At 37.7% G+C, this 127559-nt stretch overlaps 3 protein-coding genes and 1 long non-coding RNA gene across 10 annotated transcripts; 2 read left to right on the top strand and 2 right to left on the bottom strand.

The window, feature by feature from the left end:
* Nucleotides 1-16761: 16761 nt before the first annotated feature.
* Nucleotides 16762-18627, bottom strand: LOC131683452 (mediator of RNA polymerase II transcription subunit 28). The gene is made up of 4 exons (XM_058965459.1): nucleotides 18453-18627; nucleotides 17998-18390; nucleotides 17719-17941; nucleotides 16762-17607 (listed from the first exon to the last, which is right to left on the bottom strand). Exons 1-4 carry the CDS (start codon nucleotides 18510-18512, stop codon nucleotides 17576-17578), a joined length of 708 nt encoding a protein of 235 aa, XP_058821442.1. The 5' UTR covers nucleotides 18513-18627; the 3' UTR covers nucleotides 16762-17575.
* Nucleotides 18628-24877: 6250 nt separating this feature from the next.
* On the top strand, nucleotides 24878-25273 carry LOC131679616 (uncharacterized). Its single transcript, XR_009303844.1, has 2 exons — nucleotides 24878-25050; nucleotides 25107-25273. It is a non-coding gene; the product is annotated as an uncharacterized LOC131679616 (long non-coding RNA).
* Nucleotides 25265-25734, bottom strand: LOC131679615 (uncharacterized). The gene is made up of 2 exons (XM_058960352.1): nucleotides 25636-25734; nucleotides 25265-25575 (listed from the first exon to the last, which is right to left on the bottom strand). Exon 2 carries the CDS (start codon nucleotides 25549-25551, stop codon nucleotides 25321-25323), a length of 231 nt encoding a protein of 76 aa, XP_058816335.1. The 5' UTR covers nucleotides 25552-25575; nucleotides 25636-25734; the 3' UTR covers nucleotides 25265-25320.
* Nucleotides 25735-35055: 9321 nt separating this feature from the next.
* Nucleotides 35056-117137, top strand: LOC131683451 (monocarboxylate transporter 3-like). Of its 7 annotated transcripts, none has more exons than XM_058965453.1 (11): nucleotides 61792-61941; nucleotides 75944-76204; nucleotides 95817-95941; nucleotides 107044-107589; nucleotides 107654-108078; nucleotides 108146-108348; nucleotides 110796-111024; nucleotides 111089-111267; nucleotides 111337-111559; nucleotides 111623-111854; nucleotides 115399-117137. In XM_058965453.1, exons 2-11 carry the CDS (start codon nucleotides 76172-76174, stop codon nucleotides 115658-115660), a joined length of 2457 nt encoding a protein of 818 aa, XP_058821436.1. In that variant the 5' UTR covers nucleotides 61792-61941; nucleotides 75944-76171; the 3' UTR covers nucleotides 115661-117137. The 7 variants fall into 7 exon arrangements, with proteins under 7 accessions (XP_058821441.1, XP_058821434.1, XP_058821436.1 ...); XM_058965452.1 differs by having other exon boundaries at nucleotides 61868-62047; XM_058965454.1 differs by lacking the exon at nucleotides 61792-61941 and adding an exon at nucleotides 62105-62330.
* The last annotated feature ends 10422 nt before the right edge of the window (nucleotides 117138-127559 follow it).

The raw sequence follows: 127559 nt of genomic DNA, 5'->3' as shown, positions 1-127559 counted from the left end.
CGACAAAAATGTCCACATACAAACGCTCGAGTCCTTCGCGATCATCCACGCACGACCACACTCATGATCTCGTAAAAAGTATAACACCCCGGTGACTAAGTGAATGGTTTAGCACTTATAAATTAACAATCCCGGTCTCGAGAGTGAACCTCCAAATGCCCGTGTTCGCGCGATCATGAATCGGTTTCATCCGGAATCCCCTATTCTAGGCCCTAGTAGCATAAGTCCAATGCCGTCAGGTGGACCAATCAAAAATATAATGCTCATATTCAGTAAACTACATAAAAATCGAATGTATACATACAAAGTCACATACACGTGACAAACAAATATAAAAATGCTTGAGCCCTTCGCGACCATCCACGCAACCTATACTCGCGCTCTTCCAGACATTATAACATCTCGGTGATAATATGAACGTCTCAGTACTTGTAATCACTCAAATGTAGTCTTAAGCGTGCACCTACAGTCCCCCGCTCTCGCGCATTCATGAGTCGTTCACGTCCTGAAGTCTCTATCCTCGATTCCAGAAGTCTAGGTCATGCCTTATTTGATTCAATTAGCTCTACAGCTCCAGTAGGACAACTCTCGAAAAAAAAAATCGGCACATTATTAATACTCAATAACAATACTAACTCTTCTTTTTATTTTATTTTTATTTATTTTCGGTTTCATGCGTTATATTCTTGTGATGACCTTTTCGAGCTCATACATTTCTTATTTTAACAAATACAATAATATTCGTATTAAAATATGATTTACAGGCTCCACATATATCTCAACACAAACAAATACACAAATGCTTGACAGGTGACTGGGCCAAGTGCATTCACTCGTAGGATCTATCATTTCGAGGATCGCCGCGATTCCACGAAACCAGTGCACAAGTAAACTGACATAAGCTAGTCTCATCTGGTGAATGCATGCAACCTGGAAACCCCAGACACGACAGGACGAGACGGACAGACTGGACTCGACGAGGCCTAGTTCAGAGTTTTTGGGCATTCTGCAGTGCACGGTTAGTGACCTAAAAAAGAAACATTCGGCATGTTATTTTTCCTTTTATTACTATATCTTAAGTTAGGTTCATACTCACACTCACTAACACAATCAATTGCATATTCTCTCACATACACTCACATCCAAAACGCCCAAACGCCCCTAACTTTCGCGATAACACAAACCTGGTCAAAACGCGAACTTACATTACAATTTCAATCATTCACACACACCTACGCTCGCAATTTCGCCAACATTAAAACACCCCCTTACTTAGGTGAACTTTTCAGCACCTATAACTTTACAACCGCGGTCGCAAGCATTAACCCACCACTCGCGCGATCATAGACCGGTTATGTTCGGAATTCTCTACTCTCGACTCATGCCTTCAGTTGGACCAATCAAAAATGATGCGCATATTCGCCAGACAACACGTTCCTCTACCATACACTAAAAATTAATTATCATATTCACGGTCCGCGCGCGATCGCTCAAGAATACACGTGAATATGCGAATGGCCACACGAATTTAAAATCGAATTTATGCACGCAAAGTTAGAGACACGCTAGCATTCAAATGCTCGAGCCTTTGGCGATCACACTATTACACAATTAGTAAACGCCCCCGCTAACCCAGACAGATATGCACTCCTGGACTCGAACGCTAAAAACCACACCTTCCACGCATACACCACCAAGGACTGAACATTAGATTCATACATACAAAGCAACAAGTAATAATTACAGGTATTCGCAGCCCGGGGACAACTTGACAGCTCCCATATATTGAACTCATAAGCAAATTTTGTGGTGATTTGGTGATGTCATGGCGGCTCGAATGGAGCAAAATTTGAAAAAGGCGCATCCCATTTACTATTTTCCATATCTAAAAACCTATTTTAATCCACCTAGCGGTGCAATTGTGCCTTTCTCAATTATGAATCACGAGAATGTGTGCGTTGTTGTTTATATTCATTAAAAGAGTTCGAGTTCTAAAATTTTGAAAAAAAAAAACAGCCACGGTAATATTGAACTGAAAAACCTATTTTAATCCACCTAGCGGTGCAATTGTGCCTTTCTCAATTATGAATCACGAGAATGTGCGCGTTGTTTATATTCATTAAAAGAGTTCGAGTTCTAAAATTTTGAAAAAAAAAACAGCCACGGTAATATTGAACTGAAAAAAGGTGCGAAATCGGCAGTCACAAAAAGTCGATTTTTACAAAAAAATTTTTTTTCGAGATAACATAAAATCTCGACGTTTCATGCATTTTAAAGATGTTTGGCATCAAAAATACGAATTCGATTTCTGAAATTTCATGGGGTCCCCCCTTTGAAAAAAAATGAGTTCTGGCTTATATGGGAATTTCATATGTGACCGGACGATTTAGTCTATATTTCCGGACCCATATAAGCGATCCGTACGAAATTTTATAGACATCTGTGGGGATATTATAGCTATCATTTGGAACTAAGTTTGTGAAAATCGGCCCAACCATTTCAGGGAAACTGATGTGAGTTCGTAAATTTTGAAAGATGGCCGCTTTTCCCGGGCACTTCCGGAACCGTCTATGGTGGTCAATGTAGTCAACGAAAGTTTGGTTGGCCGTCGGTGACCTAGAACAGCAAATTTAAGTTGTTTGAGAGACATTTTAGCGAAATTTTTACCTTTTTTGCTTTCATCGGAGTATCGGTTTGAATCACAATTTGCTATGTGATCGCACGCCACAACCTGTAACTCCGGAACCGGAAGTCGGATCGGGATGAAATTAAATAGCCATTTACGGGGACGCAATACCTTTCATTTGAGGCCAAGTTTATTCGAATCGGTCTAGCCATCTCCGAGAAACCGATGTGACTGTTATTCTGAATTTAGATACTTCCGCCGGGGCTTCCGGAACCGAGGATGGTGGCCAATGTGGCCAAATAGACTTTGAATGGATGTTAGTGACCTAATACTACAAATCGAAGCAGTTGTGGTCATATTTTGGAAAATTTTTCACCTTTATACATTCATTGCAGAATTTATTAAAATCGACATTTTCTGCGTGTTCATACTTATCACCCTGTAATTCCGGAACCGGAAGTCGGATCCATTAGAAATTCAATAGCAGCCTATGGGAACGTTGCACCTTTCATTTGAGACCAAGTTTGTCAAAATCGGTTCAGCCATCTCTGAGAAAAATGAGTGACATTTTTGGTCACATACACACACACACACACATACACACACATACATACATACACACATACATACACACACACAGACATTTGCCGAACTCGACGAACTGAATCGAATGGTATATGTCACTCGGCCCTCCGGGCCTCCGTTAAAAAGTCGGTTTTCAGAGCAATTGCAATACCTTTCTATTGAGAAAGGCAAAAAGGTGCGAAATCGGCAAAGTCCCAAAAAGTCGATTTTTACAAAAAAAAATTTTTTTCGAGATAACATAAAATCTCGACGTTTCATGCATTTTAAAGATGTTTGGCATCAAAAATACGAATTCGATTTCTGAAATTTCATGGGGTCCTCCCTTTGAAAAAAATTTGAGTTCTGGCTTATATGGGAATTTCATATAAGACCGGACGATTTAGTCTATATTTCCGGACCCATATAAGCGATCCGTACGAAATTTTATAAACATCTGTGGGGATATTATAGCTATCATTTGGAACTAAGTTTGTGAAAATCGGCCCAACCATTTCAGGGAAACTGATGTGAGTTCGTAAATTTTGAAAGATGGCCGCTTTTCCCGGGCACTTCCGGAACCGTCTATGGTGGTCAATGTAGTCAACGAAAGTTTGGTTGGCCGTTGGTGACCTAGAACAGCAAATTTAAGTTGTTTGAGAGACATTTTAGCGAAATTTTTACCTTTTTTGCTTTCATCGGAGTATCGGTTTGAATCACAATTTGCTATGTGATCGCACGCCACAACCTGTAACTCCGGAACCGGAAGTCGTATCGGGATGAAATTAAATAGCCATTTACGGGGACGCAATACCTTTCATTTGAGGCCAAGTTTAGTCGAATCGGTCTAGCCATCTCCGAGAAACCGATGTGACTGTTGTTCTGAATTTAGATACTTCCGCCGGGGCTTCCGGAACTGAGGATGGTGGCCAATGTGGCCAAATAGACTTTGAATGGATGTTAGTGACCTAATACTACAAATCGAAGCAGTTGTGGTCATATTTTGGAAAAAAATTCACCTTTATACATTCATTGCAGAATTTATTAAAATCGACATTTTCTGCGTGTTCGTACTTATCACCCTGTAATTCCGGAACCGGAAGTCGGATCCATTAGGAATTCAATAGCAGCCTATGGGAACGTTGCACCTTTCATTTGAGACTAAGTTTGTCAAAATCGGTTCAGCCATCTCTGAGAAAAATGAGTGACATTTTTGGTCACATACACACACACATACATACATACACACATACATACACACACAGACATTTGCCGAACTCGACGAACTGAATCGAATGGTATATGTCACTCGGCCCTCCGGGCCTCCGTTAAAAAGTCGGTTTTCAGAGCAATTGCAAAACCTTTCTATTGAGAAAGGCAAAAATAATCAATTTAAGCATTTCTTTCATCAAATTTATTTCGCTGTTCACATTAGAAACTGCCCTCATTCCCCCATACTTAAACAGAAACATAGATTCCATTTGGAATTTAAAAAATCCGAAAGAAAATAAATCGATTTTCGGAAATACAAGAAGATGACTTTCAAAATCAAGCCACTACCACTTATATTGGAATTTCCGAAAATCTTCCGAAACTAATCAACATCTCCTAAGGCATCCTCCGGTAGAGCCGAGGAAAATGCCAGAATAATTCTGAAGGGATCCATACCAAAACCATCGCAACATCTTCCGGACAGAATTATTGCAAAAGTCGAACAAAACTCTGGCCGAAGTCGAACAAAATTGTACATTCCTGGCAGCATTCTTGCTGAAACCGAGCACTACTGGTTTGATGCCAGAATTCTGATAAAAGCACACAAATTTTATTCAAAACCAATTTTGCTAAATGTGTAGAAAATCCTACATATATTGTTTATTCTCCCAATCAAAATGCTAGAATTCTTGACGTTCTTAATGAACTTGAAACAAGATGTCGCAGGTTCACGAATTGTTAAGCTTGGTGATTTACTTTCATTGGCCAAAAAGTTTTTCATTTATATTTCATTTATAACACCAATGATTTACCGATTACAAACTTCACACAACAAGAAAACCAAAACATTTTTAGGAAGGAAGAGAGCCGGTTGCTAAAAACAACACCTTCCAACTAAATCTATAATAAGATTTATGTAACTTTGCTGACGGTTTCCAATCAGGGATAAATTTATTCTCTAATAATATTTTTCTTTATCCACATTTTGGAATACGCTTTTTCTAAATGTTGTTCTAGCCGCATTGACGGCGTTCATAACACACGTAACGAAACACGCTTTTCTCTTGAAACTTTTTCGTGTCGTTGTTCGTGGTAGTCGTACAAAAAAGGCATACTAGCGCCACCATCAAATCGGTGGTACATATATGAAACAAGCACTATCTGTCAAGTTGTCCCCGGGCTGGGTATTCGTCTGGCAACCGGGGGAAGTACATCTCAAACGCAGAACTTATCATTTCAATGATGGCCTTGGATCTGCGTTGCCTGTGTTCAAGGCACCATAGCTTTGTCCGTCAGGTCAAGGATTTTTTTTTTTTTTTTTTTTTTATTTCGATTATAGAGGTTTTAACCTTAAGGTCATTCGCCTCTTCGGGTTAGAAAAGTCTCTTATGAAAAATTTCTAACCCTATGTGCGGGGTCGGGACTCGAACCCAGGTGCGCTGCGTACAAGGCAATCGATTTACCAACTACGCTACGCCCACCCCTTGGTCAAGGATGTATGAAACCCGCTAGCCACCACCCTCGGCCCTAGCTGCCCATAAAGGGATAAAAAAAAAGAATGAACATACATATAGAACAAATCGCAAAATTCAGTAAAGGTGTGTTTTTCAGTGCCATTTGGAAACAACCATAGAAAGCAGTAGCACCCTTCCTAGGATCTAAAAGAAAGAAACAGTGTTATGTATATAAGGCTATGTGGCGAAACCAAAACTTTGTACATTACATGATACGTGATGTTAAGCTGGTAAGGATAAGCCGTCGAAAGCGGCGGCTCCTCGCAAAAATATCGTTGCACCAATTCGGCCAAAACACTACCTACACCTTTTATACACGGTTCCAAACACTCATTTGCAAATTAGTTAACCCTCAAGGCCAGGAACAATTGGCGTATCCCCCGTATACTTGCGCATATGTCAGTGGCGCCATAATCGTAAATGTGATAACAGTCCCAATTAAAAATATATTCAATTCAAATTGCCACTAACATTGACGAATAATTGTTGTCGAGTATTATGTCTGTAACTCTGTGGTATAAGTACCATTTGGCGTAAGGTATGAAAATGCTTTCGAATGTATTTAGTGCAACCTGTTTGAGTAAACCGAGCAATCGGGTGCATCGTACATCTGCGTACAAAACATTCCCAATACAAAAGAAAAATAAATGTTCTAAAAACCCACGAAACCATTTGTCAAAATATGCATTCATTTCGATTTAAATATGGATTCAACCAAAGGTCCAAAGAAGGAATCAACATATATGCTTGAATAAACCGGGCAGACGAAAAGATCACAAGTTTGCGTGCAAGAGTTACTTGGCGTACAAATTTAAAGAACTGCTCATGTTTGAAAGAAGGAACCAAGTCCTATGTTCGAGTAAACCGGTTATACGAGAGAATAACAGATTTACTTGCGAGAGGCCACCGCTTTCGACGGCACATCCTCAGCAGCTTAACACCGTATAAGTTCCTTGAATTAGGTATGCGCAAACCTTTGGCTTAACCACAAATAATGAATAAAACATTAACTTTTCTGGGGAATGGGGCATTCTGGAGAATGACTTTCTGGGCAATGGGGCATTCTGGATAATAGTTTTCTAGGGATCGGTACATTCTGGGAAATGTCTTTCTGGGGAATGGTACATTCTGGGGAAGGGAATTCTGGGGAATGGCTTTCTGGGAAATGGCTTTCGGGGGAATGGTACACAACCGATATTTTATGGAAAAATGGTAGCATAAGAGTTATAGCCTTCAATTCACACTATATAAGCAGAAGTACAGAATATGCTTCGTAAAACCCGCTTTGAATATATTAGAATGTAATTTTAATTTAAAGTTGTTAATCGATAATTCATCGTCAATAACGTTAACCACACGTCATCAAGAGATGGACGTGTATGGGTTTTTCGAACCCGGAACCGACCTGGGACCCTATTCGCACAGTCACGTCACCTAGTGACTAGAAGAAAATTTTCTTCTAGTCACTAAGTGACGTGACTGTGAGAATAGGGCCCCTGTACATTTGAAAGCACCCGGCTTTTAAAAAATACAAAACCCTATCCGTACCCGGACGAGAAAAACTATCCGAACCCGTAAACCGTGACTCCACCCCGATTTTCAATAGATAAATTAAACCATGTTTGGCACGAAAGAAAAACAGGTCAGACGCGATTATCTGCGGATTTATAAAAAAATCGCACCCCGGATAATCGAATCACCCGGGTAATTGAGTTAAATTTGTGTGTTATTTCATGATTTTATGCTTCATTCGCGAAGAAACTGGAATTAAAATGGGCGGGGTAAATTTTCCTGTCATGGTAAGTATAAATGTACCTATTTTGGTCATAGTACATTTTTCAGCATTTCAAAGTGTGATTTGTATTTTCAGTTGGTTTTCATTTGTTTTAATTGGTAAAGCTAATGTTCTATATAGATATTTGGGCAAGAAAGATAATACAAACTTTTCAATAAGGTGTCTCTTTTGCAATACAGATCACTGGATTGTCAGGTGGTTACTACGTATGTAGTCAACTCATATTTGCTACCAGCGATGGACTACCAAAGGTTACGTCGATGATCGATTCCCGGTCACCTCAGTGGAAAGTACTGCAGACGCCCTCTTTGCATAGCCTAACATCCATCTTTGCTTGAGCTACTTAAGAATTGAAATCGCCTTCAGTGACTACCAGGCATCATAGCAGAATCATGTAAACCCTTTCTCGATCAACTTTTTCCTACCATATAATATAGGGTTCCTTAACTATTTTTCCTTAGAACTGTACTGCCAATAATCGGAAGGTAGTAAAGAGGGAATCCCATGGAACATGGGATTGACTTGCGATTATGGGCAGTGTTGTGGTGATGAAACACGAAAAACCTATTTTAATCAAGATAAGCTGTTCTTCTCTCGCAGTCCTAGAAGCTGCTCAATTTTTATTTTCCTATGCTCACTACAATCTTTCTAGAATATTTACAATAGTTCAATTCCATGGAAAACGTAGTAGAATACAGTGTAAATTAGAAGGTTCTATCTGTTTTTAATCATTTCAAGATATTCCAAAATGTCTTCATTTTTAGTTAACAGAAACTGTTACTGGTAGTACTGCTCCTGTGGAACGCAATTAGACTAATTGCATTAACTTCTATTTTACTGATAATACTTATAACTGTGACTACTTAAATGAAAGGTATTAGTCTCCGCCTTACTTGATGTTGTGAACATATATTATTATTATTTATTGGGCTTTAACCGCAAAGGGTCATTAGGGCGCGAGAATGTCGACACCGTGTGCGGCCAAACGGTCAACATCCTTGTTACCGCGGATTCCGCTGTGTCCGAGTACCCAGCATATGGTAGTTAATAGGCCACAGAATTGTTGTATGTCTTTGACGTAGGGGATCATCCATAAATGACGTAGCATTATATGGGGGAGGGGGAGTTTTGTATTTTGTGATGATGTGTGACGACAGGAGGTCATGTCATGCTACGTAGCTTTTTAATGGGGAATAACAAACATCGCTTTTTATTTTTCTGTAAATTTTTCGGGACAAGGGGAGGGGGGAGAATTACCGTCAAAATACGTAATTACCAGGGGGTATTTAGAGGTTTGTGACGAAATGCTACGATGGAGGAGGGGGGAGGGGGTGTTAAAAATCAATCAAAATATGGATCGTCCCTAGGGGTGCTTGGTCTCCCCTGACTTTGATGACTGAGAGGGAATCGGAGAAAATCACTGTCGGTGTGTCTTCAGGATTGTGGGATCAAAATGCTATTATCCTCAGCCTTGGCCCGAAATTTGCATTGCCGTATCAACACGTCCAAGAAATACCACTGTTCCACCTTATTGCCGATATTGAAGCAGTCCTCCAGACAAATCCCAACGAGCATATCTAGAATAATAACCGATGTATGATCGTCAATAACATGCAAAACCATATTCACCGTCTACAACAGTCTACGAGCAACAATCCACTGGAACGTTTTTGCAATTCAGCTACCAGAATAACACGCAAATTTTTGAAAGAGAATCCAGACATAGCAGTTCTACAATCAGACAAAGGTAACAAGTACTAATGACCACCGCGGACTACCAAACCAGAATGTTCTCACTACTCAACGACACTCACACATATCTCAAGATCCGTGATCCAACCCTAAAATTCCAAAAACAATAACAGTTTAGTTCAAAGGCTAAAACAACTAAAACTCGTTGATCCCAAAACTGCAAGTCAACTAACAACGTACAAAGCATCTTGTCCAAGAATTTATGGCCAACCCAAAGCACACAAGCAGGGATTACCTGTCCGACCGGTCGTTCCCAATATGACTATAGACACTCATAGTAATAGACCATCGAAGGTACTTTTATCGAGCCAAACGAACTGTCAAAATCCGGAGCCAAACGAGCATGACGTCATTCAATGCAAACAAGCAGAACAAGTATTGCGATTTTATTTAAAAAAATATATTTTGTTATTCACAGTAGGCTTCATTTTTCGTGTTCGTATTAGTATTTCACAATGTTATTTAGAAAGATATTTATTGCCTTTCTCATATAAAGAAAGGCTATGCAATCACTGTAAAAATCGACTTTTTAATGGAGGCCCGGAGGGCCGATTGTCATACACCATTCGATTCAGTTCGTCGAGATCGGCAATTGTCTGTGTGTGTATGTATGTGTGTGTGTATGTGTGTGTGTATGTGTGTGTGTGTCATTTAAACTCACACAATTTTCTCAGAGATGGCTGAACCGATTTTCGCAAACTTAGTTTCATATGAAAGGTATAACGCTCCCATAAGCTGCTATTGAATTTTTAGTTGATCCGACTTCCGGTTCCGGAGTTACGGGTTGAAGAGTGCGGTAACCCAGCAAATTCTAATACAAACTGGTACCACCATGATGTTCAAATGATGTAAAACATATTAAAATTGATGTAACATTACTCTAGTTTGCGGGTCTGGATCACTAATGATCAATCAAAGCAGCTTTGACCACATTGGCCACCTATGACAGTTCATGACGCCCCCGGGGAACCCGCCAAGTTCCTAAGCTAATATCACACCCATTCCCCAACGAATTCTCTACCGATTTTTACAAACTTGATTTCAAATGAAAGATACAGTAATACCATTGACTGCTGCTGAATTTCATTCTGTTCTGACTCTTGCTTCCGGAGTTACAGGGGTGTTAGTAAGGATACACTGGAATTTCCCATATAAATCGGTACAATCGTAATACCTCAGAGGCTAAAAACTATTGAAATGGTCACCAAATTACTTCTAATCGCAGATCTAGATCACTGATTGCCAATCAAACATTCTTTGAATATATTGTCCACTATTGACGATTCCGGAAGTCCGGAATTCCGGGCATATTCCACAAATAAAGTCACATTGGTTCTTCGGTGATGACTGAACCGATTTTCTCAAACCAAGTCTCAAATGGAAGGCAAAATATGCAGCTGAGTATTGCATCAGAGCCGCTCCGCCACCCCCCCCCCCCCCGCCTTGCCATTACATCTCCCTCCTTCATCACTACCGTCCCCTTGGACCACCCTCACGCCCGCATTTCCTTCATCCACCCCGTATACCAAAATAAGATGAAGGATTTCTGACGCATCCTCCACTCCCACTCTACTAACCCCCCATTCCCTCCACTTTTGAACCCATTCCACCAACATTTCAAAATATAATCACATGAAGATAACATTGAACTCATGCTGATTAAGCTAATTAAATACTATTCTTTTGCCTTTCTCATATAGAAAGGTTACGCAATTGCTCCAAAAACCGACTTTCTAACCGAGGCCCGGAGGGCCGAGTCTCATATAACATTCGACTCAGTTCGCCGAGATCGCAAAATATCTGTGTGTATGTATGTGTGTATGTATGTATGTATGTATGTATGTGTGTGTATGTGTGTGTGTATGTGACCAAAAATGTCACTCATTTTTCTCAGAGATGGCTGAACCGATTTTGACAAACTTAGTCTCAAATGAAAGGTGCGACGTTCCCATAGGCTGCTATTGAATTTCTAATGGATCCGACTTCCGGTTCCGGAATTACAGGGTGATAAGTACGAACACGCAGAAAATGTCGATTTTAATAAATTCTGCAATGAATGTATAAAGGTGAATTTTTTCCAAAATATGACCACAACTGCTTCGATTTGTAGTATTAGGTCACTAACATCCATTCAAAGTCTATTTGGCCACATTGGCCACCATCCTCAGTTCCGGAAGCCCCGGCGGAAGTATCTAAATTCAGAATAACATTCACATCGGTTTCTCGGAGATGGCTAGACCAATTCGACTAAACTTGGCCTCAAATGAAATGTATTGTATTGCGTCCCCGTAAATGGCTATTTAATTTCATCCCGATCCGACTTCCGGTTACAGGCCTGGTCGTGCGATCACATAGCAAATTGTGATTCAAACCGATACTCCGATGAAAGCAAAAAAGGTAAAAATTTCGCTAAAATGTCTCTCAAACAACTTAAATTTGCTGTTCTCGGTCACCGACGGCCAACCAAACTTTCGTTGACTACATTGACCACCATAGATGGTTCCGGAAGTGCCCGGGAAAAGCGGCCACCTTTCAAAATTTACGAACTCACATCAGTTTCCCGGAAATGGTTTGGCCGATTTTCACAAACTTAGTCCCAAATGATAGCTATAATATCCCCACAGATGTCTATAAAATTTCGTACGGATCGCTTATATGGGTCCGGAAATATAAACTAAATCGTCCGGTCACATATGAAATTCCCATATAAGCCGGAACTCAATTTTTTTTCAAAGGGGGGACCCCATGAAATTTCAGAAATCGAATTCGTATTTTTGATGCCAAACATCTTAAAAATGCATGAAACGTCGAGATTTTATGTTATCTCGAAAATTTTTTTTTTATAAAGATCGACTTTTTGGGACTTTGCCGATTTCGCACCTTTTTTTCAGTTCAATATTACCATGGCTGTTTTTTCTTTTTCAAAATTTTAAAAAATCATGTGATGTATAATAATAAAATGTAATATATGCAAAAAAATATAAAAGTTTTTAATGAATATAAACAACGCACACATTCTCGTGATTCATGATTGAGAAAGGCACAATTGCACCGCTAGGTGGATTAAAATAGGTTTTTTGTTCAATATAACTACACAAAAAGTATTTTACTTATGCTCTTTTTCATCAACTTTGTGTTTCTGAAGAAATTGGATTTTTTTCTTTCTTTTCTCAATTTCTTGTTGCTCAGTATCAAACATATAACTTCTCTTTTGATTCATATATTGAGCCACTTGAAAAAATATTTTGATAAAAACAGATGGTCGAATACAGTCGAGCACGTTCGAGCTTGCACATTTTTGGGTGATGCCAGTTTAACATGCTTGTTTTTCTAGTTGCCAGTTTTGCGGTTTTTACATCCGCGAGTCTATTACTATGAGTGTTTATAAATATGACCGCCCCGTCGTACTACCTCTCAAAGTTCATTGGACAAATTCTCAAAAGCTCCATATTAACAACATACAACATAAAGGATTCATTCACATTCTGCGAATACATAAATACAATAACTCTTCCACCCAGTGATGTACCAAGTCGGGTTTTTATAATTTTGGGGGAAACCCAATGTTTTTTTCCCGGTTAAAACGGTTTTTTCCTTTCTCATATAAAGAAAGGCTATGCAATCACTGTAAAAATCGACTTTTTAACCGAGGCCCGGAGGGCCGAGTGCCATACACCATTCGATTCAGTTCGTCGAGATCGGCAAATGTCTGTGTGTGTATGTATGTATGTGTGTATGTGTGTTTGTCATTTAAACTCACACAATTTTCTCAGAGATGGCTGAACCAATTTTCGCAAAATTAGTTTCATCGGAAAGGTATAACGCTCCCATAAGCTGCTATTGAATTTTTAGTTGATCCGACTTCCGGTTCCGGAGTTACGGGTTGAAGAGTGTGGTCACACAGCAAATTTCCATATAAACTGGTACCACCATGATGTTCAAATGATGTAAAACATATTAAAATTGATGTAACATTACTCTAGTTTGCGGGTCTAGATCACTAATGATCAATCAAAGCAGCTTTGACCACATTGGCCACCTATGACGGTTCATGACGCCCCCGGGGAACCCGCCAAGTTCCTAAGCTAATATCACACCCATTCCCCAACGAATTCTCTACCGATTTTTACAAACTTGATTTCAAATGAAAGATACAGTAATACCATTGACTGCTGCTGAATTTCATTCGGTTCTGACTCTTGCTTCCGGAGTTACAGGGGTGTTAGTAAGGATACACTGGAATTTCCTATATAAATCGGTACAATCGTAATACCTCAGAGGCTAAAAACTATTGAAATGGTCACCAAATTACTTCTAATCGCATATCTAGATAACTGATTGCCAATCAAACATTCTTTGAATGTATTGTCCACTATCGACGATTCTGGAAGTCCGGAATTCCGGGCATATTCTACAATTAAAGTCACATCGGTTCTTCAGTGATGACTGAACCGATTTTCTCAAACCAAGTCTCAAATGGAAGGCAAAATATGCAGTTGAGTATTCCGTCGCCGCACCTCACTCATGCTGATTAAGCTAATTAAATATTATTCTTTTGCCTTTCTCATATAGAAAGGTTATGCAATTGCTCTACAAACATACTTTCTAACCGAGGCCCGGAGGGTCGAGTCTCATATAACATTCGACTCAGTTCGCCGAGATCGCAAAATATCTATGTGTATGTATGTGTGTATATGTGTGTATGTATGTGTGAATGTATGTGTGTATGTATGTGCGGATTTGTTAATAACCGAATTTTACAAACTAAGATTCAAATGAAAGGTATAATAGTCCCATATTTTGCTATTGAATTTCATTTTCAACCGACATCTTGTTCCGGATTACGAGTTGAAGAGTATGGTTACAAAACAAAATTTGTTGATTTGTCCACATCGGTTTCTCGGAATTTCAGCGATAATAAATATATCAAGCCTTGAGCGCAGTTCACTGAACCTGAAAATAGATAACAAGTGATTTGGTCCGATCGATTAGAGGGAGAGGTGACGATCTGCTTGTACGAGACATTGGGGGGTCGGTAGGTCAATTGAGAGAAATTGGAGGCTGCAGCGGTGATCACGATTACTGTTGGGAATATGTGATGACATCATCACAGTTCCCCGATGGCGGAGTGGTTAACGCACCCATTTAGAGACTGAAAGATCGCAGTTCGTTTCCTGCTTGAGGACATATCTTTTCTCAGTGTTTCCAATAAAAAGGTGAATTTTCACCGTTTCTTCATTCTCACCATTCCGGTCATTCTTTCTCTGCCTGTTTTCCAGTGGACACGTTCATAAAAATCGTTTTATTTTCGGTCGGTCTAATATGAATGCTAGATTGTTAAATTCGTTAAATTGAACCTGATAAAATCGATAAAACGAAAAATCCCCATGTTTCGGCCTGATTAAAATAATTTGGGAAAAACCCGGTAAAAACCCGAAAATAAAAACCCGGGAAGCTGGAATTTTTCCAAGCGGTGCATCACTGCTTCCACCGGATTATGTTTTAGTGTCTTTCGACGTTGTATCACTATTTATATATATTCCTAAATCATTGGTAACACAATATCATATACAACTGGAACAGTATCAAACATCACACGAATATAAGCCTTGACATCCTATTGGAAATTGTCGAATTCTGCATAGATTCCAGTTACTTCAAATTCGACAACAAATACTACCGACAAATCTTTGGAACCGCTATGGGAAACCCTCTATCTCCCGTTCTAGCCGACCTCGTTCTAGATGGACTATTAGACACAACCATTACAAAACTATGTTTCAAACCGCCAATTCTCAAAAAATATGTAGACTTTTTCATAATGGCTATACCACTCAACAAAAACAAGTGCACGATATCTTCAATAACTATGACAAACATATACAGTTCAAATGACATTTAGAATTCTGAGTAAGGTTCAATTAGAATTATGAGATAGATAACAGCAAAATTATGATCAGACTTCCATCACAATGTTGAATAAGAGAGCAACATTGCGTTAAATAACCCGGAACATTGAGCAGGCTATTAATCAGAATTTTACACTGCAATCATGTGAAAACACGAACATGATTTTACCAGTATTCTGAATAAATTGTAATCTTCAGCAGAATTCTATTTTGAGATTCCATCAGACATATGGAAAAATTTTTCTCTAGAATCGTGGATCCAAATTCAAAGCAAGAAAACTTAGAAAATACTATAAGGAGTCTGTGTAGATCGATTGCGAGTTTTGCTCACTTCGCACGGAATAACCCATTTATAAGCATTTTGAGGTAAGCCAACTTTTGAGAGGAAATTTAGCCCCCCCCCCCATTCCTTAAAACAAAGTTTTATTGACTGCCGTGACCGAATTGAGTTTGAGCTTCTGTGGCCACCCCCAGGGCTGCTACTCCGTTATCGATTTGGACTAGCTGAAGTTGCACAGGGAATCAATAGCTGATAATTAATGCTTGGGAGTAGCGAAACATCTTTCAAACTCCTGGTAATCCTATGTTTATTGATCAATACCGGCGCCGGCCAGGCGCGAACGTAGATCGCGGAAGGAAAGGGAAAGAATGTTAGTCCGATACTTGCTTTTGCTAGAGACCGTATATACTACTGTGCACTCCACAAGTATCACGGGAGGAGAATATTTGGTAGTAAAGTATAGAGAAGTTGGATTCTATCCTTCATGACCGACGCCAGACGGGGTGAGACTCCACTATCTGGGACTAGATATCGATCCATCAACTCATAGACCGGGGACCAACGGTTACTTCCCTTCCGAAGGAAGATGTGACAACAGGTTTTTTCGCCCTTAGAAAAACATCAGTTGGGATTGAACCCAGACCAACTGGAATGAGTGGCGGTCACGCTTACCACTTAACCACCGGCGCCGTCCTATTGACAGCAGTGACCGAATTAGCACTTTAATGAGACATTCTAGTTGAAATTGGATTTTTTTTTCGAAACACTTGGATAATCTAATCACGGATAATCGAATCCCCGGATTATTAGGCCTGACCTGTTACAGTTAATTATGAAGCGTTCAAAACAGATAAAGATACTCTGTAAAAACCTACTTCATTTTTCCTTTGCTTTTTACGCAGAAGGCTATTTCAAGCAACTCTTAGTACAACTTATTTCTAAATTTTCATTCTTAAACTATGGAACCGCTTTTACATTGATGTAAGTTGATTTCAATTTCGCCCGCTTAATTGTGAATGATATCGTGAAGAATTCAAGGCGACAATACCCTGGGACAATGGGATTTCACGTATCAGCTTCTTTGCATGCGAAGAACAAATAACTCAGTCTACTCTTTTCATCTACGACACATGTTTATTCATTACTGTTAGATATATTAGGACAAACTAAAACTCTTACAATAGTGGAGCTTTTACCTGTCCAGAGATTTAAAAGCAGGAAAAAATTATTGGCCCTGAAATAGCGGGGGAAACTGGACATAATGCTTAATGAGTGGCAATCGAAATAAAACGAAGAAAACTATCCGTGAACTGTACAAAATCATAACTGCTTAACTCGACTGCAACAAATTTGTTTCTCGAAGATTAAGCGCTTCTCAGCGACAGAATTTCATCTCGCTCACGATTGGAAAATCGATTTAAATCAATCCGATGAAGCTTGTTTTTCCATTCTTTCTTATTTTTAATCGGGTTCAAAGCGCCCCACAGCGTAACGTTTGTTTATCTTTTTGAAAATGATCAGGACAAGGTATTAGACTTACACTACAACACACAACCGATTCACAATTCAATTAAGCGCAATTTTGAATGGTTATTCTATATCTCGAATGTTGGTCTTGCTGCCTGTGATTGGAACGACTGTATTCTTCGTTTAAATTTTTGAGGTATAGATGAGCCAAAACGATAGGTTTTTTCATATGTTGGTAGCAGGTTGAAGGAGCATTGGATTGCTAAGGTTAATTTTTTACTGCTTTTAGAGTGGACACTGCTGTTTGTATATTGTAATATAAACTAATGACGACGTCTACCGTGGCAAAGTAATGATCCTTTCTCAAGATAACGTTCCGCTATGAAACTCGGGAGCATTTCCACGCCCGCGGCCTCTGCCACGACCACGACCTCTTCCGCGCCCCCTGCCCCGCCCGCGTCACCTTCGACCGTCTCCCATTCCAACTAGATCTGCAAAAAATGGACCGATGCGACGAAAAGGAAATCAAATTTCATTAGTCATTACACAGATTCGAATACCACACTCAGATCCCTGGATCGATTCACAGACGTTTGGCTCACCTATATTGCTAGCAGTTTTCTCCAAATAAGCTAACGGTCCTTGGAGATTTTGACTTTGTTGAAAACCAGGGCCGCCAGCTCCAACACCACGACCTCCGCCGGGTTGAGGAAAAAGTTGTGGATTAGCCCCTATTGGCATTGATTGCATCTGCTGCATTTGCTGAGCCTGGAGCATTTGCATTTGCTGCTGTTGGGCTTGCATTTGTTGAACTTGCATCGAATTCTAAAAAACGTAAGCTTTGAAACATCAACTATTACCTCCTGTGGTCGATTGGATACCTGCATCGGCATTCCCATTCCGCCGGGCATCATGCCCGGAACACCTGGAGCTCCACCCGCCAGGTTACCACGCATCTCTGGGGGAAGCGCTTGGATCGGCTTATTGTAGTTTTGTTGATCCGATAGCAGGTTTTTCCATGATTCAATTTTTTCGTAGTGCTTACGAATCAACTCATCTTTTCTGGCTATCTCCTGCTTGAGATCAAAGTTTTCCTCTTTTAGCAGCAAGTCCGGTTTGAGTGCGGACAAAAGGAAACGTTTTTGCAGGAAAAATGCTTCCATTTGACGCGCCAAATCAATAAATTTCAGTGTCGTTTGATCTACTTCCAGCTTGATTTCATCCTTATCTACGCCGGTTGCAGATTCTTCTTTTGTTAGGGCATGAATGCATGACTGTTGGAATACAAGCATAAGGCGAACGGAAAATTTACAAAAAAAAAAATGAAATATATTACCTGAAAAGCTTCTTCCAACTCATCAACAAGGTTACCATTTACGTTGGAAGAGGAAGCCATGGCATGTATTCCCCTATTGGCAGCCAAAATTGCAACACACAATAAATTTTATAAAACCGATGAAAACTGCTCCATCGATTTCGTATTCTTCAATCGGAAAGAAAACGTCAAATAATGCAGGAAAGAAAGCGGTCTCGGTCCAAACACTCGATTGCAGAAACATCGTCTGTCGCGCAACCGTCTGCATCAACCATAAAACTACTGCCGTAAACAGTAGAGCACTCTAGTTAGAGTGAGGCCATGACTACACGCAGAAAAAAAATTAGTAAAAATGAACAAATTTTGGTTTTAAATAACAATTTTCCCGTTTGATATAGTGACAAACAAGATTCAGGTTTGATTCAATCAATACTGTTGGTTGAAATTACCAACTGATTCATTTGTTTTCTTTTCAGTAGTTTTAACAAATATTTCGTTTGAAACAACAAAATCATGATAAGTTTAACCGAACAAACAAGTTTGAAGAAACAAAAACAAATCGTTTGTATTAACCAAAGGAGAGAACAACTCAAATTTAGTTGAAATTAAACAAGGATTCTGTTGGTTTTTAACAAAGGGATCAGTTAGATCTAACAAATTTTATTTTGATTCAACAATGTTTCTATTTAAAATGTAAACAGAAGTATTTGTTGAACTAAACCAAATACATGCTTTCGAAAAACGCCCATTTCAGTTTGAAACAGTCATTCGCCACGTTTTTGATTCAACTAAACGTTTTGTTGATTCAAAAAGGCCTGATTCTTCTGCGTGTAGGGACAAATCACTCTAATGACGATTTCGCTTGAACCTGAAACTGAGTCAGGTTCTAACCCCAACCGCTGTCAGTTCATACATTTTGACAGCAGTTGGGGTTAGGAACTGACTCAGTTTCGCCTCAAACGAAAACCACATAAGAATATACTGCCGTTCTACGCCCAATTGTCCCATGTTGCGAAACTGGCAACTGAGAAAAACGCGATTGAAGATGAAAATTGTATTAGCAATCTGAAGGGAAACGGTGTAACAAATAAAGCTTTATTGTCCAGAATTACGTTCATAGCAATCGTTTCCAATATAATCAGTCCAGTTTTTCATTATAGAGATCCAATTAACGTTAGTTTTTACGAAAAATATTAAGTGGGACTGTTATGCCGAGAAATAGAACGGAAACCGGAAAATTCTACGCATATAAGTCCCATAACGATCTATATAAATGATGCTTATAGCTCTTTTTTTTACAAAAGTGTATGTCGTGAGTTTTTCTGTTTTTCGGGAAATTTTTTGCTTCATCAAAATTAGAAATAGGGTAAAGTACCTATTTTTACTCTATTTAGAAGGTACCTCACAAAATCATTAATTACTCTGCCTACACTCGATGGAGTGCATATAATTTGGCATCCACAACCTTGATTCGTTCTTAAGAATCAATCTAATAACACAAATAGCCTAAAATCGATGAAATGCTAGTGTTTGATCGCAACAAAAACTCCAATCGAGTGCCCCAATTGTCGCCCTACCATTTGACCCAATGTGTTGATCAAAGATAACAAATACTGCACTAACCAACGGCTTCAATTGGGTAGCGTGATAATAGAAACATTGCGAAAATAGGCTCATTATCCTAGATGCGTTCGCTATGTTATGCAAGCGACGATAGCGATGAAGAGCTTTACAGGATTGTTTTCACTGCTGTGATTAATATTGCCACTGCCATCTCTTTTTAATGAACCTGTATTTTTCATTAATTTTTTCAGTGCCCGACCTCTAGCATAATGTTCTTCTTAACTACACGCTACGTAATTAGTTTTTTATTGCGCTATTTTTTTGGGATTTTGATTGGTGGGACAATTATGCGTAGAATATCAACAATGGGACAAACAGACTTGGTATTTTTTCACGAAGTCTTCGAACAAACTGTATGATTTGGATGTGTTTTCTGAAAATATACATCAAAATGGACTGTTTGATGAAAAAAAATGAAAATGACCAAAAAGCAACATGGGACAATTATGCGTAGAACGGCAGTATATAACAAATTTGCATCAAATTGAAAAAATGCATTTAATTTCCATTTTTGCATCAGCTTTGCACTGCCTCGCAGAAAAGTTTGTTTAACAAACGTCCTACGCTGATCCACTTTGTTCGACGTTTTGTTAAATGTAGGGCTAGTTTTTCTGTATGGTTTTGACGTCTTACACGTAACGCAAACAACATAGCACGCAACGTAAAACACATTATGAATTTCTATTTTGATGGAAATAAATGCATTTAATTTCGCTGATTTTTAAAAATGCATCAAAAGTGATCTGCCCCTAGGGCTATGACGTATCCAAACGAACATGAAATTTGACGTATTTACAATTGGCGATTCTACGTTGAAACCGCTCACAGATAGCGCTGGAAGCAAAGTGTTGCTGATTTGATTCTGTTCTGTCATAGTGCATATATTTTCTGTAAACAATAACTTTTAAAACCAAATCACCGATCAATTTGTCTATAATTGTTTATGAAAATGATGGAAAACCATCATTTTATAAGATGATGAGAAAACATCTTGCGAAAAGCGTGTAAAACATAGTGGTTTCTAATATTATTCGCAGAGCTATATGTGTGCTGTTCCGAAATGCAATTAGTTGAGCACAGTACCTGCCGCACATCATTTACCGTTCCTCCTAAGTTAAGATAAACCTTCATGAGATGGTGTAAATTCATGAAACTCTCCAGATCACGCGAGGAAAGAATATATCCGGCTAATAGGAAAGTGTCAGCTTTGTATCATACACAGCCGATCCTTCTCTCTGATAGTCATCACTGAATCTCCTACGTAGTCCAAAATATGAAGGAGTTTGACATTGGTACTGATTGGGTGTCGGTTTCGAGATGGAACTTCATTTATGGACCGATTTTTTTTAACCACAATAATACCCCGATAACAAATCGAAGAAGTGTATGAACCAAATGGTTGCAAATGGCTGTAATTTTAGAATAATCGCAAATAAAACTAAATTTCTTACTCGTTTCATTCATATTTTGGCAGTGGTAAGCTTTTTCCGAGAAGAAAATGAAGTTTTTGTTGTAAGCTACGACACACTTGCGGGTGAAAAAAAGCAAACTGTATCACTTTGCCAGTTCATGAGCTGAATCATAGGTGTCGCATGACTAATTTTGGTTTTGCCGCAAATCGCCAATAGAAATACGTCTGATTTCTGCTCGTTTGGATACGTCAAACGCTTCTTGGCCACACTTTAGCTAGAGTGCTCTAGTAATAGTAAACGAGAAGGCGACTACACTGATAAATTTCGGTACGTAAATTATATTATTATTATTCAAACTATCCAGCTTTTTACGTGCCATAATGGCGGTCTAAATTGTCCAGTTCGTAATACGTTTAATAGCCCTTTTTACAATAATCGTTCACGCCAGCTTGACAGCAACGCCCAGTTGAAGATGTCGGGCGTTTATTGAATAAACATCCAACGCATTGGACTAACGTAGGATGACTTAATCTCACTGGGCGGTTGACGTAAACGAATATTGTCAAAAAAGGGCCATTAAACGTATTACGAACTAAACAATTTACACCGCCATTATGGCACGTAAAAAGCTGGATAGGTTTGTCCCAGTACACGCCTCAACTCCGTAGTAAACAGGAGCCAAAAATCTTTGCTCCTTTTTACTCCGGTTTGCTACCTGAAGAAGAAAAAAGAGAAGAAGAGAGTACAGGAACGATTTTCTCCGGAGTACTTCCAGTTTCTCCTTGTACTGGAGCAGACCTTATATCTCGACAAACATATGATTACGTCTTAAAAGCCAACTGTCAAAATTTTCTTTGAAAGGATATTCCGGACATACCGTTACGCGCCAATCACAGAAGTTGGTAGTAAACGAAAGAGAAAAGTTTTCTCTTTTATTAACTGCTAAGAACTGTGTATAGCCAGTAACGGTTTGTCCGGAATTTTCTTTCAAAGATAAATTTGACAGTTGGCTTTTAAGCCGCAATCATATGTTTGTCGAGATATGTGCTTAAAATACATATGGTCGGTGTTAAGTCAGACCGGACTAGGTCGCAAAACATGAAAAAATAAAATAATGATAGCACTGGATAAAGCATTTCTTCAGCTATATTCGACCTGTGAAAGATTTGTAATATGTAGCAAGAAGCACGAATTATGGCAAAAATTAATTTCCAATTATAACGTAAAGAATGCTGCGATTCAAACTTTAAACTCGTTTTTTCAAGATCAATACATTGTCACTTAGTCCGTGTAGGAAATGAGCGAGTAGAAATAAAACTTATATTAATATTGAACTTTTAACTTATCGAGAAATCATAATCGATATTCGTTCTACTGTGCTTGTAGATTTTTATACAAATCTCCTTAACCTTTATTCTGTTTTTGTCTTGATGCAATAAATCGAATGAAATGAACCATCTTAAATCAGCAAGCCTAGGTTGTTATGTCAGGGAAACCTGCTTCAGTTTCTGGAAGGACGTAGACAAAACGCATACGACAGCTCCAGCCTCGGCTGAAGTGATAGCGAATAAAAGAACGGAAGTTAGAAGGAGCAAAACATGCTCGGACACGACTTCATGAGATGTCAGCAAATTCATGTGTCAGCAAATAGTGTTTATATCTTTTGTTTATTTGTTCAATACATCAACAGGTATATCAAAGCCCCAAATGATGTTGGCCTTAATACTAATATAATTTCTAACAATCAAGTACACAAAAACAATAGTCATACAATAATTAAAAACAAATAAAAATATATGCCACAGCTAATTGAAAAAATCTATGCGTATTTATATTTAAATAGATGCCGACGAGCAATAGGCTCGGTGGGCTGTTAAAACTTTGTTCTACGCTACTCGCCGTAACTTGCCGTGTACTGCAAAAAAATTTATTGCGCCTTGCAGGAAATCGCTCGAAATGCGATTATATTAAATCAAACACAAATTTGTATTTGATGAAAGCTCAACTCAAATAGGTGCGTAACAGCCGCATGTTTAAATTTATAAAAAGCTTTTTCTTTGAAGCCTTCGAAAAGCACACAACAGATAGAAAAAAAAACAAACATTGAAAGAGAATAACCTCTACCCATCTTTACAATAGACTACTTTTATAGTTCGACTGTCTCTTTGTCCAGTGGTTCCACTGACAACGGAGCAACTGGACTTTATTCTAAGTGCAAAAATATGGGGTACCCCATAAAAATCCTCCCCATTTTCCCCTCGACTAAATCGGTGCAATCGGCCGACTATACAATCGATTAATCGATCGATTGTTGCACTGTCTCATATGGGAGTATATCAGCAAAAAATTGAGAAATCTTTTGCCGAAATCTCAGCTGTTGAGATTTCGACAAAAGATGCGACTTGGAAATTTATAAACTGTCAAATTTTCTATGAGGGTATTCAATTTATCCTGATGGAACGGTGACATTACGTTGAAGTCGGTAAACTGATCAAAACGTAAACGTCATGCCTATTGATTTTACACATAGATTTTTGCAATTGCCAGAGGCATATCCAGCTTTTTACGTGCCATAATGGCGGTCTAAATTGTTCAGTTTGTACGTGTAATGGCCTTTTTTGACAATAATCGTTTACGTCAACCGCCCAGTGAGATTAAGTCATCCTATGTTAGTCCAAAGCGTTGGATGTTTATTCAATGAACTCCCGACATTTTCAACTGGGCGTTGCTGTCAAGCTGGCGTAAACGATTATTGTCAAAAAAGGGCAATTAATCGTATTACGAACTGAACAATTTAGACCGCCATTATGGCACGTAAAAAGTTGGATAGACACTATTCGCTGACATATAAATCTATTGTGTGTATCTACAAAAATATTAATCTTGCATTCACATTTCATAACAAGAAGACACATAAAACCCGATTCTATAACAATACGCACATATAACTTATGTGTGTGCACACATAGTCTCATAGTTGACTCATAGGAGATATGTATGCGCGTGATAACATTAGCATTTCTTCTTATGGATTTTAAGTGGTTTGAAGCAAATGTTTGGATTCTTATCACTGTAGGAAAATTCGGAGAATTTTTATGGGGTATTTTAAATCCAACAAAACTCACAAGTTATGTTTAACGTGCATAATGCGTTTTGAGAGCAGCTTTGCCAAATTTGCAGGCATGTTTATATATTGCAGAGTTTTGGTAAACTATTATACTTCTCTTACAGGTATGCTGCCGCATTCATCTATAGGTTTTTTAAATGGCAAAAGATTGTTTATCCAAACAATCGAAATATATTGGGGTATTTTCTCATCACTTCACAAAATATTCCCAGCGAACCGACATTCGGAATAAACTTTTATGTACATGTGAGAAATATGGCATCCCTGCTTAGTTAATCAATTTTTGCCGACCAAGAAATCTTGCAAAAAGAATTTATTATTGCTGTAATATTTTTATATTAGTGTCCATATGTAAATACATTACAATTAAAATGCATTATTCGACGATGGTCAAACTTCGCTTTCCGCTAGTGTTTGGTGGGATACTGGCGGGTTTCTCGATCGCTTTTATAAATAGGTAGGCGAGTTCTCTTTTCGACCTAGGCCTGTTACAAATATTTTTTTTGACTTCAGGGATAAATTTATGACTGACTTGGATGAAAAGCGTCAGGAAATGTACCGAAATGAAGAAGAAGGTTCCAGACAGATCATGCTGGACACGATTGAATCAGTCAAAAGAATTCAAGCCGCCAAGCGAGCGCAACGTGAATGATATTTAAATAAAATGCACCTTTTCCGTTTTCAATTTGTATTATTTGCCTACAATCGTGCGCATAACCGCAGTCATTCAATCTTTACGAATCTTTGCCACTCGTGGATCATCGGGACGCATTACGACATAATCTAGCTTATAACGCCGGTTATCGCCGTCCTTCCTGTAATAGCCTACCGCTCCAATAAAAGTCAAACCAATGCCAATAAGACCCATCGCAGATGAACCAATTACTTCAGGAATCTCGTTCCATCCTCGTTTGAAAAGGGCAGTTAAGCCGCGACTAGCTTGAGCACCCGCTGCCATCGTTTGATGAGTTGAAAAAGACTTCTATAATTAAAGAGACAAATTAGAAAGAAATAATTGTTTTTTATAAAGTGCGATATTCACGTAATCACTTCAGACGCATTGAGCAAAGCTGTGCAATCTGTTTTGGTTTTTTTTTGCGAAATTTGACAGATTCTATTATTGGGTTCAAGCCAACAGGTCGAATAATTTTATCAGGTAGCACCAACCATATGCGAAAGATGTGATTTTAAGGTGAAACTAATTTGGCTGTACTGTGAACAATTATTAAATATTACATTAAAGCTTAGGTAAATTTTATCGGTCCGATTTTTTCTCTAACATTTTCAGCTGCTTCCGTTTCCAGCACTGTTGAGATTTTATCTGGGTTAAGTAATAACCTGTTTTCCCCAATAACACTGCGCTACAACAAAAATAAATAAATAAATATATATATATATATATATATATATATATATATATATATATATATATATATATATATATATATATATATATATATATATATATATATATATATATATATATATATATATATATATATATATATATATATATATATATATATATATATATATATATATATATATATATATATATATATATATATATATATATATATATATATATATATATATATATATATATATATATATATATATATATATATGCCTATCAAGACAACATCCAAAATGGAAAAAACTATATGCATTGGATGGTGTTTATATTAAATAAAAATAACCCTGCGGCAAAACCGGGAAAACATGTATTATTTTTTTTCTGACGGGGCATCATTTGTCGTGAAATTCGATATGTCAAATGCTTCTGATAGTGTCAAATCAAGACTGTCAACATATTTCTTTATTTAAATTTTAAATTTTATTTTCATGTTTCCTGAGTTGGAAAAAAACATTGTTGTAATCACGAAAATCAGCTTCATCGATGTATGTAATAAAAACCTGTTTTAATCCACCTAACGGTGCAATTGTGCCTTTCTCATTTCTTCAAACTACGACCATTACCATTACCATTTCTTCAAACTATGACCATGACCGATTATGTTCAATATAATTGTGGAAATGTCTATTACATTCTTAACCCTAGAACGTTGCACTTGCGTTTTCCACCCTAGAATGTTGCACTGGGGTATAAATGTACCCCACGCGTTTGATCGCATTTTTCGCAGGTAAAATGCAAACAAAAGAAATGTATAATACATCACTTTCTTCCTTTTTAAAATGTCGAAAACAGCTGTGTAAGTGAAAGTAAGGAATTTATTGAATCAATGATACATAAATTGGTTTGAACAAAATAAAAAGTGAAAAATTAAAGGGTAGTGTACAAGACGCGACCGCAGTCACATTGAACATGCAGCATTATTAATGAACACCTTGCACGAAGTTATTTCATCGCATCAATACCACGCATGACGTTGTTGCATTTTTTGAAACCACACCGACGATAAATGTTTATATGCTTTATGACATTATTGGATAAACAGTATTTACATTCTCAAAAAATTAAATCTAATGGGAATCGGAATATATTGGCTCGAATCGTTTTGTCGAGAGGGCCGGGGGAGTGGAAGAGTATGGGGGAGGGGATCAAGGGTAGGAGAAACATCCAACCCCATATTATATCTTGCATTTGTGACTACCCAAGTAACCATAAGCATTAAGCCATTGCACTATATTGGCTATACATTTGCACGAATGTTGCATTGAAACTCCATTACAGCATTAACAACGCAATAAAGCTCTTTATTAGCATCAATAATGCATAACTGCACAGCCGACATATAGCATTATAGCTTGCTCTATATGCGTATATAAAGCTGATATAACGCGTACATGCCTCAAGGATCTTTAAAGCATGTAAGCTTTACAAGTGCATTTAATGCCATTATAGAGCATATAAAAAGCTGATATAATGCTATTGTAATGCTGTGGGTTTATTTGTTATGCAACTCTTCTTGAAGATTATATTCGGCATATTTCATTTCAATCGAACATATGCAATATAGTCCAGGAAGCAAACGCAGTGCACTTACCGTGAAGGACGAGGCAAGGTACTTTAGTTCGAGACTTACTAAAGGTAATTTTCGAAAACATTCATATCGAAAACCCATTAAGGATATTCATTACAATGCATTAGAACAGAGTCAATTACGGTTTTAAACAGAATATTTTATTTTAAAATTTTTCCTTTTTGCTCATCATACCGAAAGGAAACATAAGAAATGGTTTTAAAACCATGGCGGACAATGACAACCAACTGAAGCTTTTTAATAGCATTAGTAGTGCCAGTATAAGGCTTTCAAATTTGACATTTGTACGCTTTTGCTATATAATAGCATTAGTACTGCAGAAACGAGCTGTCAATCTCCGCACAGTAATAGCACTATATTTCGCCTTTTCTGGCATAATATCGGCATTAAATAAGTATTTAGGGCTTCACGGCTTTTTAGGACAGCTTTATATGTGGATCTAAAGCAGATATTAGGCTACGTTATAATGCTTATTGGTTACTTGGGTGAGGTAGTGAAATTGGTTCAGTCATCACCGAAGAACTGATTCTGGTATATACCCGGAACCGTCGATAGTGGAAAATATATTTAAAAAAATCTTGATTAGCCACCAGGGATCTAGGTGTGCTAATAATTTAGAGACTAGGCGAGTTCCCCGGAGGCATTAAGAACCGTCATAGGTGGCCAATGTGGTCAAATCAACTTTGATTGGCCATAAGTGATCTAGACCTGCAAATCCAAACAATATTGTATCCATTTTAATAATTTAGACATCATGGTGTTACCAGTTTATATGAGAACTTGCTGTGTAACCGCACTCTCCAACCCGTAACTCTGGAACTGAAAGTCGGATGAACTGAAAATTCTATAGCAGCTTATGGGAGCGCTATACCTTTCATTTCAAACTAAGTTTGTGTAAATTGGTTCAGCCCGGATACCGGGATTTCCGGAATTGTCGATAGTGGCCAATATATTCAAAGAATGTTTGATTTCCATTCAGTAATCTAGACCTGCGAATGGATGTAATTTGGTGACGATTTCAATAGTTTTTGGCCTCTGAGGTATTACGATTGCAACGGTTTATATAGGAAATTCCAGTGTAACCTTACCAACCAACCTGAAACTTCGGAACCAAAAGTCAGAGCCAAATTAAATTTAATAGCAGGATTACTGTATTTTAAATTTGAAATCAAGTTTGTAAAAATCGATCAAGAGTTCGCTGGGAAATAGGTGTGATACTAGTTTAGGAACTTGGCGAGTTCCCCGGGGGCCTCAAGATCCGTCATAGGTGGCCAATGTGCTCGAAGCTGCTTTGAATGATCATTAGTGATCTAGACCATCAAATTCAAGTAATGTTGGACCCATTTTAATACGTATTACACCATTTGTACATCAAAGTGATACCAGTTTATATGGGAATTTGCTGTGTGACCGCACTCTTCAATCCGTAACTCCGGAATCGGAAGTCGGATCAACTAAAAATTCAATAGCAGCTTATCGGAGCGTTACCCGAATAAAAATGTACAGTAACAAAACCATGATTTTCACTGTGACAGTACAGTAATTTTACAATAATTTACAGTAAGTTTTAGTTTTATGCTACCATACAAAAAATTCAAATTTTGTTGTAAATCTATTGAGAGAACTTGGCATCGAACAATGTTGAAACAGTAATAACTATAATATTTATTGTTTTATGATTATTTGTTGCGTAAATGCTATTGTAAAATTCTATCCGGGTATATCTTTCATTTGAAAATAGGTTTGTGAAAATCGGTTCGGCCATCTCTGAGAAAATTGTGTGAGTTTAAATGACACACACACATCCACACACATACACACATACATACATACATACACACACAGACATTTGCCGATCTCGACGAACTGAATCGAATGGTATGACGCTCGGCCCACCGGGCCTCGGTTAACAAGTCGATTTTTACAGTGATTGCATAGCCTTTCTTTATATGAGAAAGGCAAAAAAGATTTTTTTCTCATTTAATGACCCAATTCAGTCAATTGTTGCATCGACTCTTATGGGAGCTTAAAATGGGCATCTTCCGACGCTATAAATAAGACCGACGAAATCTGTTGAAATCATTATATTTCAACTAATTAAATCGGTCGGTTAGTTGATATGGTAAAACTGGAACCAGATTTACACAGATTAAATCGGGCGTTTGGGGCGCTTTTCACATCAAATTGGCTATAATATGCTGACGAGAGTTGTTCACCGATGAAACCTAACTTAGTCGGTTAAGTAATCGGTCAACCTTGAAGCACAGACTAACAGACATAACACTATGAGGGAATTCCCCCAAAAACATCGATCCGACAACTTTCCCAGAACACTAGCTCCACCTTTTATTCACGGTCCCAACCACTCATTTACTGGTGGGTTACCCCTCAGGTTTGGGAACAATTTTTCACTAGTGGTCTATCCCCCATATGCTTGTTCATATGTCAGTGGCGCCATAATTTCAAATGTGGCCACAGTCCCAACAACAAATATATTTAAAATGACCGTTAAAGCAGGCGAAGCTCTGTTTTTAAGTGTTATGTCTGTTAGTCTGTGCTTGAAGCACCTGATTCCGTCAATCGACTGGAAAATTTACCAGCTCTCAAATTTTCTACGGGGTATCCAGTCACAGGGCCTAAAATTCTCATATCCTTTCAATGAATGATGAAACTCACTGGAACTTCACACGAAGGTGAAGTATGTTTGCTGCCTCCTTCATCACTAAATACATACAAAGCTAAACAAAAAAAAGACAAAGCCGGCTTCTTCCTGCGATTATACGAAAGCGAGTAGCAGAAGTAGCGACTTTCGTTTTTCTATGACACTTCGAAAATTCAATCTCCTTTTAATTTTAAATCAGTAATTATGATTCTCATCTTTATTTTCATTAATTGTAAAGCAATTCATCATAGAACTATACATTAACGACATGAGAAACATTTTGGAAAATGCAGAAATAAACCTGTTTGCCGATGACACAGTTTTGTTAATCATCCGTAATAGTTTCGATGAGTGCATCAGGCTAATGAACCTTGAGCTGACGAAGTTTAGTGATTGGTTGAAGTGGAAAAAACTCAAACTGAACATTTCCTAGACCAAATATATGATTGTAACTACGCGCCAGATAAATGAAAGCACTGCAACAGTTGAAATAGATGGAGAGATAGCTGAACGAGTTGCAACTATCAAATATCATACATCAAATATCATACATTGGACGAAAAACTAAGTTTTAATGAGCACGTGAACTATACAATCCGGAAAACTGCCAGGAAGTTTGGCGTTCTTCGTAGGATTAATAGGTTTCTCACATTTGACTCAAAGATAACTGTTTACAAGACCATAATAGCTCCCCATTTTGATTACTGTGCTTCTATTCTCTTCTTAGCATCCAAGAAACATCGTAAGCGAATGCAGATCTTACTAAACAAAGTAATTCGACTGTTACTACGATGTGACAGACTAACTCCGCGACATTTGATGCTCAATTGTTTACAATGGATGTCAGTTCAGCGACGTATTGAATATAACACAATTGTTTTCATCTTCAGAGTAATAAATGGAATGACGCCGCAGTACTTGTGTGGCACTGTTGTGTACGGAAGAGATGTGCACCGGTATGAAACCAGACAAGCCGGCAATCTAAGATTGTTGAGCGCTAAGAAATCTTGTACACAGAACTCTTTATTTTATAAAGGCTATAATTTATTCAACGCATTACCAGAATACTCGTATTCTCTTCTGTATTGTTCGTTATGTGGGTTTTTTAAGGGGCGGCTTATAGGGCCTACGCCAACCACCTGTCTCGCCGGTGGGCCATCGTGCCAGGACTGCTTAAGGTCCCACCTGGGCACAAGGACAGGTTTACACCTTCCGAAGAAGGGTAACCCCCCCTTCCCTGCCAGCATACGACCAAAGTTCCCACCGGGGTTGGTTACCCGATCTTCACTAAGGTTACTCGTATCCCAGTCGACGCCACGAGGAGGCCAGGGCTAGGAGTTACTGGGCAGGAAGCTAAGGACCGCAAGTGGGGTCTATTTTATGCCTTCAGGTACAAGATGCTTACGCACTGCCCAGTCATTGCCGACCATACTTTGGCCTCCGCAAGACACTTCGGTCGAACAGAGTTCGCCGTCGTACGAAGTTGGCCATCTACAAGACGCTGATTAGACCGGTAGTTCTCTACGGGCACGAGACCTGGACCATGCTCGTGGAGGACCAACGCGCACTTGGTGTCTTCGAATGGAAAGTGCTGCGTACCATCTACGGTGGAGTGCAGATGGAAGACGGCACATGGAGATGGCGAATGAACCATGAGTTGCATCAGCTGTTGGGGGAGCCGCCCATCTGTCATACCGCGAAAATCGGACGACTACGGTGGGCCGGGCACGTAGCCAGAATGTCGGATAATAGCCCGGTGAAAACGGTTCTCAATTGCAATCCGACCGGTACAAGAAGACGTGGCGCGCAGCGAGCACGATGGATCGACCAGGTGGAAGACGATTTGCGGACCCTTCGCAGACTGCGTGGCTGGCGACGCGCGGCCATGGACCGAGTGGAATGGAAGAATCTTTTGAATACGGCACAGGCCACTTCGGCCTTGATCTGTTAATAAATAAATAAAAATTACCAGAATACTCCAAGCGGACTAATAATCTAAGAGAATTTAAGCAGGCCTGCAAGATATTTGTGAAGCAGAGGCCTTTGGATTTATAAGGATGGGCATACACGGAAGTGAAGTAAGATTGAAGGAATCTCTCATGAGTGAAAACTATTTTCGAAAGATATCTGCTCGTAAACCTTTCACACTACAAAAGATGTGTATGGGTGTGAGGTGGGCCATCCCAGGATATCAAAGATAAAAGAACTGCAACTAGAACGTAGCAAAAACGGGAAATATGCACACTAGTAGTGCTTCAGTCGTCCAACATCATCACTAGCTCCTAATTCCACGAAATCGAACAACGACCGGTAAATATCGTTAATAGTGTGTTTTCGTTCGCCCAGCACTAGGTTCAATATACAAGGGACAAACGAATGCGCGGTGGAAATAATGAAATTCAACACATATGCATTGTCTTAGGCCATTGTCTCATTATCGTTTTTGCAAAGTTAGCGTCTTCGTCTCGTCATTTTCTTCTGATTTTGATAAATGAAAAAAAAACATTTTTAGACTCTGTTTCGAGCCCGAGTGCTTAATATACCGATAAGTGGCGTTTCGTCGGTGAACAATTTATGTACCATTGACCATATTATTCGCCAGATTTAGTTTATGTCATTCTGGTTTCAGTTTTAAGCTAACAACTAATCCACCGATTTTAACAGCCGAACCGTGCTAAGCCGAACCATGTTACGTATTCACCGGTCTCATTAGTTTTAACGAAAAACTTCTTGTCCTGCGGGACATCACGCTTGACTAGTTGTATGCCCAGGAACACAAGTAGTGTCTCCGTTTTCGGAGCTAGTGTCAATTCGTCGCTAGCTAAGTCATGTCACTAAACTAGTGTCGGATTCTGATAAGAGGAACTCGAAACGCATCTCCATTACTAATTCAAATATGAGAAATAATATGTATGGGTAATGTCAGAGACATAACCGAAGTGAAGTAGAATAATCTTGGGTGTTAATTCGAATGCTGTAATTTACTGTCTTCTGCATGGTTGCATTACATTCAGCTATTTCGGTATTTCTGACGAAAATCCCGACATAATGATACACGAAAATTAAAATGAATAATATTCTAAAAGCATGTTCAGGAGTGTTTCACTTCTAGATTCATAATTTTGATAGTTCTATTATATAAAACTGAAAATTTTAAAACTAGAACTTGCTGTCCCCAGCAGCAGTTTTAGCGGATGTTCTATTCAGTTTAAAATTCATGTCTCGCCATGTCTTCAGCGTTACTGCATTCAAGCTTATTTTTCCCCGGTCTATCGTCTGAGCTGAATACTTTCCATGTATTTAAAACACAGTTCTAAACGTGTTTCAAAATCAGCAACAAATAGAACGGCATTGTATAACAGTTTTAAATTTTGAATCAAAACTGTTCGAAATTATAAAACAAAACGCTCTGCTGGGGATGTGAATGTTTCAGTTCCAGTTCTACTACTCTACTCTACCTATACAAAATAAAACGCTCCTGAACATGCCCTAACATCTGTACCTTTCTTCAAGACTATAAAACGAATCTAGCATAAGTTCAAGTCAAATGTTTATACGACTTTTCGACTATTGAATACTTTCATTACATTTGGACTCAATGTAAGTTAAACTCACTTCACACTAGTTAAACGCCAGTGGAATAGTATTTGCTTGTGGAATATCAGCATTAGAGAGCAAATACCCTATAAATAATAATACGTTCACACCATAACCAAGCAGTTTTCTTAGTGTGGCATTGTCGCAATAACCTTGCAATTGTCACATATGATAATCAACAACGAATGTAATACAGGGACATTACTTTTATTTTAGTATTTCACTAGTTGAGCCGCGAAACTCGCAAGCAAAATAAAGAAAATAAACATTGAGTTGAGACATCACTACAGTTTTGCTCAGGAACACAAATTGTGTCTCCGTTTGTGGACCTAACGTCAATCCGGCGTTAGCTTAATTCATGTTACTAAGTTAGTGTCGAAATCTGCGAAACGCAAAATCCATAACTAATTTAGATATAGATTTTGTGCTCTTCAAAGATGGTTTGAAATAATTTTCTTAGGGGTTTGCTCAGGGACACAAATTATGTCTCGTATTCTTCCATCTTTCGCTAGCTTAGTTCTATCAGTGTCGGATTCAAATGGGACGAAGTCCAAACACAAATTCCATAATTAATTCAACATTAACATTAAGTCATTTAGCCGAAGATAAAATAAGCCGGTCTTAATGTAGATTTGCCAATACCGTGATACATCTACCTATTATACAATTGATCTGCTTCTAGGGATCATAAAACTGTGTTTATAGTAGCCTATACGATGATACGTAAACCCTTTCCATGTTTGCCCCGATGACCGAGTGCTTTAAGTGCTTTTCTCCGGGAAGTATAACAATACTCTATATAATCGCAAGTACGCTTTACGAAATAGCTAGTAGTAAATCATCATCAAAATCATAATATCTGCATCCAATAAGCCAATCCTTTACACAAGTGGTTTTTGCCTTGTGTAAAGTGGTGATAGCCACTGGTTGGGATGTCCAGTTTTCAACTGCAACGGTAATATTTATATATTCCGCATGCTGCCACACTTCTTGCAAACAGCAATACCTTATGTTGATCATCTGGTAGACAAGAAAACCCCATGAAACTCGACCAAAAGCTTCGAAATCTGCGCCAACACAACATACTGCCAAACCAACACATTCACAGTCCATCGAAGAGCTTTCGCATGCTGTTGCTATATTTTCGGAAGCTCGCATTGTACGCGTGCAAGTCGCAAAGACAGAAACGTCAAAACCAGGTGCAGTGCAGTGGCAAATGCGAAACGAACGTATGTTTATGGCTCATATTGCAACAAGAAAGACTGTCCGTCAACTGTTGGCTAGATACTTACCATGCAGTTCATTTCGTAGAGCTTAGTGAGAGAGACGTAAATGAAGGAAAGTGAGCTGTTTCAACATATAGGTATTGTTTGAAATGTGAAGTGGTAGATTGCCCGAGGAAGCTGAAATATGTGAAGGTTTTATGAATGTTCTGAATGATCAGTTCGATTAATACATCTCCAGATTGGTGGTAGTCGTCCCGTAACCGCGCAGTTACGTAAAAGTATGATTAACGTGTTGGTTAAATAATTGATTGGTAGAATGATTCGCTCGTTCACTGAGATTGTTTTGAAGTGTTATCAACAATTGTAAATAATTAGCATGCTGTAGTGAAAGTGAAGAGGTTGTAAAAAAATCTCCAAAATGTAGGCTACATGGAATGACAGATTCGACATCAGCAGAAAAAGCTTTCAATCCTAAGAGCCCTATCGATTTTATCTGTGTAGTGCTAACAAAAAATGGGTGGTCAGTACGAATGTATTGGTGCCCGAATATCCTTGCATTAGTTTTTCCAGTGTTTTCCTATAAACGCTGTCAGTCAGTGTACAGAAGGACTTTTCAGCTTGACTAGCAGAGGTTTATGTAAAAGAGGATATCGTTTTGCTCAAGGTGGATCGTTTCGTGCAACCAGGATGAATCGTCGCTAGTAGTATGAAATGGTGGTTGTTGGTGCATTGTGCAGTGTGGCATAAATTTAAACATCGGCTAAGTTTTTCTCGTATAGTTTTGTGAAGGAATAGTGCGGTGAGTTCGACCAACAGAACAGAGGAATAATATGGGACAGGCAGCGAGTCAGAACGACGATGCCGATCCCGACCAAGAAGACGACGAAATTATTCCGATGCGCGCGGATCGCTTTCTGGTGAGCTTTCATTCATATTTTTCGCTCACATGCTATAGCAGCAGACGAGCTTTTCATGCTACTTGGTTTTATACATTGTACATAAGAAATTTGCCCGGGGAGAAAAAAACGTGCTCGATTATCTACCTCTTGGACGTCAGTGCTACTCGTAGTTTTGTTTTACTACTATTATCCCAATAACTACACGTTCTTCTCAGTGTTTTCTTACACACCTGGAATCGGCGGATTTTCGGTATACACGTTTTACTATTTCATTTCGATTATTACTACACATCCTCGCGGGGCCCACCTACTTGGCTTTTTATCAGAAATAATCATCCGATTCAAACGTCAAACCGTAATAGCTGTGAAGCATATTGCGTATCGTCTGCAATCTTATAAATCAATGAAGCTATGTACATGAGGGACGTTAAAACCGGTTAGAATGCATACAATAAGGGGAAGCGATGTGTAGCAGACGTCATTACAGAAAAGGGATAATCATTCTAACTTCATTGGATTTCTTCAAGTGTGCTAAAATTCAAAACGCTATGTGCCTTTTCTTTCCTTGGGTCAGTCAAGAAAAAGATATAACAGAATACATTAGTTATACATGCGTATACGAACAGCAGCTCTAGTGTCACCTTGTGAAAATAAACGAAGTGAAACTTCTACCGATTATCCGCGTTTCGGAAAATCATAACGCCCCAACATAATACTACTATTTATCTATAGACATTTATTTTATTTGTGAGTCACCTGTCTTTCGTTTAGTTGTTTTCAGTTAATTACAAATAGTTTTTCATTCAAAAGTTCAGATAAGATTTAAAAAAACGGTTAATATCAATTTCAAAAAATCGGTTCCAATCGGAAAATTTAACAATTTACTTGAAGAATTACGAAATAAATGTCTTTAATAAATAACTTTCGATTTTAACGCGATTTTTATCAAGATATTTTTTATGCTTCGATTGAAAAAGTTTTAACTAGAGGCCGCTACCGTCGATGATTTTCACACGCCGCCGATTTCAGAAAATAATGGTGCACCGGTGGTTCGTTTCGTTCTGTGCCGCCGATCATATTTTTGCGCGCCGATTTTCAGGTTTCAGATCAACGTTTTTCAGGTTTTAATCGTTATTTTTTACCATCAAAAAAATTAATATATAACCATGCTCTCGGAAAAAATCGTTTGGCTTAAATATCTGATATTTCGCATACTTCATTATTGCAGTATCTTTTACATCATTATATTTTATTGAATTTTGCAGTTTGTAGGAATATTACCCACAGTGTCCGTCTGTATCGACTTTATGTCCCGCCAACAAAAGTGTCTGGATAAGCGAAACTCAACTGAATAGGTCAGCAAAAAGATTGTATTAAGAGGTTTTTAGCAATATGAACTTACAATAACGTAGACTTGTTCGGTTCCTAGTATATGACAAGAAATCCGATTTTAGTCGTTCTATGCTAAGACAAGACAGGATAACTTGGTAATGCTATTTTGAACCAAGCCTCGAATGTCAACTCGCGTCACGTCATGCCTTCAATTTTGACAGTTGCTGAACACCAAAAACAGAAACTGCTTGCATGAAATGATCGGTCCGTTTTTGTAACAGCCAAAACTGATTGCATTTGCTCGAGCCCCTGTCTGGCACAACGTCACCAAACGACACTCATGGCTTATCCGATTCAAGCTACGAAGCGTAGTATTCTTATTTGTACAAGCTTTAACTTTTAGTCTTGGTTTGGCGGTTCAGAGAGGAAGGCGTTGTTCTCATAAGCCACCCGTCGTATGTCCGAGCCTCAGCCAGGAAGAATTCTTAGTAGTCAATGGGATTGTAGCACGACCCATGCAATTGTCCTGTTAATTATTCAGACTCGGCTGCAAAGTCTGTCGAAACGAAAGTTAGAATGGAAAACAAAGGACTTCTTCAGGCCTGATGGAAAGTAATTTTCAAGTGCTCTAGTATAGAATTTAGAACTCGCCAAATGCAACATAAAACAATTTTTGAAAAATGTTGTATGCCCTCAGAATCTTGATTTATGGTAAAAAAAACTATTTTTCGGGACTTTCGGCATTAAATTTTTTTTACGCAGTCATTTTTCAACCGATTTCAAATTTTTAGAACATTCTTGAAAGAAGAAGAAATGATCTTCCAAATGGTATGCTATGTTATGCTCTTTGCTCAACATTATTCTAAAGAAGCATCTTTGTTTTAATATAAATTTAAAAAGAGCATTCAATTTCGCATCCAACGACCTATTTATCATCAAAATCGGTTAAAAAATGGCATAGTTATTAATTTTTTTTCCTAACTAGAAACTTACTCGCATAAATTCTTAAGGGGTTAGTGAGGTACTGTCTCGCACTATAAGATGCTATAATTATAGCTTCCGCTATTTTTCTAATTTCAAGCCCAAAGTTCACACGGTTGTATACCATTTCCCAGAAAGCCATTTCGCAGAAAGCCAATCCCCAGAATTCCATCCCCCAGAATGTACCGTTTCCCAAAAAGACATTGCCCAGAATGCCATTATCCAGAATGCTCCATTCCTCAGAAAATCATACCCAAGAATGCCCCATTCCTCAGAAAAGTTATTGTTCGTAATCATTTTTTTGTGGTGGAGCCTAATGTTTGCTCATTACCTAATTCAAGGAACTGATGCGGTGTGGAGCTGCTGAGGTCATGCCGCCGAATGTGGCTGCCTCTCGCAAGCAAATCTGATATCCACTCGTATAACAAGTTTACTCGATCATAGGGATTGGTTCCTTCTTACAATCATGAGCAGTTTTTAAATAAAATAAGTTGCACGCAAATTTGTCATATTTTCGTCTGACCGGTTTATTCAAACATAGGTGTTAATTCCTTCTTTTGAACTTTCCTTGAATCTATATTAAAATCGAAATGAATGCTCATTTTGACAAACGGTTTGGTGTGTGTAGAGCCTTTCTCGACAAACATATTCACAGCATTTAATGATAAAAAACTTTTCTCTTTTGTTTACTACCAACATCTGTGGTTGGAGAGTAACGGTTTGTCCATAATTTCCGCTAAAAGTGAATTTTGACAGTTCGCTTTATCGCCGTAATCATATGCTCGGTGTTAATTCAGACCGGACTAAGTCACAAAACATCAAAAAATGAGATTATGATAGCACAGGATAAAAAATTTCGTCCGCCACATTCGACTTATGCCGATTTGAAATATGTAACAATAAACAAGAATTATGGCATAAATTAATTTCCAATTATAATGTAAAGGATGCTGCGATTCAAGCTTTAAACTCGTTTTTATCGAAAACAATATTTTGTCACTTAGTCCGGTCTGACTTAACACCGACCATATGTTTGTCGAGATTTATCTTTCTTTTGCATTGGAAATGTATCGTACGCAAATTATAATCCATATATGGCGCCACTGATATATGCGCAAGTATACAGGATAGACCACTAGTAAAAAAAAGTTCCTGGGTTTGAGGGTTAACTAATTTGTAAATGAGTGGTTAGAAGCGTGTATAGTGTTTGGCGGATCGATATTTTTAAGGAATTAATCATAGTGTTATGTATGTTTGTCTGTGCTTATGCTACACGACTGTTATTCAAATGGCCAACTACCATATAATGTCTCATGTCAGACGATGTTGTGCCAAAAGATTTTATGCTGGACAGGACAGTCTTGTTCAAAAGTTGGGAAAATTCTTCAAGTTTAAACTGGGCAGACGTAAAGAGTCATTTTCATGAAGATTCAATGAACTGCCCATGTTTGAAAGAAGTAATCAATTCCTATATTTGAGTAAATCGGGTAAGCGAATGGATAACTGACTTACTTGCGAGGAGCCATCGCTTTCGGCAGCTCACTCTCAGCAACTTAACACCACATCACTTCAATTATTTCGATTTCGATAATCGATATTTCGATTTTGACATTAAGATGCTTTTTAGTTGTACAGTGGTCCAACCAGCAGAGGTCCAACTAAAAAGCGGTCCAGTTGAAAAGTGACCAACCAGCGAATCACGACTGTAGTAAGTTAAAAAGATCAAATGAATAAAAAATAATGACTTTCTGGGAAATGGTGCATTCTGGGGGTTGGAATTCCGGGGAATGGTACATTCTGGGAAATGACTTTCTGGGGAATAGTATTTTCTGGGGTATGGTATTCTGGGGGGTGGAATTTTGGGGAATAGCTTTCTGGGGAATGATTTTCGGGGGAGTAGTATACAATCATTCACACACATACTTTTGAATGTATACATAATCGAACAAAAAAACTATTTTTAAATTTTTTTATGAGACTGTTCGTGCGAACAAGTTTCTAATTTGAAAAAAATAATAATTGTCATTTTTCAACCGATTTTGATCATAAATAGGACGTTGGATGCGGAATTAAAGTTCTCCCTACCTTTTCATTCAAACATAGATTCTTCTGAATAAAAATGTAGAGCAATTTTTATATTTTAAATGAAAAAATCGTTAAATATTGGTTACTTTCATATTGTTGTCCCAAAACCGCATAGTATTTTTAACAAAAGAACATAACATACTATACCGTTTTGCCTTTCTCAATAGAAAGGTATTGCAATTGCTCTGAAAACCGACTGTTTAACGGAGGCCCGGAGGGCCGAGTGACATATACCATTTGATTCAGTTCGTCAAGTTCGGCAAATGTCTGTGCGTGAGTATGTATGTGTGTATGTATGTATGTGTGTATGTGCGTCTGTGTGTGTATGTGAACAAAAAATGTTATTCTCAAATGAAAGATACAACGTTCCCATAGGCTGCTATTGAATTTCTGATGGATCTGACTTCCGGTTCCGGAATTACAGGGTGGTGAGTACGATCACGCAGAAAATGTCGATTTTAATAAATTTTGCAATGAATGTATAAAGGTGATAATTTTCCAAAATATGACCACAACTGCTTCGATTTGTAGAATTAGGTCACTAACATCCATTCAAATTTTCTTTGGCCACATTGGTCACCATCATCGGTACTGGAAGTCTCGGCGGAAGTATCCAAATTCAGAATAACAGTCACATCGGTTTCTCGGATATGGCTAGACCGATTCAACCAAACTTAGTCTCAAATGAAAGGTGTTGCGCCTTCGTAAATGGCTATTAAATTTCATTCCGATCCAACTTCCGGTTCCGAAGTTACAGGCTGTGGCGTGCGATCACATAGCAAATTGCGATTCAAACTGATACTCCGCTGAAAGCAAAAAAGCTAAAAATTTCCAAAAATGTCTCTCAAACAACTTAAATTTGCTGTTCTAGGTCACCGACGGCCAACCAAACTTTCGTTGACTATATTAACCAACATAGACGATTCCGGAAGTGCCCGGGAAAAATCGCCATCTTTCAAAATTAACGAACTCACATCAGTTTCCCGGAAATGGTTGGGCCGATTTTCACAAACTTAGTCCCAAATGATAGCTATACTATGTCACAGATGTCCATAAAATTTTGTGCGGATCGGTCATATGGTTCCGGAAATATAGGATAAACCGTCCGGTCACATATGAAATTCCCATGTAAGCCGGATCTCAAAATTTTTGTTTTCAAAGGGGGGACCCCATGAAATTTCAGGAATCGTATCGAAATCGTATTTTTGATGCGAAACATCTTTAAAATGCATGAAACGTCGAGATTTTATGTTATCTCGAAAAACATTCCATTCCAACATCCATTCAAGGTCTCTTTGGCCACATTGGCCACCATCATCGGTTTTTCAATTCAATATTACCGTGGCTGGTTTTTCTTTTGCAAAATTTTAGAACTCGAATAATGATTTATTTTCTTGTATATAGTTGTCAAGTTATGTCTAAAAAATTGTAATGTATACATTTGAAAGCTTTTAATAAATATAAGCAACTAAAAAATTCTCGTGTTCATAACTGAGAAAGGCACAATTGCACCGCTAGGTGGATTAAAACAGGTTTTTTCCAAAACATTTACAAAATTTAAAATCTGTTGAACAATGACGTCGTAGAAAATTGTTTTTTGCTGAAAGTCCTAAAAATTATTTTTTTTGCTATAAATCAGGATTTTGAGGGTACACACACCAAAAAAATCGGAATTTTATTGTTGACGTAATTCCAAACAAACCGGAATTGACCAAATGACGAAATATAACCGTGTTCTGTTTAATTTTGCATGAAAGATGTACTTTCCATGCGCAGTGCCATAAAATTACATCCTTCATCCTTTCAAACAAACGCCATGTGGGGAGTAAAATTACGCCACTCGCAAAATTCATCGACTTGTAAAATTAAAATCAAACGTGAAACTAAATCATTTTTGATGCTCGTATACGTCAGGGTCAGGAGACGTAAATTTACACGATTTTTCTAGGTGTGATATTAAATTGATCAAACGTGGTTTTGTGTGGTATTTGATGGGATCTACAACCTACAATCTACAGACCCCTTTAAAAGTACATTATTTTTTTTTGTTTCGTAGCACCGTGTCTTTGATATATTTATCTATATAAAAAAAATATTTTTTTTCTTGATTATCCGTTGGATCTCGTGCACGTGACTTTCTATTGCGCATGGAGACTTTTTCTCGCGGCGCACAGTGTTTGGGCAAAAATCGTGTCTTCAGCAAAGTTTGTCTATAAAATATTCCGCATCTTATTAAAGAATTAGTTTGGTGATTAATCCCCCTAAACCTGAGAAGTAAACTTTTGTTTGGTCATTTATGAAAATAATAAAAAACTGTATTCAGCAAAGATGTAGGGAATATAATAAGAAACAACTTTGCTGAAGAGACCATGTATCTATCTTTTAATTTTAATACACATTTGTGAAGTTTTCTATGATACACCCTTGAAAATCACTTTTTTCATCATAACTTTTCTGGGTGATTTTTTAGAATTTCAAAATGTTCCAAGATTTTATTTGGCAAAAGAAAATACACAATTTTTGTTATATAAGTTTATTTCTATCTCTTATATCTGTTGAGTTATCGAAATGTTTAGTACCGAAAAAGCAATATTTTGGTATGAAATAACACTCCAATCCGCAAATTTCCGCAGACAAAGCCATATTCATTCGAATCTATAAAGCAAACGCTATCGAATCCAGGGATAACCATTTGTCGCATGCTGTCTCTTGCATGCAAAATCATGTATTCAAAAAACGACGATAAAACTATTTTATAAGTCCGTTCAAAAATTACGTCACACATTTAAGGGTAAAAGGAGGAAGTATGACGCATGTTGTTACATGGGGGAGAGGTAGGAAGTGGGGAGGGGTTAAAATAGCTTCCAAAGTTTTTTTGCTGCTGGAAAAAGGAATGAAACAACACATAGTTAGAACGCTAAGCATTGGTGGCAACGACGAGTTTTTTCATGGTACCTTAAGTAAATCGTAAAAATTTCGATGAATATGCGTTTAAAACCTCACAAATTGTCATTGACCTGTATGATTGCCAGCGTCGGTACATAAAATCGTTACTCATGGGGCCAAAGTGATTTCGCCTTTCCCAATTCCTTTTGGTCAATTGTTAGAAAAAACCTTGCAATCCATGAACGAAGCCTCACGAAATTACAGAGAGGATCATACTCAAAAGTCCTCCAGGGTAGAAACCAACACAGATCTAGTACGCCGATCGTTGGAGAATCTGATCCCCTAATTTCATAGATCAGAGTATCGATGAGAAAAATCTTTTAGTCGGGCCAGGTGACAACACAGTCACTGAAAGCGACACAAGTGGAGAGAAAGACATTTTATTATAATTTCAATCCAAACTAAAAGTTTTTAGAATTGAAAACATAGTATTGGTATATTTCCAATATATAATTCCATTTTGTAGTTGGCAAGCTATGTTAACCCCTCCCCACCTCTTATCTCTCCTCCAGGTAACAACATGTTTATAGCCGTTTTTTGAATATATGATTTTGCATGAAAGAGACAGCATGCGACAAATGATTATCCCTGGATTCGATAGCGTTTACTTTATAGATTCGAATGAATATTGCTTTACCTGCGGAAATTTGCGGATTGGAGTGTTGCTTTTTCGGCACTAAAAATTTCGATAACTCAACAGATATAGGAGATAGAAATAAACTTATATAACATAAATTGTGTATTTTCTTATGCCAAACAAAATCTTAGAACATTTTGAAATTCTAAAAAATCACCCAGAAAAGTTATGATGAAAAAAGTGATTTTCAGGAGTGTATCATAGAAAACTCCACAAATGTGTATTAAATTTAAAAGATAGATACATGGTCTTTTCAGTAAAGTTGTTTCTTATTGTATTCCCTACAACTTTGCTGAATACAGTTTTTTTTATTATTTTCATAAATGACAAAACAAAAGTTTGCTTCTCAGCTTTAGGGGGATTAATTACCAAACTAATACTTTAATAAGATGCGGAATATTTTATAGAGAAACTTTGCTGAAGACTTTATAGCTCGAAAATCGTTTTTTCGTGGTCAAAGCAATTTCGATCACGTTTTTGACTATTTGGAAACACTGTGCGGCGGTGAAATATTTGTCTACTCGCCTACTGCACCTTGCGGGTCATGTCTTTCACGTCAAAGTCTTCATCAATATCAAATATTTCTAGAGAAAATTTTCAATAGGACGTAAGTAACATTGAGAGCCTCTCTTTGTTTACTTTCTCTTTCGTTTATTACGACGTCATTACAACACTTTGCACTAATTTTCCAGTACATATTGAAAGCCGACGGTTTTTACTAGAATATTATGCAAAGAGTAGAGTAGTAAATGTTGAAATGGCCGAGTAATGAACAGAAGAGAAAGACACCAAAGAGAATCTCTCATTGTTACTTACGTACTATTGAAAATTTTCTCTAGATTTTAGGAACTGTTTGTCGTCCAGGTATTGGTATGGAAATCTTTACATTCTCTTCGCAAGGTTGTTCATGGTGTGGTGAATTGTACAGTCAAGTAGGAGAGAATGGTCTCTTCTCTGAGTTTCAGGTGTAACGGATTGTTTTTCTCCGTATTACGACATGCTTTTTTGTAATTAGCTTAGGAGGGGTACGCGATGATAGGTCATGTAGCCTATTGTAATTTCTCATGTACGCAGGAACCTTAATTTCTATGCTTTTACTTTCAACAACGTGTTTCAGGTTGTTCTGTGCAAAGCGAATCTTTCAGCTTGGCTTAACGTGTTGAATGATATAAGTAGGTACTGCATTGCAGTGTTGTCATAATCATAATCAAAAAATTAAAAATCAATGATCACCGTCGAAAAAAATCATCGATGATAATCGTTTTCATTATTACCACCTGACATCACAAACCTTATAACTTGATAGGGTGATGTGCCTATTATGGCAGTAGAGCCTATTGTGACCCTATTTCGTACCCCTTGGTTTCGAACCAAGCATATGAGATAATGACACTATCGATTTGGCTAAAACAGGTGAGAAAAAATAAGCTCAAGTTATATTCTTTATTTGTTGTGCACATATGTATTTAGAACTATCCTCTAAATCCAACTTTTAATTAAAACAAAATCACCTTATTGAAATATCTACTAATCCGTCTCGCTCACGTAGTGAACCGAAACAGGATGCAACGGCGCTTAGCAAAATAAACACTTACGAGCCAGCATTTACCGCCTCATATCTCGTTATTCCAGCACAAATATACTAAACATTGCACTGATACATACCTTTATTTTAGCTGGAGAACCTTTTTACGATAATTTCACTTTAAAATCACTCGTCAAACACTAGAATAGGCCTAGTGTTATAATAGGATAAAACTAAATACGGGGGTTCCTATTATTGGCATGTTTTGCTGATACACTACCACAATCAAAACCAACTTTTTGTATCCATCATACAGAAAAGAATCACCAGTGTGGCCAAACCAAAACATGAACTTGTAAATATAATGTAATGCAATTTCAGGTATAAGTAATCAATTGCTTCAAGTTATTCAACTAATTGTTGATTGCAGATATTTTATTTTCATCTGCACATACAATTCGGATCGGGAGAAAGCAATGTGTGATGTGTTGTCATTCCAGTTGCTAACCTTCGAATGGTTTTTTTTCTGCGTGCGCAATTCTGGGTGCTCTTCTTCTAACAGCTGATGAGTTTCATTGATGTGCGTGATGTTTACGTTTGTTTTGATCGGCTGAAAAAAGCAGAATGATTCGTTTTACAAATCACACGTTGGCGTCCATGATCTGGATACCTAGTTAGAATCGACGCAAATGGAATATGAGGCATTGCGTTTCAACTAGATTGTTTTTCGATGAGGTGGAAATTGGCACACCCATGAGGCGATAATTGGATCGTTGAGGTGGGAATAGATGCACAGAATGGAACATTTATTTTCATTTATGCTGAAAATTGAGGCAATTCTGCTAAATAAGCATTATATAGATGTTTAAGAAACAGTTCACTGATACTTTATTCTGAGAAAGGTTATAGATAATATGGCTTCTTTTAAAGTTGTTCAAAAAATAGTGCCACCCTCTCCCTAATGGTGCCAAAATAGGCTCATCACCCTATACAGAGAGCGATATTGATCTAGTATTCTCGTTTTCAATTTTATGTGCCCGTTGTCACCCATAACTGTTCACGCAACGGTAACCAAAATAAAATCATCACGTGATTGCTACACATTTGAGTAGAAAAAATTTTATTGAAAAATCGTGAACAAATTTTCTCACCGTTGGATGATCTGTCTCTGGCTAAACGCTCTCATCGTATTTTGTAGGCTCTATTAGTAGAAGACACAGCTAATGACATTTTCGTTTTTGACAATGCACTACACTGGTGTAGTCGGTGTTACACTCACTCAAACTCCCTAAAGCAGAGAAACCGTGTGAAGTTTCCGGGTTTCTAGTGTTTTGGCGGCTTCGGCGATCACGATGTAAGCCCTGTTGGTCAACTAAAATCCTAACACTCAAACATGTTTAATAGTATAGGGACATGTACTATTTGTACTAACGTTAAATTAATATTTTGGTTCGCTGCATACGAGAATATTTTTCCCCTAAACAAATGTGTTGGGCTCTAATTAACTTCCCGCATCTCCCTTTATATCTAGCTCTAGTTGTTCAATCGCAGCTACTGCAAAATGGCAAACGAAACTGATATAGCAGTTTATGCGCATAATAAAATCATCAATATCATACATCATTGATAATTGGTGAGATTGATTTTCTCTTTAGATGATTTTATGAGTGCGTGTGAAAGAAAAACTTATCACGATGATGAGATCGAAGAAGGCGTAATGGATTTCACATTTTCATTGTATTGTTAAACTCATCCGTGATTTTGCTGATAATAAATATCGAGTAAGAGAATCAGTAGTAATTTTATGCGTTACCGATTTTTGATTTTTTGATAATTTCCCAACACTGCTGCATTGTGCAGATTATAGTACAAAACATAGGCGACTTCCATTATTTAAGCTCCATTTTCACCTTCACCGCTACGTCATCAATCCTCGGCTTAGTTTGTATAATATCTACTTAAGGAAGGCCACCGACTCAGCGACGCTTCCATAGGTATTACGGAGTTGGATTGAGGGACAGGTATAGGTCTAGGATTCGCCACAAGCAGGCAATGCGACCACGAAATGAAAGTTTTTATGCGGTGGGATGGTTAGTCTCCGAGTATACGAATACTCAGAGCAAAAAGATATTTAGTTATGTTTTTCTTGTGTTTAAACTCTGGATAGCCGGCCATCGAGAGTGATTTACTTTTTCCCTAAACTACAGCAATTTGAACTCCAAACAGCCGGCCGTGTGAGTATTGCTAAAACTGCGAGCTAATCTGATATCTTTATTCGACAATCGGTACGATCGCGCGTAATGTGGACAAAAACTATGTATAGTGCAAAATGATCGCGATATAATCTCAAGAATAAACAATTTGTGAAATTTTAGAATGGATCGCGTGAATGAATGAAACGAACGTCTATATAGCTTTAACTACGATTTTTGACGGAAACAACACTGATCGAGGTATATTACGATGTTTCCGTACCCGAATCTATAGAATAAATCGCATTTCTAGTTTTTAGGATAAACGCGCCGAAAATTTTCAGCAAAATGCATTGCGATCTTGACAGCTACCCTCGCGCGGCTTTTATAAGGAGAAAGATAAACAAACATATCGCGACGCGTTCAAATTTCAGAGCCAAACAAAACTCACTTGCTGGATTTAGCCCACTTATACATTTGGCATTTCAAAAGTTCGAAGCCCCCTAGACTATTATTTATTTCGAAAATAAACAACTGACTGGTTCCCCGATTCAACCCTTTTACCTTCGTTGATATCAAGGAAATCTAGAGAATCTAGAGAGAAAACCCCTCTGTTCACTACTCGGCCATCTGTGGTACGACTTAGAACAAAATGTGGACTAAAGTCCAAACTTTGCTGTATCGGTTCAAACAAGACGGTTTTATGTAATTTTGGTACGCTGAATTCGTTTTTGACATTAAAACATCTAAAAAATAAACATTTACTATTCATTGGGGTATCTCAAAAATATTATTTTTTCGAAATCGTTCTTAAAATTTGTGTATATTAATTTTTGCGCGCTAAATCGGTTTTGATATTAATACTTGTAAAAAAGTCATTATGCATTAGGGTGGCTCAAAAATAATAATTTTGCTATGAAAGTTCAACAAAATGTTTAAAGAAATTTTTGTGCGCTGAATTCCTTTTTTGGTTATAAAAATAGAAATTAACTTTACTACTTATTAGAGTGGCTCGAAAGTAAGTATTTTGGATTTTATAATGATTTTTTCAATAGTAATTTTCGAATTTATTTTCCATATTGAAACGAATTTATTGACATCTCATTATGAAGCTTCAGAAATGACTATTTTATTTCTACGGATCAAATAAGATGTGTTTGACTAATATTGGAACGTTTAATTCATTAGTGGGTTACTTGACATGGAAACTAAATTTTCTTTCATTTTCAAAACATCTGAGCATCTTAGTGGAATGTTGATTTCCATTCACTAATCAACAAGATAGTTAACGATTTTTTTTCGCAGGTTTGTTTTAAGTTAATTAGGTTGCTAATTGCTTATCTTAAATAAAAATAAATCCAAAACCGTTTTTCGCGTATATGGTACATTTAAAAATGGTATTTTATCAATCACCAGAGCATCAATTGGTTTCAGCTTAATAACTTTTTTCTCAAGCGTCAGATCGTTTCGTAGTTTTCGAGACATAGTTTCTTTGTTAAATTTCCTACAAAACTACATAACGGTTCATTTTTAGGAAGCAATGGATGACTCCTGGAGGAATTATTTTGTAAAAGTTTATTTTCCCATATAAAATCCCATGTAAACTTTAAACAGTGGGCGCAAAAATATGGTTTCAGGGATTAAGCTAAGAATTTGCACAGATGTTCTAGGACTCAAATGGTAACCAAAAAGTTGCTTGGAGCTGGAATCTATTTTTTGTCTCACCCTAATACATACACACATATACAGTATATTGTACACATATCGACTTTTTCTGATCTCGACGTACTAAATCGAATGGTATGAGAGATTCGGCCCTGCGGGCCTCGGTTACGAAGTCGAAATTCCGACCGATTGCTTAATGTTTCTATATGAGAAAGGCAACAATATACTAAAAACTGTTTTTTGGATACCTTAAGTTTTGCTATGGAAATCGTTCTAAAATGAAAACGAAAAGTTGTTCAGAATTGATTTCTCTGGCATATATTTGAGAAAGATATCGTTCTATCTTAACAACAAACCTGAAAACACTTTCATTTTGGTTGTTTTTTACTGAAACAGTTTCAGGGTGATCTTAAAAAAATTATAGTTTTCAAAATTATTTCGAAAATCTCAACTAAAATGAAAGCGCGGGCAATTATTTCCAGCTATCCAGCATTTGTATAACACAAATCAGTTTTTTTTTAAAGTACGAATCGTACACAAACTCGGTTTAATCCGTTTGTACCTCGACGCATATTTCTTTCTGCAAGGAACTATATACGACTGTTGCCAATAACGAAAAGTAACATTTTTCTGATATTTCGTTATCGCCTTGCCTTAACAGAGACATAACTTGCCTAAGTGTCGCGAATCAGTTACAGATCCCAGTCTTAATCACTGTTTACGGGGTGCAAATTATCATTTAAATAGCAAATCTTTCACACCTACCACGTCACGCTACTCTAATAAGGCGTAAAAACATGTCGGATATCACATGTTTGTATCGTCAATCAGGCTCGATCGCACAGGCCCTTTGCAAATGCATAAAATCAACCCGCAATCGCAAATTTGCTCAACCATGGCTTGTTGAAAATAACAATTGCTCTGTAGCTGAATATCGGATTGGCCTTTATCAGTGTCAAAAACAAAGTGACATTGGAAACGTCAAACTCAACATGTTTACTATTCGGCGTAATGAATCATTCTCGCTCTTATTTGAAGATCATCTATGTTCGACATTTACACTAGTATGTTGAATAGGTATTACAGATAATCAACCCTTCAAATTTACATTATGTATTGTTATTTCTTCGGATTCAGACATAAGTATAATGTACGATATATACGTGATACGGTGTCGAAAACACGCATCATCACGGTATCAGTCTCGATCTCTATATGACTACACGGTTCACCAACAGCAACACCACCATTAAGCCGACAAAACGTTTGTCCAATAGGCGGAAACGTTACATTTTTTATTCAATAATATTTAATGTTCCCATTGGCAGTGGCAACTGAAATTAGCTCAATCAATATTGGAAAAATCCCAACGCGAACAGTGCAATCGACCATACGAGTAACCTGCTGAGTCTGCGAGAAAAAAGTTTCGAGAATATGAATTAGTCGTTTAAATAGAGGTATTCAAACGCCTAAGACCTTTTCTTAATTCGATGGTCTAAACATGCGCTGAGAATGTATTATTTATCTAATATGGAATTATCTAAAAAGGGGCCGCTTGCTGACTACGTCTATGTTAGGGACCATTCATAAATTACGTAACGCGAAAACCACCCAAGATTGACTACCCCCTCCCCCCATGTAACAAATTGTCACAAATTTCTCTATTCCCCCTCGCCTATGACGTAAAATATTCCTCGAAAAAAAAGTTTTTGTTCAGTAAAAACATGTTACGTAACGATCTAGCTTACTCCCCCTCCCCCATACGTCACAACTTCTCGTACCCCTCCCCCCTAAACACGTTACGTAATTTACGAATGGTCCCTTACTCAGAAATTCATTCTGAATATTGAATATCTTATTCATTTAAGTTTAAAATGTTGATGTCGGTGGTGTACTGGCAGTGTTTTTTTTGTTATGGGAAACTTTGCCACTGCGACCACTATTCAGGTTGTCTTTTGTGTCTGCCCCTCTTTGCTCTACATGTTACAAATGGCCCGGTAGTACATTATTAATGTAGCTGAGGATCCGTTTGGGACAGGTATGTCATACTTCGTGAGATGTCATAAGATGCCTTCCGAAGTATGGCTCCCTTCGAAGAAATAGTACTGCACAATGGCAGAGAATATATTCCGAGCTCTCGAGCTTGTAGTCACAGAATCGATAAATGTCATCTTGACTTGCCATTTTTTCAGACGATACTTAGCAGTACAATGTCCCGTAAATAAACCTGTGATTATTCGTAAATCTTCTAGTTTAAGATCCATTATTTTTTATCAAACAACCATGTTTAATGAACCACGCCTGGCTAATTCGTCGGCCACTTCGTTACCAGGTACTCAGAATATCATTACTTTAATCCGAGTTGCCAATCGTTTTATAGATCCCAAACCAGTTTGGACTCACATTTCGACGACCTTAATGCCAACAGTGCTGCTTGGCTGTCCGAGAAAATTGTGATTTTTGCATGTCTGTAGTTTCTGTAGTTTTCTATAGACCTCCGAGAAGGTGTATATTGCATATACCTCTGTCTGGAAAACAGTATGTCACTTTCCTATTGATATCGCTTCTTTAATTCTTGATCCGTAGACTCCCGAGCCAGTTAGCTCACCCATTTTAGATCCATCCGTATAGAATGATATTGTACCTTGAGGTAGTATGGGGCCCCTTACATCCCATACACATTAACTGTAGTCAAGACAGGGTTTAGTTTGAGTTCCTTTATTATAGGGGAGCCCGGTGCTAGATGGAGGTTGGGGTAAGTTGGCGGAATCCCCTTTTCTCCGTTTCTAATAGACAAAAAGCGCTGTCTCTCGTTGTGAACCTCAGGTAATGTGAAACGCATTATCCAACGTGTTTTTGTTGCATAACATTTTGTTTTGTAGAAGCTGTGGGCGATATTGTGTTTTTGAGCATACTTTGTAAATTTTCATAATTTTAAACAATTTTTGTTATTTAATGTGGTTTTTAATCTGTTCCTCGAATGATTATATTTTTCGATAGTGCGGCGTGAAATCAGTTTTCAGTATCCGTATAGATATTACATCTATCTATACACAAAAGTAATCTTTCAAATCCTTTTTCATAAAATATGCAGTTGGGGTAAGTTGGTGGTGACGCGCACGGGGCAAGTTGGCGGTACTATTTACAGTGTAAAAAAGTCATCAAATATCTTCATTTCTGGAATTCACTCCAAAGTAAGCGAAACTTTTTCTTGTGTCTCTCGTCAATGCAGGGGGCAATTATTTCGAACAATCGCCTGAATAACTTCGAAAATTTGCGTTTTGAATATGGAGTACGCGTCGAAGTCAAAATGACGGGGTATTGAGACTGAAATATAATAAAAAGTGTCGAATAATATACAGTTTGATTGAAAAGACAATCGCCACATTTCATAAGGACCACTGATGTAATCGGATTTCCATTTGATTGCTTATTTGCTGGCATTCCGCCAACTTACCCCATACATACCGTCAACTTACCCCGGAGCTGGGGTAAATTTGCGGCTTTTCCGCGTCACATATTTTTGTCTCTAGCAGTGAAGACAACGTATCAATCATTTTCATAAAATTCAGAGATGTTGCCAACAGTCGTCCCTTTCATGTAACGTGTTCTATTTTGCAAGATCTACCAAAATCAAAGCGGTGAAAAATGAAAACACCGCCAACTAGCCCCGTCTCCTCTATTCGGGTGACCCTTTAAAGCTCCATAAAATAGTGGTTTACCCATTAGCACTCTCAGAGAGCCAAGTCTCCCCTTCTTCATAAAAACTTTGTGCAATGAAGGTAGATGAAGCGTGGCTTCCATAGCTGTAGTGGGTGTTGATTTTATAGCGCCTGTGATAGAGGGGCAGACTAGCCTCTGAACTTTAGTTAGTTTAGCTTTGGCGGTCTTTTGCTTAACTTTGGGCCAGCACATAATGGAGGAATAAGTTAATCGTGGTCTGGCGATGGTCGTGTAGGACCAGTAAGCGACAAGTCTGGGTAGCGACAAGTCTTTTTCACCTGTTTTGGAATAAATATTACCCTAACTTCTCTCCAGCTTATAGGCGTGTGCCCGAGCATAAGACTGATTCTCAAGATGTGTAGTAGATCGGGAAGAATTATGTCTGCCGATTTTTGTAGAAATATTGGAAGAATGTTATCAGGGCAGGGGGATTTGTAGGGTTCGAATGTGTTGATAGCCCATTTAATTAGAGATGATGTGAAAATCTGACAAGCCCGTTTCTGTGATGCCTCATAAGTCCTGTTAGGACGAAGTCCATCACAATCCTGACCTGTCGAATTCTCGTCTTTCGCAACCAACCCAGGAAAGTAGTTGTTCATTAGAACATCCAATGTTTCACTGTTGCCAATTGTGACAGAACCATCGCCTTTTTCACTTGCACTAGGCCATTTGTGTGATCCTTTGATAAGGCTTTTTTGAAGGTGAACTGCCACAGGAAAGTTTCCTATGTTTTCACAGAACTTGCGCATTGATAGTTTCTTAGCCTTTCTCAATTCAGAGTTGTATTTGGTAAGAGCGGTCCTGTTGTTTGACCAATTACCAGCAATCTTCGCTTTATTGAACAGGCACCTAGGTGTCTTCCTAAGTGTTGATAGATTTTCGTTCCACCAGGGAACATTGTAACATACAGACCTCGTTACAAGAGAGCAACTGGCATTATAGGCGGCTATGATGCGCTTTTGTCGCTCTTTTGTGAACCTCCGGGCTAGGAGGCTTTTGGAACCTTTTGTATGGTGGATGTTCAGTTAAATGCAGCGAATGCTGCTCATTTTTTACCGTAGATTTTTGGGGCCAATGCTTCGTCCTCTTTACTGTACCGAAGGCTAGTCACACGCTGTGTGCTGTTCGACGTTCCAGTGGCCTTTTCTGGCCCAGTATTTGCTTTGGCTCTTGCCGTTTGCGCACCTTTGCCAACATGGGTTTTTCGATCCTCTCCTTGCGTTTCATTTCGTGAGCCGCATACGATAGGGTGCTTTTGTGTATTGCTCGTGAGCCGGGTTGCCACCGATGCATTCGTCACCGTTGCTGCAGGCTTGCTATGATCAGAAGTCCGTCGTGAGGTACTCCGTGTTGGGTCACCCACAGGAGCTTTTACAATCCATGCTTGCCTAGAACTTCCACGTTCGGCAGAGACCGGCCCCCCTTCAACTGGCTCATTCTAGCCTTTCCGAGTACGCAGTTCAGTTCTCTTTACGACCCTCCAGCATTCTGTGCAGAAATTGTCGTTCTGATTCTGCACCAGGCGGAGGATGCTCCCATCGGACCGTTCGATGCTGTCGGGGAAATACCCGATGTAAAGCGCTTGTTTTGGAATCTGCGACGCTTCAACGGCTTCCAATGAGGCGCCTTCCCAGGGCTTGATCGCAGCAGTGGCATCCCGCAGCCATTTAGTTGTATCTTTGTCTACCCAGGCGATTTCGATATACCCTTGTTTGTAGGTGCACTTTCTAAACTTGGGTCTCGTATTGTTTGAGCTCTGCTCCATGACGTTATCGATCGGTGCGCATCGAGTAGCATTCAGCTGTTCATGGCTGCCAACCGGGATGATGGCCATCGAGTGCGACATCCTTTCCTCTTAGAAAATATTCCGTAATTCAAACATTTACGTTAAATGATGTTATTTTTTTGTTCCAAACTTTGTATGGTCATATCTACCTAAGTCATTTTTTTTAATAGAACTCATATTTCATGTTATTCCTTATGAAGTAGTGAAACGAATTGGAACAGTTCCTTCCACAGTGGGGAGACTTGACCAAAAAACGATCACAGAAAAACTTTAACAACTTTTGAAAACGAAAATTTGAAATTCTGCAGAAAATCATGAATACGCACAATACTTTTGCACATTACATTTCGACGAGTTTTGAAGGATTGAAAACTTTTTTTAGAGATTTACGGTCAAGTCTTCCCATGTTCCCCTAATAACGTTTAGAAGCAACCACTCCTTAAGGGGCTATATATGTTGAAGTCGGCAAAAAAAATTATCCTTCTATCGTAAAGTTCAGGTTTTTAAGAATGTTATCTGAAATTTTTATAGAGCGGAGCAGTGGACGCAAAGTTACAGCGTTTTTCATTTTACTCCCTTACGGAAGCGTGGCATATACTTGAAACTTTAAACGCGATTATTTCGAAATCATATTTTCCCAAAAACGTCTTTGCGGTGACTACGATTACCGAAAAAGTTTTCAACCGATTTCAAAACTTTTTTTTGGCTTGTTCGTAATTTAACTGCCGTGTCCTTGAACGATTCCATTTTTTCGTTAAAATTTTTATATTATTGTTATGAATTTTTTGATAATTTTTTTCAGGTTGAAAATAGTGTTTTTTTTTTTGGAAAAATCGTCCCCGTTTCCAAAAAGAAGAATTTTTTAATCAATCGTTCAAGGACACTACAGGTACATACACTAATGATTTTTTTTAGTTTGATGCTTTCAGTTAAGCTGTTGGACTGGAATCGTAGTCTCGACAAACCTCTTAAAAAAATTGCTATAACTTCGACAATTATTGATATTTTTTTATGTTCTCAAGTGGATTTTGCAAATTGAACATTGTACTAAGCAATACGTACAACAAGTATTTTTTTAAATATAGCTACATACCTTTACAAAAATTCAAACTTTTCCCTTTTTCCCACATCTCAACATATACAACCCCTTAACCATGTCTCGATGTTGCTCGCATGTGATGTTGACATTTTTTTACAGTGATTGGATTGCGCTTAAATATGTATCAACATGCTTGCTCCGTTCTTAAGAAGCAGTAACATAACAAAACTGGTTTGAAAAATGTAAAATATTCGCGTTTGAGCGAAGTGAAAAGTCGAGTACAACGTATGCTTATTCATCCTATCATTTGACCTAATGCATTGAATAGAGAGAGAGAGAGAGAGAGAGAGAGAGGGCAAATACTACAGGAGCTAACATGAATTGTGCCACAGTAACCCAGGTATCTGCTACGCCGCCATGATTTCTATGCCAACATCTAAATCGTCGCGTTAGGGTCGATCCACAATAAACAGAATCACTTTCATTCAACACAATTTTATAATAGCCGAGTTCATTTAATTTGTTGGTGCACCATGGTGTAAAGTTTTTGTTATTCACCGACATGTCCAAAACAACACATTTCTTCAATTAGCTATCTAATATTTTCGCTTTTAACAAATATCTCAAAATTGAGTCATGCCGTACGGTACCTGGCTAGTGAAAATCGAGCTTCGAACAAAACAAGCAGAGCAATTTGAATCTACACTGGAACATGTCTCCGAAAATTCAGATTCTTGGGAACCTATCCCTAGTAGCAATTGATGTTTTATGGTAGTTTTATAGCCATTCATAAAGCTTAGATTGTACTTGTAGCGTGCTATAAAACATAAATTGTTACTTGGGATGGTTACTTCTCGCAGGGTCCAAAAGGGGATGAGTTCCTACATCCAAAATATCGAAAAATGTCTAAATCGGTTTAAAATTACGACAGTTATGAGCATTTTTCTTTTACAGGTATGCGGGTATCCAAAGCGGTTTGCTGAGTTTATGAACAGCAATCCGGTCATGGTGTCTTTTTTTAACAACTTTATGCAAAAAAATTCAGCATCTCTGAAACTTCAGGATATGAAAGAATGGGCTTCCCCCTTTCATTTGAGGGCCGTACACAAATGACGTAGCTTTTTTTGGCGACTTTTGACCTCTCCCTCCCCCCTCGTAGCATTTGGTCACAAAATTCTAACCTCCCTCTCGTAAATAACGTAGCGTTTACCTACCCCCTCCCCCTCGTCCCATGCACAGCGCCCGGGTGATGAAAAAAAATTACATATGTTTTTCAGTTATTTTAAATACACCTTTCAAAATGTTTGACGACTTTTATCAACATTTTCATTTTAACAGCAAATTGCGTGCAGAATAAACCCATTTCATGACAAATATAGTGTTGATAGTTTTGTTTTGAATTTTATATGTCAAGGAGAGAATGAATACAAGTTCTCTCAGTTCACAATCGTGCAGCTGCTGATGATTCTAAGAACCATACTTTCATCTAAATTACTAAATTTTGTTTGGTTGAATCCGATGTGAAAATTTAATTCAGTTTCCAAACTAAGTCTACTAGTTAGCAACATTAGCTAACTAATGCAGCAAGTTAAATTCTCATACAAAATCTTTTCGTATTATTGTAATTCGGCGAATCGTAAAATTTACCTCATGAAAAACCGCATCAAAAGTAACTTGTTTGAATTTAAATTCATTTCTCTTGGGAATGGAGGATCATTAAATTGTTTGCTCTAAACAATGGGTTTTAAACTTGATGTTACGTCGCACAACTTCTGACCCTACCCCCCCCCCCCCTCGTCACGCTTCGTCACAAATTTGGTATACCCTCCCTACCCCCCAAAATGCTACGTCATTTATGCATGGCACCTTGAAACCAACATCAAAATAATCCGTCGGGGGGCCCAGAGCAAGTTTTTTTCGTGAAAACATAGATTATACAATAGAACTAGTTCATATTTCTGTCCCTAGATGGTGCTTTAGACATTCGGACAACACTAAAAGTAAGAATCTGATAGATATTTTAATTGTCTACAACTTTGTTAACAACTAAAAACCGATTTGAAATTATCCGGAAAAGTTGTTTAATATTTTAACGAAGTCTAAGTTTCACAGAAACGCTAGTGGTTTGTAAGTCAATTCACACGCACTTTTTTCATTTGCCAAATACCTGTGTTTAGTAGAACAGTGCATTCAGCGGAATTTGAGAGCTTGAAATGTCTCATCTTTTTGACTAAGCTAGTATGATATTAATATTCTTTTCGAAGATGGTGAGTGATTCCTCCCGCAGAAACAGCTTTTTCAATGATGTATGCCTTCTTTTTCATTTTTTCGATTGTTCTCGGGGATGACTGAAAACTATTCTTGCATGAACCTCCTACTTTGTTAGCATCTTCGTATAAAATTCACTTCTCCTGAACTTCAACCTTTATATTTGAACAAACTCAATGAAACTGTTAACACCATTGCAATATTGCGCAAATTTCATTGCAATGCTTGGTTAAAACGCTGATTATCTTTTTCAAAATTAACTCAATGTGTCAAACAGTGAACAAAAAACTTTGAGTTTTTGGATCAAGATAATTTTTTTTGGGATATATTCGTGGATTTGTATGCATATAAGGTTTTTCTTGTACTCAAATCATTTTGTTTTCAAAAGTAATACATTTCGCATAATCTAGGATTAATTTATTAACGATTTCTCGCATAATTGATAGGAAATGGCCGTAAAATCCAACTGCCACAATATACTTTGCGGAAAAATTTGAATAAATCGATTCACGCTAACTACTAATTTGGACATTTACTGCTGTGGTTTGCGTTAGAACGGTGTGTCTCAACATTCCGTCTTGAACAGAATTATAATAGCTGACTTAAACGATCATAACCTAAATTATGCGACGCATGGTCGTTTCTAAAACATAAATGTAAGCAAACCCTTATAATCAAGCAATACCTTCCGATGAATGGTAGTTCCTTCGAACCTATCGAGAAAAATTTCAAACTTGAACCAAAAGCACAAATAGTTTTCTGTCTCTGTCAAACATCCTAATTTTCAGAAGGTCAATAGGAATTGTCAACGAAGAAGTTGTAATGAATCCCATCAAATATTTTCATGTCACTAAACTCAATTATTTTTTTGGTAGTGAAATAAGTGCGAGAAAATATATGTCCACACCACTAGGCCTCGTGTGAAACTATCTTAGATATAACTTCGTTAAAATCTTAAACAACTTTTCCGGGTGATTTCAGATCAATTTTTAGTTACAAACTTGTAGACAATTAAATCAAGTTCAAGTTCTCACATTTAGTGTTTTTCGAATGTCTAAATCACCATCTAGGGACAGAAATATGAACTAGCTCGAGTAGTAAAACCAATATTGTTACGAAAAAAACTTAAAAAAAAGTTGCTCTGGACCCCCCGACGGATCATTTTGATCTTAGTTTCAAATGAAAGGGGAAAGTCCATTCTTTCATATTCCGAAGTTTCAGAGATGCTGATTTTTTTTGCATAAAGTTGTTCTAATAAATACACCGAGCGGTTGGTAATATACACAGCAGAATAATTTTTTTACCGAGATCCGCTTGTAACTAACACTAAATACTTAAATTTGAATATCATAATATTGCGTATCCCACAAATATTCAGCTTTGTTCTGTATTACGGCGAATGTGGGACGATCGAATCAGACCCTTATTTGATTTGGCTGTCGTTATTGGGAATTGCAATTACATTCATTCGAAAATGCGAGCAGTTATAATGCAGAATAAGACGTACGCAACAAAATATGGGCGACGAAAATATGGTTTGCCTTCTTAAAATCTCAGAAAAAAGTTAAAATAAAACAAACAATGTGCTACATCTAAACACAGTTATATTTTGGAGAGTGTGAATGTTAGACAAGTTTTCTCGTAGTATAATATTCTATAACATTTTCATTGATTTCATTACGCTATCTCGAAACGTTTTTCGGAACCATTTTTCATTATCACCTTTATGTGGATTTATCACAATTCAGAATACATTAAAAAAGATGACTTTCATTCCAAAAAGAATTCCTGACACACCAAATCACTCCTGAAGCACAAGTTAAAAAACGCACATATTGGTACCCTTGTAACCACTATGCACCGTATTACAACTTTCCGTCGCATTTACCTGTTATATTGTTATTCAATGAATCGAATCGTCGAATGTGACAATTTGACAAGTATAATGAATCATTCTACTTGGTGGTACATCGGAATTGACTACATTTGTACTTGTCACCTTAAGGGGTAACAACTTAAAAAATCGTTTTTCCCTAAAACTATCCACAATAAAAATAAACGGTCTCGGTATTAAAAACAATCTCGAGTAGGTATTTTTTGACAGTTTGCGGAGGCACCTCGTACCGACCGTAGAATACTACTGAAATTTTGAACGAGTTCTATCGGGCGAACCGATAATGGCCATAAGTCATCGATTCCGATTGCTTTAAAATTTTTAGAGTTCCTTCATACATATATAATCTAGTCGACCACTTAATTTTTTCGATATTTGGAAACTTTTTTTGATATGCAATTGAATATAAATTTTTTACCTAAAAACTCTTTTCAATCAAATACTTGCCATTTTTTCGCAAAATCTATATTTTCGCAAATCCAATAGTGTATTATATACCTTATAGTAAAAAATGGATGTTCATTCCTGCTTCAAAGTCGATGATTCTCTCGTTGTGCACCTAAAACAACCTTGTTTATCAAAAATATAAAAGAAAAGCATAGATTTTAATCGACGAAATACACTTAAAAACTTGATAATAAAATTTGCCAGCTTTGGATATTTTTCCAAAATTAACCCTTTTATCAGCGCGTATGTTTGTCTTACCGCTTAATGCACTGCCTTTCGAGATTGCATGTGCAACATTATTTGAAGACGCTATTCGATAGTGGTAGTTCAGCCGTCTTTGCATACTACTAAGGTTGTAAACCCAGTGTAGAGGTATGAGTGGTCATCGCACTTATAAACACTGACGACTAAATACGCTTGTTTCTCGTTGTTTATCTGTGGTCCGGCAAGACAACATAAAAAATACTCATATTAATTTCATCTTGTCTTTTTATTTTTAACCGCTGCACGATACACAGTTGATATAAAAAAGTTTCCCGAGTAGCAGTGGTATAACTGGTCGGGAAATCCGATTTGCAATAGTCGACAAAACACGACACCTGTTAGTGTTAGAATCTAACCTTCGTTCTTAGTGGTCATGCATCATGGGCCAGCAAGATTAATTTAGTGGTAACAAAAATGTTTTCCTATATTTAAATGTTCCATTTTTGTTTTAACATCGATGTATATTTTTTATATTAGTTAATATTTTCTCGTTTTTCAATATCAGATTTCATATCATGTTATTACTAACGAGTTGTGGATCTCAATAGTTGTATAGCTGATAGTTATATTCTGTATATATAAATAAGGAAAAGTAAAATACATTTGGGTCATTTCAAGAACTGTTGATTTTGTTTTGATTGTATATATTAAACCTAAGCCATTCGCTTCTTTTGTTTTCTAACTCTATGTACGGTGATGAAAATTAAACCCAGGGCGAATGCCTTACCAACTAAAATATAATAGGCTAAAATTTGTTTCGTGTTATTTTTACGAAAGTAGAAACTATTACAATAGTAATATTATTATTAGATCCATAATTAAACTTCATGCATTTTCCACACTGGCCCATGGTACCTTTTAAACGCAATCTACTTACACTAATATAAAGAAAATGTGCAACACAAACAGCAGACACACAAAACACAATCGAACACACGAGCAGAATTTTCCGCGGAAAATTCATTTTTCTTTCTCCGAATATGCGCTGCGTAAGATCATCAATCCATACACGTTCTCGCGAGTGGCTCTCGCTCAGCCCAGTCGTCGATCGTTCGTACGTTGCAGTGTATTAGGTGCACGGTTTTTATCTTCGTCTCGCGGAAAGCTTCAGTTTCATTCGAGCAGTTCTTTCAAGCAGGTCAACCACGATCGGCAAAAAAAGTGAAGGCTGTGAGGTAGATCTATTCTAAGTGCAGCTAAATCAAATGCGTTATCGGGCGTTTTCCGATCGTGCACCGAGTACAGGATAGAATAGATATCAAGGTTTCATAGCTGAATGAGGTACATTTGTGCATGCAATTATCGATTCCTGCCAGTCAGTGCACTGTCGATTGTCGGTTAATCACAAACGTTGGATACGAACAGCACATCGATTGGCAATTGTCGGATTGTTTGTTAGTGGAGGAAATTCAGGACCGTATATTTGAACACCTCGTTCTTTCAGTAGGCCAAGAAGGGAATTAAAAAGGAAATACGCTCCGGAATAAGAATAAAAGTGTACAACGACGATACTTCTTTGTGCTGTGAAAAGTGATTAAATACGTGGGGGAGTAAACCGATTCAAGTACGAGTGACTCAGTGGGCAGAAAAAATGTTAGGAAAAATTTGTTGAAATCAGTTTCATGTGAGATTCTTCGCATCCTTATGGCGTCTCCATTTGGCTGAAATGAGGAAGCAGCACAAACATATTAATTTTAGTTTGCTCTAATTATCTCGGCTGTCGATAAAGTGTTGTTGTTTGTATTATACTATCATTCTACACCCAGTTAGTCGTTTTGCATGTAGTGTACCCAAGCCGTCCAACAAACAAAACATTGAAATACGAAGCAGAAGCCATATACATACACATTACGGAGCGCGGGTTTAGCAATGGCTAGCTATAGTTAGACATCACTCCGTGTTTCCATGTGTTTCCTCACTGTCGTCATATCACAGTAACAAACACACACCGGCAATTGAAACAGCTGTTTAATTTCGTAGTCCAACCCTAGCGAGATCTTTGTCGAAGCAGACAAAACGTATAAGCAAATTTTGAATGAAGCTGTGACCAAGTGTTGGACTTCAATAGTTAGTCAGTCCTCACATCAGATTCCCGTGAGGTGGTACGATGTTGTTTTACAAATCGCCATTAATGCATATGTGCTTACCTGTCTTATCATGCGGCTGAGAGGCGAATAAAATTGCAATGAAAAGTATTATAAGGTCACCCAATAGGATGGTGGTAGTACCTGCAATTGGTGCAGTTCGGTACACAGACAATTAATCAGTAGGTATTCGCTGACAAGGTGGAAAAATGCAAATACCACCACTCTTCTCAGTTCGGATTACATTTGTATTGAAATAACACTGTGACGACCTAAGGTTGCAGTCTACATTTTAGCGTTGATTGAAGTGACGGCCGGCGCGTGGCGGGCATTGGAAAACGCAGGGTGCCTAATTGCGTTGATCGAAAAATTTCACCAGGCATAGGAACGAACTGTTTCATTCATGCTCAAAGCAGGACATGTTAATTGCGTTTCTGATTTGTTGAAAACTTTGTGCGGCATTATTTTACGCTTAATTTATCTTTTTTTGCACATGTTGTCAAGAACGAATTTACCGGTCGGGAAAAATGAAAATAGTCATATTCATGTAGAAATGTTTTGTTAACAATCTTGCTGTTATAATCAGGAATAACTGTTCAAAATTTCAGATTGATCGGTGAATTGAATTTTGCGATATCGTGGTCGCCACACGGGTACTTTTTCAAGATAATGGTTTCTAACCGTCGGTGCAAAGAGGCAAAGTATCAAATATTGTGCGTCGACTTTAAATATAAGAGGTAAACAAGCTATGAATACAGGCAGGGACGTAGAGAGAAAATGTCAGTGAGAGGGGTTCAATAGAAGCCTCCCCCACCGTTGATTATTTGTCCACCAAAACGTGTAAGCTCAGTATCCATTGGAAAAAAATTTCAACCATTTTTCATAATTATCGAGGGTATTTCACATAAATTGATTCGAGACTTCATGTCATATCTGGTTTCTTCTAGAATTTCGATATGTGTCAAATTCTGTCTGATAGATCACAGATTGGAAATAAAATAAATTAAAAAAAAAGACCAAAAACTGTATATTCAAATTAGGCAAATTAGGAATGGAGATAAAATATAGGAACAATAAAATGGAAAAGAAAAAATATAATATAGAAAAATTATATAGGGTAAACTGGGCCAATTCGGACCTAGTAAGGGTTCATGAGCTAAGGATCTGAAACGTGTCAATCGATTTGCAAATAATTAGTTTTTCCTGAAAACCTGGTCAATTGCTCACACTTTTTTCCAATGTGACTTGTTACGATCTTTTACCGTATTGTGTATAAACGGTTCTGAGCAAAATTACATCAAAGGTCCGATTTACCCCAACCCTTTTCTTATCCTGTTTTGTCATACGTCAGCTCTATTTGATATTTATTTAATTTCGAATTCAAAAATGAAAAGTTCTCTTTGATTTGTAAAACTTTACAGTAAATATGCAAAAATAAGTAGACCCAAATCACCTAAAAGAGGATATGAGCTATGACATGGAAATCTGTCAACCGATGTGCGGAAACCTACGTTTTTCTGAAAGCTCTACCTATTGCGCACACTTTCTCCTCAAACGGTTTTTCGCGATCTCGCATCAGATTGTATATATTGGACCATATTGAACAATACCCACACCAATTAAACAGTTGATAGTTTTACTCAAAGCAAGATATCGGATTAAAGATTTGGATCCAGCAGATGCAAAAACACGATACTGCGCTTTATTTAATTAATTGTTGATGCCAACACAAAACTTGTTATTTGGAATACACATATCACTCTTTCTTTCTTTCTTTCTTTATTTATAAATGAACGAAAATCATTAACAAGCCGCAATCGGCCCCAATAATGATATCTTAATCTAAACACTATTAAAAAAATTATAAACTTATAATTACAAATAAAAATCGCTTTTAAAAGACATTCACCCCTAGCGCACGCACACGAAAACTGAGTACAGCTAAATCTATGTGAGATATTAAAGGACTACGTGACAGTCATGAAAATGATATATGCGCTTTTCATAATCAACCCTAATGAACCTAGCTAAATTTTAGCGCATATAAAGATGTTTCTGTCGTTTTGTTCAAAGAAATAGAATTATTACGGAATTAAACGGAAGACATCTGTCTAAAGGGGTTGCATAACTTTTTATTTTTCAAAAAATCGAATTTATTTTTATTACTTTATCTGAAAGTGCAACTCCTTGACAATATTTACCCAAACTTTATAGAGATCCAAAAAATTGATTGAAAGTTACAGCGCTTCCAAGCGCGCTTCATCTACCAAGAGCAATGGTAACTTGAAATTTTAAACTCGATTATCTCAAAATGTCGTTTTTCCAAAAATTCAAATTCATTTTTTTTTTTCAATTGATCGTAATTAATTTTTCTCGGTCCTATGACGATTCATTTTTTATGCACAAATTTGTCTAGATGAGAATTTTTTAATAAAATTTTTAGAGCTTAACAGCGATTTTTTAGGAAAAACGTTCCTGATCAGGAAAAAAATATTTTTTGTTCAACTAATCGTCAAGGTTCGATGATTAGGCCAATACCAACGGAATTTCATGAGCTTTGGAATTTTTAGTTAATCTATTGGTTTTCAAACGTGAACGTGATCACCGCTAACCTCTTAAATAAAAAAGGGTTTCGGGGAAAACGCAATAACTCCGCCAATTATCATTATATTTTCATAAGCTTTCGCTTGTTTTTTTCACTGAAAAATTTACTACCAAAATACTATAAGTTTGATGTAAAAAAATCATTGGTTTATGCCTTAACGTAAATTAAAACTTTCTTGAAATTTTTCTCGCAAAAAGGTATGTAACCCCTTAAGAGTCATCATTGGAATTGTAAACGCACAGAAACTTCTCGGGTTCTTAGACAACCTAACAATATTGATTTTTTCGAGTTTTCGAAATTACGTGATAAAGCATCATCACAACAGGAAAACTTGGAAACAAAGAATTCTATTGTGAAAGTTATGCACAAGCTCAAAAAATGTGGTGGACTTATACTTATACGTTCGAAAAGCAGTTAGATAACGAACTTGAGATGAATTTGACATTGTAAACAATTCGGAATTGGATACTTCAATATAGTTCAAAGGGCAGAGTTCTATTTAATAATAATCTTTCGACTTACCATATGAATTTGATTAAAAATTTCATGGGCAACACACATCTGAAACGGGGAAATTTCGTCGAATAAAACTAAAATATTGCCTTTTTGTTCTGATTATGATGTCAGAGGTAAATAAAGAGGAGAGATTTTTCAGATTAATAATGTGGGAAACCAAGCTTGGTTCATCCCAAAATGGCGTGCGTCATAAGATACCCGAGCAAACGAAAAGCCCATAATTCCCCCAAGCTCACGGTTCAAATTAACACCCACTGTATGGTGTTTTGATAGTGTTTGGAATGGGTTCAACGCATGGAAACACCATCACCATGGTCCGAAAGATCCCATATACAAACCATACTTTGGTGTATTTATGGGGTTTTGAGAGCGTTTCATGGTGTTTTGTTGGATGTAAAATTTGACGCGGACCATATTCATGATATTTTGTGTGGGTTTTTGAACCCATGAGAATTTACTCGGGTAGCACAACAGCGACGGTATATGTAGATGGCGCACATTGGGACAAAATGATACTTTTGAAGAAGGAAGTCTAGTGCAATCTATGTACATTCTGGAAGTTTGAAATCATTAGTAAATCATCTTAACTCTTAAAACACTGGGAAGACTTTGTAGCATATTTTTAGTTAAATCTTTTGACACAGTGAAGCAATTTTCAATCTTAAAACGGTTATATTTAGGGGAATAGTTGCACTATCAAATAAACATAGAGAAATAGGAATACAACTGGCCAATCCGGAGAGATTGCCGGAAATGTATTCGTATTTTCTAAAGATTATTTATATGTTTATAAATGAAAACGAGTCAAAACTTCATTTTTTTTTCCTTTGAAATTATACAGGAATGCTTCAATTGTTTTAACTGACGTTCCCGCTACATTGCTGGATGTTAGGTTACCGGAAACTCCGGAGTCTGGTTCCGGCGTACTAATTCAGATTCGGAGGTCATTTCCATCATGCGACACATCAAATTACATCTCCTCGACGAAACAAGACTGACGGAAGAGCGTCATTTTAGAGACACATGGCCATTTCAACATTAGTTCCGGATCTCCGGTGTCCAATTCCGAAAGACCAGTTCCGATTTAGAGGCCATTTCTATCACGCGACACTTCAAATCACACTTTCTCGACAAGATAAGACTGACGGAAGACCAAAGAGACTATTTTGGACACACATGGCCATTTCAAGATCAGTTCCGGGACACCGGTGTCCGGTTCCGGAGGACCAGTTCAGAATTAGAGGCCATTCCTATCATGCGACACTTCAAATCATACTTTCTTGGTGGAATAAGGCTGACGGACGAGCAAAGAGGCCGTTTTGGACACACATGGTCATTTCAACATCAGTTCCGGAGCTCCGGTGTCCGGTTTCAAAGGACCAATTCCGATTTAGAGGTAATTTCCATCATGCGGCACATCAAATCACACTTCCTCGACGAAATAAGACTGATGGAAGAGCAAAGATGTTATTTTTGATAGATATGGCCATTTCAACATTCGTCCCGTTCTGATCTTGTCGAGAAAGAAGATCTGTCGCATGATAGGAATGGCCTTTAAATCTAAACGGAACCGGACACCGGAGTTCTGCAACTAATGTTGAAATAGTCATGTGTGTCCAAAGTTGCAAAAATATCTTTTCTGGAAAATGTGATTTGATGTGTCGCATGATGGCTCCAAATCTGAACTAGTCCTCCTGAACCGGAGATCTGAGTTTCCGGTAACCTATCATCCGGCGAGGTATGCGGTAATTACAATCATAAACATCAACATCAGATATGGATTTCTTTAGAAAATAAGAGGTGTACAGTACATTTCCGGCAATTTCTCTGGATGGGCCGCTTGTATCCCTATTTCTCCATATTTATCTGATAGTGCAACTATTCCCCTAAATATAACCGTTTTTCAACTGAAAATTGATTCACTGTATCAAAAAATATAACCAACATAGCAACAAAGTCGTCCCGATGCTTTAAGGGTTAAGTTGAATTGAGCTATAATCTCACCATTTTTATTATGATCAAGATATGTTGAAACATATCTAGATCAGTTCTAACTTTATACAGTAACTTCCTATAGTAAAATATGTTTCACAAAGTTGTTTGTTTTTACAGTTTTGATATATGCTCCGAGGACGTCTATAGTGTAAGATGTAAGTATGTTAGAGTATTTTTATATTCAAGTCTCCAGAAATATGGAATAGGAAAGTCTTTCGAAATGATTACACATAATACCGAAATTACTTGAACTATGAAGAATATCGTGCAAGGGAAAATTATTAGGAATTTCCAAATGCGTGATTACTATACCATAAACCAATAACCAGTTCACGAAGCACAAATGAATCCATGGATAATATTCCATAAAATTTTGTGAATTGGTTGAAGAGAAACCACCCACAAAATTGCATACTATAAAAATTATATCATGAAAGTGGATACCTAATTAAAGGTTTTGTAAAAAATTTCACGTGCATTCGGGAGTGGTGAATCCATCTTGTTTACTGTTTTGAGTTCCCTACCATTTTTCTTCTCCCTTGCCTTCCCAGCAGTGGAAACATTAGACTTTAATGGAATCTCCGAATATCATACAGAACGTGCTAATTGAGTCAATTTATCTGGTACCATATGAATCAGGACCAGGAAAGGTTATTGGAACGTTTTTGCTAGTAAGCGAATTCTGTTGAAACAAAAAGCAAGACAACCGCAATGGGATAGTATTGCCAAGGGTTTGCGTTTTTTTGAGGCAATACATATTTATAGAGGATATTTTACAAAAACAAAATGTATTGCAACATAAATGCATTTGAGAATGTATTTCACATTAGTTGAGGTACACATCGAGAGGCAGCGCCGTACGTCTAATACAAATAGCGAAGAACGGCATCCGTCAACTTACACCTACCGTCAATTAATCCCGGGCTTCCCTACAATTTCACCAAGATTTGGATAAATTTTTGAAAAAATGCCTCACATATTTGAGTTCATTATTTTTTAAAAATATTACCTGTTTACAGTTCCGGTTAGACCGACTGTCGCGGCTGTCAAATAGGTGTGTTCTGTGCAAAAAGTGCATCAAGTGCTGGCACACTTTAATTTGCATCAGCAGATGTGTTGATCCATGGTTGAATAAAAAGGTCAGGGTTAACCAGATGATCACTGTTAATAATACCTGCTAGTCGATGTGTTGCTTATTTTCAATATTATTGGAAAAATAAATCTTATCCCAGACAACATTCGCTGATTCGTCGCCTCGTAAACGACAGGGAATGACTTGCTATGGGTGTGTTGAGGAGAAGAGTGATTGATGAACTTGAGTAATACACTTTAATGAGCTGTATTGATAAAATTGTAACAAAATTTACGAGGCAAGCCGTTTTTTCGAAAATTTAAAATTTATTGTTGCTGAAAAGTGGGATGGTTCGAAATTGATTTTATATACCGACTAGTTGTGCTATTTATTATAATTTGTGGTCAAAAGTTGTCACTGATAAAAATGCAAAAAAAAAAATGAATATTGAATGTTCTCGCGTGTACATGAAAAGTGCTTTATCTTTTTTTTAATTGCCGAAATGCTTTCGTTAATGTTATTTGTGGTGATCCTCAATTGACGGTGATGGTAAGCTGAAAATGAAATTTAAATCGACGGTATCTATTACCTAGGTCTTGCACGGAAGGATTTGCAAAAAAAAACATAATGTTGAAAGTATCTTCTATATTCCAGCAACTACCACACGACCTTCAAATCAATGAAGCAGAAACTAGGAAAGCCTTCGCCGTACGCTTCGTCAGACGGGAAGCAAATAAAATTGTAGTAAAAATATACCATTATAAATGGAACTTAATTTTGGATGGTAGTAACATGTTATTTAAAAAAACCTTGGTATATCGGAGAAATTCTGTTACTGTCACTCATTAGGTGGTGCATACATATGCATCTACAAGTCAGTTACGGTCTCGGTTAATGGATTCCCCCAATTCTTCGTCCGATCATTGTTGCCAAATTATTTAGGGTAGACGAGCCCTTATTCATCTCATTAGTCAGGATGTCACACTATTTCGATTGTAACTCGCCTTACAGCGATTGGATTGCGCTTAAATAGGTATCAGCATGCCTGCTTCGTTCTTAAGAAGAAGTAACAGAAAAATCTGGTTTGGAAAATGTAAAACACTCGCGTTTGAGCGAAGTGAAAAGTCGAGTACAGCGCATCCTTATTCATCCTACAACTTGACCTAATGCGTTGAATAGAGAGAGCACTGCCGAGCAGACACTGCTCTAACTAATGTATTCAAATGGATGGGATGAATACAGGAGCTAAGATGAATTAGGGCACAGTAACCCTACATTACACATTTTCTGTATGAAAAACTGATAGTTTTCTAACAAAACAGGTCTTTCTATCAATGTTACTGCAAGTTCAATGTTACCTCTCGGAAACGCTGAATACTCCATTCCGGTTTCGTATAGCACACAACGAAGATCACGACAATATCACTTTCACTGCTTTCGCGGAGTCTTGTTAAAAATGCAAACGACATAACGTCAAGTTTTGTCACATATACACATAAGAAGAATTTCGCGTCAAATCGTATTCAGAGTTGGCAGCACCCTCTCAGATTCTAATGAAACTTTCTGTACATAAAGACTTTGTCACAAAAAGCCACTTTGCATATTTTGTTTTTTCCAAAAATGATCTAGACTGTCTTTTGAAAAGGGCCAAACTTTTTTACCATTTTTTTCAAATGGCTATAGTTCAAAAATGACATCCTACAAAAATGTTGTAGGAGTGGTTTTCACAAAATTAGTCAAATTTTCGAATAAAAATATTGAAAAAATTCTTCATTATTTAAAAATTTAAAGTCGATTTACAAAAAAACTATTTTTGATTTGGATGAAATTTTGTTTCAAAATAGATAATTATGTTCCCTACCTACTGTCAAAAATTCAAGTAGGGCATTTTTAAGGAAAAAAAGTTATTTGAAAAAAACTTTTCCTTGTCCAAACTATTTTTTTTTCTTCAGTGTATTTTTATCGAAAACTAAACCAATGAAAGTCATGATCATCTCAGAATGCAATAAAACTCAGTTTGTGAGAAGATATTGTCTAATTTAGCAACTAAGCATATTTTTATTAAAGGGTTCACTACTTGTTTATTTTTCATGAAATCGATTTTTTTTATTACTTTATCTGAAAGTACAACTCCTTGAGAATGTTTTCCCAAATTTTTATAAAAATCCGAGGAATACATCGAAAGTTACAGCGCTTCCAAGCGCACTTCATCTACCAAGAGCAGCGGTAATTTGAAATTTTAAACTCGATTATCTCGAATTGACGATTGCCGAAAAACTACTCGATAAATTTTCCTAATTTTTTTCAATAGATCGTAATTAATTTTTCTCGCACTTTACCGATTTCTTTTTTATTCATTATTTGTTGTTTCATTGATAAGATTTTTTTAATACAATTTTTAGAGCTTAACCCTTTCATGCCCAACTTTTTTCTAGTCCTTGTAGGGTTTCAAAACTATTTTTTCTTGAAAACAGTGAGATCAAGAAACACGAAAAGTCTATTTTCATAAAGATAGGTGCTTCCCTTGCAGTGCTAGAAGCTGTTCAATTTTTAACTTCAAATGCTCAATACAATTCTCCAAGAATATTTAAATTAGTCCAATTACATGGAAAACGTAGCCAACGATAGTCTAAATTGATAAGTTTTATCAGTTTTCAATAATATTGCGTCATAACGAAGATATTATGAAAAAATCATTTTCCGTTGTAAACGTAAATTGTCCCTGGCAGCACCGCTCCATCGGAGTCCAATTAGTCTAATTGCAATAACTTCAGTTCTAGAGCTGATCCTTGTAACTGTTATTACTCAATAGGCAATAGTCACATTCATTAGTCTTTTGTGTTTTTGTGAGCAAATCTTGCCTCAATCAAAAGTTATAGCTATTTAAAAACGTTGTTGTCCACAAACAACATGGGCATGAATGGGTTAAAACAGCGATTTTTTATACTAAAAACATTCTCGAATGCAGGAAAAAATTATTATTTATTCAACTAATCGTTAAGGTACGAGGAATACTAATATACTAATGGAATTTTCGGAGTTTTGGGATTTTAGATGATCTATTGGTCTCCAATCGTGATCACCGCAAATCTCTTAAATAAAAAAGGGTTTCGGGGAAAAAGCCATAACTACGCTAATTATCAATCTATTTTTACAAACTTATGCTTGTATATTTTACTGAAAAATGTACTACCAAAATATTATAAGTTTGGTGTAATGAAATCATTGCTTTATTCCTTTACGTAAATTCAAACTTTCATGACATTTTTATCACTAAAAGGTATGTAACCCCTCAATCAAGAATCCCATTGAAAAGAGTTTATGTCATTAAACAAATGTTCCATTATTACTTTTTTATTTTTTGCTTAGTGCATAGGAAGAATCATAGAAAGAAATAACCACCACAACATTATGTATTGAATTTTACATAATTATTTATTTATTTTTATATGTTACATTTGCCTTAAAACTATCTTCATGCATGTTATTTTGTATTATTTCTATACAAGGAAAATATTGTTGGTTCTCCTTCTGAATTAGAACACCTCTACTTTGCCCCCAGGAATAGGCACAAAACTGTGGAATTTTTGAGTTCCAGATATGATTTTGGCGTTATTAAACAGATCTTAGAGTTTTTCTGACATTTTGTTTTACTGTTCAGTGAATATGTAGCAGAAAATTAATTTTGTGATATTTTTATCAGTTTGTTCAACTGCCCAGTTATATAACTATCAGGGACTTGTTATGGTATTTCCATAGTCGCGATAAAGACTGGTTCTTTTTGTTATTCGCTTGAGAGTTCCACCAATAGCATCACAGGGTCCTTTTACATGGAATGCTGCAACAAAATGCCATTCTGCGCTTAACTAATACTTTGACTGGAATCTACACAAGCTTGCAAAGTTTTTCTTATTTTTTTATTATGCTGCTGCTCCATCAGACATAAAATAAATTTTAGAAAAGTTTGTCTATTTTTTCATAAAGTTTATCAGTTTTAAGAGGAACAAATGAACTGCAGTATTCCAATCTTTCAGTCTTCTTGTCTTCCAGTCTTCTTGTCTTCCAGTCTTCTTGTGTTCCAATCTTCCAGTTTTACAGTCTTTCAGACTTCCAGTCTTCCAGTCTTCCAGTCTTTTAGTCTTCCAATCTTCCAATCTTCCAGTCTTCCGATCTTCCAACCTTCCACTCTTCCAGTCTTCATTCATTTTTGTTATGAATATATACCAAATTCGTTACTGATACTTTTTGCATGTATCCGACAACTAGCAGCCGGGAAAATGGTTTCTGAGATGATTATGACTTTCATTGGTTTAGTTTTCGATAAAAATACACTGAAAAAAATCAGTTTGGACAAGGAAAAGTTTTTTTCAAAGGTTAGTGATAAAAATGTCAAGAAAGTTTGAATTTACGTAAAGGAATAAAGCATTCATTACATCAAACTTATAATATTTTGGTAGCACATTTTTCAGTAAAATATACAAGCTTAAGTTTATAAAAATAAATTGATAATTAGCGTAGTTATGGCTTTTTCCCCGAAACCCCTTTTTATTTAAGAAATTTGCGGTGATCACGATTGGAGACCAATAGATCATCTAAAATCCCAAAACTCAAAAAAATTCCATTAGTATATTAGAGGAATACCTTAACGATTAATTGAATAAATAATATTTTTTTCCTGCATTCGAGAACGTTTTTAGTAAAAAATCGCTGTTTGAAGCTCTAAAAATTGTATTAAAAAAGAAATCGGTAAAGTGCGAGAAAAATTAATTACGATCTATTGAAAAAAATTAGGAAAATTTATTGAGTGGTTTTCGGCAATCGTTAACCATTTTTAGTTAAACGATATATTCGAGATAATCGAGTTTAAAATTTCAAATTACCACTGCTCTTGGTAGACGAAGCGCGCTTGGAAGCGCTGTATCTTTCGATCTATTCCTCGGATTTTTATAAAAAATTGGGAAAACATTCTCAAGGAGTTGTACTTTCAGATAAAGTAATAAAAAAATTTCGATTTCATGAAAAATAAACAAGTAGTTAACCCCTTAATAAAAAATTGTGCTTAGTTGCTAAATTTGACAATATCTTCTCACAAACTGAGTTTTATTGCATTCTGAGATGATTTTGACCTTCATTGGTTTAGTTTTTGATAAAAATACACTAAAGAAAAAAAATCAGTTTGGACAAGGAAAAGTTTTTTTCAAATAACTTTTTTTCCTTAAAAGTGTCCAACTTGAATTTTTGACGGTAGGTAGGGAACATAATTATCTATTTTGCAACAAAATTTCATCCAAATCAAAAATAGTTTTTTTGTAAATCGACTTTAAATTTTTAAAATCGATTTTTTTCAGTGTAGAAGTCAATGAACAATTTTTTCAATATTTTTATTCAAAAATATGACTACTTTTGTGAAAATCACTCCTACAACATTTTTTGGTACGATTTGTCATTTTTAGACTCTATCCATTTGAAAAAAAAAATTGGTTAAAAAAGTTTGGCCCTTTTCAAAAGACAGTCCAGATCATTTTTGGAAAAACAAAATATGCAAAGTGGCTTTTTGTGACACAGTCTACATGTACAGAAAGTTTCATTAGAATCTGAGAGGGTGCTGCCAACATTTGTTCGAGTTGGCGCGAAATTCGTCATAAGCATTGATACGAAATAATTTATATCAACTTTTTCGACAACAAATAATGGTTCGCAAGATTTTCTAAATTTTATGAGTCTCGGGGCATCTTATTTAGACAGTTCTTTGGTGCTGAATTTCTACGCACAGAATTTCAGATCTTATCAGAATAACTATTCAGTTTCATGCTATTTCTGCCTTGTCGCAATCGTTTTTCTTGAATTGCATTATTCGTGATTTAAAATGCCGGAAGATACTCCTTCGCCATATCGCAATAAGAATAACCGTATAGTGGGTGTATTGTGAACACTAAATGCATCTCGAAGTGCATATGCGTAGTGAAACCAGTCGCCTTCATTACTGCCACGTGATGATTATTCATCATTCCAAATGACACGTTATGGAAGGAGATATGTTCAAACTCTGTTGTCATCTGTCCCTTATTTATTGTTAGGCGATTGATGCATATAGATGTAACTAGCGAAAAATATTATCATGATTATTATTTGGTCTTACTCGTTACTCTGAAGAAAAAGTTCATGCAGATTTAAGCGACTGGGTTTGGCTACCCGATAAGGAATCCGACTTTGTTCCCTTCGTCATCAAGTACAACGAAATTGATGGCTCGGAGGCAAAGTCGGGGTCAATTTGTTCAACAGTATTATGAAAACGAAAATATTTAATGTACTTCGCGATTAATCTTTTTTCCGATAGTGATTACCAAATTCTTTTTGACGACTCTCGCAGCAGTAAAAGATTGCTATTCCAAGCAAATACTATTTACATTTTTACTTGTATACTTGCGGCCTCAGTTCTACGTCACGTGTTTAATCATTGACAGTGATTATAAAACGACTGAGTTTGCCCATCGAATCGCATTAGCACAATTTCTGCCGTAGTAAATGTAGCGTATTGATTGTATTTATTATCAATAGAGTACAGTGCGCCGTCAGTCAGGCTAGACACATGGTTGTGATGAATAACTAACTATGCATAGTAATATGATGCTCTACATACATTCTGATTCGACAGAGTTCATTTAGAAGCCGATAGGTCTAATCATCAAAACGCCCGGGGATGATTAAACAGAATGCGATAGATATGTTCCCTTCAGTTTGTTTGCTTGGTACACTGACTATGTATAAGAATTGCATGCAGAAATTGCACTGACTCTATGTAGGTACTGAGTGATAGGAACACCACGAACCGATGGACAACGAGATCTGGGCAATAGAGTTACGATAGAATGCCATGCTACATTGTGCCAAACTGTTCATTCTAGCGTCAACCAGACTACGGTTCTGAGGTTAGTGCCGGAAGCAGGCCGAAACTGTGAAAAGAAAAAAAAAACAACTTGTTACACTGCAAAGCAATGAGTGCCCTAATGAAACATTGAAGGGAGTGTTTTAGTCTTGTGTGATATTAAGATTAACGCGACAGTAGTTTAATTGTTACAAGTGTTGTCGTGACAAGCTAGCGTTTAAGAGACAAGTTGTCCCATACAGGAAAGATGTCGAGCAAAAAAGTGCGGAAAGTTGTAAGGGTAAGCTATATTATATATCTGAATAAACACCGTATAATTTGATAGTATGGGGTGCTTGCTGGTAGTAACACATAGACAAGTTCGCGACGAGAATCTCTGGTGGGGGTGAAGGACGTAGGTGCATACCAAAGCTTTTTTAACGAGTCCTGGTTTATTTGAAGCGTATTATTGAGTGATAGTACTAAAATTTTACATGCGCTGCAAAATTAGAATAAACTTGTGTTGTGATGAATGTTTCTGCACTCATCGAAGTAGAAGCTATTAGATTGAGTAGAATTGTTGTTGTTGATTATTAAAGCAAGAAACTAAATAAATTTGATCTTCATGACATCAACTCAACATCAACTCATCTCTGGATGAAATGTCCTATTTCTAATATTGATACAAAATTCCTATCGGGCGAATTATGGATCTTTTTGAGAAAACTGACATATTCCTACATTATTTTTTTATTGTGATGAAAATAACAATTATCCGACTGGTACAAATTTCTGCATCATTGTAAAATTGGCAATAACACTTTTATTGCAATATTTCACAAAATAGGGTAGACGAGCTGGAATTTATCTCAGCCTCTCCATGTATCCCATTTTCTGTTGACTAAAGCAAAAAGGGTATACAGTTGCTCCATTTCACAAAACCAATCACTTATGTAGCAAAATGAATTCCTTAGAGTTTAATTTTGTATCACAGTGATTAAACCTTGTAATAATTCGTAAAAGCTCTCACAATATTACTAAAATTAACGATGAGACGAATTTCTTCATCGCTACTAGCTCCATCATCTAAGCATACATGCAGCAATTTTCATATAATCATACCATAACTCTCATTTATGTTCTCGCACTATGTTATGTTCACTTAATTTCGAATAAAACAGTTTTTTCAAAATTTCAAAACACTTTATTTAGAATTAGAAAATTATGAGATGATATTTTTTTCAAAACTTTTTTTGCTTTTTTCCTCAAATTCATCTCAAAATATTGTTTGAATACTTTATACCAACGCACATGGTGATATAAGATTGATTCACTACAAGTGTTCTTAGAGGTAAAATGATACAGGGTGCGCCAGCTAGATGTATCCTTTTTCAACATTGAACAACCCCGTCATTTTCCAGCCGATTTTCACCAGTAAAGAAGTTTTTTTATGATAGTTTATGCCATTTAATATAAACCAGGTTTAGAATACAACGTCGATTAAATGACCACCCCCATTTGATACACAAAAAGCAGCTTTTGCGGGCATTTTGTGTGACATTGGACAGCATTTCGGGCTTAATCGCATCAATTTCAGCGCGTATATTAGCTTTGAGTTTGTCAAGGTTCTTAGGTTTGCTAGAATAAACTTTATTTTTCAAGTAACCCCACAGAAAAAAGTCTGGTACCGTTAAATCCGAAAAACGAGGAGGCCATTCCAAATCACAGTTTTTTGACACACCGCGTCCTGGGAATTTTCTCTGCAAAAACTTGATTGGAGTGGCTGCGGTGTGGCAAATAAGTGTGCAAATGTGTCGAATAGGAATCTGGGGAGTTGTTCCTGGCCCGTACTCAAAGAAATTCTTCACCAAATTATGGATCGTCTTGTTTGTAGGCGCCGAATGCCTGCCATATTTTTTACGATAAGCACGCACAGTTTTCACCAGAGTTAAAAATATTCAAATTCATTGAATGAAAATTGATCATATTCAGCCGTTTTCATTTTCAATATTCAGTGACGTAGCTGAAAACGTCAAACGAACAAACCGCCCATTCATCCCTGCAGATTTTCATTCGTCTCTGATTATTACACGAAGCGACCGTGCAGCAACGAAACAAACGCATCAAAGTAGGCCCTGGCACAATGCAAGCGATGATGATTGTTGTTTCATATCCTTTACCGGAATTTGAAAAAAAATTCCTAGATAATTAGTGAAATGAATATATTGTACGATATTCAACTGAATGAATAAGGATGGATATTTGAATGAATATTTTGTTCTATTCACCGCGAGTCGCGTCAGGTTCGTTTTCAGCCGTCAAAAAAGAGCTTCGCTTATTTTTAACTCTGGTTTTCACTATTTAACGATCGTTCTCAATGTAAAGCGCTACGATTTCAGCGCGTTTCTTTGGTGTAAGTCGACTCATAGCTAAAATGGCACTAAATGACGTTTCAGAATTGTGTGTATCTCTCAAAATTGGCTGGAACTTGATGGAGCTGTTCAATGTTGAAATAGAATACATCCAGATGGTGTACCCTGTATTTTGTTACTGTTATCTTATGACAGGCGCCATTTAGCATATTTTTAAAGTTTAAGATTGAATATTACAAATAATAGAAAAAATCAAAACTGTTTGTGCGAGTTAGTGGAGTGTCGTAATTAACCACCTTAAAACAGATGTCTTCTGTTTATTTCCACTATAATAATAATGAAATGTAGTTGCAAATCACCATCAAACAACAGATACTAGTATTTCGACTACGACGTATAATAGTCTTCGTCAGTGTCCAAAAAAATACGACAAATTTTACACTATTGGTCGCTTTCCCATTATGTGCTGTATAGTTAGTATAATTCTACATGATTTTTTTTATCTGTGTAGAAAGCACATTATAATGGTCAAAAACAATTAAACGCGAGGCGCTCAGATTTGTTTCAAGCTTTTCAAATATTAAGGATAAAAACAAGCATCGATCAATAATGCTTTTCATATTGGTTTTTGTCAACTACTTCTCAAATCAATTAGTTCCGATTCAAGAATTTAAAATCAAAATATTTTTCTACTATATACAAAACTCGTATTTCTTCTATTATAAATTACTTACAACTTTAAGAAGGGTTTCCATTTTAATTTCACTATACAGGGCCCGGCCCTGTAACTAATTGAAATGACCATAAATTCGGCTTGGAATTTTCTATTTACTTTAAAGTGCAGAATGTGTGAAGAAAATCATCAAAACTTTAGAAACAAATCACTTTTGCTTGATATGACTTTTATCTTGACTATGGAATTCCTTCTGCGTCTGAAGGCTTGTGTATTTTTTACTTCGGATCTTGCTCTTCAAAATGTCCCAGAGAGAATAATTCATTGGATAAAATTCGGGTTTTAGCCATTCTTGGTTCACTCTTGTTGTCTTGTTGAAATGTCCATGGTCTGTGACCGAAATGTTTGTCTGTCCACGGCTTCAAAACAGCCAAACATTTTCCCGATACATATTACGCATTTACTTTGACGCCAGACTCGATGAAAACAATTCTGCCCCTGGTGGCTACCCGATGTCTAAAATTTTCATGTGAACGGTGGGTCAAGTAAATCATTTTGAGAGTTTACGAATAGCTCAATTTGAAAAAAAAAATCCTCAGAAAACACGATATTCGGAATTTGACCGCTTTCGGCCAAGCAATCTTTCGCTCTCTCAACTCTTCTTTGTTGCTGCTTCGGTGTGAGGTCATGGGCCTTTTGGAACAGCGGTCGGATATTTTTAGTTCATTAGCCATTTGATTGGCCCTTCGAGTGCCGGACCCTGTACTATCAGTTGGACCTATACGAATACCGTGTCATATGTAATACAATACAAGTGTAAATTTAAAAGTACTATCAAATGTTTGTTTGGTGGAATACATGTTTTCAAAGTTAGTAACCTACACCAGCAGCGCAAAATTGCTAAACTAGCACTCACTTTTTGAACCTTATTGTGGTGCATCCAAATTTTTAAAAAAATAGATTTTCACCCTATTCCTTATTCGAATAAGATGACGAAAAATATTTATGTGTTATTAATAGTCATATCACCTAAGAGTATTATCGCGAAGTATCACAGCTTAACTCCAAATATTTTCGGAGATACTCAAGTAACTATTGAGGTTTTATGGAAGTTTTATAGTTACTCATAAAACTCAGATTGCACTTGTAGCATGCTATAAAACTTTAATTGTTACTTGGGTAATTATAGTAGAACCGGTTTACACAAATCAAGTTTTCTCCAGAGACGTTCCACAAAAAAAAAATCGTCGCTGAGTCGTTTGTTGATATTTTTGCATGAAAAAATTACAGCATGTTATTGAAATGATACACTATAATGTACAAAAGTTTTGATCAATTCGCTTCACACAAAGTTCTAAAAATATTCGCATAAAAAGTGTTTTTTTTCACTCTGAAACCCTTACCCCCTTAAGAATAGGGTATTTTTGGGGACAAAACTCCAACTTCCCGTGTTTTTTGAGAAATCAAGATACATTGTAATGCTTCGAATGTTTTCTTTAAAAGAAGTATAAACTGTAATTTTCCAAGTGCTATTTGCTAAGTTATTGTCTTTAATATATTTTTCCTATTGTTTTTCCATATTATCAATGATGCTTGGAATGTTTGAAAATTTGAGTTTACTTTGAGCTTTGTCACAACTACATGGTGCCACAAAATTTAAAAAAAATTAATGTACTTTTAAGGTGATCTGTTAAAGGTTGTAGATATCGTCAAATACAACACAAAACCAGGTTTGATCAATTTAATATACCATCAAAATATTGATTCATAGCAAAAAAACATTTTTCAGGATTTTCAGCACGAAAACATTTTCTACGCGGTCATTTTTCAACAAATTTTTAATTTTCTAAGTGTTTTGGAAAAAAGAAAAAATTAACTTTTCAACGATATGGTTTTGATTGTCACAACAACATGGTGCCACAAAATTTAAAAAAAATTAATGTACTTTTAAGGTGATCTGTTAAAGGTTGTAGATATCGTCAAATTCAACACAAAACCAGGTTTGATCAATTTAATATACCCTCAAAATATTGATTTATAGCAAAAAAAAAACATTTTTCAGGATTTTCAGCACGAAAACATTTTCTACGCGGTCATTTTTCAACAAATTTTCTAAGTGTTTTGGAAAGAAGAAAAAATTAACTTTTCAACGATATGCTATGTTTTGTACTTTTGTTAAAAGTATTATGCGGTTTTGGGACAACAATATGAAAGTAACCATTATTTTGCGATTTTTTCATCGAATATATGAAAATTGCATAAACATTTTTATTTTAAAAGCGTCCTTGATTTAAAAGAATACGGTTGGAAAAATGGCAGAGCTATTAATTTTTTTCCAAATTAGAAACTTGCTTGCATGAACTTTTAAGAGGACAGTCTCATATAAAAATTTCAAATAATTTTTGGCTCGATTACGTATATATTCAAATATACGTGTGTGAACTTTGAGCTTGAAATTGGAAAAAAACGGAAGATATAATTATAGCATCTTATAGTGCGAGACAATACCTCACAATCCCCTTAACAGTTCATGCGGGAAAGTTCCTAATTTGGGAAAAATAATAACTGCCATTTTGCAACCGATTTTTATGATAAATAGGTCGTTGGATGCGAAATTGAATGCTCTCTCTAAAACAAAACGCTTCTTCTGAAGAATGCTGAGTAATTTTCATAAGTTTCTTGGAAAGATCTCCAAATTATGGTCGCTTTCAAATTGTTGATCCAAAACCTGTTTTTGTTGTTGTTTTGGGCTAACTTTAAGGGGTTACGGTTTGTAGAGTAGCAGGTAGTGGCAACTAAATTTATTTATTTGTGGTTCAGCAAGAAATGTCCTATTGATACATATATAAATCATGGGGCAGTCTAAAGAGATCCTTGGAATAATGTGGGGTTAAATAGACTAGCGTTTCAATAAATTATTTGTATTATGAAGCATGAAAAGAAACCATTATGCGAAATTAATAAACATTTGAATTATTATAATCCATTCCATATATTCCAATATTCAAAGTTAATTTTTTCGTTACTATCATACTCATAAGTCATCAGTGTCCTCCCAATCATCTTCCTCGTCATTGGATGAGCAAAGTATTTGATTGCTTAGAATACTCGGTTGTACTAATAGTTCTAGTTTTTCTAGAAATCTTTCGGATTAATGAAATTAGGAGATCTGAAGATACCATTAGTCTGTTGAAAACAGCCTGATTCGTGGCTAAGCCGTTGAGTACAAAAAGCTTAGATATGTTAATAAAATATCAAATATACCTGCAGTTTCCTGGAGAATTTATTTTATGGAAGTTAATTGTCCCATACAAAATCCCATGTAAACTTTAAACAGTGGGCGCAAAAATATAGTTTAAGGGATCGAGCTAAGAATTTACACAGTTGTTCTAGGATCCAAATAGTAGCTCAAAAGTTGCTCGGAGCAGGAACCTAACCTTATTGCACTCACTGAGACTTTTTAAGTACACATCATTAAATCAAAAACAAAGCCTTGGTATATCCCTTGTAATTTCGGCCGATTTTATAGTTGATTCTTAGTGTACGAGACAATAGCAGGATTTATGAAACGATCATATTGACACTAAGAAATCTTCATGGTCGGCTCTAGGCTTAAGTTCTAAGCCTCTGTACCACCTGGTCGGTGATCTTGAAAACGAATGAAATTCTTGCACAAGACGAAATGAGGAAATTCGCCTGAAACGAGCAGTTTTGTAGTATGTCAAACATTGCCTGAGCGATGTTTCAATTTGATGTCCGCGCAACACTATAGAATTATTTGCCAAGTTGATGTGTGACCCGTTTATGCATCTCGCGATTCAACCATCGGAATTATCGTGAACAACAGATAACTTAGTCCAGATTGTGTTGCGTTCAAATGTATTGACCGCTGAACAATTTCATCACACTTGATTGGGAATACCAGTACCACCAGTAGTACTTTGGCTTTGATAGGGTGCGTTCTTGTGGGTCCCACATGGATACCGAGTACCCACACCAATCCGTCCGGGGTGAAGCTTGCAAATGGGAATCAACAAATGGCTCTTCAAGCCGCTTGATGACTGATATCAGAGCGAGAGCATTTTAATTGGTAGTTGAATGAGACTTCTCGAATCCCCTTTCGGGAACCCCGTCAGTCGATTGGTGACTCCAGCGCGTGATTGTCGTTAGATCAGTTTTCTTTGCATCCCGCTAAATCATGTGTGCTAATGTTTAGTGTTTTAAAGTTGTGAATCTATACATTAATAGTAAAGCAACAGGTGGAAGAAAATGGCCGATACTAAACGTGCGGTAAGAATGGCTGATGTTCTCAACTTTTGGAATATTTTCACGCGACGATGTTTATCTGAACTGATAAACGGCCGAGATTATTTATTGCACTGAATAACGTGCATGATTGTAAAGCGTGCTAATCGAGTGTTGCAAATTGCAGTATTGCAGTACATTCATTGAACTTTGTGGGTTTGGTCCAATTTCAGAAGACTCGATTTTATCAAAAGTGAACGTAGTTAGAAAAGGTGTATTAGAATGCAAATTTCAAAATGTCGATGTAAAAATTACGCACACAAAATTGATTTATACATTTTCATTTTTGTTTCTTTTGTGTACATTAATATTCTGTCAATAAACCTGTGATTTATGATGACAGCTCTGTGTACATCTATGTATGCCAAACATGACACCATTCAGCACCGATTCTTACTAGCCAATCAGGTCAAAAACGATAAAATTTACCAGAAACTTTGAATTGAAACTGTAACAAAAAGTTTGGGTACAAGTTCATATAGTTTTGTGAAAATGTGTCTTAAAACTGAGCTCGATATCCGGGTTAATATGACCCGCTTAACACCTTATTCGTTACAAAAAGTTAACACCTAAAGAACGTTAAAATAGAGAACTTTTGGAAGTATTTCGAAACCAGGATTATTACGACTTTTCTTTTCACGTCCATGCGAGTCTCAAACGAACAAAAATTCGTTCGTTATGTGTACAACTATAACTTTTCCCTCAATGTTCCAGTCAACTTTACGCTTTACGGTTCTGTATTTTTCAAATATAAAATGATGAATTTTGCTCGATTTACCGTTTTATACTATGTTAAATATACGGAATTAAAACACTTTATAACAACAACTAGAAAAATGTCGCCATGCTAGCGTTAAAATACTTTTTAACTCGTAATGCGAACGTAGTATTACACTCTTTCAGAATACACGCACGATTGATCAAGCAGTCTCATCGGAGTACGGGAAAAGAATAGTATTTGTAAGGCAAGTAATAATCTTGCCGTGAACTGTTATTTTTCTCTTTGGCTAACACAAGTTACTTTTGGTAAATGTGATAAAGCATTTTGATAACCTTTAAATAAGACATTCTTCCTCAGTTGAACCAATGTTTTAGCTAAAGCGCTCAGTAGCGTCCGGTCAGTATCTTTCACGCTTACCGGAGGAGTCGCAACATTATCTATCATACGAAATTGTATATCATTGTTTATGTGATCTATCGTACTTAGATTCGTAATGATTATAGGTCGCCCGCATTGATAGATGAACGCGTGCTTAGAAACGACAAGCACCTTCCTTTAGTTAGATTCGAATATATCTTATCATTAAAAATCGGTTTAGCAACTAGTACTCTTAGCTTCAGATTGGAATTCAATTATGAAAAACAAATCCTTGAGATGTAATGTATTGTGTTAATAAGCCTCTTCATCCCCTTCAGCTATACGGAATGTGCATGTGTATCGCCATTGCTCTACTGGAAAATATATAAATAAGAAGCGGGTTGCAATGATAAGATGGACTTGAATAACGAACAGATAACAAGATAACAGTATTATTGATCGCAGCTCTCTAAGCAACAATGGCAGCAAAAACACCTTGGTTCCAGGTTGTATCGAAGACTGCGTAGATAACCTACCATAAGCTCCCTATTAAATTATCATTCAATGGCATCTTGAAGTGCTCGCGATCCCGACATCCATCCCCTGAGCTTGATTGATAGATGCGAAAATACAATGTATTATATCGATTCACACCGGGTAGTTTATTATAGGTACGATTGCATTGCTTAAACGTAGTATGAGCGATAAGGTGGTTATCGTTCGCACCTCTTGAATCAGTGCTCGATAGTTACATGAGTGGGAAATGTGAGCACTGCAGCAAGTCAGTGGAATGCTTGTGGTCAGCTTCGAGAATTTCTCTGAACATTTCTAATATGATAGATAGTTAGAAGGATACAACATAAACCATTTATAACGTCATGAATCCTAGATGTATTGCAACTTTAATTATACACTTAAGTCACGTTTTATGTGCTTTTTTTTCTATTACGTTTTTCTTTTCACTGATTTTCAAGCTGAAAGGAAAATTTGAGTAGTTTTTATGCAGTTTAGATTTTAGGCGGTATGTATCCACTGCACAGTGGTCCGAATCCAGTGGCGGATCCAGAGGGAGGGTCCTGGAGATCCGGACCCCCCCCCCCCGAAAATTTTCAACTTGTTGAGAAATTTTAAATTAATTTCAATTTTATATTAGTTTCAAACTCAAAATAATTTCAAACCAAATTTTACTGCTAAAACTGATTTTCATTAAATGAGGCCTTGATGTATAACATATTGTACAATATTCATTCCAAAATCGAAATTTCGGACCCCTCCCGAATTTTTTTTCTGGATCCGCCCCTGTCCGAATCCATAATTTAATGTTGAATTATGATGATAAAGTATGCGGAATGAAATTTGGACAACTCTTCTAGCATTAAAACAAAAATGCAACCCTGCACAAGGCACCATAAACGTCATACTTTAGGCATACATATCTTAAACATCTAGTGTTGATTTCAACCCGTTACCATGTAAACAAAATGGCAGCGAACGCCTAATATGGCGCCTAGCTATTATGCAAAAATTGGACGCGAAGGAGGATTATGGCATACCCGTTGACCCAAAAGCTGATAATTCTCCAAATGTACCACAATTGCCAATAATTTTCGACGCAAAATTCAAATCAAGAAAATACCATACATTAACGTTTTCGACTGCTTTGCAGAATGTAACTACCATAAAGCTTCTCGAATGAACTAATATTTTTTCTACATGAAGTTAATAAGCTGCTAAATGTTTCTATATTAAGAGAACATTTAATAAAAACTTTTCTATAAAAAATCCTTTTGACTTTTGTCCAAATTTTATTCCGCATACGTTAGACGTAGAATCAGTGTACAGCGCATAATATAAAATCGAGAGACAAAAATGTTTGCAGTAAATTCTGTTATTTTGGAACAAAGGAACTATGATGTTTTCGGGACAAATGATCAGTATACAAAATGTGACCTTTGGATTGAGTAGTATTACAGGGGATCTTTCTATTAAAGTGTACCGAAAATTATTTCTCAAATGTGGTGAGATAGAAGATTTCAGTCGATGATAAAAGTATGGAACATTTCTGCTTTACCGCAGGCATCAAAGGTCTCTAGCTTAGATTCTTCCAGAAAAAATTGTTCCTGTAATTATTATATTTCTCGTCAACAGTAAATTCTTTCGGCAGATTTTGTTACGCTAGAACAATCGGGATAGCATTTTCTGAACCGAATTTTTCAGCTATATTTATTGATCATATTGAATCATTGATTTTTCAAGCTGGAGTAATCGAAATCGGTTTCTTCTATTAGCATTAAAACATACTTTTAACCCTAGAACGGTTTTGCGGGGTACATTTGTACCCCAGAGCTATTTGCAATCCCTGTTATTCCGTTACGGTTTATTTTAACTTCAAGCAATTTTTATCATAATTCAATTTGATTACTAAACTTTTATTAAAACAGGTGCAACCTATTTGTTTCACTTGCCAACTTAACAGTGTCCGCTTAAAGTGTGCCTGGGGTACAAATGTACTCTAAAAACCGTTTACGTTAGTGTTTTGTTATGTTATTATTATATATTTTTTTAAACAGAATATCAATACATAGTAACCGAGCAACTTCTGTTAAATTATATAAGCTTCAACATTACTGAACAATAGAATTAGAACAATTATTTGATATGATAAAGCCGCTGCAGCAAAGTAACTATAAAATGCACTTGGATCATCATCGTAATTTGATGAAATAAGCAAAACACATTCGTGAATATGATTTGTGTATAATATGCACCACGCGCAACTTCTGTAGCCCAGGCTTTTACTTACTTTATATAATCGTACAGTTACAGTTTGTGCTCCGACAAAAATCGATCATCTTTCGCGTGTTAAATTTCAATTACTCGCAAAAAACTTATCACATTCATTAAACAATTCCTAGTTTACCCTGTGGAAAGTGTTAGTTGTTAATATATTTCCTCCGTTGGACTCCAATCCGTCTTTTAATCAGACGTGTACCTGTCTGATCTCGACGAGCCATCTTCTTGTTCTATTCGCACTAACACAACGGTCGTCATGACGAAAACGACGAAAACAAATAAATGTGATGCTGATGCTTGTTTTGGATTTTCCGGTTCTAATAGTGCCAAAATTAAGTGTGAACTGTGTGCAATCAGCTTTCATCTCAAGTGCGCGAACATCAATAATTCGCTCGCAAAGTCTATTCGTGATGGTCCGGGTGTCTGTTGGCTGTGCCATAAATGCCGCGTGCCAACCAATCTGAATGACACACCAAACGATACAATCAACTTGATCCTGCAACGCACTACCTCGGCTCTGAAGTTAATCGGCGCTGTGATGAATTCTATGCAATTTCTGTGTCGTGTTTACTCGCATACCTGTGCCAGATCCAGCTGTTGCCCACAATCCGGAACTCGTGCCTGTTCATACAACACGACTGATGCCCGAGAAGCATTCCACGATCGCATAGACGACCTACAACTCAACCTAAGCAATCTCTTCGACTCGAATATTGGTGACAGCAAACGCCCTCGCACCAGCAGCACCTCCAGGCCCTCGTTGCCGCAGCCGGATAAAATTCCGCGAGTCGACGTTCCATTAAATCAATCTAGTCAACCAATCACTACAGCTTCTGTCGTTCTAGATGATATCCGCTACCATAACTCTCAAGGTACGTTCGTGTCTGCCACTATAGGCCTTGGACCTGACAATTCCACGCACCCCCGCATCGCACCCGGCGTGAACAGTATCCACGAACAACTCTCTGATGCCCAAACACAGATGATAGTTGACAATTCGCATTCTTACTTAACCAACCGTCTTGCTGACCATCCAACCAATTCTGCAACATCAAACGAACATGCCAACGAAAATCCCATCATCCACGCCACTACCTCTACCATATCTGCAAAGCCACCGACCTACGTTACTACTCTGCCACCCACCGCTATCGCTGCCGTAGTAAACACTACATCATCAAGTATTGCCCCTACCAACTCTGCCACTACCGTCGCCGTTCCAACTTGGCCGACAACTTATGATTCCGCCAACGCCATCACTTCTGCCCCATCAAGCACGGATTTTTCCATTCGAGCTTCGGATTTATCAACTGTGCCTGTCAGCACTGCTATTGCTGCAGCAGTTCCTGTTATGATGACCGCTTCAACTGTAAATGCCACTACCAATCGTGTCCCAATTGCTGCTCCAGCCATGACAGCCGTTCCCGCAGCAACCGCTATTACCTATTCGGAACCACACGTGCCGTTGACGCGTTATCAGTCGACTTTAGCAGGTTGTATAACACGTACGATAAATAGCAATTCCAACCAATACCAATGTGATGTAACACTTCCTAAACTGTATGTAGCCCCCCAAGTGTTCCCCCCTAGATGGTATTATTTAACTAGATTTCAACCGATGGAAACCACCGAAAATCTTATCGCATATATTGTAAGTAAAACAAAATGTGACCCCTCGCACATTCGCTGCCATAAATTAGTGCCACAAAATCGCAACAGCACACTACCACTCTCATACGTTTCTTTCAAACTATGCGTTCCGGTCGCTCTAGAAAGCTTAATTTCGTCTGATCAATTTTGGCCTGCTGGAGTATCGATCTCTCCTTTTTTAGACAAGCGACCCAATACTTTGACTGCTCGAATACAATCTCTTGTTTACCCCTCGCGCGATCGACCGTTTCCTCCACTAAGGCCATCACCCAGGCCAGCGACACCACGCTATCGACGGTTTCCCACATCGAACTCCCCTTACCATCATCCGCTCTCCAGGGAAATACACCCCCACCAAGCAGTGATGCACGACCGAATGTTCTCACATCAAAACCCCATCCAGCAGGATCAGCGAGAATCGTTGGTGTAAATAAAACACTCTCTATATATTACCAAAATGTGGGCGGCATGAACTCAAGGATTCCAGATTACTACCTGTCCTGTTCCGACGCAATCTACGATGTCTACGCCATGACTGAAACTTGGCTAAACGATAATACAACCTCACAGCAAATTTTCGACCCATCGTACACAGTTTTTCGTGTTGATCGCTCAAATCGTAATAGCACTAAAGCTCACGGAGGCGGTGTTCTACTATCCATTCGATCAAGCTTCCAAGCGCGCCAGATTGTCACCCCTAGTTGTACTGCGTTAGAGCAAGTTTGGATTGCGTTGCAACTTTTACATCATACTCTTTTTTTATGCGTGATCTATGTCCCACCAGATCGAACAAATGATCCGACTATTATCGATCAACACTTAAGTTCGCTTTCATGGATAACTTCACGAATGGATCTGAACGATAAGATAGTTATCCTCGGCGACTTCAATTTGCCAGGCAGTAAGTGGCTACGCAGTTCTACTAATTACCTTTACCCTGATATCGCCCGTTCGTCTATAAACCCTCTTATATCTAAGATGCTGGATGATTACAGCACCGCAGGTGTATGCCAAATGAACGATGTTCTGAACAACAATCTTCGTACTCTCGACCTTGCATTCGTTAGCTCTGAGTTGATTAGTAACTGCGCAATATTAAAAGCACCATCGCCACTTGTGAAGTCCTGCCAGCACCATCCACCTCTGCATATCGTAATCTCGGAGTGTATGCCCTATAGTTACCAGGACACTTCTGAATCTTTGTTCTATGATTACACCAAAGCGAACTTTGCATCAATGAACGAATTTCTGTCCGGTATAGATTGGGATGAGCTTCTGCAAAGCAACGATATCAACAGTGCTGTCATGGTTACAACCAACATTATCACTTATGCTATCGATCAGTTTGTTCCGAAACAGACCCACAAGACTCCAGTTTTTCCTCCTCGGATGGATAGCAACCTAAAACGACTTAAATCTACCAAACGTTCCGCTTTTAAACAGTTCTCGAAGCACCGTTCTACACAATCTAAGCATTACTACACTCGGATCAACAAGCGAGATAAAAAACTCAACCAGAGACTTTTCAGTGCTTATCAACGTAGTGTTCAGCTGAAATTGAAACATAATCCCAAAGGATTCTGGAGATACGTTAAACAGCAACGGAATGAAGCCGGATTGCCTACTTCCATGACACTAGAGGGAAAAGAAGCCAATTCCACTGAAGGTATTTGCAATTTGTTTCGCGAACATTTTAGTAGCATTTTCGTCGCCGAAACTTTGGATGACCATCACATTTCTCAGGCTACTGATAAAGTTCCCACTCACCCACCAATCGGGGCACATCCATTCATCACGCCCGAATCCGTTATCAATGCTTGTGTGAAATTGAAAGGCTCATCGAACCCTGGCCCAGATGGAATACCCTCTCTAATAATAAAAAAATGCTCGATGACCCTTGCTAAGCCGATCTCGCTAATTTTCAACTAACTCATCACTTCAATCAGGTGTCTTTCCCGACTGTTGGAAAAGTTCCTATATTTTCCCTGTATTCAAAAAAGGCAACAAATCTAATATTAGCAACTATCGAGGAATCTCTGCGCTGTGTGCTATTTCCAAATTGCTAGAAGTTATCGTTCTAGAGTTCATAACCCATAGTTGCTCCAGTTATATCGCTGAGGAACAACATGGCTTTATGCCAAAACGCTCGACCAGCAGTAATCTTGTCCTTTACACATCTACCATTGCGCGTGCTATGCAACAGAGATATCAAATTGATGCTATATATACCGATTTTTCTGCGGCCTTTGATAAGATCAACCACCGTATCGCTGTTGCTAAACTTGAACGTCTCGGATTCAATGGTTCACTGCTGCTTTGGCTACGATCATATCTAATGGGCCGTAAAATGGCTGTGAAAATAAGCGATTCAACATCATCATTTTTTGCCGCTACTTCCGGAGTTCCACAGGGGAGTCATCTCGGACCTTTTATTTTCCTTCTTTATCTGAACGATGTTCACAATAGTATTGAGGTCCCTAAACTTTCTTATGCCGACGACTTCAAATTATTCCACATCATGAAAAGTAGAACTGATCAGGAATTTCTCCAATCACAGCTTGATAATTTTGCTACCTGGTGTATAGCAAACCGAATGGTCCTTAACGCCTCGAAATGTTCGGTAATATCTTTCTCAAGGAAGCGTTCACTTCTATCGTATGATTATAATTTATCTGGGATAGTTTTAAAAAGAGAAACTGTGGTGAAGGATCTTGGGGTTATGCTGGATTCAAACCTATCGTTCAAAGAACATATCGCATACATCACCGCGAAAGCTTCCAAAGTTTTAGGTTTCGTATTTCGTGTCACAAAATCCTTTAAAAATATACAGTGCTTGAAATCGGTCTACTGTGCGCTTGTTCGCTCCACCCTTGAGTATGCATCGGTTGTTTGGTCACCATTTTACCAGAATGGTGTACAGAAAATTGAAGCAATCCAACACAAGTTTGTACGCTTTGCCCTTCGTCATCTCCCATGGAATGATCCAGAAAATTTGCCGAACTACAACAGCAGATGCAATTTAATACAACTTGATACACTAAGTGTTCGCCGAAATGTCGCTAAAGCTTCATTTGCTTCTGATCTAATGAAAGCCAATATTGATTGTCCAGAGCTTCTTCGGACTCTAAACTTTAACACCAGAAGCCGAAATTTGCGAACTCATAATTTCTTTCATTTACCTGTTTCACGGACTAACTATGGTTATAATGAACCCATTTCCAGCTTCTGTCGCATATTTAATCAATGTAGTGATGTTTTCGATTTTCACCTCTCCCGTTCTGTACTTAACCGTAAATTTAAACGAATCCTATCTAGTTCATAGTATAAGAGTATACCATGTTTGTTTTGTTAGCGTATGTTACCTGCAGAATATCTGTTAGTTTAAGTTGAATATGATGTTATGTGTATCATTAGGATTTGATGTAATCTGTTGATGCGAAAAGATGAGGAGGTTTTATGCCCATTCAAGAGAGAATTTGTTATGTTCTGCTTGAACGGGCTTTTCCCTGCTCCAAACAAACGAAATAAACGAAGTACAATGCACCGGCTCTACCTTTCCCTTGACGTAGCATTTTTTGAGTGATTTTTAACACCCCCCTCCCCCATCGTAACATTGCACCGGCTCTACCTGTCCCTTGACGTAGCATTTTTTGAGTGGTTTTTAACACCCCCCTCCCCCATCGTAACATTTCGTTACAAACCTCTAAATACCCCCCCCCCCTGGTAATTACGTAGCTCAACGGTAACTCTCCCCCTCCCCCCTTGTCACCGCAAAAAAAATTAAAAAATAACAAACGATGTTAGTCATTCCCCTTTAAAAAGATATGTATCATGACATGACCCCCTACCCCCCTGTCGTCACACATCATCACAAAATACAAAACTCCCCCATATAATGCTACGTCATTTATGGATGATCCCTTAGTAAAAGTTTCAATATTTCCAAATCGCTTAGAATTTGTGGATCGGACAAGATCGGTTGATTGTTCTTTGGATAGCCAAAATCTTGTTTTGTAATATAGCTTCAGATACTTTGCTGGATCTCGCCGGATCTTTGATCATTCAAATTTGGAACAAAATGTTTAAAAAGGGTTTTTTTTAAAGCTGGTGCAATACACAGCAACACTACTATTTACAGTTATTTTTAAACTGACTTTATACAAATAGTTGCATTCAACTACGTTTGTTATAATATTGTCTTATTTAATACAGTCATCATCACTAGAAAGCGATATTGCTGGATATATATTGAAAAACAATTATAACTCCCTTAAAATATCACCATTATGCATCTATGCACAAAAAATTAACAATTTTCGACATGCTCTTTATTTTGCCACATTACGCAGGTATGTAAAAAATTTAACTAAATAACAAATCAGAAAAAAATATTTTGGTTGTTGGTCAAGAATTTGCTCTAGTTACTCCACACACGAATATGCGAATGCCCACACAGTTACAAAAGAGAATTTATGCATGCGGAGTCACATACACGCTAGTACACGCGACAAGCACTTTAACATACGAACGCTTGAGCCCTGCACAATCATACACGTACACCTACGCCCATGATCGCACAAACTTGATAACACCCCGGTAATAAGGTGAACGTTTTAGTACTTACGAATAACAAACGCAGTCTCACACGAGAACCTACAAACGCCCTTGTTCGCGCGATCATGCATCGGTCACGTCCGGAAATCTTTACCCTTCGTCCAAGCAACTTAAGTTAACAAATTCCGTTGGTCCATTGAAAAATAACGCTCATATTCTCTAGACAAGATGGCGACATGACCGGTACCTCTAGTGATATGGAAGAATTTTTTCCTTTTTTATTTCGACTTATAGTGCTGAAGTGAGAGCAAGAATGTGAAATATTTAGATCGGAAAATTAGAAGCGGCAGGGTCATTAGAGACGGGCTTAAAAACATACGGACTAATTTTTTGTCTTCTGCTTGCAGAAGTCGAGCTTAGGCAGCATTACTACGAATTACACATGAAGTCGCATGCACGTTAACACACGCTATATATATAAACGCACACGTGATCGAACACGTTACCGTATAAACGCTCGAGCCTTTCGCAATTATACACGCGATCGCGAAGTCCCTATGTCCGCACATATCTGAACCGTATAATGAATACCACATTCAGAATCACGGCCCAACAGCACGGATGACAATTTCTCATCTCATCTGCAATTGTAGTGAATGATTCAGACGGGGATCCCTTCCGAGAACCTAGCACTACAGATGCAGTAGGACAATTCTCGAAAAAAACTAGATCTCTAGAGCTACATTGTCAGTTTATTTTAGCCTTTCGTCTACTGTATCGAGTGTTCCGTCCTGTTTAAAAAATGAGTTTGAGTGAAAGGTTCAACCCAAATTTTAGTTAAAAGAACCTGGAAGCAAAAGCACAAAAAATTGAATCTTTCACAATTCAGTTAATTGAGGTTTTCTTAAATATGATACTCTACATTCTTAAATATGATACTCTACCATTTCGCATGGCGGTGAGACAATAACTTTAACTTGGCATTCTTTAACTACATCAACAAGAAAATAAACGTTTGGTCCGGATTTAGGTTAGCTTCCATACATCCTACTCTGATTTCGTTATGCTTCAGTAGTTCGGCTATACGCATGAGAACAGTAATTCGTTACTGTCGCAAAGATTCAAACAAAACTGTAAAACTGCTCAATAAAGATCCGGACGCGGTCCGTCGCGTCGCCGTCAAGTTCACCGAGTTCCCTCCGAATTGAAGACCTAAAAATAGGTCAATGCTAAAAATTATTCTACATGTCAAGCTAGCCTCCCTCTTTCTCTTTCTATATCTTTGAATGTTTTTGCTAGATTTTGTGATCGCGTGCCAAAGGTAGACGCCGTGTAGCTGCCATTGACGATAGACAAGGCGGCAACAGCATTGGTGACGTTTTCGTCGTCGCCCAAAACTGCAACAGTGGATTGTACCTTTAGTGGGTGGAACTATAGCATGTAATGAATTTCAGCTGCGGGTAGAATTTTCAAAGAACATTTTTTCTCACATCATACTCACATGTTGCGAAAGCCGTCACGGTTCTTGACGGGGTCGGAGCTGAGGGATGTTCATCAATTAATTTTTTCTCCACTTTATTGATTAACGCTAATTGTGTTGTGCAACTGGTTCATTCTATCTCATACACTGAAAAATATCTTGTGCCTTAAGTTGTGGGCGGCAAATTTCGGCTGCTGATGAACATTCGTCGGTGTCTGTTGATCGTGCAAAGATGGGACTATTGCAACACAGTATACTGAAAATGATTTAATTAGATCGATATCGTTTTCTCAGAGCAGACATAAAGGAAGCGAGCAAAGAATCCGTCCGCGACCTACGATTACGTACAATGAGAAGACATACATTTAAAATATGCCAGTAATGCTCAGACTTCACGTCCATTATTTAAACTTTTTCAGTTTTTAATGATTTGGATTACCATAGGTAGGTAGACCCACAAAAAATAATATTTCTGAATGACTGCAGATCCCTACCAATTGCGACAAAATTGAGCACATATTTGCTTTCGAAACAAATTTAAAGTTTTTCTTGCCATAGAACTGATATCGCACTCTCATTATTTTCTCCACTCATCGCCTCTACTGCGAATACCAGTGCATAGACGGCACTTTGTTTGATACCAGTTCATCTAATTTTTGTGGAATAATAAATTGTTGACATACGAATTCATTAGCGTTGATTATATCAATTTGTTTGTCAGTGTATCTTACTTTCGAGACCCGGTATGCCCGCCGGTTGTTGTTTTGGTAATTTGATCTCTTCGATCACAACATAGTCCGAGGCCAGCAGTGTCGCGACATGGAGCTGATACTTAGCAACAGCATTCATCAAGCTAACTGTCCGCCAAAATAGATTGATTAAAAGTATATAGATACATTTGTTTCTTCCATCACAGTACACCACCGAATAACAATAACCCTGCGAAGTACGATAGTAGCTTATGATTAAACTCATTCGGCTTTCCGTATTTTGTGTATCTTGTTACAGACTGATAGTGATATAGCGTGTGAAGAAGCATCCAGGTTAACAGCCGAGCTGCAGGATGAGGTCTCACCTGAAGACGATGATGGAATGTGTGAATACCATGATATGCCACCTCCACCGGACGGCGGGTAAGTTGATATCTTTGAAATGCTTTGGATTGTTGGATAAATACAGCCCTATAATATAGCCCTTACTACCAAGACAGAATACGAGAAAAAATTAAAACACGCATTTTTTAAGGATACAACATTAGGGGACACCAATGAGAGTTGAATCATGTTTTTGGATGAACGATATGCATCGACAAAAGGCAACCGACTTGTTTTTTTTTTCAAATTGCTTACTACTGTTCATGCTTTATTGACAAATGTCAAACGGTAGAGTATATATAAGGAATTTTGCAGTTATACATACGGTGATGTGTCGTTGTTGGTTCTATTAAAGAAGGTGTCGTACTACTTCGTTATTTTCGCGTCCTGCAATCGATTGGTTGCGTCGATACTTATATCAATCACTTCGCATCGTTCCTAAGAAACAGTATTGTTACTAAAATGACGTGAACAATATGCGATTTGACTCTGGCATTTGACCCAGTAATTTGGACAAACATTATTCAGTTTTTCCCTGGTTTCAACTTTTCTAGTACCATAGTAAGTAGAAACATGGTGCTCGCGGTTTCAAAAAGTCTTTTACCAATCTCTCAATGGTTTGATAATGATTGTGCCATTAGTGAATGTTTCTCACCCCAATGAGACTGAGTTAAATATAGGTTGATGGTATTTTCTCAGATGCTAAATTTCTGGTGACGTCGGAAGGGATAAAGACCGTAGATCCCAACCCTTGTGTCTATGGGCCGATAAGATAGGTCCAGATGGTGGAGTCGCTTTTCTGGGGTCCATGATACGCACTCAGTGTGGATATCAGGGATCGGAATATATCGGCTCAAATGCAACGTCCCCCTGTGTAGTCGGGGATTTGTGCTTTGCCATGCCGTCTCATGATTTCTCTGATCAGAAGAAAATGAGCAAAAGGAGGGAGAAAGTAGCATTGGAAGGGTGGGAAAAAAGCACGAAAAAAAACAGCTGATAAGTTCAACTCACAAGTAGGTAGTTTAAATCGCCTGCGCGAAAGCCAAAAACTCTACCGCATTGGATAGAAATTTTAGTATGTCAATGAGTTCCAGTCGTTCAAACACGGATTCACAAAGACCCCTGATTCTGCGCATTGAATATTTGGCATGTGATAATTGAGTTTGCAGTTGGCGGTTAAAGCCCTGGTCAGTTCTAGAATCGCCTTTGTTTGGTGACATGTTTCTCCAATAATTGCGGTTCTCGTACGAGGCCCAGAATCGGATTTTTTATCGTATCCAATTTGTCGAAATTTGCAGGGCGAGCTCCGGACCCACGAAGTCAATCGCTTCACCTGTCCTGGCCAATTCGTCGTAATACCGGAATGTCCGGGCTCCCAGACAAGGTAGACAATGGTTAGTTCTTCGATTTGGGTTCGGCACGCGATCACTAGCTTGAAACGTGGTTTTGCCCCATCTAAGGGCCTTGATTGCATCCTCACTATCAGGGCAGAAGTTTATAACTTTGCCGGACAAACTCTGTTGAAGGGTCGATTGTACCCTGCACATAATCGCGAAGATTTCTGCTTGGAATACAGTACAGTATCTACCTAGCGAGTGAGACTGTTCCAATCTAAATTCGAGACAGTAGACAACAGCACCAGCACGTTCCCCCATCAAAGAGCCGTCAGTGTAACAGGCCACTAGCGTTTGTTGTTGTCTCTCCATATAGCCAGACAACCACTCCTCTGGCAAGGGAATCTTCACATTGAATGTTCTATGAAGAAAACTACATGTGAGTGTAATATCGTTGGGAGCAAAAATTTCTTCGCCCCATATAACTATTTGTGACCACAGTCGTGTATGATTGTTAGCAAGATCAATATGGTTACTCTTGCAAAGGCCAGTAACTTGCTGTCTATATGTACATGATAGTATTTTTAGCTTAAGGTGTATGTGTAATGGTCTGACATTTAGAAAAGCATCAAGGGCAGAAGTCAGAGTTATCGTAAAATCGCCGGTCGACAGCATGCGCAGATGGCTTCGCTTTGATTGGACCGTCATCACTTATCCCCTCTGATACCACACGTAATCCTTATGACAGTATTGGCCTACAATTGTCGAGTAAATCCAATAGATGTATTTAAGTTTGAGACAACAGATCTTTCCAAAAGTTCGACTACACTGCCCGAAGGCTATTTACGCTTTCTTGACTCTGAACTCAATGTAAGCAGACCAGTTCGTTTTGGAATCCAATATAACTCCAAAGTTTGGAATCCAATATTATTCCAACGTTCGGAATTCAATATAACTCCATGACCACGCGTCGCTTCCAGGATAGACTGGAATCACCATCTCTGGTTTTTAAGGAGTTCCTCTGAAAACCTTTTGATATGGAGAGAATTTTATTTAACCTGCTAGCCTCGTTCAGACTACAGACATTAGTGTATAGGTTTCGACAGCCAGCCCACTGCAGATCTAAGACTACGAGCTGACCTGAAAGCCCTGGATCCATCATGCTGACGCCGGTTCCAAATTCTTCTCATATCTCTCTCATTCTTTCAAGCCCTACACCAAGAGGTTCGCCTAGTCGATTTAACAATACGAAAAGCTTGTTCGTAGGATGCTACTATGCACGAGTTTGTCAAATCCATGACGTCATCCATGTAGTCTAGTTGAATATTTTTTGGAAAATATTCATAAATTTTAGTCACCATGTTTTCCAAAAAGAGGTCTCAGTTTGTAGATTTAGGATTACGATATGCTACCACATTTAGTTTGACATCAAGATGTTCGAAAAAAATATATTTACTGTGGGATAGAGACGGTATAGTTTCATTTTGAACCTGCCAATTTCTCAATTCATACGAAACTCGTTAAAAGTGAATCGTAACACCTTCTCTCTTCCAAACTTCGCCAAAGTTGGTCGGTTTTCTACATTCAGAATACGTAGATTTGTATTACTTATGTATTCCATCAGCCTCTAAGATTGATATTTGAGCTGTCCCAAATGCAGTAATGAGCATTTGCTTCACTGCCGACAATGAGCGAAGGCTATTTCTGCTACAATGATACAATGCTTGTGAAATCATCATAAGGCGATGAGTCGTTATTCGTTAGATATACTGAATATATTAATACTTCTTATCTATGTTAGCAAAAGTCAGAGTAACTGTGACAGTACAGATATCGCGAGTTGTGAGCGCAGATATGAGACACGCGCCAATAACCTTATTAGTAATAATACATACACGAGGCATTCCACGTGAGTTAGTCATGCCTATCTTGTTGTATACAATGGAGGCAGTGTTAAGTAACTCTTCTCCCGAAGCGCATTTTTTGCACAGGCTTGCGTTGAACAATACGAACCGCTTAACTGAAATCTAAAAACAATTGAAGAAAAATGTATTGTGGTGTACTTGAACGGTTCGGTTTCCCAAAACAATCTTTTTCAAATTAAAAAAAAACCTGTTTTAATCCACCTAGTGGTGCAATTGTTCCTTTCTCATTTATCCAAACTATGATTTAATGCTTGGTTACATTCAATATAACATTGTGGAAATGTATATTACATTCTTATTACACTTTATAAGCATATATATAAGTGCACAACTGCCACGAACCTGATAAGAAACATGTTGATATTGATACACTTGAATCAAACAGATATATAATATTTATATAGATTAATGAGCGTGAGTTCAATGTGAGAAGGGAAGGAATATAATTATTGGGAGGGGGAGAATGCGTCATGAATCATCTAACTTATTTTAGCATACGGGGTGGATGAAGGGAATGCAAGTGGGAGGTTGGTCTGAGAGAGTGGGGGTGAGAGAGGGGGTGGGGGTTGAGGATAGGAGGTGGAGGGGTAGGTGGAGGGTTTAATACCGAACTTCATATTATACCATCCATTTTGGACCAGTTTAGTGAAATTGGGTTCAGTCATCGCCGAAGTGGCTTTAGATCTGGAATATGACCGGAACCCGGGACTTCCGGAATTATCGATAGTGGACAATATATTCCAATAATCTTTGGTTCGCCACCAGTGATAAGGCCTGGAAATCGAAGTAATTTGATGTTCATTTCAATAGATTTTAAACCTATCAGGTATCACGAGTGTACCGGTTTATATGAGAAACTCCTATGTTACCGCAATAAACAGCCTGTAACTCCGGAAAGTAAAATCAGAACTGGATGAAATTCAATAACAGTCAATGGGAGTATTATATCTTTCATTTGACATCAAGTTTTGTAAAAATCGGTTAAGAGTTTGCTGGAAAATAGGTGTGGAATTAGCTCGGAAACGAAATCGGTTCAGCCATTTCTGAGAAAATTGAGTGACTTTATTTGACACACACATACATACTAGGGTGGGGCATTGTTATATGGGAAAACGTAATAATAACCACATCAACCGAGCACAGCACTTTTTTGGTTCCATTTGGGGTCCCAAACAACAATGCAAAATTTGGGGTCGATTGGTTTTTACCGGGCGTAGAGCATTGCGTTTGAAATTTGTATGGAAATTAGTATGGGCAAAGCTACTTTTATGCATTTTCAATTCTACAGATTACAATTATTCTTACAGTATGCTAACAATTAAATAGAAGTATAGTCCAGGATATGCTGAATATTTTTGCAGAAGGATACTTGGTGTTAGAATGTCTCTAAAACAAGTTATAGCAGTTCAATGTTTGATAGATCGAATTAAATGTCAAAAATCATTTTTTTGCCAACACTGGGTGTACCAATGATATTTCATATAGCATACCAAAATTACATTATGTATTTTAGATTTACCACCTTGGTATGTTTGGATGAATTATTCAAAGCCTTAGCTCAATTTCATGGGCGTAGATAGTTTACCAATATGACGTAGTGAGGAGAGAGCTTTAATATATACAACTTTGAATTGAAATAACTGAAATATTGTGGAGTTGGGATGATCAGATAAATTATTTTAAAACATTTGCACAATGTCCTATACATAATAGTAACGATGAAACGAAACATACTGTATCCCTCTGCATTGACTTATATCAATAGAAGTAAAGTTATAGACTGAATCAACTAATGTCGAGCTGATGTGTCGGAGGATTGCATTGATTATATTTCAGTTTAATACGCACTATGATTTGATAGGATGCTCTTTTCGATGCTGCTCAATCACCTGAAGCAAAAATTGCTGTTGAGCTTGGAATCTGTGGATTGTGTAAATGTTTTAAAATAATTCGTTTGAACACTCCAACTCGGCAATATTTCAGTTATTTCATTTCAAATTTATAAAATTAAGATAATAGAAGACCGCCCCCCCCCCTCTCCCCTCATTACACCCTATTGCTAAACTACCTACTCCCATGAAATTAAGCTAAGGCTTTTGAATAATTCATCCAAACATACCAATGTGGTAAATCCAAAATATATAATGTTATGTTGGTATACTATATGAAATATCATTGGTACACCCATAGTGTTGGCAAAAAAAGATTTTTGGAATTTAATTCGATCTATCGAACTTTGAACTGCTATAACTTGTTTCAGAGACATTCTAACATCATACATCCTTCTGCAAAGTTATTCAGCATATCCTGGACTACACTTCTATCTTTTTGTTGACATACTGCAGGAAGAATTGTAGTCTGTAGAATTGAAAATGAATAAAGTAGGTTTTCCCATACTAATTTTCCATACAAATTTCAAACACAATGCGCTACGCCGGGCTGAAACCAATCGACCCCAAATTTTGCACAGTTGTTTGGGACCCCAACTGGAACCAAAAAAGTGCTGTGCTGAAAAAACGATCAATTTGCCCCACCCTAATACATACACACATTTATACACACACATACATTTTGCGATCTCGACGAACTGAATCGAATGGGATATGATACTCGGCCCTCCGGGCCTCGGTTGGGAAATCGATTCGATAGCCTTTCTTTATATGAGAAAGGCAAAAACCATTTTGACACAAAAATCGATATTTGTTGTATTAAATATTTTAAACAAAAATTAATTGCAAAGGATCCAAAATTTTTGGATGAAAATTGAACCGTTCAAGTACACGAGAATGTAGATACAAACGATTTAAAAAAATGAAGATCAGTGGAATAATTTTTTAGATAACACGTTTACCGCAACGGTCCTTTTCCAAAAACTCTGTAATTTGGCAAGTAATGGCTGTAATTTGAAATCTGGTGCTCCGAATATGCAATAAATTTGTTTTTCGATTTTTTAGCCTTTAAAACTTGAGCCATTGTAGAGTTTTGTAGATAGTGGGCAGGGCCGTCTTTAGACCAATATTGAACTAAGGAACCGCCATCATTGATGTTAATAGACGTGTAGTAGTATGGTTCTTCATGTTACTCTAAGACCTCCAAATTTGAGCCAAATAGGCCAACAAACAATCAAAATAAATTAAGAAAATACATGGTTATAGATTCCAACACCAGGTGGCTTTCTTAAAAATAAACAAAATCCCGTACACTCTAAGGTAGAGTTAACAGCGATTAAAATGATAAAGCAGAATATATCAGAAAAGAATCGTGTTTCAATCTAAGATTTCCGAAAGGAGACATATTGTAACAGCCATTGGAAAGATAAGAGGTTTAGATTTGTTTAGAACTTCTTGATTGTGAACAGTACAACATCCCTGATGTGATGAAACTGGTCCGAGTCGACATCTAACTTCAGAAAAAGCCATATTTTTTCCAATGAACTTACAACTTCACCGAGTCTTGTTACCTTTGACATCAATTGATACAAGCTTGATTCTAAGCGCGCATTTCGCCTTGAGGTTCATTCATGTTCCATCCTCGTTGTAAAAGTAGAAATAACTGCTGTTTGCAATATTTTCCCTTTGCGTACGAATTTTTTTGTTGAGGTCGGTTATTTTTTTTAAATAATTCAATAGACGTCTTGTACACTCGTTTGTTATAACTGGCTTGGGAAGACGTATGTACAAAATTAAGTGAATGATACATTTTTAATAATAACAAACTACCAACTCACATTTTATAGACAGCACCGGTGGTTAACTAATAGACCAGACTGCTGTTTACCCGAGCATGTCTAAGTTTAATACCAGAAGAGGACACTTAGATTTTCAACGATGAAAAGTTCAAGCCAACTTCCGCCAGGGAAGTGGCTCACATTTTGACATTGCTTTCCTCATTCGACCGTAAAGTGAAATTTTGAATTTAACTTGTAGAAACTACATTGTAAAATTTAAATAACTCTTTTTCAAGATCACAAGGTTTCTTTTATTATGAGGAAAAATACTATTAGGGTAGAGTGGGGTCACGTAGTTCATTTTTGGTAAGCTTGTGTGATGGTATTTTTGAACCGATTTTGACTAAATAAGCAGTCGTTAAAAAGACTATACATCTGGCATCTGTATGGCCAAATATTTTCCAAGCTAAATCCAGTAAGGCACTTTTTTCGAAGGTACTTTTTTCGATGTTCTTAAAATCTTAGAGTATGATGAGTCACTATATTCGAGGTTGAATAAAAAAATGTACACGCCTAGAAAATCAGCGATTTAACTTTTATTTGTGAGTATGAATACTAAAGATTATTTTAAAAAATAACAACACAAATAATAATTGGAATTCATTGATGTCATTCAGGTAAGACTATGAGGAAGTGGCAAATGATGTGAAAAATCATGAAACCGTGGAAATGTTGAAAACGTGTTTTCCAGCAGCTGCGCCTTGTTTTATGCTTCCGAATTACTTCCTCGGTGTCCTCGTCGACGCCAGACTGCGGAATGGAAGTAGTACATTCAGGCCCAAGTGGTTGCTTAGCTGTGCGACGACCTCATTTGCGCTTCGGAGCATTTTTTTGTGATTCCTTTTTTTCGGTATCCCCATACCGCTTTAGACCCCATTCTACTCTATTATTGACAAATATAACGGGATCGCTCGTTTTTAGAACGATTAGTCGAACTTCTAGAATATTTGAAAATGGACCACTTTTAGGTCAAAAAACAAGATTATACTCCAGTTTAAGAGGGTCCAAGCATAGTGGAAGATTATAATTTACTTTTGTATATTTGTCCGTTGACGGCCCCTAATGGAATAAAAACCTAAATTATTTATCCAAATCGGCAGAACGCTTGCCAGACATAGATTTATTGGATTGGATTAGATTTATTGACTTCCGAACTTTGTATACTTGTAGTCCAAAACACATCCTCGGTTTTGCTCAAAATAAATTGAAACTTGAACCGACATGTTTGTGCATGCGTTTTTTGCCGCTAGTATCATTCTGCTTGTTTGCCTGATACTTTTTGATGGTTTGATCACATGGGATACGAATCAATTTGCGTTTTGGCACTGCTTTGCTACCGATTCATTGATAAAATGTATTGGGATATTGATAAAACAATTTCAATTATAAGTTCCACCATTTTCAGTAACGTACTGAAGAGTCACAAATATTTGAGTGTATTTTTTTCGATGATTTTTTGTGTGCCTAGGCCCAATGTCCATGCGTTAAGATGGTACTGATTGTGGGAGTCAAAACAAGCGAACCGTTCATATTTTTATTTTAGATTATTAATTACTAGTCTTTGGGTTAGGGATATGAGGAGCATTCATGATGTCAGTGAAAATAAAAACAGAAAATGACTGAAAACCTTTTTATCTTTCTCATAATAAAGGTATGCAATCGGTCGGAATTTCGACTTTTTAACCGAGGCCTGCAGAGCCGAATCTCTTATACCATACGACTCAGTTCGGCGAGATCGGAAAAATTCTCTGTGTGTGCATTTTTTTTACTTGGTGGTAAAGCTTTTACGCCGACCCAGCACACATTCAGTAGTTAGACCATACTACCGATTTCGTTCAACGTGTGCCAGAGTGAGGGACTCTGAACAGAGAAGATAACTCTGAACCCTATTCCTCTAAACTCCACCAAGAAGTCCGACATTTGCCTGATCCCCCGGATTCCATTTAAAATGAATACTTCGGGGGGAGGCGTGCTAATGCACTTCACTCGATTCCGGGTCTAGCTGGTCGTGCTAGATTTCGTTTGTCTCATAACCGCCATATCAGTCTTGCACGGCATGATATTGTACATGCCCTCCTCTCTACGTTGACCAGTTGGACGCCGTGATTGATCCGGCGATTCCGGTTGGAGGGTGGCTTCCGGTTCAATGGTGCCCCGACGACCCTGGTGGTTTGTCGCGTTCGGTACTACTCGGCGTAGTCCCCGACGGTGGAGCTAGCCCACTTCGGCGGAGAGTTCCCCGACGAAAGAATGTCTCCCGCAACCGTTTACGGACGAGTTATTCTTCCTTAGGTGCAGTCCGGCAGAATGCCGAGGTCAGTCCAGCGATTCCCGGTGGAGGATTGTGTCTGGTTCACTGGTGCCCCGATGATTAAAGCCGGTGATTCGCTACGGACTACTCGATATAGTCCCCGACGGTGGATCTTTCCTACTGTGACGAAGAGTTCCCCGGCAGTGGAAGATCTTTCGAACCCGATGCTACCCAGGCAGATGGCGAGGTCGGTCCTGCGATTCTGGGTGGAGGGTGACTTCCAGTTGATAGGCGCCCCGACGACCATCTGCCGGTGCTACTTCCCGTTCTACTCGAACTAGTCCCCGGCGGTGGGCCTAGTCTTCTCCAACGGAGAAATTTCCCGATGTTGGAATTTCTCTGGAAATCGTTATCTCGATGCTGGTCGGTTAGGTGCCAAGGTCACTCTTGCGATTCCGGGGAGTCACGGTTCCGATAGCATAAGTCATTAAGTGACTTTACGCTTGTCTGGATATGCCGCAGACTCAGGTGATTCGTATTTAATGCCAAAAAACCCTGACTCCTGCGTTGCAGAAGACAAAGAGTTAAGTAGCCGGGAAACTCTAAGCTTGCTCATATGACCCTACTCCACGCTTTTCTAAACTTTCTTACTTCAAATCCTTGCTCTTCCTAGAGTATTCTAGCTCTTAATATTGAAAAATATTTCTCACCTTATGTGCATTTTTATGCGATTATTCAAAATTATGCGGTTTTTTTTAATGCGGATTTTCAAAGTTATGCGGTTTTTTATGCGGATTTTCAAAGATATGCGGTTTTTAATGCGTTTTTTATGCTGTACGTATCCCCCGCATAAAAAAAAACTTCAGTGTACAGTCCGATATCATGTCTAAAACTAACTTTCTAGTTTTATTTCACCATAGTTCTATCTTTCCGTTTTTAATCAATATTCAAGAAAGAAATATTCAAGAAATATAAATAGTTTAGTATATATATTTAGACGCGTTTCTCATCAACGGTTTGGTTACCATGGTTTTGGTTGAACACATTGAAGTGCTTAATATTATCTTCTTTGTGAACATAGACAACTGTGATTAGATGATATAATTCGAAGTCACCGGTGAATAATAGTTTCAGACACTTAACTGAACAGTTTAAATTTCCGATGACTGACCCAGCATAGCTTTCCGGGGATATATTCCAGCACTACAGTACCATAGCAAAACTCAGCACACAGTTATCTTATGTTATACTTCAAACGGTAAAGAAATCAATACCTCCGGATGAGACAATAACAAATACTCACTCAACAAAGATTGCATCTAGTACCTCCAAACCAAAAACTAGCACCATCAACAAAGAAGCAAAAGCCGAAAAAGTTCGATACACAATAACGACCCGCAAGGCGAAAAAAGAAGAAAAGGTAGACTAACCTTTAAATTGCAACGGACAATGTAGACACACGACTCAGTCAAGTTACTACATTGAGTTGTGTTAAACGACCTATAAGACAAAAAAAAACACTCGCGCGCAAAATGTAGATTTTGAAGGTTATTAGAAATTATTAAGAGAATTCAGAATCTCCAAAGGATAAACATCAGAAGCGTTCAAATCGACTCTTAAAACCTACAGAATGCTCTTCGCACGATCGACCCGGTAAAATAAATAAATTTCATTAAAAATACCAATAAATCGTGTCGAAACATTAAGTATTGAACTGTCGTTTCGGCACACATTGGCTAGACCGTGTTGAGTGACAGTGGCTGAATATTAAAAACGCAGTTTTATACTGAAAATCAATCAGCGTAATGACATTGGCGAAAACTTTACTTCAGGTGTAGAACCGTTATTGAACCTTTTGTATATCTTTTCACTAACAAATTCCTTTTTTAACCATATCGTTTCAGATACGGCTGGGTGATTGTGTTTGCGTCGTTTATGTGTAACATGATAGTGGACGGTATCGCGTATACCTTCGGTGTGTTTTTGAATGACTTCGCGAAGTACTTTGGCGAAGGTAAGGGTACGGTTGCGTGGGTGGGTAGTTTACTTAGCGGGATGTACTTAAGCGCTGGTCCAGTGGTTTCGGCACTGGCGAACAAATATGGCTGCCGAGCAGTCTGTATAGCTGGTAGTATAATCTCCTGCGTGGCATTTGCTCTCAGTACCTTAAGCACGAATGTGACGATGATGATGCTGACATACGGTGTCATGGGTGGCATCGGGTTCGGCTTTATCTATCTGCCAGCGGTTGTCGCCGTTGGATATTATTTTGAAACCAAACGTTCCTTGGCGACCGGAATCGCTGTATGTGGCTCTGGCTTCGGTACATTTGCCTTTGCACCGCTGGCTAACATGCTGCTGGAAAATTTCGACTGGAAGAATTCCACTCTAATATTAGCTGGTCTAATATTGAACTGTGCAGTGTTCGGTGCTATGATGCGGCCACTAACGTAAGACTTGAAATTATGGTTTGTAAGCTTGTAAAAAAACTCAAAAATGTATTTTACTTTACAGGTACCCGAAAGAAGACAAAGTAAAACCGCTGATGCAACGAATGTACGAGGAGAAGCGCATGCAGATGGAACGCGGTTCGATTGGTGGTTCCTATTTCATGGTGCAATTACCTGACGGTACAATGGAAAAAAGACTGAAAGCTCCTCTGAATGCCGACCCCGGCGTACACTCTAGTTTAGCTCTAGATCAGTTAGCCGCACAACAGAGTGGGATGCACGCAGTTGCTACGCTGCCCACGATAGCCGAATCAAAGGTCCACGAGCAAACCGATTCCAGCAATTCTTCGTCCGAATCCAGCCAAATAGAAATAAAGAAACCCCTGCAACGGAAACGTACTACTAATTCAGAGTCCGATGCCAACGAATATGGCGCGAATAATTTGCCACGGAATGCCTCTCAACCAGCGTTCTCTAGTCATCAGTCAGGTAGGATCACAGAGTTAAATTCGTTATCAAAGGGTGAAGGGGTTCAACATTTTCTTCTTACCAACAGGTATCCCAAAGAATGGATCCGTTCCAACGTTCGACCGTGTTCGTAAGCATTCGACAGGTGAAAGATTTAAACCATCCTTGGCTGCTATTAAAGCAAGCTCTAGAGGTGATGTTGGTAGTAACGGAGATGTACGTAAATCTATGCATTTAAAACTGTCACGCGGGTCTGTCACCAACAGCAAAAATAATAACGCTGAAGATTTAGTTAGTAGCAGCCAATTTTTTATCATTTATACAAATTTGAATATGTTAAATACTGTAACCATTGGTTTATATACTAATTTAGAATGTGTTGGAAATGTATTCCTAGTAATTTGGGTTTACTGTCAAACGTGGTAGATTCTCTTTCAATCTCTACTATCATTTCTACTACATATTACAGTATTGGACTATTTCGTGCTACGGTTCTTAATTTCAATCTTTTCTTAAGTTAGAATTGGACATCTACCGTTACGCTGCCTTCTAGCTGTATTGGCCTTGCTTGCCGTCGCTTCAATTAACACCCGATAGATATATCCACTTGTTCGAACCACAGCACTAGGTCCCTAATCGGACTGTAATTATTATTATCATCATCTAGTGGTTGATAATATGACGGTGAATTGATTCGAATTAGCATATGCAAGTGAGCGGGGGTGTAGCTAATTAGTTATACAGTGCTGCTTGCCAATGTTAAATCTTACCCGTACACAGTTCGGTCCGTGGTTTTCCTGTGTCAACTTTCTCTTTAGTTTTAGATTAACAATTGCTAGGGCTTTTGAGCGAATAGTAGATACGGCGACTTAATAGGTGTTCAGCGCTGTTATTTAATGATTTTGTTTCGCTTGCACTGTGCTCATCTGTAATTTTTGCCGTACTTTCACGGTAATTATTTTAAACATATTGTGTGCCATTTCATCAGTGATTGTCGAACTATTCAATGCAATTAAGGTGCGAACTATGCAAACAACCAAGCGTTTCCGTCATTTTCATGGTTGCCTGATGATGTTGAAGATCGAAGTATCACAAGATTTATTGATCTTGTGCAAAGTCCTTACATAGGAAGGTCCTAGCATGGCCCAAAAAGAAAACTGCTCTGTGCTCTTAAGTGTGACAATTTCTACGGCGAATGGTAGCGTCTACGTCATCAATGCCATGTTTTATATGCTATCTCTGTTCACTATAACTAACAGTTTTGACGCATGCTAAGACCTCCCTCTGACTTTGATCTTGGGGCACCAAAAGCTCAAAGAGCGTATAATTCTTCTTTTCATCAATCCATGACGGATACAAATTCAAGTCTATTTTTTTATCATATTCTCGCCGGCAATAGAACAAATGAGTACAGTGCAGGCAATAAGGGTGTTTTTATACTTTTTCATGAAAATCATGTCTATATCGTTTCAAACAACCGTTCCATTTTCTTCTACATTTTTTTTCAAAATATTGTTATAACATCATGTTAACATAAACTTTAGTAGCTGCCATTTCTATAAAATCCGAAAGGTAATCGGAATATTGATAAAAGAGGGCTAAGCAATAACAATTAAATATTTCTTTTACTTATCAATCTTAATATGTATACATTTTACTTAACGGTATATTGCATACTAAATCAAACAGGCGCCATCGCAAAAAATGCTCCAAATACTTCGATTACTTGTTCGCTGATAACTATAGTAGACTTAATAGGTTTCATGAACTAGCGGATGTGAATAGAGTTACTTCGTCAAAAGAAAATTTTGGTGCAAGTGATTTTTTTCGTTTTGATTTGATGCTGCGCGTTACAATCAGCTCAAATATAGTTACCTAAAACTAACCATAATTTAGTAATTACAATGCAGTAATAACTTTTACAGACATGCAATTTGTAAATGCATCCGTATGGTTAGAGAAGATATAGCTAAGGCATCCGCCAAAATATAACATTGGTGATGTCATGTATATTTCACTACGTTCGAGTTCACATCTGCAGTTTCATGGAATTTATAGGCTTAGTATAATAATAGCAGCTCGTGATTAGTTTCATTCCTTCCTTATGCATGGCATGCGTATCTCTTCTATCAACCTGTGATAAAAAAAAGCTTGAGGAAACAGTCGAACTTTTGAACAAGGTATGCTGACATTTCGATTGGTTTGCTAAACTATGAGTCTACCGGTCTATTGATTGAGAGCCTCTGCACACTTCACAAATTTTTTTTAACAAAATATACTACACTTTTCTGTACTATTTCGATATAATACATTGTTCAATAACTGATAACAAGCAGTGTCATATTTCAATGATCCAAAGTAAAAGTCTCTATTTAAGTTAAATAATATTATATATAAGTGCAATTAAAACAATGTATTACTTCTATCTTTTTTATGACAAATCATTATTTTTTCAATCGTTCGAACACCAACCGACATTCGGTTAACTGTAAAGACAGCATTTGTGTGTTTTCGATTAGTTCAAAAGCATAAATAATCTTACCATCGATTGAGTAAGAATTGTTTTATTCAACGTTCCCACAAACTGTACTGTTCAGGATCCAATAATGCATGTTGCTTGTAATGCACTTTTTCATAGCATCTGTAGGCATACTATCGCATCGGCGCGCACATACTACACATTCGTCTAATAATTTCTTTGCTTTGCACCCATATCCTTTGTCCAAATTTATTTTTAGGATGAAACAAGTATGTTCGCTTCCAAAGCTTCGTTGAAAGTCGATCGACCCGGAATGGTTCGTCCTTTGTCCCGTAAGGATATTTTCTACTCAGGATCCGTCACCAATCTGAAGGAGTTTCAGTCACAGAAATCGCTCACCAACTACCGTAACTCAGTAGTCTCGTTGACTAAATTCGAACGTGAACATAGGAGCGACGTTAAGATGGATGTTGAGAAAGGAAGTGAACGTAAGTGATGAAATGGCATATGTCTAGGTTTGAAATGAATAAAATGAAATGTTTAACCCCGCAGAATATGACCTGTGTCCATGCTTGGTGCTTCCAGAGTCATTCAAAAATGCCCTTGGAGCCATGATGGACATGAGTCTGCTCAAAGATCCAGTATTTATGATGATTGGAATTTCCAACGTGTTCGGTATGGCTGGACTGTATGTGCCATTTGTATACTTAGTGGATGCAGCCGTTGAGAACGTAAGATAATGTGGAATTTCAAGAGATAATAATCATTTAAATTTACAAAATGTGTGGTTATATTTTCAGGGAATTGAACAAAACTCAGCCTCCTTCCTCATTTCTATAATTGGTATCACAAATACCGTTGGCAGGATAGTGTGCGGATACATAGCTGATTTCCCGAATGTAGATGCTCTGTTTCTAAATAACATTTGCCTTGTAATCTCAACGTTTGCCGTCGCACTGACACCGTTCTGTCAAAGTTATGCTTCGTACGTAGCAATGGCGATTGGTTTCGGCATAGCAGTTGGTGAGTCGATCAATTTGGAGTTGGGGACCAGGTCATTTAAAAAAACCAATATTAACTCCACAGCTGGATACATCTCGCTGACGTCAATTATTTTGGTGGATCTTCTGGGATTGGATAAACTTACAAATGCATTTGGTTTGCTGATTTTGTTCAGAGGTGCAGCGACAATCGTTGGATCACCGTTGGCCGGTGCACTGTATGATGCGACGCAGGAATACTCGCTTCCATTCTACGTTGCCGGTGGACTTTTTGGTCTCTCAGCGATCTTTAGCTTTGCTGCGCCCGCCATGAAAAAGTAAGTAAAATGGATGAAATTACACGGATTTCGACTATCAAATTTTGATGTGTACAGACGCACCTGCCTGGAGGCCTTGTGGCATCCGGCCAAGAGCTGATTTACTGGGTTCCTGCTCCCATGTCGTAAGAAGCGACTGAAAATAGAAGTCCCTAAGTCAAGGCTTAGTTTCGTGGCGAGAGCTTAATGACTGGAGGGTCTAAAATATGCCAGTCGTAGACGGAGCATTTTGGGTTTTGTCTTCACTGTGTTATGCGATTCTCTGACAAAGCAGACCATTATATTTTCGCGAATTCTGAAAATCAAATTAGAAATCATTTCCCATTTAAACCTGATATGACTCCCTAAATGCGTTTACATCCCAACTTGCTTGTTGTTCTCTAGTTATTGTGCAATATATTTTAGGAATGAATTTTCTAATCAACAACGCTTAGAATAGCACAAATAAATTTTCACCATAACGTACTTCCGTAAACAACGTAATAATACCTTCATTGCTTACAACAAAACAGGCATGACTAATCCTCTTGAAATGCCTCGTGCATATACTCTTGCAAATGAGTCTATATATTTCTCTTGATGTCACCCTAAATGTGGTAACATATCGTAATAAAAATTCTACAAACTGGAAATCTTGACGACTAAATTTCATGGATATTTTCCAACAATTAGTCGACTAGATGACTTGGATGATGAGTGGATACGACAAATTCGTTAATAGTAGCATACGACGGAGAATCTTGTACGTTCAGATAATGTTGTTGTTGTTTATTGGAGCTGTTTACATTCCTCCAGAAAAACGACTTGATTGTTCTATTACGCAGTTCCACCTAGACTCCATAGAGCGCGCTTCTTCTCAGGCAGATACAAACGATGTTATGATAGTCCTTGGCGATTTCAACCAACCAGGACTCATGTGGGTGTCATCTGGACGTGGGTACGCTTACCCTAACCCGTTATCCTCGACAACAACTCCTGCCAGCCGCTTACTTCTGGACGGCTTTTCACGGACTAAGTCAAGTAAGCACGGTTTCCAACCATCAATCTCGTTTTCTTGACCTTGTCTTCGTCAATGAGAATGCTTTGCCTGAGTGTTCAGTGAGTAAAGCTTCCAGTGCGATCGTTCCTTTGGATAACTATGATCCCGCTTTAGAAATATCCATTTCCACCATTAGTTCACCACTATATGAAGAAGCTTTAGCTGTGAATCGTCGTAATTTTCGCAAAACTGATCTAGTAGCTCTACGCCGCTCGCTGTTGCTGATTGACTGGAGTGTACTACTTGATCAAGTGGATGTAGATGTTGCAGTTGATCTTTATAATCGGTTACTCCTTGACTGTGTTGAAAAATCTGTTCCAAATTATCAACCTCCTAGGAAGCCTCCCTGGTCGAACGCAATGGTCGACGATGCCCTATTCTCAAGCGCTTTTTCGTAATAGCCAGTAATGAGTACCGCTGTTATAATAAACTGCTGTACAAAGGATATGTGAACCGCATCCAACAAAACTTACGACGAAATCCGAAGGGCTTCTGGACTTTTGTTAATACGAAGAGGAAGGAAACGGGTCTTCCGTCTAGGATGGTTTACAATGGCGAAGTAGCGACTACGACGGCGACAAAGTGTTCTCTATTTGCCAGTTACTTCTCGAGTGTCTTCACTACTGATGCGCCAACTGCCATCGAGCTCGAAAACGCGTCCCGTGATGTTCCCGTTGGTGCGGTGGATATGGATGTATTCACCATTTCAGAACAGTCGGTTCTCTCTGCAATACAAAAAACGAAATCGTCGTATGCTCCAGGACTAAGTGCAATGCCTTCAGCTGTTCTGAAAAAATGTTCGGATATTTTAGCGATTCCACTGACGCACCTTTTCAATGTGTCATTTTAGCAGCAAAAATTCCCCGATGATTGGAAGTGTTCGGTCATGTTTCCGGTACACAAGAAAGGTGACAAAGGCAACATCGAGAACTACCGGGGAATCACTTCGCTGAGAGTCGAGTCAAAAATTTTCGAATCACTTGTCAACGAGGTGCTGTTCTCTGCTAGTAAACATTACATAAGCACTTGTCAGCACGGATTCTTTCCTGGTCGATCGGTGGAGACGAACCTGGTCTCCTTCACATCCTTTTGTACGGAACAAATGTCCAAACAACTGCAGGTGGACACGATCTACACAGATCTTAAGGCTGCTTTCGACACTGTTAACCATGAGATACTGCTAACGAAGCTTGATAAACTTGGATGCACTGCCCGATTCTGCCGTTGGCTTCGATCATATCTTGTTCACCGTAAAGTCGTTGTTCAAATTGGTGACAATGAATCTGAGTCCTTTTCCAACCATTCTGGAGTTCCTCAAGGTAGCACACTTGGTCCGCTACTGTTTTCACTGTTCGTGAATGATGTGGCTTTCGTCTTAATGCGTAGAGGGAAACTGTTCTTCGCCGATGACTTGAAAATATTTCTAATTATAAGGAAAGAAGCCGATTGCCGTGAGCTACAGTATCTCGTTGATACCTTTTATAGTTGGTGTAAAAGAAACATGATGGTTCTTAGTGTTGTTAAATGCGTTGTTATCAGCTTCCATCGAACGAGGAACATGTTTAATTTCAACTACAACATCGCTGGAACTCAGCTGCAACTCGTTGATCATGTTAAAGATTTGGGCGTCATCCTTGATGAAAGGCTAACGTACACCCATCACTTCTCAGCGATCATTGACAAAGCTAATCGTCTACTAGGTTTTATGTTCAAAATATCCAATGAATTCCGGGACCCTTTGTGCTTCAAAGCGTTGTATTTTCGCTGGTGCGCTCACAATTGGAATTCGCAAACGTCGTCTGGTGCCCCTACCATGCAACTTGGAGCCAAAGAATTGAAGCCGTCCAGCGCAGATTCATAAGATATGCGTTACGTCAATTGCATTGGAATGATCCGCTGAACTTGCCGCCATACGAAGACCGTTGTCAATTACTAGGACTGCACACTTTAGAAGATCGTAGACACGCGTCGCAAGCTACCTTCGTATCTAAGCTTCTTCTCGCCGAATATGATGTTCCCGGTCTCCTATCACAAATTAACCTCTACGCACCAACCCGTGTCCTTCGTCCTCGAACACTGCTGCAGACTAAAATGCGAAACACTAACTACGCTGCCAACAGCCCGATACTAGCAATGGTCCGTCGCTTCAACGATTTTACCGACAACTTCGACTTCGTCATTAGTTCTGCACAGTTTAGAAATCGTTTGTTATCACTTTAGGTTAATTATTTGTAATTTAGTTCATTAAGATTCATTGTCAGATGGACGTAAATTGTTAAATATAAATAAATATAAATAAATAATATGCATTTTTCAAAATACCTATTAATAGTTCTACTACACAACTTTTTTGTTTTGATTATAGCAGATTTAACCTTAGGGTCATTCGCTTCTTTTTCGGGCCAGGGGAATTTCGTTAGCAAAATATCTAACCCTATGTGCGGGGTTGGGAATCGAACCCAGCCATCTACAAACATCTAAATATATTCTTTAATCCCCGAACAGATACCGCAAGCAGGATGAAACACCCGTGCATGTCGAAGTGCTGACACCGATCGATGAGGAACCGTCGGAAGATCTCGCCGACGATGACCAGCCCATCACCATGGTACCAAAGATTGTCCAAACTGCACCAAGTCCATCAACGGAACAGCCAATCAATTCTAATTTCGCTCAGGCATCAGACGAACGGAAGTCGAAACCGGCAGTGAATGGGAACGCGAATGATACTAGCAAGGAAATCAGCCAGATCGAATCTGTTCTGTAATTGCATGCGGTGTTGTATTTCGGGAGTCCAATCATCTCAAACAAAACTCTAGATTTGTTTCGCGCGATCTTGTGCTTAGAATTGTACATTTAATATTTAGGTCGGACGTGTTTTAATTATATTATTTTTAATTGAAACAAAAAAGTGTCATACAATAAAAAAATTTCTGTGAGAATAACAACCCGAAGTATGCTAGGGCTTAGCAGATTGCATGTGAAATTAAGAGCGATGTGTGATTTTACTATGTATGTAAATTTTCTATGCGTTATGTACTTTTATAATTGTTTAGGTTTCACAAAAAGAAAGATGATTTATTACGGAAAATGCAAAGCTAGTTGGTACAATGTTATCCACATTTGAATTCATTCGATAGAACAAAATGTAGTTCGCTAGTAGACAAGATACTGCAAAGGTGTAACACGAGTATTAGTCGGTTTTAAGTGTATATAGAAAGTCAAAAGGTACAGCGAATTAATGGTACGCCATTCACACTACAGAGAGTTAGAACATAGTTTTACATTCAATAGTATGATCTGTACATGATCATCATAGAGCAGTTAACTTCAGAAAATGTAAACAAGCTTAGATTACCATTACAAATGCCAATGTTTTTGCTCTTAGCTTGACGCTCGTTTGTAAAAATGCACAAAACCATCTTCGAAATTAGATTCAGCGAGACGATTGCATTCTGCGTTCTGTTAATTTTGATCATTTCCAAGCTTTGCAATGCTTCCAGTATATTATGCGACCTCAGTCGGTAGTTTTTGAATCGATTATGATAAGAAAGCCAAAGTTTTTGTACGTGAAACGTCTCTGTAGTGCGATTGATACGCCGATGGTAGGATAAATAAAACAATAAAATTTCGATTGTTTTTAGGATGTATCCAGAAAGTGTCGTATGATCAGAAATGATATCGAGGTAGAGTTTAGGAATGTGTTGAGTCATTTGTTTAAAGGCTATTTTATCTTATTTCAGTAGGATATATAAATCAGTGTAAAATCGTTTTGATATTAAAATAGCTTATCGATCAACCAAATCAGTGTATCCTGGTAGTAGATGCTGCAACAAATTAAAACAAATAGCTAGTATTGCTAATAACGTAAAACGCCAACCACTGCTGGAATCATGTGTGCTCGTCGTGCGTGCAACTTTACACAAACGTACCCATTATTTGACGAATTCTGTTATTTTCAACACCATGATTATTAGTAAAGGTCATTTGAAACATATCAAGCAGCTTTTCATCTTTCCTATAGAATAACATACCAATGCTTTCATATTCAAAATTGACACTACAATGGTTTCTGGCGAACGTAGTATTCTACGATTTGAATACTTGCAACTGTTGCACGGCGAACGATGTGATTATCAGCTGTAGTTACTATTCCTTGAGCTAATGCCACAAACACCTGATGGAAACTGCTAGTAAAACAGAAAACAACAGTTTGTTGACAACGATAAAGAACAGGAACAAAAGACTAATCTATTTTCTGAAAGAATGCCAATTCCAATTCTGCTTCGTCTTCATATTTTGGATAGGCCAAAATCTTTTGTAGCTAACCAGAAACATAATGAAATAAGAATTCTTCTTTTAAATTTTGATTGAAAATTGCAAATGGCTGTGAAACATGTTTATAGCTAGCCGCAAAATTATTATGTATTATTTTATCCCTTAACCTTTATTTAGTTGGCCTATTGGTAATAAGCTGGACTATCTGATACAAGACATTGATATAAACACAGATTGCACGGTGCCTTAATACCGTGAGGTTGAGGTGGGGAACGTTTCAAGTAAAAAGTGAGCCTTTCAATTCAAATTTTCGATAAATGGTTGTGACTATCGCAATGTGTTTAATGTGAACTAACTTCACATTAAATATATTTGATCTGAAAAATAAAAATTATACTGCCTATTGCCACCCTTGGAAAAAATCATTGACGAACGACATGTCAATACTTCTGATACCGCGCACCTCAGAGCGATGATTCCGAATACCGCGCAAAATTATTCCTAATACCGTGTACCATAAAATGAACTAAGTACTGGTGCAAACAAAGGAATTTGAGTGGAAACTTACAGAAATTATTTTCGGCACTTAGATCTCTGCTGAGCCCTTTTGTCAACTTGGAATTTTCGCTTGATTTGTCGATCAGTTTCTTTCATTTCTTTTCCTTCAAATCAGTCATTTTAATATTCTCGATATTTTCCAGGTATTCATCGAAAGCAACACTAGTTGCGACTGAGGGTGGATGTTGCTGTAGGATTTAGCTTTCTGTAAAATTTTAGGAGGGCACAACACCTCACCCAATACGTTCCGATTTTCGGCTGGACGATGAGACAGATGTAATTGTGTCGTTTCGACAAGTGATTCTAGAAAAAATGGATCTTATTAGAATATAAAAAAGATGGGTGGGTAATGTCTGCGACATAACCGGAGAGATGTAGAATACATAAGGAACACGTTCTTTAAATATTTTGATACTCATTGGAATTTTCGGACAAAAGGTGATTTGAGTGAGGAATATTTCAAATTATTCTTTACAAAAATGATGGTGGTCCTGAAAAGGACCGGTTTTGTTGGCGTTGTTGGCCTTGGTGAGGGAGATGGCTAACGATGAAATTAATTGTTAGCATGAGGAAGTCGCGTAGTACTGGCCAATGGAAGAACAGATAATAATTGATTCCTGAAAATCAATTTTTCTTTATTCATGTAAATTATACATACTTACAAATCTAACAGAAGATTCCTGATCATATTTCTGAATCATTAGTGCGAACATTGTGTAATTTGGTTAAGTACAATGAAAGTTACAAACTTTCCAAACTCGACCTTCTGTTCCTTCAGAAATATTGAAATGGGGTGTCTATATTAAACCGTTAGTCGTGGTCACAATAAAAAAAGATGGGTGGGTAATGTCTGTCACATAACCGGAGCGTCGTGATTTCAATTCGAGACGTTAATTTAAATCTAATAATATTCAACAGAATCACGTTTGAATGGGAAATTTTCAAATAATTCTCTATGGTAATAATGGTGGTTCTGAAAAGAACCTTTGGTATCGGCGTTGGTGTTGATGGTGATGCGCTGGATCGTTGGATATTTTTGGCATGATAGTTACGTGCCTGGCGAACTGTTTTGTAGCCTCGAACAAAACGACAAGACTGGCTTCTTCGGGTACCATTACGGCTGAACTTTATAAGCTTAGCTCGACTTTGAAATCCTGCACAATCTCACGAATCAGACACTGGTAGGGCTATTTTGTTTGCTACTAGCACGGAGCTGCACAAAAATATCATTTAATGCAGTTAGTTCACGGGGGCTGCCAAAAAGCTTGAATAGAAGCATGCGACTTCAACGTTTCTCTTAAACACATGCAACAACACATTCGTTTTGGTAATACTGATAATAACAGTAGAAAGGAATGGAAAAGCAGTGCACGAAACGAGCGAGAGGATAATTTAAATTTTTGTTCCGTGTGCAAGCTACTTCTTTCCACCCAACGTATTATGTTGCTTGTTGAAAATTTGCTACGCACCTTAAAATGAAAGTTTCAGTTTAACTCTCACTAGAACACAATTGATTGGTCCTGAAAAGAACCGTTGCTTTTATTGTAATTTACGCCCACTCCCACAAACCGACCAAGTAGGCATCACTGGCTTCATTACGGCTGAGTTTTGTAAGCGTAGCTCGACTTTGAAGTAATACACAACCTTACGAACCAGACGCTGGAATGTTAGCCAGCGGATTAGTTGCTCCGTTGCCCTTTAGTTGGGGCGAAATACTAGCACGGCAACAGTTCCTGATCGGAAGTTGGTTGCGATGGGCCACCAGCAGCTGGGGCACTTTTGCGGACCGTCATCATCGCCAACTGCTTTCCTCCGGTGGACTGGCTGCTTGCTAGTGCTTGAACGAATACGAATGATGAGAAAAACCGACCGACCAATATTCATATATGAAAACACGAGAAAGCTCTACTATCGCTCGTTTTCGTGCCATTCCTGTGCCTTTCCTTTCCGTTCGGCTACCAATACTAGCATAACCAAAACGAATATTCTGTCTTTCCATCGCCTTCAATCTAGTGGCCAGTGCTAGCAAACTTGCATGTTCAGTTTTTCAATAACAACATTTTCAATATTTTCAAAGGATGTTGCAGATTTGAAAAGAAGGAAGGAGAAGATTTTCACTAATTTAAATTCTTTTGTCTTATTTGTTAGCGCTGATAAAGGCTATTTAGTTTGCTACTAGCAAGGAGCTGCACAAACAAATCGATTTCTGCAGTTAATCAACGGAGGCTGCCAAAAAGTTCGAATAAAAAGATGCAACTAGTGTACTTTGCACGTTCTATATTTTATCAATACTAGAGAGGATCAATAAAATAATTCAAATTGTAATAGCGACATGCAATTGTGGCAACACTGGCCAAGAGATGGTGGGGGAACACGCACATTCGTTTTAGTTATGATGATAGTAGCAGCAGAAAGGAAAGGAAAAGCAGTGCACGAAAACGAGCAAGAGAGGATAATTTAAATTCTCTTTCTTTCTTTCCACACATCGTATATTTTATATAGCTTTCTGAAAATTATTTGTTATACACCATAAAATGTAAATTTCAGTTTAACTCTTATTACAACACAATTAATTGGTCCTGTAAAGAACCGTTTATTGTTTTATTGCGGGAGCATAATTCAGACGCACTCCCCGCGGACACGGTGAGCCACAAAGCACTATTTTGCATCCTCGAACAAACCGACCAAGTAGGCATCGTTGGCTTCTCGGGGCATCATTACGACTGAGCTTTGTAAGCGTTGCTCGATTTTGCAGTCCTGCACAATCTCACGACCCAGACGCTGGAACGATAGCCTACTCTGTTGCCCTTTAGTAGGGGGAGAAATTCTTGCAGGGCGACAGTTCCTGATCGGGTTGCGATGAGTCACCAGTAGCTGGGGCACTTTTTCCGCCGTCGTCATCGCCAACTGCTTTCCTTCGGTGGACTGGCTGCTTGCTAGTGCTTGAACGAATACGAATGATGAGAAAAACCGACCGACAGATATTTATATAATCGCGCTAATATGCACTACTATCGCTTTCTCGCTCGTTCTCGTGCCGTGCATGAGCCTTTCCTTTCCGTCCGGCTTCTAATGGCCTAACCAAAGGAATATGCCGTCTTTCCCCCACCAACTGCTTTCGTCAAGCAACCCAATGCGAATAATCATAAAACAAACATGTAGTGGACCTATATATAAACTTTTCATTATTTTATTGTTCGGTTGGTCCACCATTTTGACGGCTCTGTGCGGGATGGGCTGAAAATTTTCACTTTTCCGAGTCGTTTTCGAAAGATTTTTCAAAAACACAATTTTTTGTTATTAGTGCATGTTATACATACTTCAAATTTTAATACAGCATAGAGGAACATATTTGCAACAAATTGGCCTAAAAATCAAATCATTCTGTTAAGTATGATAAAAGTTATTAACGTTCAAAATCTGACGCGTCGCCGCAGCCGATATTTTGAAACGGGACCCCTATATTGAAAGCTTAAATGTATTCTACATTAAAATGCACATTTAAAATTTATCACCTCGGTTTTCGTCGATGCCGCTGAATAATGGTTCTGCATCTAGAGAATCTTCTTTTGGATCTGTGCCTGTACTGGTACCCGAGGCTGGAAAATCGACATTTTTATGATCGTCAAAAGCTTACAAACTTTCATACACGAATTTCATGCACGCTCATTGAAAATAACTCAAAAGTGAGTGACCAGCCACTCAATTCCATAAAAAGTGCACATGGTCAAAAATTGAGTTTTCCTCACTTACTCAGTTTTGAGTTCGGGTACAAAATGTCAATTTTGAGTACTTTTTACGCTAAGACGAAATATGTAATTTAAACGCTCTGTATTTTTAATAATAGTAACAAACGCATTAATCTGTTTATAAAATTCCACTTACCTGCATCTCTAGTCGTTAATACGATGCTTATAAATTTATTCCGAGGTCCTTTCTTCACTTCCCGGTGAATAGGATCTCGTGCTACTTGATCTGCAAAATAATAAAGTATGTTAATTTTAAAAACAAACCACACATGTGAAAACTTACCTTTTAGTTTTCCGAATGTCTCCTCGTCGATTCTTTTGCTGTTGAATCAACATTTAAATGCATTTTAATTTTTTTGTTTGCGGGCTGTATCACTTCGTGCGGCAGTAAGTTTTGTTTTCACTCAAATAGTTGGTAATTTCATGGTTACTCAAGAGTTCAGTCAATTCTACTCAAATCGATACTCATTTTTGACAGTTTGCCACGGTTTTTGAAATTGAGCGTTGGAAACTCAAATTCTGAGTAGTTTTAAATGAGCGTGTGGGTTAGATTCAAGGCGAAGAGAAAGAAAGGTGGGAACATTTGAAACTTTTGAGTGTATTAGTTTTATACTTGCAAAATTAAGCATGGCGTCCGGGGCCTTTGAAGTAAACACAAACATCCGAACGAGCATCCTGATTCTTTGGCGCTCGATGAAAAGTGAGAAAAGACCGAACTTCACCTCGGATCTACCGATTAGAACACTTAGGGACACTTTTTACCTCGAAAAAACCAATTAAAATAATTATGACCGAACCGAAAGGCCCACTACGTCATTTGTTTGTGCTTTTCTTTTTCATATACTCTTATTTTTTCGGCTCCATCAAAGAAAAATGACAACCGCACTCACACATAGAAATAATATGCACAGCTGTATCCGCCTTGGTATAGATTAATATCGTTCAATGAATGGCATGCCTTTGGTGTGCGTGAAGGCCGCCACAGAGCAGTTTTGTTTCCGGCCACCAGAGCTGGTCAAGTTTAACTTCAGCTATTGTGTATGTAGAGAAGAGCAAGAACGTTCGTGCAGCTGAGCGTGCCTGTTAATCGTTCGTGAAAGTTCGTTTATTCGGCTTGGTGCTTAACTTTCATCATCCGTTGCGTTGGAACTGTTGCAAACAATGTTTATAATTGGTTCTCAAACGTGAAACTTATCCGCTCGACGCGCCAACTAGATTTCATTTTTTGGAGCTACCAGTCAAATGATGATAATAGTATTTTCTTGCGTTGATGATATAGGATAGTTGTTCCATTTTAAATATTTTAGGAAAAACACTACATAGTTTTACAAAAATTTGAATCACGGGTGATAAGAAAACAAAGATTTGATGAACCCCAGAGCAAATAAAGAGAAGAAAAAAACGCTCTTTGCACTTTTCATGCGAACCACCGTTCTTCACTTTAACAATAAACCTCTTCACTCCGATGTGTGTTGCTCCCATATGTGCATTCTACTCCGTGGCTGCACACCTCAAAGAGTAGAAATAGAGAGGCTTTTTAGTGTGAGAAGGCAACCAAAAAACATTTTTGAAACGTTTTTCCGATCAATCTTTATTTGAATTGTAGTTTGATTCGCCTTCCTACCTGCTTGCCAGTGAGTGGAGGCACAAAAGAGTGGCTTTTCAAGGTGACGCAAAATTGTTCAGCTTTTGGTGCACAGATATTTCTCTTTTTCGTTTTCCAGTCTCTATTTGTGCGATCATTCTGCACATCGCAGTGTTTTTGTACTGCACAAGCCTGTAAGAAAATACTCGTTTTTTCGTTTGATAACAAAACATTCAGTCGAAATTGAAATTTGGTTGCGAATTATCGAGACCCGGATTTTTTTAGTATTTTTGAGGTTAGGTTGGTTGTTTTAGATACAGAACCCTAGAATTTGGATTTATCAGTGGATAACCTCGTATATCAACACCTGCCCTCTTAAATCCAGTGATTTTCGCACACTATCGTGTTTTCTCTCTCCGAATTTCAATCTCCGTGTTTCATTTTAGTATAAACTGAAACTGGAAGAACGAACCCTTAGTGATGTGACAAGAAATTTAGCTTCTATATATTTTTCAGAGGTGGAAGACATATTTTCTTCATAAAAATTACTTTTCATTAGAAGAAGTAAAATTTACTTAAAATATTGATGAGTTTACAAAATTAAAAATTTACTTTTTGATGCATTTTGACAGATGACAATAAAAACATCATCATTGCACAAATTAATGTAGTGTATGGCTTACATTTTGTTCTTTGGTCGCTTGCTATAGGAAAGGATTGCAAGCAAAATATTAGCCATCACCTGGTATCGTTGAAGGGGAAGTTGTTGACCATTGAAAATCGATAGTTTTGGACGTTAACGTTAATTTTTTTTCAACTTTTTAATAATGAGTTTTATATTGAAGGACATTTACGATGCGTCAAAATGGAAATTTTTTCAACTTTTTAGTAATGAGTTATATTGAAGGGGAACCCACGAAATGTGCGACAAGCGGAACCAACGCACAGTGGTTTAAAACGCGAAAAACGTGATCGTTTCGAATAACTTCGAAATGGTTTGTTATAGCGATATGCTACCTTCGGATAAATTTATGATAATGAGATGCCCCATCTTTTCAAGTCAAAGTTTGATGATTAATCCTCCTATAAGTGAGATTCAAAATTTATTTCTCGTATAATTAGAGATAGTGAATTGGTGTATTCTGCAAAGTTGTAGTAAATTCTTCTACAAGAAACTTTACTGAAGGTGGTAAATGATATTCTTTAAATCCTGCTACCAGAACCAGGAATACAACCGGAGCATCCAAAAAATCTTGGAAAGAAGTTATAATGAAAAAAATGATTTTTTCGGTATTTTCTCCAAAAATGCTCTATATCTCAAAGATTATTAAAGACAGACTATTACCACATTCAGTGAAGTTTCTTGTAGGAGAATTTGCTACAACTTTGCAGAATACACCAACTCGCTATCTCTAATTATACGAGAAATAAATTTTGAATCTCACTTATAGGAGGATTAATCATCAAACTTTTGACTTGAAAAGATGGGGCATCTCAATATCATGAATTCTTTCGAAGGTAGTAAACCGCTATAACTAATCATTTCGAAGTTATTCAAAACGATCACGTTTTTCGCATTTTAAACCACTGTGCAACGTAACCACACAAAAAGCGCGCTCAACCACCTAGCAGGGCTCTGCGCGCGATGCTTACTGGACGGATACTCCGAAATTATTCTTAGTACAACTTTTAAACCTCAGAATAATGCTTTCGGATAGTATAGCTATCGGTTAAAGCAGTGATCCCCAAACTGGGGGCCGCGAAGTCGTTGTTGGGGGTCAACAAAGAAAAATATATATTCCGAGACCAGATTGAAATTTCAAGTCCTAACAAACTGAAAATAAGATATTGATAGCATACAAAATCGATGTTTATCCGTTGGGGTCCGCAGCAACCCAGGGCGATTTCTAAGGGTTCCGTGGTATGAAAAAGGTTGAGAACCGCTGGGTTAAAGGAAAAAAAATAAAATCTAATTTTTGAAAGCTGTAAACGGAGTGCTCCCCGTAATGTCAACACAGCCCCCACACACCATCCAGCTATGAAATGCAGTAACTACAGGTGAAATGGGAGTAAATGTTGTGGTGTGAGGTCACTTGCCTTCGTCACTAGGTTCCGTAGAGTCCAGTCCGTCATCTATCCGTCTCATCCTGTCCTGTCTGGGGCTTCCAGGTTACATGCATTCACCAGACGAGACCAGCTTATGTCAGCTTGGTTGTGAACTGGTTTCATAGAAAAGAGGCGATTGTGGAAATGATAATTACACGAGTAAGTTGGCCCCGTCACCTGTCGACCATTTGTGTGTGTAGGGTAACCAATTGGATTAAGAGCATAATAAGGACATCTTGAATCCTGACCGAGACTAACAAATTTTACTCATCTTTGAGTAAAATGTGATTTGTTGAGTGGTTTTTAGAAAAGATTCGCAGTATTGTTTTTATTAGAACAGAGATTTTTTGTTCTTCTGGAGCCTCAAAAACTGTGCTAAATCATCCATTGGTTATTGCGTGGCATTCCGGATTGTATTTGAAATCTGTATAAATATTAGAACGAAAACCAAAAACCAAAGTTTTACTTATTACTTGAAGCATAGTCCATTCGCCCAGGATAATTTTTGTTTATTTGTTTATATGGAAGCAGGAAAAATCTCGTTGGAGCTAAATTTTGTTTCAACTGTCTCTCTCTCTCTAGCAGTTGTAAAACCTCCTCATATTTTTATATCAACAGATAGCAAATATCCAACTACAATTAAAACATAAGGCATAATCTTATGGCGTTTTCGTTTTTTCTTGGTGCTACACCGGTGTAGTGCAAAGAAAGAGATAGACTGATTACACCCAAGTTTGAATGAGTGTAGCACCGACTACACCGGTGTAGTGCAGTGTCAAAAACGAATATGCCATTAATAACTAGGAACTAGCACTAGGCAACAACTAACAAAATAATGACCTCAGAAGCGATTTCTTCACAGCATTAAGGGACAAATGAAAGTCGAACACATTAGAACAGCGATTGAAAAGACGACACAAACTAACGAAAGGTAAAGGTGAAGGTGAGGTGAAATATGTAACCATAAACAAGAATTATGGCAAAAAATGATTTCCAATTATAACGTAGAGAATGCTGCAATTCAAACTTTAAACCCGTTTTTCTCGAAATCAATATTTTGTCACTTAGTCCGGTCTGACCTAACACCGACTAAATGACCAAAGCACAATAGACTGCTTTTACACAATGTATATTGGTAAAGTTCTTGGTGACTCTAAAATGAATTCTAGCAGCTTACGATTGCAGACGATTGCCGTTTGAAAACGATTTGTGAATTATTGTAGTCACAAATAACTTTTGAGTGTTTGCGAGTAAAAGATATAACCGAACACTTGGAAGCATGACTGCCCTAAGGACTACCATGAGAACTAGAACCCTGTGCTAGACAATGATAGCTGTTCAAAATTTAATGGTTCGAATTAGAGGACAAAATCATTTTTTGCCTACACTGAAAAAGATAAAAATCATGAAACAAGTTTTAGTTTGAAACATTACTTCAACCAATAAACTTAAGCAATGTTTTAGAATGATTAATCTGAATATAACAAATCAAAAGTAATGTAGGAAACTGATCTACTAAAATAGCGATTAAAATGTTTCATTCGCTTGTACGAACGTAATCTGATTGTTTTCAAATATAACAGAGACTAGAACTAAGGACATTTAAAGTAAAATCAAGGATGCTTTCGCTTATCGAAATTAAGGCCATGTACTTTAAAATAACGATGGTTGGTAACCTTATGTATGGATGTGAGTCACCTCTCCATGATCCTCAAACCTGAATATAAATCAGCATTTTGATAAATGCGGGACACTTTCCGGGATGTTTTACAAAGCGGTACAAGACTTCGAAATCCGGGACTGCCCCGTTTAGTCCAGGCATTTTACGTTAGAAGTATGAATTCATCGATTGACATCTCTACTTATTGACAGATTGATTATGAAAGTAAATTTGACATAAGATTTTGACATTCAGATGCTTTTAGTTAGACAATGGTTCAACTAGCGGAGGTCCAACGAAAAATTGTCAAGTTAAAAAGTGTCTGAGTAGCGAATCACGACTGTACTTAACAGTACTTAAAGTAACTAATTAAGTATGACTTTTGGCACTGAGTAGTATTGATCATTTAGTGCTTACCGATCGTACACGAGTCGCATCAATATTTTCGCCAACCTCCGGCATCATGCATTCAGCTGCCACTTCAGTCTACGCAAAATTCGCCTATAGTTAGGCAATATAATATAGTGGTATTTTTAAAGTCGCGTTACTCTATAAGCTTGGCCGATAAGGCGGACCTGTGACAGTCACAGCTTATGAAGGACAGTTCACAAAAAGTAAAATCAACATCAACCAATATTCAGCACTTCAGCACAATCAGAATCCACCTGTTGTAACGTTGCATTCTGATTGTGGCCGATTGGTTGATTTATATAGTGTCACTTTTTACATA

This window comes from Topomyia yanbarensis, chromosome 2, assembly GCF_030247195.1.
Source record: "Topomyia yanbarensis strain Yona2022 chromosome 2, ASM3024719v1, whole genome shotgun sequence".
NCBI lineage: Eukaryota > Metazoa > Arthropoda > Insecta > Diptera > Culicidae > Topomyia > Topomyia yanbarensis.
Note: the sequence above shows the minus strand (reverse complement) of the source record. Positions and strands in the feature narration are given on the sequence as shown.

Excerpts from the sequence above, each read along its gene's own strand:
- LOC131683452 (XM_058965459.1), bottom strand. The coding sequence starts at position 18,512 with ATGGCTTCCTCTTCCAACGTAAATGGTAACCTTGTTGATGAGTTGGAA. Across the intron at positions 18,391-18,452 it reads AGTTGGAAGAAGCTTTTCAG|TCATGCATTCATGCCCTAAC; the intron begins GTAATATATTTC and ends GTATTCCAACAG. Across the intron at positions 17,608-17,718 it reads GAAAACTGCTAGCAATATAG|ATCTAGTTGGAATGGGAGAC; the intron begins GTGAGCCAAACG and ends CATTTTTTGCAG.
- LOC131679615 (XM_058960352.1), bottom strand. The coding sequence starts at position 25,551 with ATGGCAGCGGGTGCTCAAGCTAGTCGCGGCTTAACTGCCCTTTTCAAA.
- LOC131683451 (XM_058965451.1), top strand. The coding sequence starts at position 35,914 with ATGGGACAGGCAGCGAGTCAGAACGACGATGCCGATCCCGACCAAGAA. Across the intron at positions 36,001-95,816 it reads TGCGCGCGGATCGCTTTCTG|ACTGATAGTGATATAGCGTG; the intron begins GTGAGCTTTCAT and ends ATCTTGTTACAG. Across the intron at positions 108,079-108,145 it reads GTTCTCTAGTCATCAGTCAG|GTATCCCAAAGAATGGATCC; the intron begins GTAGGATCACAG and ends TCTTACCAACAG.